Below are 144,179 nucleotides of genomic sequence, written 5' to 3'. Positions count from 1 at the left end.
GGGCCAGTCTTCCTCAGCAAAAAGAGGGAGATTGGCAGCAGTTAGCTCAGGGCTAATCTTCCTCAAAAACAAACAAACAAACAAGAAAGGATTAGTCATTTTAATGTTCTGATGTGGTAAAGTAATTACACAAAATTTCTAAATAGAATTAATTCTAGCAATGTGAAGATGGTTCAGTATTAGATGATATGTTTAAATATCTCTGGTAACAGTTTGAAATATGAAAATAATGGAATCACATAAATGTATCAATGTATGTCGGAAAAAATTCATAAATACAAAACCAAGCCAAAGGGAAAAATAGTTTTTATACAAAAAGCTTCCTGAAAATATCATAAAATGAAATTGCGATGCACTTCTCCTAAAGGTAGCATGAGACAAGGAGACCTACTCTGGCTCCAACTGTTAGAGACAGCATTGGCTATCCGGGGCTAATTTTAAAGATAAACAGAAGAGATAAAACTGTAATCATTACTGATTTCAAGCCTAGAAACTACCAGAGAGGCTATACATTTTATAAATACTAGAACTAACAGAACAATGAGCAAGTAGTCAATAATAATGAAAAAGAAACAAGCAAAACAAAAATAAATTCACCACATACAATTAACAGTAACCAAGGGCTTCACTCTGTCACATATCCACGTAGTGTCACTCCTCAACACTCCGACTCAGCTGCTATGTGCTTTGACCTGCAGTGGCAATGCTCGCAGCACAGTTACGTGTTGCATGTTGTTAGTAAATCCTTGTGGGTTGTTGCAAGAATGAAAGGAATAAAATGGTTGAAATGAGCCTCCTTCTTCAGGCATCCACATGTCTGGCTAAATCACAATTCCTCATGTAAGAACTGTTCATGGTGACACACCAGCCCATGCTCATGTGTGAGTGTGACTTTATGAATGTGGGTGAGGCTGTGTGAGTTTGTGTGAGTGTGCATCATAGTGTGTATAAAGGTGGGGACGTGTTAAGCATGTGGGAAATGTGAATGTATATTTGTATGTGTGCATGTTCACGTCTATTAGCATCTCAGTGTGAGGGTACAAATATGTGAGTGTATGCGTGGACTATGGATTGTCCACCATCACAGATCTAAACCCTGACTTGTAAATTAGGAGGATTGGATAGAGAACATCACTCCAATTGTGGATTTCACGGCATAAAAACACCAAAGGATTAATTGAAACTTATAGTTAATATTTCTTAATGAATTACAAAAGCAATCAATACCGATTACTGAAAATTCAGCAAAAAAAAAGTGTAGAAGGCTGTGGTAACCATTCAAAGCTCTTGAATTTAGGGGGTAACACTGGCTTATCTGATAGTTAAAGGAATTGTTAAATCTACCTGTTAAATCATCTGATCCTGCCTATAAAATCATACTTTTATTTGAGAGACTCATAAACTTGTACAATATCTATGGATATTGTTGTGTTTACAATTCCTATATTTACTGAGGGTTCTGGGAAAAGGTGAGTATAGGTAAATATAATTTGCAACAAAACTTTCGTATTATCTAGACTTCCAAATCAATTGGCACTGAGTCGTGCAAATAAGTTCAGTGATTTTCGTGTAAAGTTTATCATCATGTTCTTTCTTTTACTTGTGTCTCTAGGAAAATCTTTCTCAGGTACTTTGTCTGTTTTAATTTCTCTGCTCATAAGTTAAATCCTGCTGCAGCTCAATGGTCTGAAGATGAGGAAAGACTTCACATTTGAATAGAATAACTCTATGGTGAGCAAGGAAACCAGTGAGACCCATGAGCTTTGCTGCCATCCCTCGTGTGTCAGATCTCAGTATTTCCTGCTGCCTCCGTGTGAGTCTCTGTCTTCCTCCAGGGATCAAAGAAAAGAAAAGGTCTTTCTCAAAAAGTGCAATAGTCTCTTTGGAGATGTTAACTACAAACGTGTAATTGTTTTTCAGTAATTAACAACCAGGAAAAAACTTTTTCACAAATATTCTCAGTTCCCCAAGCCTGTGCTCTCATTACAGCTACATGTGAAATGATAATTGTAGTTGTGAGGGGATGTGAGGTCACAGAATCACAAACCCATATCTAACTGCTCTGGTTGTCTCCCTCCCTCTCACGCAATACTGTCCTGACCAGCACACTGAGCTCACCATCCTGCCAGCTACAAGTCAGAAGAATATTTTGTATTTCAGTCTAGGAGGCAAAGTCTGCAAGCAAGGAGTGACATCTGAGTCTGGCTAAGTAAGTGATGATATTAGAAAAAGAGATTCTTCTGTCTTTGAAACTGGTACAATGCCAAAGCCTCATAGAAGGAAAGAATAATACCTGAGGCATGAGCTGTGCTAGTAAAGAGAGATGGGGGCTTGGACCAATCCCTGGTGCCTCCTAATGTGATTTACTGTGACCCTCAGTGACGGTGGTTGTTGGTGTTTTGTCTAAGTGATAATGAAACCTGATTTTCAATGTGCTTAAGGACAGTAGTTCCGAAATGTATGAGCTGTTCAGCCTACCTTAGAGGAATCATATACTATATTTTCACTACAAATGAAGGTTTCTAGGGGTTAAGAATTCTAATTAATATATGTGATTAAAGCTACTAAAACTAAATAAGGGAAACATCTTTGTATTCAAGGAGAGTAAAATGTATGTTTTTAGTAAAAATAAAAATGTATAAGGAATAGAGATATTTCTGTTTATTTGTTTGTTTTATTAAAAAGGTAAATTTGCTATAAAGTAAAACTGGTTATAGAAAAAAATAATTTTTGTCTTAAGGAGAGGCTAAGAAGGAGGGAATACATGGGATAAATTTTGAATGTGGAAAAAAATATGTAGGTTTGTGGAAGAAATACCCAGAAAGAAAGAATTTTGTGTATAGTCAAGTTGATTAAGATTGAAATGAATTTAATTAAGTGAGTCTTAACATCAAAAGTAACCTGGTGCAGGGACTGGCCCTGTGGCTGAGTGGTTAAGTTTGCACGCTCCGCTGCAGGTGGCCCAGTGTTTCATTGGTTCGAATCCTGGGCGCAGACATGGCACTGCTCATCAAGCCACGCTGAGGTGGTGTCCCACATGCCACGACTAGAAGGACCCACAATAAAGAATATACAACTAAGTACTGGGAAGCTTTGGGGAGAAAAAGGAAAAAAATAAAATCTTTAAAAAAAAGTAACCTGGTGCAAAATTTGATTTTTGTTTTCTTTCTCTTAAAAAGGTAATTTTTTGGACTTTTAATCTGCCCTTGATAAAGCGATTATGAAAGATTTTTCTTTATTTTGATTGTCTACCTAAAAGGCAGACATTCCGTGTTTTGCCAAAATAATTTTGTATGTTCAAAAAACTGAGGTCTCTCTATTAAGAGAATTGGGTTTTTGTGTTCTCTCTCTTAATAGAACGTGACTCTCTCTATTAAGAGAATTGTGGGGATTTTTTCTTTCTTCCTCCTGCTGAGGAAGATTTACCCTGAGCTAACATCTGTGGCCATCTTCCTCTATTTTGTATGTGGGTCACCGCCACAGCACGGCTGATGACTTGTGTAGGTCTGTGCCTGGGAAGTGAACTTGGGCTGCTGAAGCAGAGCATGCCAAATGTAAGCACTACATCACCAGGCCAGCCCCAATGTTTTTTTAACTTTTTAACTCTCTATATTTGCCTTGAATATCTTCTGTTGTCACTTTGGTTAAATGGATAACTAAGCATTGTTTCACAGCGATCTATGATCCTTTTAATATTTTTTACAAACTTCCTCAAAATTCAAATCTGAAGTATTTTTTTAATATTGCCTTTTTTTCTTTTTTGCTGGGAAAGATTCACCCTGAACTAACATCTGTTGCCAATCTTCCTCCCCTCTTTATCTTTCCCTCCAAAGTCCCAGTACATAGTTAAATATTCTAATTGTAAGTCCTTCTGGTTCTACATGAGCCTCCACCACAGTATAGCTACTGACAGAGGAGTGATGTGGTTCCACGCTCAGGAACTGAACCTGGGCTGTCAAAGCAAAGTGCACCAAACTTTAACAAGTAGGCCATCAGGGTTGGCTCATAAAGTCTTTCTTTTGACCTGAAAATAAAGTTGAGAATTCCAGTGGGCCCCTGGAGACTTATCAAAGAATTTGTACTCTCTTCCTATAAAGAGGGAGATATTAAATCAATTAGGCTTATTTAGTATTTTAAACTGCGTGGGAAGGATTGTCAAACAAATGTTGATAGACCTTCTTAGGTTACATTGCTTGGGTGAGTGACATTAATATACAGGTTTTAAAAATTATATAACATTCGTAAAACTCTGATCTGTCCTGGTTATCAGTCATAATTCTAGTTATCTTAAAATGTTATATGTCACAGAAATAAATAAATTTGTCAATTGCATTATAATGAACCATTTTTAAGTGTTTTGTAATTTATAGATATTACTATTTTACTCTGATGATTTTACAAATATGTTTCATCTTCAGAGTGATTCATGGAAGGACTCTGACACTTACTCTAGAATACAGGCTGCTGATAAACTTTGATATCATAAAACTGAACTGGGTAAGAAACTGCAGAACTCTAAAGGAGAAACGGATGGCTTCATAAAACTGCTAACAAAAGATCAAGATCAAAAATTGATTACATGGGACTGAATGAATTGATGAGGATGATTATAATTTTTGAGTTTTGCTTGAAATATTACTGATTTTTAATCATTTGTTTTTCCAGATTTAAGGAAAGCTTTTTCTCTTGTCTCTTAAGCTAACTATGACTTACAGCAATTTGGTAAATTACTCATTTGTAGGCAGAATTAGAACATTTATCTTTTTCTCACTATCTGACCCCTCCAGAATTTGGAAACTTGATGAGTGAGTATTCTTTTTTTCATGGCAATTTAATTATTTGTACGAGTTCAATAAGAATCTCTTCTCCTCATAACAGGACACATATGGAAACATTGTTTATACTACCAAGGCTTTGACTGGAATATCATATTTGAGAGAGGTATGCATAGACTAAGATATGACCAGATAGCTTTAGGAAACAAAGCTCGACTTTATGGAACAAATAAGACCCCTTGGAAATATTGGCCTGATACTTGACTACAGGGTTACCAGCAACCTTACCGGGTGAGTAAATAAGATCACTTCCTGTTGTGTGTCAGAACCTGTTGTGTGTGGTGACGTTGGGCATTTTAGCAACTTACTCAGTTTTCCTGGGTTTCTCCCACATGTACATGCTATTAAAATTGTTTGGTTTTCTTCTGTTATTCTGTCTCATGCCAATGTAATTCTTGGACCAGTAAGAAGAACCTAGAATATTAGAGGAACATTTCTTCATACAGTATTTTCTATTTCAGTCTGAGACTCAGAGTTTGCAAGCAAGGAGAGGTATCAGAGTCTGGGTAAGCGATAACATCAGGAAAGGAAATCTTAAGGGTTCGAACTTGGTCCAATGCCAAAGCCATACAGGAAAAAGGAATAATTCTGAGGCTTGAGCTGAGCTAGTAGAGAGAGATGGGATCCTACATCTGACACCAATCCCTGTTGCCTCCTAACGCAAGTTAGTGTAATCCTCGCTGAGGGTGATTGTTGGTGTTTAAACCAAACGATAATGAAGCCTGGTTTTTAATGTGCTTAAGGACTGTCACACTGAAGTCAATCAGCCTGCCCTACAGGAATCATAAACTACATTTTCAGGATTAGTAGTGGTATGACTATAATACTATGGTTGTAATAAACCCTGGGACACATCCACAGGAATCATGTAGCCCTGTGTAGAAATAATTTATCTAAATGGCAATTGCTGGAATAGAAATGTTTTCTCTAATTCCAAGCTATGAAGTGCTTAATGGAGATAGTAATTAGTCACTACTGGAAAGATCCATGTTCTGTTGATTTTGGTGAGACTGTTTTCCACCTTTGTTAGGAAAGCAGCATTTAAGGAAATAGTAACATTACAAAATGTGTTTCAGTAGCTGCTGTCCAACACAAAAGTATCTTGTGACATATTCTCTGGTTAAATGTATTTTCAGATCAATTCCAACAATTTCATTTCACAAAACGTACAATTTTCAAATCCTAAAGATTCCTTCGTATATATATGACATTTTAATATCTTTCACAAATCTTATTCCTATTGATAATGCCTTTTCTTAAGACTTGTATTAACAAAAGATTATTTTATGATTTGTAATTAGTAACATTTAGTTACTACTCTACACTTCTTTATTACATATTGGTGTTTCACATCCCACCATTTAGAGCTTGACATACGGTTCAGTGATTCCCCTGACAGGTAATATTTTGTTCCTAGAATCAAAGTAAATTCATGTTTCTGATGCCATTAATATAGAGCCAATTGTATATTTGTTAAATACAGTTTTTCATGGAGCCGATCTCTGTAGAATTATATAAAATCAGTGCATCTACATTTTATTACACTAAATCTTTACTCATAATTGGTGTTGTGCTTTGCAAAAATCCTTACACATAAATGGAAACTTGTTACAAACAATATTATAACATAAAATATCACAAATCTAAAATGAAATAACAAGGTAGGAAAAAAAGTAAATACACTTCTGTATTATTCGAAGAACACAGCTAACGAGCATTGTTAGAATGCCATAGTATATAAACTCACCATCTTTATACCAGCCCAGCCAGGTTCAAAATCCACCTTATCCATAAAAAAGGTTTGAATTTGGACAAATAATTAACCTTTGTCTGCTTCACTGCACCTTATCTTTTCAATGAAAATAAAGTACTGACTATCTCATGAAGTTATGAAGAACGTCGGCTGTACTACACATCCAGCCTCTATAGCGGTGAAACATAGTGTGCAAGAGTGCTTTAAAGGTTATACATCCAACTCTTAGAAACATGTAAATAATAATTAAAAAAAAACTTTAAGTTAATATTCCTAAGTGAGAACTAAAGGAAGTGGAGATATTGGATTTCAGTTGTAGCTTATGCCTCATTTTCCCATGCAGGAATCTCTGGCTCAGAAGAAGGATGTCAATCACTGGGAAATGACAGAATGGCCTCCAGCAATCTGGCAATAGGAATGTTCTTTGCATTACAGACTATAGTTGGATTTCTGGGGAATTTCTCTTTTCTTTACCACTATTTTTTCCTTTACTACACAGGATGCAAATTTAGGTCCACAGATTTGATTCTCAAGCACCTGACTGTAGCCAATCTCTTGGTTATTTTGTCTAAAGGAGTCGCCCAAACAATGGCAGCTTTGGGGTTAAAAGATTTCCTCAATGATTTGGGATGCAAATTTCTTTTCTATCTTCATAAAGTGGGCGAGGATGTGTCCCTTTGCACCACCTGCCTCTTGAGTGTCTTCCAGGCCATCATAATCAGTCCCAGGAACTCCAGGTGGGCAGAACTTAAAGCAAAAGCTTCCAAGCACATGGGCACCTACAACACCCTCTGCTGGATCCTGAACTTGATATTTAATATTACAATTCCTGTGCATGTAGCTGACAAATGTAGCGACAAAAATACCACAAGAAAACAAGATTTCGGCTACTGTTGTGCTATCGTTCAGGACAAAATCAAGCACTTATTGTATGTACTACTGTTATTATTCCGTGATGTTTTATGTCTGGGGCTCACGCTCTGGGCCAGCAGCTCCATGGTTTTCATTCTGTCCAGGCACAGGCAGCGGGTCAAACATTCACAGGACCAGTTCTTCCTCCAGACTCTCTCCCGAGTCCACAGCGACCCAAAGCATCCTTGTCCTGGTATGTACCTTTGCATCTTTGTACACTCTGTTCTCCATCCTTCACATTTGTTTGGCTGTTCACAACAAGCCTGGTTTGTGGCTATTGAACACCTCTACACTAATTGCTGGGGGTTTCCCAACTGTCAGTCCCTACATTCTCATGAGTCATGACTCCAGAGTATCCACCTTCTGTTTTGTTTGGATAAGGACTACAAAAGCCCTTAAACTTGTAAGAAATATATAAATCGTATGTTAGATCAACTCGAAATATCTTGGGAGTAGTATACTTTTTACAATCCCCATTATTCGAACTTGACCCAAAACATTCAGAAATAGAAAATAAAAACAAACATCAAAAGATGTAATTTATATAATTTAACGTTCAAATTAAAAATACTTTTCCAAATAACTGAGAATAAAGAAAATTATGAAATTAATACCAGATGTCATGCAGTATCTCTCAAAGGTACTCGAATTTATACTTCATCTTCAGAAGTGTGGACTAGAACAAACTAAATTCAGAGAAAGAAAAATGAATTTATAGCTACACAAACAGAAAATCTGGTTCTTTCAAACCAAGGTCTCAGCCTTCCACCACCATAGTCCCTGGAACTCAGCCCAGGGTTGAGCCCTGCTCCAGGATGAATTGGGGACAGAAATGGAAATTATGTTGTAAAGGGAGTCTGTGTAAAAGTGCACATTCCTCACAGCAGGTAGTTTTGCATTTCACGTTTTAGTTTCCATCACTTACAGAGACAAGTCCAGCTGTTGCTTAATTAAATAAGTTCTAATTCTCTGGAGCCTCAGACTTGCGGGATCCACCCACCACCCCACATGCCACCCCCCCAGACCCCCGAGGCTGCCTCGAGCCACCTCACTCGCGCAGGACATGCGTCTCCATCCTTTCGCAAAAAGAGCTTTGATTTATACCATCTTGGGTAGGTAAGAGGAAACAGTGCTTCCGATATTTAGTGGCCCGCACGTGTCTAATCTTTTACGTAACCCTGCCCCACTGGACACTAAAGAGATTCCAAAACCTCCAAAGGCCGAGCCCCAGAAACTGCTGCGCCCGGACACTAACAGACCTGGAAACCCAGACAGTCAGGTCGCAGGACCAGGCCCCGCCCCTCTGGGCCCCGCCCCCAAGTCGACTCCCGCCCTGCGTGCTTCCTGCCCAGTGCGTGCTGCTGGAACCATCCCGCCCCACTATGGCCCCGCCCACTCCCGCCCACTGCGCACGCGCACGCGCACGCGCACGCCCCTGCTTAACTGAAACCGAGCGAGGCGCGCAATCCGGTGAACGAGTTCGTTTTCGCTTCAGACGTGCCCTTTGCTGCTTCCCCCAGTCCCCGCGTACGTTCAAACAAACCCCTTCGTCCCCCTCGTCCCTGGCCCGGTAAGTCCCGGCAGCACCACGAGGCGTAGTGGCTCTGGTCGCTTGCCGTGTGTCCGCGACTGTTTCAGGTTAAAAGCCTCTGAGGCGGGCACCCGACCCCCTCCTTTTGGCTTTTGTTCCGGGCAGACGCCGCCCGCCGCGTCGTTTTCCTGATCAAAACCCTTCCGGTGCCGCCCGTCGCCCTCCACCCCCGCTCCCCCCACCCCCTTCACCCCCCGCGTTGGGTAAAGTCCTCAGGCGCGAAGTGGGTTCCGGTCTTGGGGGCGCCTTTCCCGCTGCCTCCAGCCTGGCTTCCTGGAGTGCAGAGATGGCTCTGGCTGTCCTTGAGGTGCCGGCCCTGATATCACTTCCCCTCCATTAAACCCAGCATGTGTGCGGTTAAAACCAGAGCACTCTTTGCCTGCTTGCTCCCTGGCTCCAGAGTCCGCTATATGCCACGGAGATAGTGGGCCAAGGGTACCCACCTGCGTTCCTTATCTCCTCTTCCCTGCAAACCGGCCCAAGGCTGACCGGGGGCTGGTGGGAAAGCTCCGACCAGCAAGGTCACTGACAGACCCTCCTACCCGCCCCCCCCCCCCAATCTACAAGGAGCCACATTCCTCACAAACTTTTAAAACCCCTGCCTCCCCTCTTTCAGACGAGATGAAAGGAGACAAATTTGAGGGCTTGGACTCCCAGGGCGGGCTGGGTGGGGGACAGAAACGGACAGACTGAGGTGGAACTAAAAAGACTGTGAAGAAGGACAAAATGAGGGCAGAATAGGAGATGGAACAGGTGGACTTTGAGAAACAGTAGGGTGAAAGAGTGAACCAGTGAAAGAAGGACAGAAGAAAATAGAGAAAAAGAGGGATCTCTGGAGATGAAGGGGAATGAAATAGAGAATGGGGTATCTTCACCAGCAGCAGAAGTCAGTCGGCAAAGGTGGGAACATCAGACTGAGTGACGGGAGTAAGAGTTGGGGCCATAGAAGCAGGGACCTGCTGGAACGTTGAAAGGGGCTAAAGTTTCTGCACCTGGTTTCCAATGTGGGCGGGGCTCCTGTACCACCAAGCAATTCTCCAGACTCAGCTGGGGGTCCTACAATTTAACTCAATTCTGACAGCATCTACCTGGAGATGGTGTCAGATCCCACAGGTTTAGGGCTCAGTCCCACAAGACTCCCCTCCCCCCAGACTCCAGTAGGAAGTCCAGGTTGTCACCTGTGTTTCTGACTGACGGGCTGTAGATTGGAGGTTCCAAAGAACCCACTTCCTAGGATTTGGTTAATTTGCTAGAGTGGCTCACAGAACTAAGAGAAATGCTTGAGTTACTAGATGACCGGTTTATTATGAAACGATATAACGCAGGAACAGCCAGATGGAAGAGATACATAGGGCAAGGTATGGGGAAGGAGCATGGAGCTTCCATGCTGTTTGAGCATGCCACTCCCTGAGTCTCCATGTGCTCAGTAACCCAGAAGCCCTCTGAACCCCGTCCTTTTGCGTTTTTATGGAGGTTTCCCTACATAGGCAGGATTGATGAAATCATTGGCCATTGGTGATTGGTGCGAGTAATCATTGCAGTCAGGTAGGTGACCTTGAGGGAGAAAAGTTGTTTTGTGTGTTACAGCCTCTCGTCTGTTTCCTCCCTCAACTTTGCCAGCATCCCCTGTGTAGTTCAGATACACACTTCTGCTATTCTTCTATCAGTTTGCACAATCTCAAGACACAATCAAGTCATAATATGAGACTTTGAACATTTAAGCCAAATGTCATTGCAAAGTCGGAAATCTTAGAAACCAGGAACGTTTCTGAACAGCCAGGGGGGCTCTCCTCCTGCTGAATTTAGGCTCTTTTATTGCCAGAGTGTGTCTGCTCAGCCTCAGGCAGCTACTCCAGAGGATTAGCTCGCCAGGATTCTGGTTGGTCAACTTGCCCAGGCTTAGTCTTTGGACCTCTTCTCTTGCTACTCCACCATCTTTCCATATCAACTCATCTCATTGCTGTCAACACCTTGAGGTCTCTCAATTTCACGTCTCCAGCCCAGACCTCTCCTCTGAACTTCAGGCTCCTGTGTCCAGCTGTCTCCTCGACATCTCTGGTGGGACATCTAACAGGCATGTCCACCTTAAGATGTCCAAAGATGATCTCCTGGACGTCCCCAAATGTGTTCTCCTGCAGTCCTCCACATCTCAAGTAAGGGCAACCCTGTGCTTCCTATGACTTAGGTGAATATCTTGGTATGTTTTTAAAACATGCGTTATACTATATTATTTGTAAGTGTATTAATATCAAAATAATGGGGAAATTAGATGTTAACTTACAGTGAGGGAGGAAACACTCCTTCCAGAATTCTTTGGGGGCACGGGAGAAAAATGTTAGAAGACCACATCTTTCGCAATCTGCTTTCCCTAGTGCCTTTCTGACCTCGTCTCCTAGTTGTCTCCCCTTTGCTCATTTGGCTCCAGCCACACAGAACCCTTTGTCCTTGTTGTGGCCAAGGACACCACTGCCTCAGGCCTTTGCATGTGCTGTGTCTTTGCCTGGAAGTTTCTGGCCACTCAGATGCAGGTGGCAAACACCCTCCCCCAGATCCTTGTTCTCATATCACCTTCTCAGTGGCGCCCTCTCTCACCTCCTCCCCTTTAACAGGCCAGCCACACCCTCACCCCCACTGCTGCTCCATATTGCCTGCTCTGCATGTTTTGTTCTGCTGCTTTCCCTCCTACTGTCTGGATACTGATGACAACAAGGTCGCAGGTGGTGAGAAGAGCCAGAGTAGGGGAGGTGTGCTGGGCTTGCCTCTGAGTGGTGCTCAATCCTGACCTCAGGTTAGATTGCTGAGTCATTTTGCAAATACATCCCTTGTGGCCACTTACCAGAGATTTCCATTCAAATAGTCTGGCAGGGCCCCCCCCCTCAATATTTGAAGTGTCTGAGTTGATTCCAGTCTTTATTCAGCACTGAAAACTAAGGCTGTGAGTCCTCCATTTCTGAAGGCTGGCCCCGATCCAGGGGGAGGTGGGGGACTCTGCTCTCTATGGGGTTTGATCAGGGCCAGGTCTGTGACTTGAAGGGGAGGGTCAGTCCAGCCCAGATCCCCACTGCTGCAGTGTATGTGAGGGCTTTACTAGGAAGGGAGTGAGTTCTGAAGCAAGTGGTGGAAAAACTCACTTGTTGGTCTCTGTAGGAGTTTACCATCGCTGAATCCCTCCTGTGGCAGTGGGCAGCGAGGACCGTCTATTCTACGTGGCAAGGTCTTCCCTGCACGTGTGATTGTGGCACAGGAAGGGTTATGTTGATTCTAAGCATTAAACAGCGTATTTTCAACACTCAGCTTTGACGTCTCAAGACTCCGCTTGCCTGAGAAAGAAGCTCAGATGAAGAGGAAAGAAAAGGAATCAGGAATGGCACTTTCTCAGGTGAAAATCCTACTCTTGGTTGATTATTCTTTCTCTCCTTCTTAAATGCCCTTCTTTGGACTTCCCAATCTTCTCTGACTCTGAGGTATCCTCCCTGACACCTGTTTTCTCACACTCACCCAGGGCCTTCCCTCAGTCCCTCTCATCTCCACTTAGATTCCATCTCACCACGACCCAGTGACATGGAACTTGTGGGGAGGCGCCACAGGGCATGGTCCTGAGCAGGGCTTCACATCCCTGGATTGGAGACAGGGTGTCTGTGAGGTTGGGCAGCAGGGATTGTTTAGGGCTGTGTCTGGATTCCCTGACAGCTCTCTATAGACCAGGATAGAAGAAACTGCATAGTTATGTGCTGCATTAATTGTAAGAACAGCTGGAAGATTCTGGAAAAGAAGAGTAATAAGGAGAACCTGTTCTGCCTGACTTTACAATACATTCTAAACAAGTGAATCAGTGTAGTTCTGGCTCCATAGCATTCGTCATTTGGAATAGCTTAGAAAGTTCAGAAACAGACATCAGTGACAAAAGATGTTTTACTCCATAATTGGTTTTAAATATGGAATCCACTTAAACATGTAGCAGGACATTTTTTTAAATCAGTCTCAGCACATCCATCCCGTGGAGACTTTGGTGTTTCAGCAGGGACTCTAATTCAGTAGATGTTTTAGGTAAAACAGTGATAATTCAGCTACGATGGTGGGTGATAGATATGGCTTTATCTTGGTCATCAGAGAGGCTGGAGCCAAATTCCAGTTCCACCATTATCATTAGACATTGCGTCTCTTTTATTTTAAACATCATTTGCTGTACATATTTGTTTTGTGATCAAACTCCAAACTAGAATGCAGCTCAGGGACTAAGAATTAAAACTTCCCCTTCCTTGTCATGTGCTCTGCCATCCTCATGACTCCATCAGAACCCTTGTCATCAGTTCTGTGGCAAGAGTCAGCACAAATCTTGTAAAAATGCATTTGTATGCCATTATGAGATTTTAGAAAAAATTCTTCAGTGAATGATTCATTGTGATATTTTAGTCTGCAGATTTAAAAATTTACACAGCATATGTCTAAAAGTTGTTTTCATGTTAGTGAAAACAGATACAGCTTGCTCTTTACACCCTCATTGGAGCATTCTCTAAATGAGGGCACATGGGACCTTTAGAATTTTTTTGCTGACAAAAAGAATGCCACGGTGGCTGCCTGTGGGCAGGCTGACTTCACTGCAGGTGTCTGAGGATTTCTCTGGGTTGCACAACTTGATGTCTGATTACTGGGTCAAGGATGGTACATTTCATATTTTGGTAGATTCTGACCAGATGCCCTCCCCTAAAGCTGCACAGGTACCCTATCCCACCAACACAACCCGAGGTTTCCCCCAATATAAGCAAAAACAGGTACTGTAATCATCTGTATTTTGAAAATCTAGGGAAATTGGCAATCCTTTATTTGTGTTTCCATTTCCCAAGACATCACTCATGCTCTGGCTCATCTAGAAATTGAATATCACTTCGTGTGTAGAACGTAGTATCTAGTACTTATGTATAGACCATCCTGCGTTGTTTTTTTCATTTATATATTTGTTTTATCATCCACAAAAATATGAAATCACAGTGGTTTAGTGGATTTCATGTCCTCTGAGGGAAAAGTGTAATAAAGTTAGAGATACGTAAACTGCTCATACTTATCACAGTTACGTGCATCTGTGGAAACACTTGCTTCAGTCTGACGGACAGTCGATACTTCTCTCATTTTGTGTGAAGATAAGAGCTCCTCTTGTGATCGCTTGGTGAAATATGTTTTTCCTTTCAGGGACAGTTGACATTCAGAGATGTGGCCATCGAGTTCTCTCAGGAGGAGTGGGAAAGCCTGGACCCCGCTCAGAGGGCCTTGTACAGGGACGTGATGGTGGAGAACCTCAGGAACCTGCTCTCCCTGGGTGAGGAGAGCTGCCTCCAGAAGTCAGGATCTGCCCTAGTGAGTCTCTTGGGAGCCTCTGCCTTGCTTAACTGAGATTGAAGCTGTGTTGACTCTGAAATGAAAAGCTTCCTAATGTGGCATCTAGACTTTCACCTTCCCTTTTCTTTGGATGATCTGCCCACTCCACACTAGATTAGTGGTGGTTCCAGAAGTTGAGTAAGAGCAAAACCTTATAGCAAACTTTTAAAATATCTGATTGCCTGAGGGACTGGCCTGGTGGCATAGTGGTTAAGTTAGCGCACTCCGCTCTGGTGGCCCGGGGTTCTCAGGTGTGGACCTACACACCGCTCATCAAGCCATGCTGTGGCAGCATCCCACAGACAAAATAGGAGGAAGATTGGCACAGGTGTTAGCTTAGCAACAATCTTCCTCAAGCAAAAAGAGGAAGATTGGCAACAGATGTTAGCTCAGGGCCAATCTTCCTCACCAAAAAAATATCTGATTGCCTGGTTTTACCCTTAGGCTTTTGATTCAGTAGTTCTTGGGAAAGAGCTAGATATCTGTATTTTCAGTATTCCGTAAGCATTCTGAGGGAGACAGTCAGTGGACAAATTTGTGAAATATTTTTCTAGACCCTTCTGTAATGTTCTCTCTTCTCAGCTGAATAAGGGACTGGGATGGTATTCTGGAAAAACCACAGCACATCATGTTCCTTTCTTCTTATAAGCAGGAATCTCTGTTTCTGCCCTGAATATTATCTCCATTTTGGAGCAAGGGAAAGAGACCTGGACTGTACAGAGCCAGGTGAAAATAGTAAGAAAACCAAATGGATCGGAATATGTCAAAGATGCTTAGAGAGGCAAGAGCTCACATGCACCGTGGGGAGGCTGCACCATTAAACATTGTTTGGGAAACTCTCCCCAAATGGGAGAGGTATGTGAAAAAACAAGTTTCTTTCTTGTGAACTCTCCAAGGAAATTTTTTCTTTCCCCCAGCTATCATCCTCTCACCCTCCAGTGGTGCTCTGACTCATGCAAAGACAAAGCAATGTCTTTATGACCACCGACAATGCTTAATATCTGGCCCCTGTGACCTCGTTGACATCTTGACTTTGGGCAGCATGGGTGAGCTGCTTCTAAGGGATCCTCTTTCCCCCTTGATTCCCTCTACTTACTTCTCAGTTTGTATAGATCAGAGCTAAGGCCTCCTTAAGTCCTGGTCCAGGCTCCATCACCGTTTCGTGTACTGGGGAGAACTCAGGAGAAGGAGAACATTGGCTCCTCTTCCTTTGCGTCTCGGGGCCCCGGGAATTGCGGGGACCGTCTTAGGCCCTGTGTGCCTGGTCAAGTGGCTCAGCCATTTCTTCAGTTCTGCTTGTGCCTCACTTCAGAAATGTGTGTAACAAAGAAGTGGGGTGGATCTTCTGAGATTGCTGCTCAGCAGTACTGTAAAGACAGTGGCCGGAGAGATTGTCTCTGATCCTCAGTCCCACCTGGGGAGCATCTCTGTCTTTCAGGTGCTCGGCCTGGAGTCTGGGCAGAGCACATGGCTTCTTCTCCATAATCACACAAAGTCTCACACCCCCTACTTGACTTCCATGTCTTGTATTTTTCTCCCTCTTCCAGCTCTCTTCCTAGTTGGAATATAGAAAAACCTTGGCTCGTGTTGGTTTCATATTCTCTTACGTTTGGTGATTTTTGCCTTTTGCTTTTGAAATACTCATTCCTAGAGTCTGAAATTTCCTCCTCTTTTTCTTTTTCTGCTTTATCTTCCCCAAATCCCCCCAGTACATAGTTGTATACTCTAGTTGTGGGTCTTTCTAGTTGTGGCATGTGGGACGCCACCTCAACATAGCCTAATGATCAGTGCCGTTTTGGCGCCCAGGATCAAACTGGCAAAACCCTGGGCTGCTGAAGCAGAGCGCACGAACTCAACCACTCAGCCCCAGGGCCAGCCCCTCCTCCTCTTTTTCTACTGCGATAACCCATCTTTAGGTGAAGGACACCTTCCAGTGGACTTTCCCATGGAGTGGGTTTACTGGGTAACAGAAAATTCTTGAACACCTTGAGTAATATGTTACAAGAAATATTATCCTGCTACATAAAAAAGTGCCCCTTGAAGCACTGAGTAGAGTGGTCAGCATGTCCAAGGACATGTTTATCTCACGAGAGTATCACAAGAGCCTGGCTAATAACTATTTCCTGTTGTCTTTCTGGTTTCTGTGGAATGTCACAAAAGCATCTATCAAGGGCACCGTGACAGTTTTGATCACGTTTATTAACGGTCATCGCCTTTGTGCTGGCAACTATTGTTGGCGCCACATTGTGCATCCCCTGTGTGTGCTGCTGTTCATTCTTCAACAAACATGATATTGATGCATCCTATTGAAGGAGTTCATGAAATTGAACGACGTGCACGATGTTGAAGTCTACCTTAATTTATTTTGTTTAGGCTACTGTTGCTTTCATCTTGCACATTTCCATGTGTTAGAAATGAACTTGCTTTTTGTTTATTTAATCATTAGTTACATGTTTTTGATGACGCTCATAGGGTTCTTTGTTTTATATCTGTATTTGTGCGACTGTTGAATCAGGGAATAAATATTGTTTTATATATTATCCAGGAAGATTTACTAATTGAGTGTTGAGGGTTACAGCTCAGTACCAATTTCCCCCAAATCTGTACAAACTGTAGAATTTTGTGAAAAGATAGTCTTAATTATTACTTTTACTTCTATTTCACCTGAGACAACTGCAGATGTCGGTTCAAAGCTCAGTGTCACCTGTGCTTCTGACTAACTGGCAGTAGATCAGAGGTTCCAACGACCCTTTCCTTGGGTTCGATTAATTTCCTGGAGCGGCTCACAGACCTGAGGGAAACACATTTACCAGTTTATTAAAGGATGTGATAAAGGATACAGTTGAACAGCCAGATGAGGAGATGCGCAGTGTGGGGAATGGGAGCGTCCCGAGAGCAGGAGTTGCTGTCCCTGTGGAGTTGAGGTGTGTCACCCTCCCAGTGTGGATGTGTTCCCCAGCCTGGAAGCTCTCTGAACCCACTACTACAGGAATTTTATGGAGGATTCCTCATGTAACCGTGATCAATTATTATCTCCATTTCCAGCCCCTCTTCCCTCTCTGGAGGATGGGGAGTGGGGTTGAAAATGCCAAGCTTCTAATCAGGCTTGGTCTTTCTGGTGACCAGCCCCCATTCAGGAGCCCACCCAGAGTCTCCTCAGTAGAACAAAAGATGCTCCTAGTGCTCCTATCACTTAGGAAACTAAAAGGGTTTCAGGAGCTCTGTGTCAGGAATCCGGGGCAGAGAACAATATATATTTTTTCTATTATCTCATGCCACGTCTCAAACCAAAGTCAGTAAATTAACATCTCTGGGGCTAGGAACCACTTATTATAATTTTAAACCTAACCAGGTGATTCTGATGTGCAAATAGAGAACCATTCTCTTTTTGCGCTAATCACACTTCAACCTACATATGAAACACACGCAATTATTATTAAGAACCCAGATACTGGTCCGGTAGGCCTGGCTTGTGCCTGAGGGTTTGTATTTCTTGCAAGCTACAGGGCCCTGGATTATACTGTGTGTACCTCAGTCCTCTTAGGTAAATAAGATTCGATGCAGAAAAATAAAGAAAATGGAACAGAAGTGATAAATGTCAAAACACCTGTAATACATGATATATTTCAGAGAGTTTTGTTAATATTGAAATAAATTAATCAAACATAATGCTGCAATGGTTTTTAATTAAAAATGTACAAGGTTAAGAGAATATTCCCCATTCCCAAGGCAAAGACAATTTCCACCAACACTCACCCTCAGTGTCAAAAATTCTAGACTCAGGATACAGACCTTTGCCACATCCATAGATGAGCCTTTTAAGTTACCCAAACTTCAGTCATTTACTCACCCACAAAGATGAATTTCAGAGTTTTCTATTGACATTATAGTATAACGTGGCTTCTTCATGTTGACTGACTTCCTTACATAATTATATCTCATTTACAAAGGAATGCGTATGACAGTTTCAGAAGCTCCATTTTAAATAACTTAAATTTACAAAATTTAAAGGTAGTGTCTGTTCGTTGATCCCCAGTATTATCTGGAGTTCCAGCATTTGCACAGGCCCCACCTGGGGAAGCTCTGATTCACCAGACACAGCTGCTCTTGCCTCTTTCCCCTCCTCAGTCTCTCACTGTCTTCTCAGTCGTGTGAGACTTGAGGCACCGTCTTCTCTCCATGGGAGGGGCAGACGTTCCCACTCACAGTCACTCTCCTGGAGTGAGAATAAGATCAGAAGGTCCTCATAGAAGACACTTGCTGGGACATGGGAATCTGTCCCTCAGAATTCTCTAAGATGTGAGGGCTCTGGCTGCAGGTGTAGACTTCTCTGGAGGGAGGGAGGTAGGAGTGGTTGAGAACCTGGAGCTCTGTCATTCCTTGTCCCAACTCATGAAGACTGTGCCAGCTTATAACATGCCTCCTGGGGGCTGGGAGACAGTACTGTCTGGACTGGGCTCAGGTGAGGTGAGTTGGGGAGTTGAGTGGAGCCTGGAGGTCAAACTGGGCATCAGGGCTGTTGTCTTCCTGGTCACTTGGGGTGTCTGTTTGGATCCGAGTCCAGTTGTGCTGGGGGGAAGCTGAAAAGCCTGGACAGCCTCCAGACGAGGTCACTGAGAACTCAGCTGGGGTTTTAAAAATGCTGAATCTTATTTTTTGGGGGGGGTTCTGGCCGGTCTAGACCGGGACCTGGGAAGACCTCCTGCCCCCAGCCTAGATGCTGAACTTAGAGTTCGTGCCACATTTTTGTGTGGCAGTCTGTGAGCTAGGTTTTGAGTCCACATAAGGACATTGGACTTGTGCCTGGGGGTTACAGACACGACCCAGGGCAAGTGTCTTCCTGGTAGACTGGGGAACAAAGTGGGAGAACATCAGGCCTGCTGGCTGTCGACTTGGCAATGAGAGGTGGGTCCTGGCAGGAGCCCTTTAGAGCTTGGTGGGATGAGTCAGTGAAGGTCACCTCATGTCTTTGGGCTGGTCCACAAGTACTCAGTTCAGGTGCTTTCTTGAGAAACGGTGTAGTGTACAAGGACCTCATATCGAGTGTCTTGACAGGTGGCTGACCTGTGAGAACAGGGCGCAGGACAGATCTCTTTTGGGTTGTTTGGAGAGGCGCTGACCTGGTGGGATGCTGGGGGAGAAGAAACCTCATGTTAGACACCTCGGGAGTCAGAATTGTCTAACTGTATTAAGTGAAGGATGGACATATTCCACCAGATCGTAGAAAACATGAAAATAATAAGCAACTTAGGACAAATGGGAAATGGCAGAATAATAGATATGGGAAAAATAAATATACGTTAGGATTTTCTCTACATCAGGAGGAAAAAGGCACAACCAAATTTAAACACACAAAACATGCAGAATCAAATTTCACAGAAAAGACATACAAATAATCATTGTCCATTTGCAGAGATGCCCACTTCAGAGATGATCAGGGGAAAAAATTACAAGACCAATCTGACTTTTTGCCTCTCAGATGACAATGAAACGTTTCCTTGCATAGTCTGTTTGAGATCAAGGGTAGAAACCATTACCCTATGCAGTGTGGAGAGGGTAATGGCAAGTGTTCTTTTGAAGAGCAATGTGGGAGTATTCACAAAAGTTTTAAAGGATGCCTTCTCTTGATACTGGATCGTAGAAGGCATCTGACAAAACCCTTCACACGTGAACAAAAGTGCCTCCACTTGCTGATCTACTTGCAGAAAAGAGCAAAAAAAAAAAAAAAATCAGAGGAACTGGAATATGAAAATTCCACAATTAAAACAGGACTCCTATAGGCCACGTTGGGTTTTGACTGCACACCTGAGGGGCATAGACATGAAGTAAATTAGGGACAGGGAAGGTGGACGGAGCTGGGAGGCGGGGGCAAGCCTCACCCTCATAGAGGGACAGGATTTCTGTGGATTCTCTCCAGGGACTCAGCTTCTTCTCTTGGGGTCTCAGGAAATTTCTGTGGTAGAACTTTCTTCTGCTGCTCTTCGTGCATGCAGAACAAAACACATCAGCTGTCTGGATGTCCCTGACCTTCCTGTCTACACCAGTGAGGGGACCAAGAACAGTCCTGGAGCCCACTCCCAGCCCTTGCTGTGGGGTGAGGGAGGCGGTGAAGCCCCTGGGAACTGTGCAAAGGCAACTCCTTCTGTTACCTCAGAGGCAGCCCCCTCTTCCAGGAAGCGCCCGTTGCCTACCGTGGTTTCAGCATGAAGTGCTCTCCTTTAGATTCTGCTGCTTCTCCGTCACCCATAAGCCACATCCCAAGATACGCCCCGGCCCTTCCCCCTCCACGATTCTCAGGGCTAGAATGAGCTCTGAGGGCTAGCCCCTGGAAGGCACGGAGCTCTGTCTGCTTCTCTTGAGTCTTCCTGTCTGCGCCTGAGATGGCTGTGCAGGAAGAGTAGAGGGGGAGACACAATCTCCTGGGGTTCCGTTGCCCGAGCATCGTTCAGAGCTTGTGATTCCTCACCTCTGTCTTGGTTCCATCTCTCTGTCAGGCTGGTTCAAGGACCCTGGAGTCTCCAGGTCCTGGTGCTCATGGGTTCCTGGTTCTCCTTCTTATTGGAGCCTAAAGGCTGCAGCACAAGGCCCCCACTCCAGCACTTCACAGGGCACCCCCTGCTGCTGGCCATGTGCCCAAAGGCCCCGCAGTTCCTGCACTTCACCTGTGGGTGGAGAAGGAGGGTGGTCAGTGAGTCAGCAGAAATCACAGCTTTCAAAGGTTGATATAAGGAGAGAGATTTGGAGTAGGATATCAGTGTGGGAGGAAGACCTGTGGCCCATTGGGTGCCAGAACACTCAAGATATTATGGTCCTGCTCAGGGCCCAATTTAGAAAGGGATCTGAGAGGAAGGAATTTAGTGTCTAAAGGTGACAATTCTGAACTGGATTTGAGTATTGGACAAACACCGAACTGGATACGACACAAGTAGGGAATAGGGTTGCTCCTCAGAGGATCTGAATGGGCCAATCAGCTAAACGAGGACTTCACGAACCAGGCCAGCCTTGGATAAGTAAGAAGTCCTGAGTTACAGACACAGCACTTTCCATGTGCAAACCCACTCTCTGGGGTCCAAGAAATCTCCTGGTTCTTGAAACATTGAAGCCTCCACTTACCGTGGTGTCCTCCTCTTCTAGTAAGGGAGTCCTCCACTCCACTGGTCCCTTCTGTAGCTTCTTCAGGTTCTGGGCTGGAGGGGGTCTTTGGGGCTGATGGTGGACGTAATGACCTGCCATCTGCCTCACATCCTTGGGCTTCTGGTCTTTCTCCTCTAGAAACTGATTGTTCAGCTTCCTAGTCACAAGAAAAGAACAAAAACAATATTTATGAAGACACAGAGACGGAAGTCCCGGGTACCACTACCTCTCTGTTTAGATGGGGGCTCCCTATTTGTCACACCCACGATGATGTGGTCTTCTCATGAACTGATGTGCACTCTATGTCATTGTGTGATCTTTTCCCATCATTACTTACTCCCGGAACAGGACACTGCTTAAGAAAAGACCATTTAGTATATAAATGGGGAAATTAGATTGGCAACATTGAATGCCTGATTCTGGAATCTTTGCCATAGAGCTACTTGAACAGTGCCTCCCTGAGAATGTCAAGGTAACTTAGGCCTGTGTTTTGGCTTTTTGTGAAGCCACTCCCTCCAAATTAAACTATCTACCGATATTTATCAAAGCCAATGGACAGGCAATAGCTATTCATTTTTTTCCCCATATGTTATCAGAAAACTCACAATTTTCACAGAACACACCTTGCTGAGAAAATCCACCAGTTTCTTTGCCAAAGCTTTGCAAATATTTGATATGAAGCCAATGAGCGCCTGTGAAAGAAATACATGACCCCAAAGCCTCATGCCGTATTTCAACAGTGGCATGCACAAAGCCACACAGGGACGAGCAATCTGAAGATACTTGTGCAAGCTCACACATATGTGCAAATTCACACCAGGTAACTCCCAAATAAAAGCCCATGTACGGTGAGGGACACCCAAGTCAGAAGCCTCTAGGCAGCTCCAGGCAGAAATCTACGGTCCCCACCTGTGCCTTCTAGGGAATCCCTCCGGGCCATGCCCGCATTACTCCCTGTCGTTTGTCCTACCTCTCTTCCGGGTTTCTATGGCTCTGTGAAGCTGTGTGAGGCTGGTCCACTGAAGGCGGGCATTTCTTATTCAAGACACAGCAGGCACTTGGATCCTCTCCTGGTATCGGAGGAAACCGGAGCAGAACCTCCACAGTGGCAACTACAACCCATTTCTCTGTCATCATGTCAACCTGAGAGAAAGAAAAGAGAGTCAAGATGCAATCAGAGTTCTGCACACAGGAAGAAGCTTTGGGATAATAGAAGATAAACTCTCAATTTCCTGAGTTCTCTAATGTCATGCTAATCAGAGTGTAAAGGTTCTTTTCTCCAATCCCACAATGAGTTTGCTGATGACCTCCAAGTGCAAAAGGGCTGAGATGTAAGTATTTAGGGAAGGCTGGTGGTCCCCTGGTCAGAACTGAGGCCACATCAGTTGCAAATGCCCCCGCCCATCTGATCACTGCATGTCCATTTAGTTGGTCATGCCCATCTATCCATGTTGTTAATCACTGAATTTGACCCTTGGTCATGGGAGAAGAACCTGCCAGAGAAGTGACACTAGGCTTGGAGTCCACTTCATTCCTCCACATGTCACTTATCCAGCACCTCCTATAGTTACATCTGTTTGTGGAATCCCAAGCTGCTTTAAGAACTCTTTGCCCTGTTCTACTGAAAGCGTGTTGGGGTCCATCAGTGTGGGTACTGTCCTGGGGACTGTATTGCCCTCTGGAGGGTAGAAAATGAGACTGCTGAATTCTCCACATCCCTGGGATCTCCCACGTGAAGGATGCAATCAGGTCCCACCTCTCTTCTCTGCCCACCACCTCATCTTTTACCTTATATTCATACCAGGTATACATATCCTTCTACTAGCAACATAGTACCAATGTGAATGAAAATAAGGTGATAAATCAAAAAGAAGTTCCTGCACTTGACTGAACATGTTTCATCTGTATAAAATGCAGATTCCTTATGTAGAGACCTCACATGATATACCATAAAACATTTGGAAAAATTGATCATGGAATTGGCCTTAAGGGAAACTCAATACATTAGAAAACTGGATATTTTATACTTTCTATTCCACCTTTGTCGTAATTTAAGAAATTAGATATAATTATATTATTTAATTTCTTTATAATATTCAGTATTTTTTAAACTATGAAAAAAATTCCTGGAAAATCTTGAAATCAAAGATGAACTTCAAATGGAAATCATCAAGAAGAAAACAAAAAATAAGCACTTTATGGCAAAACTTAGGAGCAGGGCAAAACGTGGGTTCAGGGGAAATTCCTTGGTCTAAATGGACACATTACAAAGAAAGGTAAAATTTACCGGAAGTGTCCATCATCAGCAATTAGAGACAAAACCCAAAAGATTACAAAAGGAAGAAAAAGACGGAAGTGCTTTAATCAAGAAATGAATTGGATCTAATACAAAAGTAAATAGAATGTAACGGGAAAAGATGTCATTCCTTTAAAAACAGCACTAGGCTATATCGCCACAGGCTGTCATAAAATAACCAAATTTATCATAATAGATTACGTTTGGAAAAAGAAAAGATAATTTTGCCATAGAAACAAGAAAGATAGGGTCAGGCAAATGCTGTATCTAACCTTGGGGAAATCATATTTGAAAATGTAGAATAAAGTATACTTTCCTCTTCAGATTTTATATTACAAAATCCAGTAGTGAGGAAGCAGTTTCCAACTATGAATTAGGGTAGAATGATTCTTGCCACAACATTGGACTGGAAGCTTTACAGCTGAGGGCCTGCTCTGTTTTATTTATGGGTTTGGGGTCAAGATCCTAAATTTTAACCAGCTCCAAACAAGTTCTCATGAATACATTGGAATAAAAGATAAATTAACAAATCACTTAAAGTTTTCAAAGCCCCTCAGTCAAGGGTACCCATAACTTTCATCCACCAACCCACAGAAATCAGGGGCTGAGTGATCATGCCTTGGAAATTTTGACCTTTGTTTAAATCTTAACATTTTTGAAATATATTTTGAATCAGGCTCTGTGCCAAGAAATGCTATTAAACAATTAACTAATCCTTACCTCAACACCTAAAATGGCCCTCTATAGAGTTTTCCCACTCTTCTATTACTCCGGGGGACAAATCGAGGCCCCAAATAGGAATGGACACTATCCTGTGGTCTTGCTGCCTCTCTGTAGCCGCTCAGATATGTGGACACCAGGCAAGCTCCACTGGAGACAGAGGGGTTTCCAGGATGATTGAAGAAGAGATGCCTGAGGAGAAGGTCCCTTCTGCTGGGCTCTATTATCCGTAGGGACACCCAGCACTTTCCCTCCTAATTCAATCATCTTAACCTAGTCACGTGATCCAGTCACCACTGGCTGTTCCCTCTGGACTAGATGGAATCTTTTATTCGGTGTTTACTTATCCTTAGCACTTTCATTCTATCTCCTACGTATATATCTGAAACAATACACTATAATTTGGTCTTTGTCATTACCAAGGATTTTTTAAAAATACACCTATAACTATATACTTTTAACAATATATATTGTGTTTAAAATATTAATACATATGTTGCCAAGGGGAGAGTTTGTGCATGTGTGGGGTCAGGAGGCATATGGGAAATCTCTGACCCTTTTACTCAACGTTGTTGTGAGCCAAAAACTGCTCTAAAAAGTGAAGTCTATTTTTAAAAATATTTACGCATAGACCTGCTTGCTGGCTGATTCAGTCTGCATCTTGCAGGGGATGAGATAACTCAATCTCCCCGTGGCAAGGAGCTCAGTGGCAACCAAGACTTTGGAGAAGCTGACCTTCTGGGTGCCAGTGAAAACCAAGGTGAAAAATATTCTGGCTCAGCCAACATATGGAAATAACCTAAGTGTCCATCAATGGATAAATAGATAAAGAAAATATGAAATATATAAATGGAATATTATTCAGCCATAAAAATGAATGAAATCTTGCCATTTTAAGAATATGGATGGACTTTGAGGGTAGTTATGTGACGTGAAATAAGTCAGAGAAAGAAAAAACTGTATGTTCTCACTTATAGGTGGAATCTAAAAATAACAAAATAAAATGAGCTCATAGATACAGAGAACACATTGGTGATTGCCAGAGGTGTGTCATGTGGGCAAGATATGAAATGCATGAAGGTGATCAAAGGTACAAACTTCCAGTTATAGAATACATAAGTCATGGGGTGTAATGTACAGCATGGTGACTATAGTTAATAATACTTAATTCCTTATTTGAAAGTTGCTAAGAGAGCAAATTTCAAAAGACCTTGTCACAAGAAAAACATTTTCTAACTATGTATGGTGAGCGACATTACCTAGACTTATTGTGGTGGTGATTTTGCAGTATACAGAAATATCGAATCATTATATTGTACACTTGAAACTAATATCATGTTGTATGTCAATTACACCTCAATTAAAACCAAGTTTTTTTTAAAGAACAGTCTGGCTCATTGTGTGCAGGGATGAACTGGGGCGTGTGGTGTCCCTGAGGGGCAGTGGGTCACACAAATTCTTCATTTATCCACAGAATCAGAGCCCGGCTCAGATGGGGAGAACTCAACAAGGTTGGACATCAGGTCCAGATTCCCTGATAGCACAAATGGGTTCCTACTTTTTACCCAGAGGGGACCTGGAAGGAAGCAGGCATGCAGGCATGGGCAGGGAAGGAGCCATTCAGCAATTGAGAGGGCTTTAGAGAGCCCAGAATCCAGGGAGCATTTGGGGATTGAGGATGGAGTTGGGGGACATTGAGAGAGAGTTTCAGAGACTCCCCCAAAACCAAGTCTATAACGCTTCATGCGGTGAGGGCCTCCTCTCTGGGGACAGCAGGGGCATTTCTGAAAGCAGCCGGGGAGCGGAGGTCAGCGGAACCCAGAGGAGCTATGTTGGTGAAGCCCCAAAGCCTGGGCCTCCGTGACAGGCCCTGACGCTGGTAGGGGAGAGGTGCTGGGACTGCAGAGTTCTGGTGTGCACAAGACTCATTCGAACCTGTAAACCTGTCCTGAGGCCAAATGCCCAGCTACACGCTGCTGAGGGGGCAGCTCTGGGATGTTTAGGAGGCACCGTGTATTTGATGTGTATGGGTGTGCATGTGTGTGTTTATATCTGCATATGTAAATGTGTGTGTGCTCACATGCATGTGTGGAAGGGGGTGTCCACCATTATGGCACTAATCCCAGTCTTGCAAATTGAGATGCATTGGATAGTGGACCTGGATAAAATGCAGATTTGTTGGTAGGAAAAACCAAAGGGTCAATCTGAACTCCTACTTGATATTTCCCCGTGAATTACAAGAGCAGCCAGTGCTTATTCATGAAAATTCGGCAAAAAATAAGTGGAGAAGACCGTGGTAACCAGCCACTGCTCTGGAATTGAGGAAGCAGAATTTGCTTCTCTCTTAGATAAAGGAATGGCATGTTAGACTACCTGATCTATTTTCTCTAAACTTCCAAATTCATTGGCATTGGGTGCTTCCATCATGTTCCTCCTTTCACTTTCTTTTTGAAAAGCCTTCTCAGGTTCTTTGGTTCCATTTCTCTGCTTATGATTGAATGATCGTTCAGCTCAGTGGTTAGGAAGAACTCACTTTGGGGCGGAAGAACTTGCCAGCACAGCAGAGCATCCACTGAGACCTCTAGGAATTGAAGATAGCCTCTACCAATCACTTCAGGGTCCCCCTGTAAATACTAATTAGAAACTTGTAATTGGTTTCGGTAATTAGCAACTTCGGAAAAAAAGTTTTTCCTAAATGTTCTCATCTCCCCGAGCCTTCAGTGTCACTGCCACTATAGGTGAAATAATAATTGCAGTTCCTGCGGGAGGTGAGGTCACTGCATCACTATCCCATATGTCAGGGTCTGGCTGCCTCCCTCCCTCCCTGTACCAGCTGCCAGGACCGTCACACTGAGCTCACCACCCCGATAGCAGGACAGATCCAGGAGAATCTTTTCTATTTCAGTCTGAAGGCGAAGTCTGTAAGGTATGGACACCTGTCAGGAGTACATATAGGTGAGCGGTCATGTCGAAAAACGGGATTGTTCTGGGTTTGTAATTGATCTAGTGCCAAAGCGACACAGGAGGAGGAAGCATTCAGAAGCAAAAGCTGAGTTAGTAAAAAGAGATGGGGTTGGAGATTTTACACCAATCCCTGATAGCAACTAATGTGATTTAGTATAATCCACAATGAAAGTGATTGTTGGTGTTTACGCCATTGAAAATAAATCCTGATTTTTAAGGTAATTAAGACCTGTAGTTCTGAATCCAATTGCTTTCAGCCTAACTTACAGGAATCACAGACAAAACTTTTAGGATTGCAAGAGGTGTGCCTATAATTCCTTCGTGCATGTAAAGAAGACTAGGATAAAGAAATCTGTGGGAATCGTGTAATCTTATGAAGAAACAATGCATGCCAATGACAACTGTTGCAATAGAAAGGTTTTCTCTAATTCTGAGACTATCTTGTGCTTAATGGAGATGGTTGTGTCTCTACTGAAAACATCGTGGTCTGTTGCTTATGGTGAGAATCTTTTCTCTCTTGAAGCTAGGGAAACAACATTTAAGGAAAAGATCACTTTATAATAATGGGTTTCAGACAGTAGCTGTCGGGCTCAAATATATCCTGTGATATTTTCTCTAATATCAATCACAAATTCTATAGCGTCAATTTATAAAGCATACAATATTCACACATTAGTGTTTCCAATTTGCCAATGTCATATTTTAATATACTTCAGAAAACTTACCACATGGCTAATAGTTTATAATGAGCGATTGATAGATAAGAGTATGATCTAAAATTAGCAATCTTTTTAACCTTGCACATTAGTAGTCAATGTCCCATCTTTTAGGGCAAGACATGAGACTGTGAAAGGTGTCATTATACTTCTGTTCCTGGAATAAAGGCAAATGCCCAAAATGTTTTTGCTTTCTGTTTCTATCCTAATATTGAGTTATTTTTGCATTCCTTCAGTTCAGCCTGTCATGGGACAGGTTCCTGTAGGACAAAGCTGCAATCAGTGCATCTGCATTTCCATAAATCTCTAAAGCTTTATCCATTTTAATATTGGCCTATAGAATTGATCTTTGCTTATCATGGAAAAATGTTACAACAAAAATTATAATGTAATGTACTACCAAACAAAAATTAAATGACAAAGCTAAAAACAAAACTATATATAGAGATGATTCCAAGAACAGAGGCATCTAGCTTTCTTAGTATATCATAGGGGTGAAATGCGCTGCCTACAAACAACCCAGCCAGACTCAAGTCCACACTTTGCCCTCAGCAGGATATGAATTTAGACAAACCACTTATCTTCTTTATGTTCTCCTTGTCTTTAAGATGAAAGTAACAGAGGTGATGTCACATAGATTTGTTGAAAATAAGTTACCGCAGGTTTGACATTTATAGCAATGATTCATACATTGTAAGTGCTCTTCAAAGGTTATACATTCAACTCTTGAAAGTCTCATAATAAAATAGCAACTTTAAATGTTTTTCCTTTTAAGCTTTATTTATGTATAATTGATATACCAAAAATGGCACATATTTAATGTATACGTTCTGATGAGTTTGGACATACGCATACCTCCGTGATGCCATCACCACAATCAAGGTGCTAAACTTGTCCATCACTTCCAAAAAGTTCCTTGTGCTCGTGTGTGTGTGTGTGTGTGTGTGTGTGTGATTGAGGTAAGAACACTTACATGAAATATATTCTCTTAAAATGTTTTAAAGTGCACAACACTGTGCTGTTAACAATAGGCACTACATTGTACCACTCATCTCTACAACTTACTCATCTTGCATAACCAGAACTTGACACACATTGAACAGCAATCCTCCATTGCCCCTTCTCTCCAGCCCCTAGCAACCGCCATTCTCTTCTCTCTTCTGTGAATTTGATTGTTTTAGATTTCTCATATAAGTGGAATCATACAATATTTTTCCTTCTGTGACAGCTTATTTCACTTAACTTAATGTCCTCTATGTTCACCCGGGTAGAATATCCTTCTTTTTGAAGCTTGCATAATACTTTATTATACGTGTATACCACCTTTTCTTTATCCATTCATTAGTCAATGGACATTTCAAAATTATTTCCATACCTTGGCTATTGTGAATGATGTTGTAATGAACATGGGCATGCAGATATCTCTTTGAGATCTTGATTTAAATTCTTTCAGATATATACCAAGGAGTGGGATTGCCTGATGATGGAATACTTCTATTATAATTTTTTAAGGAATCTCCACATTGTTTTCCATAGCAGCTGCAATATTCCATATTTCTACCAATCATGTATAACGGCTCCAAATTTTCCATGTCCTCACCAATACTGATTCTCTTTTGTCTTTTTTGGATACTAGCCGCCCTAACAGATGTGAAGTACCATCTCATTGTGGTTTTGATCTGCATTTGCCTGACAATTAATAGTGTTGAGCACTTTTCCATGTACTTGTCAGTCGCTTATCTGTTCTTTGGAGAAATGTCTATTCAAGAACTTTGCTCATTTGTTAATTGGGTTGTTTCATGTTTCTTCTGTTGAGTTATAGGAGAGTCATATACTTGGCATATTGACCCCATATTGGATAGGTGGTTTGCAAATATTTTCTCCCATTCAGTAGGCTGCCTTTTTGTTTTGGTGATTATTTCCTTTGCTCTGCAGAAGCTTTTTAGTTTGATGTGGTCCCACACGTCCTTTTTTGGATTTGTTGCCTGTGCTGTTGGTATCATATCCAGGAAATTGTTGCCAAGACCAATGTCAAGAAGATTTTCCCCTTTGTTTTCTTGAAGGGGTTTTACTGTTTCAGTTCTTACGGTTAAGTCTTTAACGCATTTTGAGTTGATTTTTGTGTATGGTGTAAGACAGGGGTCTAATATCATTCTTTGACCTGTGGACATCCAGTTTTCCCAACACCATTTCTAAGGAGAAGCTAATGAGAAGTGGAGACTATTGATTTCAGTTGACATGATACATGAAGCCCACGCCTCCTATTCCCATGCAGGATCCTCTGGTTCTGAAGACAATTCACGGTGTCTAGAAACTGGCAGAATGGCCTCCAGAGATTTGGTTATAGGAATGCTCTTCTTAATCCAGACCGTGGTTGGAATCTTGGGGAATTTCTCTCTTCTTTACCATCATCTCTTCCTTTACTTCACTGGGTGCAGGTTAAGGTCCAAGGATCTGATTCTTAATCACATGATTGTAGCCAACTCCTTGACCCTCCTCTGTAAAGGAGTCCCGCAGACAATGGCAGCCTTCGGGTGGAACCATTTTCCCAGTGACCTTGGGTGTAAACTTCTTTTCTGTCTTCACAGAGTGGGCAGAGGTGTGACCCTTGGCACCACCTGCCTCTTGAGTATCTTCCAGGCCATCACAATAAGCTCCAGAAACTCCAGGTGGGCAGAGCTTAAAGTGAAAGCTGTCAGTGTCATTGTCATTTCACTTTTCCTGTGCTGGATCCTGCAAATGCTGATAAACGTCATGTATGCCGTGTTTGTGAGTAGCAATTGGAGCAAGAAAAACATCACAAACCAAAAACATTTTGGATACTGTTCTGCTGTTCGTCATGACAAAACCAGAGACTCATTATATGCAGCACTGCTATCAGTCCCTGATATTTTCTGTTTTGGGCTCATGCTCTGGGCCAGTGGCTTAATGGTTTTCATCCTGTACAGACACAAGCAGAGAGTCAAACACATTCGCAGGACCAACATCTCCCCTAGATCCTCCCCTGAGTCCAGAGCCACCCAAGGTATCCTTGTCCTGGTGAGCACCTTTGTGTCTTTTTACTCTCTCTCCTCCATCTTTCAAATTTGTATTGGTATTTTTGATAATCCAAATTGGCTGCTGTTGAATATCTCAGCCTGGATTAATGGATGTTTCGCAACTGCCTGCCCATTTATTCTCATGAACCGTGACTCCAGTATGCCCAGGCTCTGCTTTGCCCCTTTGAGGATTTCAAAACCCCCTAAACTCATAACAAACAAATAAATTGTATATTTTGGCACAGTGTTGCATCATTTACTCAATCATCCCCTGAATTGCATGCATAATTATGCAACAACCACCTTTTGAGAACGTGGTAAGCAAGGGAGAGTAAGCTTCTGTTCCCCAAATAAACAATAAATAGTAATAGTAAATGTAAGTGAAACCTCACATAATTATTATGAAAATACTTACGTAATTGAAATTTTATTCACACTTTCAATGGAGAAGCTCAGAGTCTCTGCAATAAAAAATAAATTGTTCCTGAAACAAATCTAGAGGTCGTGGGGAAATCTTAGAGTGTGTAACTTTTAATCTGCCGTATTAAATCTGTCCAGAAATTAACTAAGAAGGGAATTGTTGGAAAAGTTACAGGACAAAATGAAACGTGAGATGGCAATTCAAGAAAGTGAAGAGGGGCCAGCCCCGTGGCTGAGTGGTTGAGTTCACGTGCTCCCTTTTGCTGGGCCGGGGTTTCACCAATTCAGATCCTGAGTATGGACATGGCACCGCTCATCAGGCCATGCTGAGGCGGCATCCCACATAGCACAACCAGAGACACTCACAACTAGAATATACAACTATGTACTGTGGGGCTTTGGGGAGAAGAAGAAGAAAAAAAGAGAAAGTGAAGAAAAGAATTTTCTCAGGTAACAATTAAGTAGTGTGGGATGAAGGTGGAGTGCAATTTCAGGTTCCATTAGGAGCATTTTGGGCTAAGTTATAATATTTGAACTTCATCCCCACCCTGGAGATTGGGCAGTGAACTATTTCTATGCGATGACGTGGTTATTCTTTCTAATGTCCAGACCCCTGTAGGGACACAAACACACACACACACACACACACACACACATTACAGTTACCTCATTAGCATAACCAAGACACTCCTATGAAACAAATATAAATGAGCTCATGCTGATGTGAATAATTACTTGAATCAGCAAATAAAAGAGAGTGAGGTACGCAGATTCCACACAAAAAATGGCAAATGTTATATGTGGCTACTCAGTCATCTAGTTGGTGGAATTTAATTCAACACCCTGGCCCCAGCCCAAAAACACACCACACAGCAAAGTAACTTTATGGTGTGGAAGCCTCGTAAACACTCTATTAAGTAACTGATCAAAGTTAATATCACACGAGATAACACAAGTCAATTGCGTGAAACCTCTGACAGTGTATGCTGTAATGAGATGTGATGTTCTTCTCAGAAACTGATAAACCAAATTCAGGTTCAGTTAGGAGCATCGCGCTAACTTACAAAATTTAAATGTCATTAGAGAGATGGTAGTCATTTCAAACATGATTACATGGAGGAATATTAGCATATTTAAAACATTTGCGTGTAGAAATGGGCAAATGGGCCTGGTTTGAGTCAAAGGAGAGCACAAAAACTTGTCACTGATTTAAAACAATGAGATGAGTATTGATATCAAAAAAAAAATCAACCACGTGCTATCTGGGATAAAATTGCATGGATTCGTAGAAGGTAGATTTTTCTTTAAAATGTGAAGATTCCAACTGGTCATGTTGGAGTGAAGGAGAATTGGGGGAACTTACACAATGTTATATGTTTATTTCATCTCAAAAACCAAGGGGGGAAATGCCTCATAGCCCTTACCCTGCTTGCTTAAGATGTTAGAATCCCTTCCATATTGTGGGGGCTGCCAAGTGTTTTGCCTCTCTCTATTTCTCTTCACTGGGATAGTCCTGCCGGACACTGCAAACCTTGTACAAATTGTGACTGTTAGCAAGGCAATGAGAGTAGGGTCCTGGACAAAGTGCTCGGGTGCAGCATGGGGCCCGTCAAGAAGTCCACCTCCCATCTTTAGTGTGGTGCATGAGGTAAGAGGGAACCCAGTACAAGTCTTTGCATGGAAAGCTATGCCAGGTAGGTGGGTCTCACCTCAGGTTTCTTGACAGGTAGATGACTAGTGAGAACAGATCCAAGATGGATCTTTTCCTGGACATATGGATGGGCATCCTCCTGGTAGGATGCTATGTGAGAAACACCATTCAAGGAAAATATGTTTTACTCTTGATGAAAAGTAAAAAGACAAACAACTCAATGAAAGACAACATAGAACCTATGAAAACATTTCAGAGTAAAGCAAAAAAAGTGCTCATTTCCCATATAAAGAGGCATCCATCCTCAATGGTGGCCAAAGAAAAAGAAGTTAGAAAATATAGTTATGTTTGTGAGTGACCATCAGCTGGTTAAATTAAAAGTTTACTAATATTGTCTCCTTTTAAGATCAGGAGAAATACAACATTTCATTCATGCTTGCCAGGGATATAAATGGACAATGACTTTTTCAGACAATTAGGGTATCTTTATCAAAAGTTGGAAGATGATGCATGTTCTTGCATATCTGTCTCCTAGAAGACACTTGAACATGTGCACAGAAATTCCCCCACAGCTGTTGCTGGTGGACATGTAAAGGATAGCACAAAAAGAAAGAAAAGTACACATATCTCAGGAATCCCATTGGTCATCCTAGACTTTAAGATAATCCCCCCTCATGAGGGAAATAGAAGTAACGCAAATCAGGACACCTGTGAAAAGCAACAGAACCAAGGACCAGAGGGGGAAACACCCTCAGAGCACAAGATTCTGGCATTTCCTTCCAATTCTGCTCTTGATTCTCTTGAAGTCTCCTGGGATATTCTGGAGTAGAATCTTCCTCTGCATCTCTTCTTGCTTACACAAGAAACCATGCTAAGTGTCTGAATATGACTCCACTTCCTGCCCCTCCTTGGGGGCTTGGAAGCAAGGGCTTACATCTCCCCGCAAATGGCTCTCCAGGACTACAGTGAATGAATATTTTTCTTTCCCAAACATTTAAGAAATTTTAACATATATACATATTTTTAATATACACGTGTTTTATATACATAACATACTTTAACAATAATATGTGTTTAAAGTTATATATATAGTATACATAATAAATATATATTTTTAAGATAATATATTATTTTATGCTTCTGAGTGAGGAGCGGAGCGCTAGAGGATATTGAGCTCTTTGTATATTTCTGCTGAATTTCTCTGTCTGACCTTGGAGATGGCTGTGCACGTGGAATAAAAAAGAAGACATTGGAATTCCAATGTTCAAGCTTCCAAAGTCCTTGGGATCCAGTTCTAAGGATGGTTTCAACCATCCAAATTCCTCCTTTTTCTTGTTCCTTCTCTCTGTCAGTCTTGCTAAAAGGTGGTGGGGTCTGGAGTTGCTGGGGCTTCCTTAGTTCCAGGCTCTCCTATTCCTTATTTAAGCCCAAGGGCTGGAGCACAAAAGCCCCACCCCTACACTTCACAGGGCAGCTCTGGGCCACCCTTCCATGTCCAAAGTCCTGAGATTTCTTGTGCATTATCTTTGGGTTGAAGAGGAAGGTGATCAGCGAGTCAGCATGAACCACAAGCAGTTTACAAAAGTTGACGTTAGGACGTACTTTTGGATTTGGACATTGGTTTTTCAGGAGGGGCCACAAACATGTGACCCATTAAGTGTCTGGAAATTCATGATGCAATAGTCATATCCATGACCTCTTTTAAATAGGGACACATGGAGAAAGGATCAAAAGGTCTGAGGATGATAATGATCCAGCTGTCCTTCTCAGCTCAGATTGTGGATTCTGAGAAAATTCCATGGGAAACCTTGGGACCTCCAGGATAACTGAGGCAGGGTACTAAGAAGGGGAGGTTTCCCTCTCCTGCTGACTTTTTTGTTGCCTCAGGATGCCCTGCTCAAGCACTGGTACTAAGCTAATCAGTTCACTGCAATTGCATTTGATCTAACCATCTGCCCCTTTCCCAAGATACGAAGGGATACTGAGTTCCTCTTTACTTTTCCTCTGCATTTTTATTTTATCGTACATGTGTCTACCTGATATAATCAACCATAATTTCATCATTCTCATTTCCAAGCATTTAAGAAATTTTAACAAATATATATACAATTTTTTTTTTCCTGAGGAAGATTTGCCCTGAGCTAACCTCCCGTGCTAATCTTCCTCTTTTTTTTGCTTGAGGAAGATTAGCCCCGAGCGAACATCTGTGCCAATCCTCCTCTACTTTGTACGTGGGACACCGCCAAAACATGGCTGGTGAGTGGAGTAGATCCACCCTGGGATCCAAACCTGCAAACCCGGGGCCGCTGAAGCAGAGTGTGCGGAATTTAACCACACCACCATGGGGCTGGGCCCTATATGTATACACTTTTAACACTATATATTACTTTCTGAAAGTGCAAAATATTTATACATATATCAATATACTGTCTAACTCTGTATCATGATTTTTCTCTCAATTGTTTCTGAAAAATTTCCTTTTACACATGGACCTCTAGTTCATTCAGTTTCACCACTGTGTGTTATTTCTTTGTGTCAACGTAGTGGACTTTTTGAGTTTAACCTCTGATCTCATAGATGGGCATTTATGTTGTTTCCAATATTTTCCTCCCCCTATTAATACTGCCACGAACACACTTAGGCAATATCCTTGTTCCTATGAACAGAAAGTGAGGAATTGAATTTCTGGATCCTCCTTTTCACACATCATCATGTTTAGTTCATGGGACCATATTGTCCCCTGAAGGAGTTAAGCCAATAATGCCCACACTAACTCTGGAGAAGAGTCTCCATTCCCCAGAGCATTGACGCGCTGTGTGATGGATGAAATTTTACTACTTGTATGTATGTGAAACAGTGGTGGTGTTCTAATTTGCATTTATTTTATTATTAGCAACGTTGTATGTAACATAGCATAATATTCATGAGTTTACTGACCTGAGAATTCTGTTTTCAAGTTTTTTTCAACTAATTGTGGCTTGGCTCCCTCTTTTTTGAATCAGTAGAAGCTAAATTTTTTATATTTTGGATATTGCTTCTTTATGACAGATGGGAAATGCAGGTATGCACTTCCATTTTGTAACTGGTTTTAAATTATATCTATAGATGGAATGTACCAGTTTTAACATTATAATAAGGAATACTAATGTAGAAACTTTGTTTCAATCCTTGTTCAAATAAACAACAATAAAAAAATGTCTTTGAGTACTTTGGGAGAATGTGAATATGAACTGGGTATTAAATGATATCAAGAAATCGTAAGACTAATTTTGTGTTATAATAACCTTGGATCCAATAGGAGTGAGCCACGCCCTGCTGAGGGGCTAAGTAAAGGCAGGTCTATCAGGCCAAACCTCACTCTGACTCTGGATGCCTTGAAGAGAGGGTCTTTCGTTTGGGTTTCAAAATGGAACCAGCAACTGAAGTTCAAGACCACCAAAGGCCCGCCATCCCATGCCCCACTGAGCAGCCCCTTTTCCAACAGAACTCCCGTAAAGGGACTCAGATGTGGAAGAGAAACCATTTGAAGAAAGAGGCAAGACATTGTCTTCTCAGTTAAGAGACAGCTGTGTTACTGAAAGTTTGGTCTCTGATCCCCAAGTCAATCCAAATAATGAGAACAGAGTCTTGGGAGAAAAAGGAAAGGCTTTACTTTGCCAGGCAGAGGGAGCAAAGCAAGGGCTAGTGCCCCAAAAGTTGTTGCTCCCCATTAAGAAATGGGTAGGGGTTTTTATTTGGGGTTTTAGGTAGGGGAGGGGTGCTGTGGACTTCTTGGTCAGCATTTTCCCATTGGCCTGTGTCTGGGCCGCTTCCAGCAGAGGAGACAAAGGATTTCTCACATGAGTGTCCTTGGCTGTGTATCTCCATGGTGGAAGGTAGACTCTGACCTCAGGAAGCCCAGGAGTTGGGCCTGGGGACCTTCGGTTTCTTCATATTCTCTGGACATTAGTTTCTCCGTAAAAGAACTTCAGGGTCCTGGGATTAGCCACAACTTTAGTGGGAGCCCAGCTTGAGGCCATCTGGGCTTTAACAATTTGTAACTTCTATTTGGTTGTAAAGCTCAGGGAATCAGAGATTAAAGACACAAACATTTACATGTGAGTGTAACTAAAGACCCAGGGAACTAGGAATGCAGGTTTTTACTTTTAACCCCATACATGCCAGGTTCACTGTAGGGGAACCAATATCAGGGCTGATATTAACTAAGAGCCAGTAACAGCTGCACCCAAAGGCGAGGAAGCGACCCAGGTGTCTATGGAGACTGGAAGCAGGGATAGGATCAGGGATGCCAAGTATTGTATCTTTGGTTCGGTTTTATTTTGAGATTGGTGATAGGAAATGTCACCCAGCCTTCAGGAGGGCTTTGAGAAATGAAACTATGATACCCTGGAACCATATTACTCCAGTTCCCACTGGATACTGGCTGAACAGCTGCAGTGGAGAGAATTGCCAGCAAATATGAGTCAGGGATGGACTAGGGGGTTCTTTTGCCTCAAGGGAGGCCAGTCACCTAAACTCCCTTTTTCTCCAGGGTCAGAGCCCAAGACAGATGAAGAGACCTCCAAGGAAACTGAGCTCCAAGGTGGAAACAACTGCATTGCTCCATCAAGTAAGATTTGGTTTTTCTGAGGAAGAGACATGAGACATGGAGCCACTCAGTCTCCCTGAGAAGGGGACTGGATGCGCTTTGACAGCCAGCTTTGCAGATCCAGGACTCCAGGCACAGCCGGGAGTTTTGGTTTCAACCTTGCTTCCTTCTGTGTCCAGGTTGGACTAGGTTGCCAGGGTCTTCAGCTGCAGGAAGTCACACAGACTCTGACTTTATCCACAGAATCAGAAAGCTGCTGCAATTAGGAAGGGTCCAGAAATTGGAAAAACCGTCTGGGGACAGTGCCTGTGATACAATACGTAGGATCTTCCATTTTGGTCCTGAGGTGTACGCAAAGAAAAGCAGGTGACCTATCCAGTGTGTGGGCGTGAAGCAGGGTGTTCAGTGTCTGAAGTGGGTTTCGAGACTCTGGAATCCAGGGAGCGTTTAGGGACCTATGATGGGCATGGCACTGCCTCATGCTAGAGATGGGGCGGGAAGGAACAGGAAATAGCTGGGGTTCACCAGAAGGCAGAATGCACCTGTTGGGATCCTGGGAATGGCGGTCCATGGGAGTTGATCTGGCAGGTCTCTCGCCCACATACTTCCTGTGCAGGCGCTTCTCTACATGAGTGCAACATGATTTTGGAAAACAAGAAACTGAAGGGCCCTGACGAAAGCCACGCCAGTTATGGGACAAGACCCCAGATGCCTGCCCCAGGAGACCCCAAAGGAGAAGTACTAGGCGCAGCAGGCGGCCCAGATCCAGGTCCCCAGGAGACCTGCTGCCTCCACTTCGGAAAACCCTGGTGACCTCCCTGCGCACCATGTCTGAGGCCATTTATCAGGACATAGTTCAGGTGCAGATGCAGCAGGCACGTTTCCCGCTGACCTGGGAGGAGCTCGCCTGGCTCGCCCAGCTCCGGGGGCCTCTGTACACCCTGGTGCAGATTATGCCATGGCCTCCCAGGCGGCCTATGCCTTCCCTGCTGAGGGCTGGCTGGTGCCAGCCCCACCACCAGGTCCCCAGGGTCCAGCTGAGAATGGAGGAGAAGCCCAGAGCTCCTCCTAGGAGGGAGACTGGTCCACCTCTTCCCCCAGCGGGAGACAGCTGAGGCTGTCAGAACACCGGATTAGTCTCCAGGGAAAGGACCCGACCGTTCCGCGGAAGACGCAGCGCTGGGAGGGAGAGCAAAGCCCTGCTACCCCTCAGATTCTTCCAGAAGACCAGCAGGGCCCATTTTAGACGCAGTGTGTTAATAAAAGGGAGAACTTGCGGTGGCCATAAGAAAGGAATTTGAAGAGTAGACTCAGAATGACTAGGATTAAGTTTAAGTTTCATGCTAGACATTTTATGTATTCCGACTATTTTAGGTCAGTTGGGCATTATTTTACAATGAGAACAAATATCAGGTTGTAATTCCCATGTGCTTATATATTTTAAAGTGTAGCCAAGTCAACATGGATTTATATCCACCCTCCCTCAAATTCTGAAAGGCTGTAACTCTTCCCTCTCTTCCCCGCTGTCCACGGAGGACTGATACTGACAAGCCTTTAACAGCCTCTGTGTGGAGAAAGCTTTCAATTTACCAGTTTCATGAAATCATGCTGAAGTCTTCACGTCACCTATGTGTGCTTTTCACTTGACAGAAAACCTAAGTTGAGATATATTAAATGCTATTGACCACATGTCTTTATTCTTCAGCTGTCTCATATTATATGCCGAATTTTTAAATTTCTTCTACTTTATAAATTTCATTTTCTCCCATTTAACTAGAGGATTCAGAGCTAATATAGATGTTGTCAATTATTTTGCATACTGTTATTTCTTATTGTATGTAGTTTTCTCTTTGCATTTTATACTAGGATAATGCAATCTTTCATCAGATGAATATATCTCATTTTATGTAAGAAAAATAAAATTAAACTTTTGCAATATTGTTTTATCCTTTGCCTTCTACTTTCCATAGTACATAGTGATGAAATAAAAACTAATGCTTTCCATGCATTGGATATTTTACATAATTACATATATGCACCCATATGGAATTTGTTTTGCTTCATGTGTTGGTTAAAAGGTTTTTTGCTTTCCGCATGACTTCCTCTCCACCTTGATTTTCCAACACCTAACAGCTCTTGTTGTAAGGAGAGGATCGCAGTTTATCATTCCAGTGAATGGGGCCAATTCAATGACACTATATTCCAAATCAATATGAACCCACGGCATGGCTTCAAAATATACTAAATAGGTGTCTGTATATGTACAAAAATTACAGTGTACAAGTCACATCTGGAGATTAGGGGTGCATCTACAAAATGATAATATAAAATACCTAAAATTAAATCTAATAAAAATGTATCAAGTGTATATGAGAAAAACATAGACTATTCCTGAAATATATGTAGGGAGACATAAACAGATATAAAATCACATCAGGTTCTTGGGTAGAAAAACTCAATATCATCAACACATCAATTGTCCCTAAGCTAATTTATAAATTTAATTTGATCCCAATACAGATAGTGCCATCAATTAGTTATTGGAGCCAGGGGTGCTATTGCAAGTAAATCATATAGGTGAAAATACAAATAAGGATAGGCAAGAAAACACTGGAAGTTGGAAAAAAAAAAAGAGGATAAGATTTCAGTTAAGCTAGCTCCAGAGATCTCTTGTACAAGACTATATGTATAATCATCAATATATTATACACTTAAAAAGTTATTAAGAGGCTAGATCTCATTTGTAGTGTTCTAAACACTTAAGTGTTCTCAACAGAACTATAACTACAGAAAGGGAGAAGTTTATGAGTCCCCACAAACAAAACCCCCAGGATCAGAGGGTTAAATGGACAGGTCCCACAATTCTTTTAACTATCTGATAACCCAATGCTGCTTACTCATTTTAACAGTAGTGTCACCTTATCACATTTTTCTACATCTATTTTTGGTCAAATTTTCAGCAATCAGCTCTTATCGCTTTTGTAATTAATGAAGAAACACAATATGATTTCAAATTAATCCTTTGTTTTTTTCCTAAACACAAATTCATAGGATGTCAAAACACAGATAAATGGGATCCATGTCCACTATCCAGTACTACCCATATCCAAGTGAGAGATTAGAGCCACCATGGTGGACAACCCACACTGCACAAACACACACACCAATACACAAACACACATAGATGCAAACACATGAGTGTGCACAACCCACATTCAAATACACAGTCAAATACCCTCATACACTTACACACACACCCACATACACTTCCCATAGCAAACTCACACTCACCCAGATGCTCATCAAATACAAGCACACACTCACATTGACACACACTCAGCCATACTCACACAAACCCATTTGTATAATCACATTCACACCATCAGCATTCGAGAGTGGATTTCCACATGCGCACGTATGGAAGAATACAGGCATCTCCTGACTTTGGATACCTAAAAATCGGGGAGGGCGCATGTTCCATCCTTTTTACTACACCCTGCAACAACCCACAAAGATGTAATGTACCTTGTTCGATATTTCAAAGTACTTTACTTTGTGATGAAGGCACACAGCATCCATCAAACTTGGAATGTTGCAAGTGAGTGAGAGAGGAGGGCACAATGAGGGCAGTGGGAAGGCAGGGTGCAGAGGGCACGGGGACTTGGAGGAATAGGGGCAAGACCCTTCAAAGACATAGAATGCCCTAATACCTGATAACTACAGACAGGGACAGAAAGCCACTAGGGAAAAGCTACAGTGGGCCCTGTGGCACTGGAGTACACTCAGGGACATCAGTACGAACACAGACTTAGCTGTAGACAGATCAATAGTCAGATAGATCCAGAGAAAATTATAGATATGTGTGTGAACAGATATTCCCTAGGTCCATCTGCTTAGAGGGACTAACAGGGATGCTACTCAGGTAGCAATGAGAACCCCCAGCACCTACATCCGGGTTTCAAATACCATTCTCCAATAAAAGGCTCCTTGGAGAAATGGCTGATTCTCAGGCAGCAGAAGGGAAGAGATAATAAGAGCCTGGAGGATCTTGTAGTTGCAAAAGCACCAAGGAAGTGCTCCAAAAGTGAAAGCTTGGGGACATATCAAAGGAACTCAGTGGCCACCTGAAAAAGCCCCAGTGTTCTATCACCAAATCTGTGACATCAAAGGGGTGTCTCCCAATTCACTTCAATTCTGACATTATCTGGCGTTAGTACAGACCCCACAAGGGAAGGGCAAAGTCCTTCACAGGACTGTCCCCAGGTCAGAACCACTGAGGAGTCTCAGGCATTCCCCAAACACCTGCACTTCTGCCAGACAAATACAAATGCAAGGCTTCACACAGGCCCCTGTGATTCAGATTTCTAGGGGATGACACAGAACTCAGGAAAGTGCTCCACCTGGGATGATCATTGATAAGGTTACTTCCTGTATCCGGATCCACAAATGGAGGCCACCCCAGTGTCCCGGCCACTTCACAAATCTAAACCTCAGTCAACCTGAACTTAAGGGAAACACCTGTCACGGAAACCTACCGTGTACCCATGACAATCCTCCAACTCAGCTTTGGCTAGCTTACCTTAGCCTAGAAAACGGGACCTGCTAGCTAATCATGCCCTGTTTGCCAGTTGCCCCTTCTAAGGCTCGATAAAACTCCCTTTCCCCAGATACCTCCAGAAGAGTCTCCACTGCTGTGGGACACTGCATCCCCCCAAACCATGGGTTGTCTTCCCCGGAAGAAAGGATATAAAAGTCACTACTAAACTGTTTTCGTTTTGTCATTTGACATTATTTTGTTACAAAAGATACCAAGAAACAGCCAGATGAAAGGATCCATAGAGCGAGATCTGGGAGGGTCCCCAGCACAATAGCTTCTGTTCCCCACCAGGACTCTCCCTGGAGCTTCTCTATCCAGAGATTTTAATCAGGGTTTTGTCACCTGGGCATGACTGATTACATCACTGGCCATCTGATTGAATGTAATCCCCATCCTTCCTCCCCTCCCTGGATTTTGGCAGCTGACTGTTCCAATCCAATTGTGTGCTTGGTCTGTCTGGTGTCCAGTCCCCTGGTGGGACCAGACACACACACACACACACACACACACACTCACAGACACACTTCCATTTCCATTACCTCATTAGCATAACAAAGACACTCTTACCGTTAAGGAAATTCCAGGGGTTTTGAAGCTCTGTACCAGGGACCTGGGACAAAGTCCAGGGATATGTCACTTTATTATACCATGGCTCCAAAGGACCGAAGCTGAAAAATTTAAGCAACAAAATAAATAGCATAACATTGAGTTATGACACAAAGTACAAAATAAATATAAATGGGTTCATGCTGATATGAAGACATCACAGAATCAACAAATAAAGGAGTTAGAAGAGACATAGCTTTCACACAGAAGAATCACAAACAATACATGTGGCTACCTAGCCCTCCAGTTGGTGGAGCTTAATTCAACACCCATCTGAACCCCAAGCACACACCACACAGCGTTGTAACTTTACAGAGAAGAAGCCTGTAGACCCTCCCTCAACTCAACAAGATTAGCATCACCCAATATGACACAAGTTAATTGCATGAAACCTGTAACGGTATATGCCATAGTGAGATGCGTGCAGTATTCAACTGGGAAACCCATCAGCCAAATTCAGGTTCAGTTAGGAGAACTTGAGGCTAGGTTATAAAATTTATAAATCCTTAGAGAGATGGTAGTCACTTAAAACATGACTACTTGGAGGAGTGTTAGCATATTGAAAACGTTTTCATGTAGAAATGGCCAAACGGACCTGAGTTGGGAAAAGGAGAGAAAAAAACCCTGTTTTCACTGATCAAAAAAAAATGAAGAGAGTGTTGATATTTAAAAAAAAATTGTAAAACCACTTGTTACCTGGGATAAAATTACATGGATTTGTAGAAGGTAGATTTTTCTTTAAAATGTGAAGATGCCAACTGGCCATGCTGGAATGAGGTTGATTTTCGGGGAGCACTCTCAAATCCCTACCATGAAGAAGCAAGCAGAGCCTTCCTTTTCATTGAAGTTCTATTCAATGGATAAAGAAAATGTGGTATATATATAGTTGACTATTATTCAGCATCACAAAAGATGGAAATCCTGCTGTTTGCCACAACATGGACGAACCCTGAGGGAATAATGCTAAGTGAGATGTCAGTCAGATAAAGATAAATACTGTAACATATTACTTATATGGGATCTAAAAAGGCCAAACTCATAGAAACAGAGAGTGGAGTGGTGGTTCTCAAGGATGTGCGCTGGGGGATACGGGAAGATGTTGGTCAAGGATACAAACTTCCAGTTCTAAGATGAATAATTTTGGGATTCTAATGTACAGCATGGTGACTATAGCTAACAAATCTGCATTATAGAATTGAAAGTTGCTAAGAGAATAGATTTTAAGTATTTTCATCACACAAAAAAATGGTAATAATGTGAGGTGACAGAGGTGTTAACCAACTCTACTTTGCTACTCACTTCACAAGATGTATGAATATCAAATCATCACTTTGTAAAACCTTACGCTTACACAATGTTATACGTCGATTTTATTTCAATAAAACTGGAGGAGAGGGGGAAAGACTCATCATCCTCACACTGCTTCCTTAAGATGTTAGAATCCCTTTCATATTGTGGGGGATGCCAACCGTTTTGCCTCTCTCTCTGTTTCTCTTCATTGGGATGTTGTCCCAGGCACTGCAAACTTTGTGCATATTGTGACTACCAGCGTGGCAAAGAGAGTGGGATCCTGGACAAAGTGCTTGGGAGCAGCATGGGACCCATCAAGAAGTCTACCTCCATCCTTAGGCTGGTCCAGGAGGTAAGAGGAAACTCAGTTCAAATCTTTGGATGGAAAGCTATGCCAGGTGGATGGATCTCATCTGAGGTCTCTTGACATCCAGGACAGATCTATTCTTGGACGTATGGGCGGGCATCAGCATAGTAGGATGCTGTGTGAGAAACAGCATTCACGGAAAATGTGTTTTACTCTAAAGGAACAGTAAAATACAAACAGCTCAACTGAAAAAAAAAAAAAAAAAAAAAGAACCTAAGAAAAGATTTCAGAGTAAAACAAAACAAATGGTCAGTTCACATATAAAGAGGTATCCAATCTCAATAGTGATCAGAGAAAAATAAGTTACAAAAAATCATTTGTTTGTTGTGTGACCCTCAGTTGGTTAAATTAAAAGTTCACTAATATTGTCACTTTTTAAGATCAGTAGAAAAACATCATTTCATACTGGCTTGTAGAGGATATAGATGGGCAATGACTATATGTAACATAACATAATATTCACCACGAGTTTACCAAACTGTTACTTGCCTTTTCAATTTTTTTTCACCTTATTGTGGATTGTCTCCCTTTTGTTTTGAGTGGGTGGAAATAAATTTATACATTCTGCATATTGTATCTCTCTGAGTGATGGCAATTGCGTTATACACGTCCATTGTTTAACTGGTCTTAAATTACATTTGCAGACAGAATGTACCAGTTTTAATGTTATAATAAGTAATAGTAGGTAGAAACTTTGTGTAGGTGCTGGTTCCAAAAAACAACAATAAAAAAATATGTTTGAGTAACTTTGGGAGAATGCGAATATGAACTGAGTATAAGATGAAATTAAGAAACTTTTCAAAAAAAATGTGTGTTATAATAGCCTGGGAGTATTTGATTGTCTTTTATGTCCTTGAAGAATTATTTATTAGAGAAGAATTTTATGGCTCACAACTTATTTATTAGAGAGAGACATCATTCAAGCATTTGCATTCACCCTCTCTAGCTCTATTTCCCACTCAACCCCCATCCCAAAGGAGAACTTTGGAATGGATGCACAAGACTGGCAAAACATTGGCACATTTTGAAGTCATCTTAAGGGTAAACAAACGGCTGCTTTACTTTCCTTAATCCTGTGAAAGTTTAACATTTCCATAACAATAGCTTTAAAGAAAAGAAATCATCAGTGGGAAACTCTGTTTACAATTATTTATTTTTAGTTCACTGCTGGTTTCATTTTTATATAAAGAGATGATATTTGTCAGATACATTCAAAGGTAAAACTGACTTGTCAATTTTCCTACAGTGAAGTCTAGTCCTTAAAGATCCAGTGCAGGGGCCGGCCCCCTGGAGAGGGGTTCAGTTCTCAAGCTCCGCTTAGACGGTGAAGGGTTTCGCTGGTTTGGATCCTGGGCATGGACCTAGCACCGCTCATCAAACTATGCTCAGGCAGCATCCCACATAGCAGAACCAGAAGGACCTACAACTAGAATACACAACTATGTACTGGGGGTCTTTAGGGAGAAGAAGAAGAAGAAAAAAAAAAAAAAGATTGGCAACAGAAGTTAGCTCAGGGCTAATCTTAAACAAACAAAAAAAGATCCAGGGCAAAGTTTCCACACTTGTTTACCAAGAGTGGCAACAGGAGATGGAAACACTTCATTTGCATAAAGCTTATGAAAACACATTTTTTAAAGTTTAATTTATATGTAATTTGTATAAAGTGACATTATCAGAGAGAAGAATATTGAAAATACATGTATTTCATGGATATGGAAGAAACCTTTCTGATGAGCCTGTGTAATCCTTGCACCCTTGGGAACCCCTCACTTCCGGCTTCCTGGCGGAAGCAGCAGAAATCTACCAGGGTCTTCAACCGTTTTGGGTTGGAACTGGGTCAGAACTAAGATACTGAGGACTTCCCTCCCTTCCAGTCCCCATGTCCCCTAACTTTGCCATTTGACACCATGCCAGGACCCTGCAAAAGTGTTTCCCCATCTACATGGGTTTTTCCAGTACATCTACAACCAGCAACATTCCTCATCTGAGCTCAGCTGAGGCTCTGATGAATGGCGGGAAAGTATAACATTTTCAGCCAATAGGAGTGAGCCACGCCCTGCTGAGGGGCTACTTAAAGGCACTCCATCAGGCCAAACCTCACTTCTGAGTCTGGACGCCTCGGAGAGAGGGTCTTTCGTTTGGGCTTCAAAATGGAATCAGCAACTGAAGTTCAAGACCCCCACAGCTCCTCCATCCCATGCCCCACTGACCAACAGGACTCTCGTAAAGGAAGGGGCTCAGAGGTGGAGGAGAAAGCATTCGAAGAAAAAGGCAAGACATTCTCTTCTCAGTTGAGAGCCAGTTGCATCCAAAGGCGAGGTGGGGACCTGGGCTGTGTGCATGGAGGCTGGAAGGGGGGATGGGATCAGGGATACCGAGTTTTGTGTCTTTCGTTGGGTTTTTCTTTGCTATCGGTGATAGGAAACGTCACCCAGCCTTCAGGAGGGCTTTGAGAAATATAAGTATGACCCCCTGGAACCATATTACTCCGGTTCCCACTGGACACTGGCTGAACAGCTGCGGTGGAGAGAATTGCCAGCGAATACGGGTCAGGGACGGTCTAGAGGGTTCTTTTGCTCTGAGGGAGACAGTCACCTAAACTCTGTCTTTTTCTCCAGGATCAGAGCCCAAGACAGATGAGGAAAACTTCGGGGAAACTGAGCTCCAAGGCGGAAACAACTGCATTGCTCCATCAGGTAAGATCTGGCTTTTCTGGGGAGGAGAGACAGGGGAGGAAGCCACTCAGTCTCCCGGAGAAGGGAAGTCGGTGCGCTTGACCCCCAGGCCTTGCAGATCCTGCACTCCAGGCACAGCTGGGAGTTTGAGTTGCAACCTTGCCTCCCTGTGCGTCCAGGTTGGACTAGGTTTCCAAGGTCTCTGGGGCAGGAAGTCACTCAAACTCTGACTTTATCCACAGAATCAGAAGGCTGCTCCAATCCAGAGAGCTTCAGGAAGAGGAAAACCCGTTCCAGGGACAGCACCCGCGAGACAATAGGTAGGCTCTTTCATTTGGGTCCTGAGGTGTACAGACAGAAAAGCAGGGAACCTATCCAGTGCGTGGGCAGGAAGGGGGTTCTTCAGTGTCTGAAGTGGGTTTAGACACTCTGGGATCCAGGGAGCAGTTAGGGACCTAGGACAGGCGTGGCACGGCCTCATTTTAGAGATGAGGGGGCGGAAAGGAGCAAGAGATGGCGGGGCGGGGGGTTCACAGGAAAGCGGAAGGCGCCCGGTAGAAACCCAGGAATGGTGGTCCGTGGGAATTGATCTGGCAGGTCTCTCACCCACATACTTCCTCTGCAGGGGCTTCTCTACAGGAGCGCAAAATGACTTTGGAAAACAAGAAACCGAAAGGTCCTGACGCTGGCCACACCAGTGAGAGTGAGGAGATCTGGGATGCCCGCCCCAGGAGACTCCTGAGGAGGAGCCGTGGGCGCAGCAGGCGGCCCAGATCCAGGTCCCCAGGAGACCTGCCGCCTCCACTTCGGAAAACCCTGGTGACCTCCCTGCGCACCATGTCTGAGGCCATTTATCAGGACATAGTTCAGGTGCAGATGCAGCAGGTACATTCCCCGCTGACCTGGGAGGAGCTCGCCCGCCTCGCCCAGCTCCGGGGGCCTCTGTACACCCTGGTGCAGACCTTTTATGCCATGGCCACCCAGGCGGCCTATGCCTTCCCTGCTGAGGGCTGGCTGGTGCCAGCCCCACCACCAGGTCCCCAGGGTCCAGCTGAGAATGGAGGAGAAGCCCAGAGCTCCTCCTAGGAGGGAGACTGGTCCACCTCTTCCCCCAACGGGAGACAGCTGAGGCTGTCAGAAGACCGGATTAGTCTCCAGGGAAAGGACCCGACCGTTCCGCGGAAGACGCAGCGCTGGGAGGGAGAGCAAAGCCCTGCTACCCCTCAGATTCTTCCAGAAGACCAGCAGGGCCCATTTTAGACGCAGTGCGTTAATAAAAGGGAGAACTTGCGGTGGCCATAGGAAGGGAAGAGACACAGGAATAGGAAAGGAATATTTGAAGAATAGACTCAGAATGGGGAATTCTGGGCGTCGTTGAGGACTAGGGTTACAAAGTCTAAGTTTCATGCTAGACATTTGATGTACTCTGAATATCTTAGGACAGTCGGGCATTATTTTACAACGAGAACGAATATGAGGTTGTAATTCCCATGCGTTTGTATATTTTAAAATTTAGCAAAGTGAACGTAGATTTATATCTCTCCCCCCCCCCCCCCCCGCCCCCGGCCAAATTCTAAAAGGCTGTAGCTCTTCTTTCTCTTCCCCGCTGTCCACGGAGGACTGACACTGACAAGCCTTTAACAGCCTGTGTGTGGAGAAAGCTTTCTACTTACCAGTTTCATGAATTCATGCTGAAGTCATCATGTCTCTGTTGTGTGCTTTTCACTCGATAGAAAACCTAAGTTGAGATATATTAAATGCTATTGACCACGTTTTTATTCTTCAGCTGCCTCATGTTATATGCTGAATTTTAAAATTTCTTCTACTTTATAAATTTCAATTTATCCAGTTTTCCTAGAGGATATTAAAGCTAATATAAATATTGTCAATTATTTTGCGTGTTATTTTTTACTGTATGTAGTTTTCTGTTTGCATTTTACACTGGAATATTACAATCGTTCATCAGATGAATGTATCTCATTTTATGTAAGAAAAATAAAATTAACCTGTTGGGATATTGTTTTATCCTCTGCCTTCTACTTTCCATAGTACCTAGTGATGAAATAAATACTGATGTTTTTCATGTATTGTAGATTTTATGGAATTACATATATGCACTCGTATGGAATTTATTTTATTGCATGTGTGGGTTTGGGAGGCTGTTTCCTTTTCACCTCCACTTCATCTCCACCTTGACTTTCCTACACCTAACAGCTCTTGTTGTAAGTAGAGGATCAGAGTTTATCATTCCAGTGAATGGGGCCAATTCAATGACACTATTTTCCAAATCAATTTGAACCCACGGCATGGCTTCAAAATACACTAAGCAGGTGCCTACATATGCACAAAAATTACAGCCTGCAAGTCACATCTGGAGATTAGTGGTCTGATTACAAAATGAAAACATAAAATCCTTAAAATAAATCTAATAAACTGTATCAAGTATATACGAGAAAGACCACAGAAAATTCCTGAAATATATGAAGGTAGACATAAACAAAGATAAAGTTACAGCATGTTCTTGGGTGAAAAACTCAATATTATGAAAACATCAACTGTGCCTAAGCTAATTTATAAATTTAATTTGGTCCCAATAGAGATGGCACCATCAATTAGTTATTGGAGTTAGGTATAATATTGCAAAAAAAATCCTGTAGGTGAAAATACAAATAAGGATAGGCCAGAAAACTCTGAAAAAGGAAAAAAAAAAGAGGATGAGATTTTATTTAAGCAAGCTCCAGAGATCTCTTGTTCAAGAATGTACCTATAGTAATTAATGATTTATACACTTAAAAATCTGCCAAGAGGCTGCATCTCATTTTTAGTGTTCTAAACAGAACAGTATTTATAGAAAGGGAGAAGTTTATCGCTCCCTCACAAATAAAAGCATCAGGATTAGAGGGTTAAACGGACAGATTCTGCAATTCCTTTAACTATCAGATAAACCAATGCTGCTTACCCATTTTAAGATTAGTAGACAATTACCGCATTTTTCTACACCTATTTTTTTGCTAAATTTTCAGCAATCAGCATTCATTGCTTTTGTAATTAATGAAGAAACAAAATATGATTTCAAATTAATCCTTTGTTTTTTCCTAAGCACAAATACACAGTGGGATCCATGTCCACTGTTTAATACTCCCCAAATGGAACTCGGGCATTAGAGCCACAGTGGTGAAACACCCACACTGCACAAACACACAGACCAACGCACAAACATTTGCACATAGGTGCAAACACATGGGTATGCACAACACACTCAAATACTCAGTCAGCTGCCTTCACACACTTACCCACATGCTCACATACACTTTCCATAGCAAACTCACCCTTACACTCATGAAATACAATCGCACACCCACATTTCCACACACTCACTATTAAACACACACCCACACTCACACATTCCCATTTGTATTATCACATTCACACAGTCAGCAGGCACAGGTAGACCTCCATGTGCTCATATATGGAAGAATACAGGCATCTCCTGAACTCGAATGCCTAAAAATTGGGGCAGGGGGCACTTTGCACCCTTTGTACGACACCATGCAACAACCCACAAAGATGACATTTGCCTTGTTCAGTATTTCAAAGTGCTTGACTTTTTGATGAAGAAACACAGCCACCGGCAAAGTTGGAATGTTGCCAGTGTTTGAGAAAGCAGGGCACAATGAGGGCAGAGGGAAGGGAGGCGATAGGTAGGGTGCAGAGAGCATAGGGGCATGGAGGAATAGATGCAAAACACTTCAAAGACATAGAGTGTCCTAATACCTGGTAACTACAGACAGAGACAGAAAGCCAAGCGGGAAAAGCTACAGTGGACCCTGTGACACTGGAGCAGAGTCAGGGCCACCACTATGAAGACAGACTTAGCTGTAGATAGGTCAGTAGAAAGATAGATCCAGAGAAAATTATAGATATGTGTTAACAGATATTCCCTATGTCCATCTGCTTAGAGGGACTAACAGGGATGAGAACCCCCAGCACCCACATCCGGGTTTCTAATACCATTATCTAATAAAAGGCTCCTTGGAGAAATGGCTGATTCCCAAGCAGGAGAAGGGAAGAGATTAAGATGAGCCTGGAGGATCTTGTAGTTGCAAAAACAGCAAGAAAGTGCTCCAAAAACAAAAGATTGGGGGCGTATCAAAGGAACTCAGTGGCCAACCTGAAAAAGCCCCAGTGTTCTATCACCAAATGTGACATCAACGGGGTGTCTCCCAATTCACTTCAATTCTGACATTATCTGGCGTTAGTACAGACCCCACAAGGGAAGAGCAAAGTCCTTCACAGGACTGTCCCCAGGTCAGAACCACTGAGGAGTCTCAGGCATTCCCAAAACACCTGCATTTCTGCCAGCCAGATACAAATGTAAGGCTTCGCACAGGCCCCTGTGATTCAGATTTCTAGGGGATGACACAGAACTCAGGAAAGTGCTCCACCTGGGATGATCATTGATAAGGTTACTTCCTGTATCCGGATCCACAAATGGAGGCCACCCCAGTGTCCCGGCCACTTCACAAATCTAAACCTCAGTCAACCTGAACTTAAGGGAAACACCTGTCACGGAAACCTAACATGTATCCACCACAATCCTCCAACTCAGCTTTAGCTAGCTTACCTTAGCCTAGAAAACAGGACCTGCCAGCCTTGTAAGGAAATCCGAGACCCCCTAGCTAAACATGCCCTGTTTCCCAGTTGCCCCTTCTAAGGCTCGATAAAACTCCCTCTTTCCCCAAATCCCTCCAGAAGAGTCTCCACTGCTTGTGAGACACTCCACCCCCCGCCCCCCAACCATGGGTTGCCTTCCCTGGAAGAAAGGACATAAAAGTCGCTACTAAATTGTTTTGGTTTTGTCACTCGACATTATTTTATTATAAAAGATACCAAGAAACAGCCAGATGAAGGGATCCATAGAGCGAGATCTGGGAGGGTCCCCAGCACAATAGCTTCTGTTCCCCACCAGGACTCTCCCTGGAGCTTCTCTATCCAGAGATTTTAATCAGGGTTTTGTCACCTGGGCATGACTGATTACATCACCGTCCATCTGATTGAACTTAATCTCCAGCCTTCCTCCCCTCCCTGGATTTTGGCAGCTGACTGTTCCAATCCAATCGTGTGCTTGGTCTTTCTCGTGTCCAGTCCCCTGGTGGGACCAACACACAAACACACACACACAGACACACACACTTGCATTTCAGTTACCTCATTAGCATAACAAAGACACTCCTACCACTCAGGACATTCCAAGGTTTTTAAAGTTCTGTGGCAGGAACCTGGGACAAAGACCAGATATATATTTTTTTATTATACCACGGCTCCCAATGACCAAAGCTGGAACAATTTAAGCACAAAATTAATTGCATAACATTGAATTATAACACAAAGTATAAAATAGGCATAAATGAGTTCATGCTGATAGGAATACATAATTGAACTAATAACTACAGGAGAGAGAAGAGACATAGCTTTCACACAGAAGAATAGCAAATAATGTATATGGTTACTTAGCCCTCCAGTGGGTGGAGCTTAATTCAACACCCCATCTTGACCCCAAACATGCACCACACAGCATAGTAACTTTACAGTGGAGAAGCCTGGTAACCACTCTCTTAACTAACTGATCAAGGTTAACGTCACCTGAGATAACGAAAGTCAATTGCATGAAACCTCTGATAGCATATGCTGTAGTGAGATGTGATATTTCTCTCAAAAATCTATCAACCCAGTCTATCCATGAGAAAAACATCACAAATTTAACTTTAGGGACATTCTAAAATGGGTCAAACCGGTGTTCCTCAAACTTGTCATGAAAAACAAGGAAAGACTGAAAAAACATCAAAGAGCAGAAGTGACTGGGCGACAAGATGACTGAATAGAATGTGATTTCTCGGATTGGGTCCTGAAAGAGAAAAATGACTGTTGTAAAATGGGTGAAATGTAACTAAATTCTGGAGATTAGTAAATAGCAATGTACTGCCAACCTACAAAAACAGAAAGCAGTTAAAGAGGCAGTGTTTATCTGGGATCAAAGAATTGCCATTGGAGGAGCACAGATTCAGGTAGAAACGCAAAGTGTCCCAATTACAGAAAGAGGGCTCAGGGTTTTTATGGGCAAAAGGGACACAGATGAAGTAAGTTGTATTAAAGAAGAGTTCATTGGTGCTAGATGAGGTAAGGCTAGGTTTGTACTTCATAGATTAACTTGAGATTTTGTCATCAGGCCAAAGGGTAGGCTTGTACTTCCTTGATTGGTTGGTGACTCGGTCATCAGCCAAGTCCAATTTCATCAGTCCTTACAAACAGGATATTCTTGTCCTTACTGACTTCTTGGAACGTTGGCGGTTCGGTCCAGTTTGGAAGATAAGACAAGATGTGCAAGGTGATTCCTCTGAAATGGCTGCCATGGCTCTCCTTTAATATGGCTGCCCCCATGTCATCTTTCACAGTACCAACACTGGTTTCTTAGTTTTGAAAATGTACCATGGTAAAGTTAAAATGTTAACATTTCAGGTACTGGGTGAGGGATATTTGGGAACGTTCTGTGTTATCTTTGCAAATCTTCTGCAGATTTAAAGGCATTTCAAAATAAAACGTTTACTTTTAAAAATTGCAAACGTTTATTTTTTCATAACAGAATTATATTAAAATATTTCTACGTTTGAGTAAACATCCTGTTTTTTTTCTTTCGAAGGTGTCCATTTTCCTTCCTTGGTGATTTCAAAAGCAATAAAACTCTTATTAAACAAAATATGTTCATGTCTTTCAGCTCCAAATTGCTACTCATCTAGTGCTCCAAGCTTCGTGAAAGTTCCTCCACAAACTTGCATCCTCAAGTTGGAAATGCAGAAGTCCATCCTGAGACCTCTTTCTTGGCAATGTAGCCAAATGCCACAAGATTTAACAGAATAATCTACCTTCTAAACATCCCCCAAATCCATTCAATCTTTTCCCATATACCAATTCTCTGTTCACTTGCTGCATCCCACCTGCACCCTTTTTAAAATTCAGCTGACATATCTTCCTGCATTCTTTGTCCCCCGCAGTTTACTCTTCAAATGTATACCTGAAAATATTTTAATATGCTAATCTTCACCATAAACATTATCACATTTCAAATGCCCACAATTCCTCTTAGGATGTAAGGCACAATAGTCACAATCCAGCCTCCGAGGCCTGCAATAACTAAAACGTAATTTTCCCTCCAGTTTTGCCCTAGGCCATTTGTATCATAAATTGGGGCCATTGTCCCCACCCTCAATTTCTTGAAAAACTATCCACATGCTATTCCTTTTTATGCAACTTTCCTTACAATTCCAAGCTCAGGTACCTCTTGGAAAAATTTAATATCTCAGATTGAAAGTTACACATTCCAAGACATTTCCAGTATCTTTACATTATTTCAGGACTGTTTTATGAAATCTAACTTTTCCACTGCAAGCATTAATAAAAATAAAACTATATAAGTACATACATATTAATTACATGAGATTTCATTTACCATAACTATTGTTATTTACTATTTCATATTAGGCCAGTGTCAATTGGTCTTGTTCACCTTTTTCTCTGTAATGAAAATGGTTCATAATTGTTAAGGTTCTTGGAAGTCTGAGGGCATCAATGACTGAACATGGTGCAAGACAAACCATTTATATTTTTCTAATGAGATGAGGACATTGTGCATTTCTTCCACAGCAGACACAGTAGAGCCTGGATATGTTGGAGTCACGGCTCTTGAGAACAAAAAGGCTAATAGCTGGAAAACATGCAGTAATTAGTACAGCAATGTTCACCAGCCACCAGCTGGAATTATTAGAGAGCCAAATAAACATAAATGATGGAGCAGAGGGCATAAAATGATAGGAAGATGGTCCCCAAAACGAGGATGCTTTGGGTGGCTTTGGTCTCAAGGGAGGATCTGCGGGAGAGGCTGTTTCTACGAATGCATTGGACTTGCTGCTTCTGCCTGTACAGAATGAAAACCATGGAGATGCTGGCCCAGGTCATGAGTCCCAAGCACAAATCATCATGGAAAGACGTCAATGCTGTACATACTGAGTCTACAACCTTGTCATGCAGTGGAGCAAGACAATATCCAAAATCACTCTCTGTAATGTTTTTGTTGCTCCATTTACCAGTCATATAAATAGGAAAAAAACATATTTAACAGCATGCGGAGCACCCAGCACAGGATATTGGAGGGGTCAATGTACTTTGGGGCTTTTACTTGAAGCTCTGCCCACCTGGAGTTCCCAGGGCTGACCGTAATGGCCTGGAAGACACTCAGGAGACAGCTGGTACCAATGGACACACCCCTGGCTACTATATGAACATATGAAAGAACTTTGTATCCAGAATTATTGGCAAAATGTTACAACTCCAAAGCTGCCATTGTCTCTGGGATTCCTCTAGAGAGAATGACCAAGGAATTGGCTGCAGACAGGTGTCTGAGAATCAAATCTGAGGATCTTGGCTTGCATCCCCCAAAGTAAAGGGACATATAATGATATAAGGGTGAGAAATTCCGCAGGATTCCAACGACTACCTGGAGTAGGAAGATGGTTCCTATTTTCCAGTCCATAGAGACCATTCTGTCATTTTCTAAGGCTCAATATTCAAATCCACAAGCAGAGGGTTCTGAATGGAAACAAGAGTTCTGGGCTACATTTTCATGGAAAATAAAATCTCCTGCCCTCTTTGAATTAATATATAAAGTATATTTTCTTTTGTTAAGAAATTTCCCATATTTCCTTTGATAGCACTTATGCTGTTTGGTCACTTTTGTTAATGTTTTACTTATTCCAACTTATTTCACATTCACAACTCTGTGAGTTAGGAACTAATATTACTCTCCTTTTACAGACTAGGAGACTTTAACCAAAGAGAGCTAAAGTGACTCATCTAAATAGCACTGGGTAGGCTGGTTGCAATGACAGGCGTGTTTACTACTGTACTGTATTATTACAGTTACCTAGTTCTGCTCTAAACACATATATATATCTTGTCATATTTTAAATTTATATTACTTTATAAACTTGGTTTGATAATGTCCCATTTTTGTCTAAATATTTGTTCTTTAGACTAACATAACTTAGGGGTGAAGATTCAGAGGTCTTAATAAATTATAGATGCACTAAATAATTATACATGACCCAATTTGATTTATTTAATGTGGATAAATGTTAGGACGGCAACAGAAAAACTCCGTCCATTTTCCACCTGGACCAAAAATACAATGGCACTCATTACAGAAATTATTATACAAAATTGGACTGCGCACTAAAATGGGGGACACAAAACATACATGCAATAAGCACTTTAGGGCAGAAAATAAGTTAATCTTATTTAAAGATAATATATATTTAGTATTTTAGAAAAAACTAACTGGAACTTGAATTAATATTTGATTCGGGAAAGCTATTAAAAGACAATAGCAATAAGCAAACTGGAATTTGAAGGCATGGAATTTTTTTCTGATGAAATTATATTTTAAATTAATTTTTAAAAAATTTTTTGCATTCTGAAATCCTCTATTGTGACGTTAACATTTTTTAAAGGACCTTCCCTAATTTCACGAAGGAAAATAGTCTCTCCATGATCAGCAGACCACAGATATTCCCAGTAGAGAAACATTTACTGTCTCCATTAAGCACATCACACCCGAATGACAGAAAAATAATTATATTTCAGCAATTGCCATTCAGTCACACTGTTTCTATTGAGAATTAGATCATTCCATTAGTTCCATGATACTCATTATCACATGTACACAGCTTTTACAGACATCATGACCCTGATCCTGAAGATGTCTCTGTGGCTTTTGCACACCGTATTGAGTAGTAGATTAACTCTGAAACTATAATCTTGAAGCATCTTAAAATTCAGACTTTGATAGCACTTGGATCAAACACCACAAACCCCATAAACGAAGATTTTATTAATCACATTAGCAGCAGCAGCCATGGGTTGTTTTAGAGTCTCAGACCTCCCGTCTCTCTCCACATGCTCGCCCCATGCCTCAGGAAGTATTCCTCCTTCCTGTACAGTTTTGCCACTGGATCGCATTTCCAGACACGCACACCTACCTAGATTCCTGATACTGCTCCTAACCTTCCCACTTCTCTCAGACTGAAATAGAAAATACTCACGGACTTCTTCCTGCTGCCAGGACTGAGAGCTCAGTGTAAGGATCATAACAGGCCAAGTGTGTGCGAGGGAGGAAGCCAGATCCTGAGATGCGGGGTAGTGATTCTGTGACCTCATTCCCACAAAGAACTGAAAAAAAAATATTTTACCAACATTGACTTCAGCAGAGATAGCAACACTAAAGAGACCAATATCCATAGAGGAAAGGGAGGCATTTATAAGAGTCCCTCACAAATAAAAGCACCACGAACAGATTAGCAGGCAGATTCTTCCACTCTTTTAAATAGCACATAAGCCAATGTTATTTACTCAATTTAAGAGCATTAAAAGTAAATTTTCCAAATGATTTACATGAACCAAAATACTGATACTAAAATGTCCCAAAAGTTGTACCAAAACAGAATACTACAGAAAGATCTCACATCTGCCTACAGATGGCAAAATCTAAAATAAAAATACAGCAAAAAACTGAAAAATACTAGAATACAAAAGTAATATATAATGACCAAGTAAACTCCATATCTGAAAATCAAGAATAAGTCAATACTTGGAAATCCATTAATATAGTTCACCATATTTATAAGGAGAAATGAGGGGATCCTATTCATAGTTAAAAAAAACATCTATTTGGAAGAATTCAATATGTATGGATGTTAAATTAAAACACTCAAAATTAGGAATTGATGCATCTTTCCTAACTTGAAAAACAAAGCCTTCATCTTGCTCATGGGGAACACTAGAGACATTCCACTAAGGTCAGAAAACCACACCAAGAAAGCATATGATCTCCTGTTGTATTCAGTTATCATTGTGTTGGAGGTTTAGCCAGAGCAATTGAAAACGGCATGAGAATTGGAAACAAAGAAGTAAAACTATGTTTGTAGATGATACACTTATACACCTGGAAACACAAATGAATTGACAGAAAATCTACTACAAAAAAATTCATTAAGCTCATAGAACATAATATTCATTTACAAAAACAATAGCTTTCATATATATAAATAACAATCATTTACATACATAAAAACAATTTACATATATAAAAAACAATCATTTACAAGTTACAGTGGGAGGGGTTGCAATTACAAAAGCATAAAATATAGTGACATAAACTAACCAGGAATAAATCTAACCAAAATATGTAAATCCTATGTGAGGAAAATTATAAAACATTCCTGAAATATATGAAAGTAGCTATAAATAAATGGAAATTCCCATCATGTTTTGGGTAGAAAAACTCAATATTATTTTAAAAAGTCAATTCTCCTTAAGCTAATTTGTAAATTTAATTTGATCCCGATACGGACACCACCAGTTAGTTTTAGGAACTAGCAATGTTATTGCAAAAATCTTATACAATAATGAACAAATAATAGCTACAAAAACTCTTATTTGTTTTTTTTTAAGATTGGCACCTGAACTAACAACTGTTGCCAATCTTCTTCTCTTTTTCTTAAAAGATTGGCACCTGAGCTAACAACTATTGCCAATCTTCTTTTTTTTTTCTGCTTTTTCTCCCCAAATCCCCCAAGTACATAGTTATATATTTTAGTTGTGGGTCCTTCTAGTTGTGGCATGTGGGATGCTGCCTCAACGTGGCCTAATGAGCAGTGCCATGTCTGCACCCAGGATCTGAGCCTGGGAAAGGCTGGGCTGCCGAAGCAGAGCGAGGGAACTTAATCACTCGGCCACGGGGCTGGCCCAAAAACTCTTAAAAAGACACAAAATGAGTGTGGCTGTCCCCACGAGAGATGTTTATTCACGAATATACTGATGGATGAGTGAAGGTAAAAATTCGGAAATATGCCAAAGCTCATAAGAAAAGTTAATAAGCAGCAAAAACTACAGCGGAGATAACATTAATACTTGATCTTTGGGAAACGGAAATTCCTATCAAAATGACAATAAAATCGTCTTATTTATTGTCCTATAGCATCATAGTAAGTAAAAAAACAAGAGAGACAGAAATCTCCATGGTAAAAATAATTAAGATAGGGTTGAATTCCTTCCTAAGGCTGATTCTCAAGCACCTAACTGTAGTCAACTTCCTACTCGTTGCCTCTAAAGGCGTCCCTCCGATAATGACGTGTTTGGGGTTGAAAAATTTCCTCATTGATTTTTGATGCAAACTTGTTGTGTATGGAATACACAACTCCCTGAAACGATAATAAGACAGATGTAAATTTTTGTTTCTTTAAACAACCTGCAGTCATTTCCTCACTCATTCCTGACAGAGATTTAAGCGCTAGGATGAGCAGTCACATAACAGAGAGGCTGTGAAAAACTGACTGAGTCTGCGTTGACAGAATTCACAACGTAGTAGGCACAGCAGGTACTAAACTAAATACTATGTAGAATGCAATAAAATTTCCATTATATTCAATGTTGCAAGGGAGAAGTTTAGAGTCTAAGAATTCATTTAAAATTGGGATGTCTAGTACCTTGCAATTAGTAGAAACTTACATGATCATGTAACTTCGAACTTGATAAATTAAAATTTCTCCGGAATTAACAGGGCAGAGAAGTGTGAGAAGAATTTAGTAAATGGAAAAGCCTGTGTGATGATCAGTGAACATGAGAAGGAAAAATAATGGCTCTGTAGCAAGTGGTCCTGGATGGAGGTGGAGATAAAGAATATATATCACACATGCAGGACACAGGAGATGAAGTGTTGTGTCTTTACCTCAAATCCTGAGAGGAAAGGTAGTCAGCTGAAATATGTGATAGTTTGGGGTGGAGGGGAGCATATTTAAAATACTTCTTGGTTAAATGGACGGAAGGATCTGGTTGGGGAGAAACGTGCACTCCTGCTCCCGCTTAATTAAATAAATTGTGGTGACTGTCCTGGGTCTCAGACTTTCCAGGATCAACCACCGCCTGCAACCCCCGTCCCCACCTCCAGGTGCCAGCGCTCCCGCCGCCTCACTCTTAGGACACGCGTCTCTATCAAGCTTCCAGGGAAACTGTTTTCAATTTGCTCAAAGAAAAAAATCTCCGCTTCCAGGATAAGTGCCCCCCACATGTCTAATTCTGCAGGTAGCCTGGCTCCAAAGGACACCAGACAGATTCAAAGGAACCCAAAAGCAGAGAACCAGAGGTTGTTGGCCTGGAGGACAAACAGGTCTGGCACGTCGCGGGGACTAAAAGGATGGCCTGACCCCGCCCCGCCGGGCCCGCCCCTTCGGCCCCGCCCCACTGCGCACGCGCGCGCGCAGTTTCCTGCAGGCCCGGAAGCGGATCGCGCGGAGCAACCGGCACCCTCGGGTCAGTGAGTCTGTTTTTCTGTTTCATACCTGCGTTTAGCGATCGTCAGGCCCCCATCCTCCAAACCCGGGTTCGGGGGTCGCTCCCTAAGTTAGGATCTCTGAACCCGCTCGTCCCTCTGGCTGTGAGTTCGCCCCTCTCGCCTCTCGCGGCGTCGCCATATGACGCCCCGAGTCCTGTGGCTCCGCGCGGGTCCGGGAGTCGCGTCTGTCTCGGGTGAAAATCTCTCGGAGGCAGGTGCCGCCCGACCTTTCTTTCTTCGGTCCACGGAGACGCCGACCGGCTGCCGCGTCGTTTTCCTGCTCAAACCCTTTGTCTGACGCCCAACTCCCCGCCCAACCGCGTGATAAAGGCCTCGCTTAGGAGGTGGATACAAGCCCTTCGTCCCCTCCAGGGAGAACAGAGGGGGTCAGGGATGGGGAGAAACAGGCAGAAATGTATGGAGTTAGAGGGTCACCAGAAAGTTTAGGGAGAAAGAATAGCAGGCGTTGAAACAGAGGTTGCAGCAGAGGGGGGCCAACGCTCTATAGGAGGAGGAGGAATAGAGAGGGAGGGAAACAAAAGGATGCGGAGAAACAGGGAGAAACACGGAAATGGGCAAAGCAGAGGAGAGAACCGGAAGGAAAGAGACAAATACAGAGAACAAAACACAGTGGTGAAGAAAGTCAGGAACCCAAACCCAAGAAATATTGAGTTGATTGGATATGGGATATTAGGTTGTGAAGTAGAACTGATTTGTGGCTGTGTAACCTAATTAATTTCAGATTTGTTGAACGGTTTAAACCATGCAGAAGAGAGTGAGAGTTACAAAACCAGGTGTTTGCGACATCCGCACTTTCTAATTATTGCACCAGAAGAGAATTCCATTTGCAGCCCCTGTGCACCCTGAGGGCAGAGACTTAGCTCAGCCAATTCCAGGTCACTCTCTTCCCTTTCAAGAAATGGGGGAGGACTTTCTGTCATCTGTGGCTCATCTCATCCTTTTCTAAATGTGATGTGTCCTCACACTTGTTTTAACTTTAATATTTTTAATTTCCAAAATGTTATCCCTCTTAATTTTATCGTTCAGATGATGATGTTTGTATGCATTCTACTCTATTATATTGGAACTATTCTTTGATATCTGTAAATACCCACAGTATTTCACTATGCATCTGGTAAGGATGTTGATAATCTTTTAACACTGTAAACCTTGTTTAACCAGTTAGTTTTATAGTCAAGAGATTCTTTCTTCCCTGAAGTGATCTGTTAAATTAGTGACCTCTGAGCTGAAGTCTTCAACTAAGTAGATGTTCCTCTCAAGTCCTCTGTGTCTTTCTGTGCAGACGCTGAAGGATGGGCTGGATGAATGTAAAACTTTGTTCCAACAGAGCCCGTCTGTTCATGGTGAACAGATTGCTCAGAGCTCAGCTCCAGGTGACTCTCTTTCCTGTTTTCCAGGAAAACTGTTTGTAAGTTCATTTTGTAAATATTTTTCTGGAAAACAGGAAGTAAATGCTTGGGTTTGGTTAAAGCCATGAAAGAGAAGCTTCCCTTTCTCAGGAATATGTAAAGGAATCTGGAATTAGAGCAGACCCTTTCTACTGCCCTCTCCAGGCCACCACTTACACCCAGGTCTGCTCACTGAACTCAGCCCTCTGCAGGGTAACTTGGTAAACTTACTCCCCCTCTGAGCCTCGGTGCACCCACCTGTAACATGGAGATGATAGAGCAGACCAGGAATTCTGAGTCTGAGCAAATGGGAGCCCTGGAATGATGTTCAAAAGTGGGCATGTGTCTACATTTGGTAGTTTGCTGGGAGAGGGTGCCAGTTAGAATTAGAATTTGGAATGTGACTCAGTCCTCCAAAAAGAATGAAAACCACTAAGAAAAAGGCAGGGACAGAGGCTCAGAGACAGAGGCATGCCTCTCTTTCAGCTTCACTCTCTGCCTCCCTGTGTTTCGTGGGTAAATCTTAAGTTTGATTGTGTCCTCTCCCGGCATTAAGCCCTGTTATGGTTCCTCCTGGTCCTCAGGACAAACATCTCAACTCCTCAGTTTATCTATAGCGGGGAGCTCTGGAGCTGGGTGGCCCTTAGAGTTGGTCCAAATTGAGGGAAGGGACAGGCTTCTGTCCCCTGCATCATCCAGGCATTGGATGCTGGCTGCCTATGGAAGAGCCAAGATTTTGGAAAGGCAGTTTCCGGCCACTTTGTGCCAACTGGACAAGGACAGTGCAGTTGCAGCAGAGTGTGTGGGTTTCAGCAGGAGGGGAGGGCTTTCTGAAGAAATGGGTGAAAACTCACTTCTTGGTCCCTATATGGAGTTTACTGTCCCTGAATCCCTCCTCTTGCAGTGGGCAGCAAAGGGCCCTCTTTCCCCTGTGTTAAGGTTCTCCCTGTTTGTGTACTTGTGGCAGAGGAAGAGGGTGTGTTGATTCTAAGCATTGAACATGTTTTTGTCATACAGAATAATCTAAGCTGAGAATCCGAGAGGAAGAGGAAGGAAAGAAGGAATGGCTCTTTCCAAGGTAAAAGTTGTATTCTTAATGGATTGTTCTGTTTTCTCCTTCCTAAAATGCCTCATTTTAGTTTGTTAATCTTCTCTGTCTCTGAAGGGTCCTACCTAAAATGTTGACTTAGTGTTGTTCAGGTCACAGTACTCCCCAAAGTACTACCAAGATTCAGTGCAATCCCCATTAGAATCCCAACAGCCATTTTTGCACAAATAGGAAACCCAGTTTTAAACTTTATATTGAATTGGTAAGGATCCCAAATACCCAAAATAATGGTGAAAAAGAACAAAGTTGGAGGACTTGTAATTCCCACTGTCAAACCTTACTACACACCTAGAGTAATCAAAACTGTGGTTCCTGCATGAGGATAGAAATAGAAATCAAAGCGATAGAACTGAGAGTCCACACATAATCCCATACATCTGTAGTCAATTGCTTTTTCACAAGACTGCCAAAACTTTCACTGGGAGAATAGTCTCTTAAATGGTGCTGGGACCACTGCATATCCACAGGAAAAAGAATGAAATTGAACCTCTGTCTTTCCCCATATAAAAAAATAATTCAAAATGAACCAAAGACTAAATGTAAGACCTAAAACTAAAAAACCATTAGATGAATCGATGGAGGCAAATCTTCCTGACCTTGGATTTGGCAGCGCATTTTTAGATATGATCTCAAGAGGAAGGAGAGAAAACAAAATAGGTAAATTTGTCTCCATTAAAATAGAAAATGTTGGTGCACTGAAGGATGCTGTCAGCTAAGTGAGAACCCAATCTATCAAATGGGAGAAAATGCGAATCACATATCTGGTCAGGATCTAGTGTCCAGAGTATATGAAGAACTCTACAACTCCACAACCAAAATACAAAGAACTCAATTAAAAACTGACCAAAGGATTTTAATAGATGTTTCTCTATAGAAGATGGACAATGGCCAATAAGCACATGAAAAGATGTTCAATGAAATTAGTCGTCAGGAAAATGCAAAATCAAAGCCACAATAAAATATAGTTTCACACCCACTAAGATGAGTATAAGAAAACAGAAAATAACTAGTGTTGGTGAGGATGTGTAGATATTAGAATCCTGATACCTTGCTGGAAAATGTCACTACTGTGGAATACAGTGTGGAGATCCTTATAAAAATAAGCCACATAACCCAGTAATTCCTCTGCTAGGTATATACTCAAAAAAACTGAAAACAGATATGCAAACACATGTTCAAAGCAATACTGTCAACATTAGCCAAGAGGTGGTGACAGCTCAAATGTCAACAAAAGGATGCGTGAATGAATAAAATGTGGTATAGTCATAGAATGAAATTATTCAACCACAAAAAGGAGTGTAGTCCTGTTACATACTACACCGTGGATGAACCACAAGTAGTATTCTAAGTGAAAGAAGCCAGACACAAAAGATCACACATTGCATGCCGTTCCATTGATATGAAAATATCTAGAATAGGTAAATCCATAGAGACAGAAAGCACATTAGTGATTACCAGGGACTGGGGAGAGGGAAATGGGACCAACTGCTTAATGGGTAATGGATTTCCTTTGCGATGATAAAGATGTTTTTGACCTACGTAGAGGTGATGTTTCTACAACATTGTGAATGTACTAAATGCCACTGAATTGTAGTCTAAAATTGCCAACTTTATATTATGTGAATTTCACCTCACTTAAAAAAAAATCAGAGAAATAAACTTGTTCAAAATTATCTTACATGGGGCTGGCCCAGTGGCGCAGCGGTTAAGTGCACACTTCTGCTTCTGCAGCCCGGGGTTGACTGGTTTGGATCCTGGGTGCCGACATGGTACTGCTTGGCAAGCCATGCTGTGGCAGGCGTCCCACATATAAAGTAGAGGAAGATGGGCACGGATGTTAGCTCAGGGCCAGTCTTCCTCAGCAAAAAGAGGAGGATGGGCAGCAGATGTTAGCTCAGGGCTAGTCTTCCTCAAAAAAAAAAAAAAAATTTATCTTACATGGATCTGTGAGAGCACTCACTGCAGCCAAGTCAGTCCTTACACATGTCTGCTTCTCTCATTTTGTGTCACGATAAGAGCCCTCTCCCTGTCCAAGTGGTGAAATGTGCTTTCCTTTCAGGGACAGTTGACGTTCAGGGACGTGGCCATCGAATTCTCTCAGGAGGAGTGGGAAAGCCTGGACCCCGCTCAGAGGGCCTTGTACAGGGACGTGATGCTGGAGAACTACAGGAACCTGCTCTCCCTGGGTGAGGAGAGCTGCCCTCCAGAAATTGGTAACTACTGTTGTACATCCTTGCGTTTTCCCTTGTGAGTCTCCTGGGAGCCCCGGACTTGCTTGTCTGAGTTTCAAAATCCCTGTTCTTAAGAGAGTGATTGAAGCTGTTTTCATTCAGGATGGAAAGCCTTCATAATGTGGCATATGGACTCTAAATTCCCCTTTCTTCAAAAGTTCTACCTGTTTTGTGCTTTGATAGTGGCGGTTTCAGAACATTAGTAGTCAGAGAACCTTCTGGAAAATTTTAAAAATATCTGATTCTGTGTTTTTACCCTTGTGCATTTCATCCAGTAGTTCTTGGAGAGAGCAAGATACCTGCGTGCTGGAAATAACCCCTTAGCGTTCAGAAGGAGGCAGTCAGTTGACTGATTGTTGAAATACTTTTCTAGACCCATCTATAATGTCCTCTCTTCTTAGCTGAACAAAGAGCTGGGAATGTATTCTGGAAAAGCATAGCATATCCTGTTCCGTTTTTCTTTGTAAGTTGAAACCTCTCTTCAGTAGAATGTTACATCTATTTTGGAGCAAGGGAAACAGTGCTGGACCTCAGAGTGAAGGGAAAATAGGAAAAAATACAGACAGATGGGAATGTATGGAGATGTGAGCACAAGTAAGAGCTCAGATAGATTGGTTCAGAGTAAGCTGCCCCATTAAATATTGTTTGGGAAACTCTTCTCAATTTGGAAAGATCTTTGGGAAAATAAAGTTTATTTCTTATGAGTTCTCAAAAGGAATTTCCTCCCACACAGACACTTACCACTCTGTTACGCAAATGTGTAAAGTTTTAAACTCGCACCATACCATGATGCTCCAGCTCTAGCAGAGGCAGGCAAAGACTTTATCATGCCATACGACACACTATTATCTGGCCCCCCGACCACTTTGGTCCCTCCCTTGGAGGGAGACCAAGATGACTGTCTCTAAAGAGTCTTCTTTCCTCTTGATCTCTCTTGGTTCTCAGTCCATACAGATCAGAGCTGAGGCCTCGGTAGTCCTGAGCCCATGACCTGTTCAGTTTCCATTCACATTTCACATCCTTGGGAGGACTTCTCAGGAGATAGACAAACAAAATAGCTTCTTTTCCATCGTATCTGAGTTTCCATGAAACTCCCTGGGCTGTGTCAAGCCCTATCTGCCTGTTCAGGCCCCCTAGCCATCTCTTCATTTCTCTTTTTGTCACATGTTTGAGAAGAGGAATGGAATTTGAGATTCTTAAAAAGATTTTAAGATTTGAGATTGTTTGACACTCTGACTGAGCAGTAATATAAAGACTAGACACTTGGATCCTCTCTCTGGTCCCCATTGCTTCATCGGAGTATTCTAGTCTTTCAGGAGCTCACCCCACAGCCTGTAGGCACAGCACACTGCCCCTTCTCAAGAGCCCCACAAATTCTGACTCTCTTATTTTAGTCCCATATCTTATATTTTTCTCCCTCCTACTCTTCTCCCTGTCAGGGAACATAAGAAAGACCTTGGTCTTCCTGATTTATTATTGTCCTAAGATTTTACCTCTGAAACTTGCTTTTGAAGTACACATTCCAAGGGTCTGAAGTGTCATTGTCTTTTTCTGTTGAGATAACTCTTCTTCAGGTGATGGACAACTTCTGGTGGACTCTCCCATGGAGGGTGTTTACTGGCTAACAGAAAGTTGTGGGAGAACACTGATTAATATGTTACACATGCATCCTCTGACATACAGAAGTGCCTCTTGAAGCCACCGGGTAGTGGTCAGCATGTCCCAGGATACTGAGGTAGAAAGTATTAGGAGAGCCTGACTAATAAATGTTTTCAGTTGTCCTGTTTTTTGAGGAGTTTAACAGTGTCTCCAAAGGGCAGTATGACAATATTGATCAGACATAATGTGATCATCTCCTTTGAGCCGGCAATAAATGAAAAGTCTAGGAACTTAACCTATGAAGAACACTGTTAAAGTTCACAACCTAATTTCTATGAGAATGTTGACTAAATTGCTGTTTATTCCACATTGTTTCTCCCATGTGTGTGCTCTTGTTCATTCACCTTCAACAAATAGGATTTTGACACATTACGGAAGTTTATAAAGTTGAATGATGCCTATATTTTTTAAGTCTACTGTAATTTGTTTAAGCCACCGATTGTTTCATCTGGCAAATTTCTTTGCTATAACTGACCTTGTTTTCTATTTATTTAATCAGTTCCATATTTTTGATGATCCTCTCAGTGTTCTTTGTTTTGTACCTATAATTTGGGGCTGTGGGGTCATGGAATGAATATTGTTTTAGGTTTTTTATGAGATTTCTTCCTCAAGTGATTATGACTCAACGTTACTTCCCTCAAAACCAGTATAACCTCCAGAAGTTTTTGAAAAGATGTGTCTTAGTTATTCTTTTTACTTCTGTTTCATATTACTCTGTGCTTAGTAGTAACACACTTTTCTTTTGACAGTTTTTTGAGCAGTTTTTGTTTCACAGAAAAATTGGGCAAAGGGTACAGAGATTTCCCGTGTATTTCCTGCCCCCACACATGCAGGCCCTCCCCATTATCAACATCCACACCAGTGTGCTACATTTGTTATCATTCAGGAACCTACACTGACACATCATTATCACCCAAAGTCCGCATTTACCTTAGAGTTCACTCTTGGTGTTGTACATCGTATGGGTTGGACCAATGCACGGTGACACATATCTACCATAATAGTATCATACAGACTAATATCATTGCCCTGAAAATCCTCCATGCTGTGATTGTTCATCTTTCCCTCCCTCCTAACTCCTGCAACCAGGGATCTCTTTACCTTCTCCATATGCCTTTTCCAGGATGTCATATAGTTGGAATGAGCAGTATATAGCACTTGCAGATTTTCTTCTGTCACTTAGTTATTTTCATTTCAGTTTTCTCCATATCTGTTCATGGCTTATTTCTTTTGAGTGCTGGATAAAACTTCCATTATCTGGATGAACCTCAGTTTATTTCTCAGCTCACCTACTAAAGGACATCTTGGTTGCTTCCAGGTTTTGGCAATTATGGATACAGCTGCTGTAAACATGTGCAAGTTTTATGTGGAAATAAGTTTTCAGCTCATTTGGGTAAATACCAAGGAGGATGATTGCTACATCGTGGTGTTAGAATATGTTCAGTTTTGTAAGAAACTTCTGTCTTCCAATGTTGCTGTACCAGTTTGCATTCCCACCACCAGTGAATGAGAGTTCTTCCTGCTCTACTTCCTTGCCAGTATTTGGTGGTGTCAGTGTTCTAGATTTTGTCTAGTCTCATACATGTGTCTTGGTATCCCATTTTTTTACATACTTTCCTTAACTAAATCTGTTGGATTTTTTTAAACTGAGAAATTTTGGTGTCTTAAAAACACTTTTTTTAATTAAGTTACTTAGCTACAGAAATACAATTCAGTTGATTTGCCATAGTTTTTTTTTTTAATATAAAATACACTGTAATTCACCCAGTGTATGTAGTTTTCAAAAAATAACTTTTGGATTTTACTTTAATGTAACATTATATTTTTTTGCTCCAAACACTTATTCTAATACTTATTCTCCTTGTCTAGATTCATCATGCACATCTTAGTCTACTAACTTAATATTTAAATATCTCAGTTTATTTGATGGAAAACTTAGGCAATTTTTTACACTCCATGGTTCTCTCATTACTACTGCTTCTGAGACTTTCGTTTCCCAGACAATTTTTGAAGTTCTTAGAATTACCTATTTCAGCTAAGCCATGAAGTCTGTTTTGTTCCCTGTCCTCCTTTTCAACTGAATTCCATAAAAAGTCACTGGTCCTTGTTAACACACATCCCATTGCTGTCCTCTTATTCTGGATATTGCTGGATACTTATTTTGCTGACCACGTCTGCATGTAGACCTTTGCCGTCGATCACCATGGAAATGCCAAAAATTGTTTCTGCACTTAAATGCTGCTACCAACACCATTTTTCTATCCCAGCCATTCTGTGCTCCAGGTCATTTAGTCATACCCCTTGAGATACTGCTTTCTGATGATGTTTGTGAAGTTAGAATTCATTACTTTTGGATAAGTGCATATTAATTTCTATTAATGCATAATGATAACTGTATATCTCTAATACATGTAGTAAGAGCACTTCTCATGTGCTGTCTCCTGTATGTCTTGGACTGTAAAATTAAAGGATCCAAAGATATGATTTCTTTTCTTTTTTTTCCCATTCTTTATGTTTTTATTGTGATAAAATATATGTAACATAACATTTACTATCGTAACCATTTTAAAGTGGCATTAAGTACATTTATATTGTTGTGCAGCCATCACCACCATCCCTCTCCAGAACTTTTTCATGTTCCCACACTGAACTGCTGTGCCCGTTAAAGACTAACTTTAGGGGCTGGCCCCGTGGCCGAGTGGTTAAGTTCGCGCGCTCCACTGCAAGCGGCCCAGTGTTTCGTTGGTTCGAATCCTGGGCGCGGACATGGCACTGCTCATCAAACCACACTGAGGCAGCGTCCCACATGCCACAACTAGAAGGACCCACAACAAAGAATATACAACTATGTACTGGGGGGCTTTGGGGAGAAAAAGGAAAAAATAAAATCTTTAAAAAAAAAAAAAAAGAATAACTTTAATTATTCCCCCCTCCCCTGAATGTCCTGGCAACTGACATTTGACTTTCTGTCTCTCTGAATTTGACTAGATAGCTCACCTAAGTGAAATCATACAATATTTGTCCTTTTGTGACTGGCTTATTTCACTTAGCATAATGCCTTCAAAGTTCTTTATGTTGTGGCATGTGTTACAATATCCTTTCTTTTTAAGGCTGAATAATAAAGTCAGGGTTTTGTCTGTTAAGAATAAATCATACACACAGGACCTAAAGAACTATCAGTTAATAAAAAAGAAAAAGAATGTAAAATATTATGGACTTTAAAGAAAGTAACATAAACCCATAATGTACTGCTTCTCTGCCTTATGACAAAGTTAGTATTTTCAACATTTATCTTAAAACTCCTAATATTGCTTGGGTAAGTAGAATTCAGTAGGAGATTAAAACTAAAAAGAATGGCTGGGCAATAGCTAGAACCCATCATGTATACTGTAGCTACTTCTCATGATTCTCGCCTTTGTTTCCCTTTATCACGGTTTTTTCTGCTCCCATTTCCTTTTCCCTCTCATAGGGAAAGTAAAACAAAACCCTGTTTCCTCTCTCCTAGGAATGGCCATTTTATGGAACTGTTCACAATTTAAAAAGCAGATGAGTTGAACATTTTGCTCTGACTCTATAAAACAAAAGCCTAAACAAACTGCAGTACATTCTATTTGAGTATAATGTGTGCTTTTTTAGGGGAAGTGAGGACAGGAAGGAGAGTGGAGTGGTTGGGGTGGGTCATGGTCCTTGAGAAGGATGTGTATCAGAAAGATTCTCTTGTTATCCTGGGACCATACAGAGAACTCACCTATCAGAATGTGTTCTTGAATGACTACTACATGCTGGATGCTGCACTATGCACCGGGGGTATAGTGGTGAACACCTAGTCATGGCACCTGCCCTCACAGAATGCACAGACTAGTAGAGGAGATAGTTCTAGAGCAATTATAATACAGTGATGTGTGCTAGTGGGGGAGGGGGTAAAGGGAGGAAGGAGTACGGGCAGCTAGAGGAGGATATAAGCGAAGCATCTAACCCCAACTTGAGGGATCCAGGCAGGCTTCTCAAAGGAAGTGATAACAGACATGAACCCTAAACAACAAGCAGGAGTTGCATGGAAAGAGGTATACAGGGTGTGTTGTATGCAAAGAGGACTGCAAGTGCTAAATTCCAGAGGTGAGAGAGAGGGCAGTGAATTCAGAGAACTGAGGAGTCTGATTGGTCTACTTATCTGTGCATCCTCTCTCCTGACCCCATCTCCCACTGTCCCTTCCTTCCAAAACTTTCCCATGTACCCTCCTGTTTCATCCTTAACATCTTGGCTGAATGCTCCCTCAGCTTCCTTGAATGAATGGTCACAGTTGACTTTTCTCTCTCTTTTCCTCCCTTCTCATCATCACCACATTCAGCCAATGACTGAAATCCTGTGGATATTTTCTTGTGAAGGAAAATTGTCAGACTTTGAATTGGGCAAAAAGATTACTGGGTATCCTTGCCCAGGGCACCATTCCCAGTTTATGTGAGCCTTTCCTTGTTTTTGAAATATTTACAACTCTAAAATTGTAGCACGCATCTAGTAATGCAACTCATTCTTGTCCATAGAAATGCAAGTCAGTTGTATCTGTTGAGTGCAATTGATTATTAATGCCCTAATATTTACCAGTTTTGCCCCTAATTACAGATTCATTCAGCATTTCAGCATTCCTTATTGCCGACATATATGTGTGTTCTTTGAATTTTCCTTGTAACATCTTATTGGTTCCTTCATTCATTAAATAAAATCTTTGACCTGTTCATTTTATGTGTGTATCAATCATTATTTTAGCCTTTAAAAAGGATCCTTTAACATCCTGAATATCTCTTTGAATTTGTTCACTTCTCTCCATTGCAATAACTCTTTCTAGCACAGGTCATCATCATCTTTGCCTGGATTATTTTAACAATTCTCTAATTTTATCCTTTCTCCAGTCTCTCCATGCTATTCCATTCTCTCGATAGCCAGAGTGCTTTTTCTAGCATGTAATTCCAAACATACTACTCAGCTTTGTGAAATGTCCTGCTCCTAGAATAAAGTCCAACCCTCCTGGCATGATTTACTTCTCTAGCCTAATGTGTGATACAGCCCTGCAGTTCACCAAAAATATGATTTCAAATAATTAGAATATTGCAGCAAAAGAGACTCTCATATTTTTATATAACAAGGACATTTTGACTAATAAATTTAATGTGTCAAAATTGATAAATTTCTATTTTGAAAAATATGTAATGTAGTTCACAAGTTATATTCTACCAAATATAATCACATCCCCAAAGAGCTGAAACTGGCAAAAGCCTCCTGCTAACCTTGTTTCCAGCATACAACCTATGTGACCCCCAGTCAGAGATCATCATCCAGCACCCATGGTCACCCTCCATTGCGGGACCCTTGAGAGGGTTTTATTGCATCCATATAAGTTTGTAGAAAGTGGATTCATCCATTCTTGTCTTGGTGGTCATTTCCAGGTTTTTGCTGTTGGGTCTTACTGAGAACATTCTTGTATGTGTCTTCTGGAACATATATATGACTCTGTTGAATATATGCCTAGAAATAGAATTTGCGGGATATTCAGTTTGAGCATTGTTAGAGCAAACATTGGAGTAAATTAAACATACATTCTTTCCATAATACTACACTATCTCCATTTTTAATCTCTTCCTTGTTTGCCTCATCCCCATAGTGTAGTTCCTATAGAATGAGTCAGTATTATGCCTCTTGCTAAATGATTTCCTCTCTTTTTCCGAGCTCAGGATTTTAACTGCCTTAGCACAGTCATATTCCCATAGATTTGCAAGCATAAGGACTGCTCCCGCATTGCCCATTACTCTGCCCTTTACTCTTCCTGTTCTAAATCCCAGTCCTGGCCTTTCCCCAGTTCTTGCACTGATGTAAGTGAACTATACTGCACCTTTGTGTGTATTAAGTTTGAGTACCGGGGCACCCCAGTATCCACAGGACCCGCCCCTCCCCACACTGCATACATTGCACTATATCTTGTATGTTCCCTTTTCGTAATTTTTTCTATATTAATGAGTTTTTTTGACTGTAGGTAAGTTTTCAAAGCACATCCTACATACTTTACACATTTTTTGACCTCTTAACTAGATAATTAAGTGATACTCCATAGTTACAGGTTGATCTTTGTACAGTGTGTTATATAACTGCAGGCATGAAATCATAATTGAGATTTCAGACATTCTTCCCTGATTCTTAATCTTTATAATAATATATGTTTACCTGAAACTCATATTTCAAAATTCACTGATTCTAAACATATTTTTCCTTTTTCCTATTGTTTGCTCCTTCTGGAATGTAAATTATTTCTTTATTTCTTTTAGGAAGAATTCTTTAGGGTTCCAGAGACTGTTAATTTGTATGACTGATTACTCATTATCTTATGGGCTATATTTATCATGGGTTACGAAAATGTTTTATTTATTATTGTGATATGCAGTTTTTTTCAGTATCTTTTTCTTGCATCCTACCAACACACCTTATTATAAGGATTAAGAATTAGAGAGGACTCCCTAACTATGGAGTATCATTTATTTACCTGGTTATATCACCATACAATAGGTATAGTGTATAATGTGTGCTTTGAAAATTTATTATCAAAGGTCAGAGAAAATATAGAAAAAATTATAAAAAAATTTAAGTAATCTGTATATCACAATGGTGTTTGAAGAGAATGCTTCAGAAATTTCATAACTATATTTATTTTTGTACAATGATCTAATTCAGTCTAAAATATTTCTCTTCCCACTCTACTTCATAGGAAGGCTTTCTGCTGGATTTTCAATAAAGGAATTATCACCAAGAGAGGACATTGAGAAAAGAGAATTATACCATTTAATGATATCAGAAAGCAATGACAGGCATGACATCAACAATTTTGACCTCAAGGAAGTCTGGGAAAATATTCATGAGCATCAGAATGAATGGGGATATGATGGGAGAAATTACAAAGGAGTGCCTTTGACTCATAACAAAAATTTCATTTGTAGAATAGATTGGGAACATAATAAATCCTCAGTTAACTTTCTACAAAAGCAGAGTGTTTCTATAAAAAATGATGCATACCAGTATTTCATGCATGATGAGCCATTTACAAAGAATTTGTTAAAACTGAAAAATAACATAAGCGATGCTGGAAACAAGTATAGAAAGTGTTTGGAAAACAGAACTGGATTAAGTGGGCAGACACAAGTGGCTGAACTGCAGAGATTTCAAACTGAAGAGAAAATTTATAAATGCTGTCAAGTCAAGAAGTCTGTCAACAATGGTTCCTCAGTTTCACCATTTCAAAGCGTTCCTCCTAGTGTCAAAAACATTTGTAATACATATAGAAAGTTTTTTAAATATCCTTTGTTACCTGCACAGTACAGGACAAAACACATTAGAAGAGAATCTTGCAAATATAATCAAAGTGGGAAGACTTTTAGCAAACACTTAAACCTCATGAATCATGAGACAGTTCATTCTGGACAGAGACCATTCAAGGGTAATGAGTGTGGCAAAGCTTTTAATCAGTGCTTGAAACTTAAGAGACATCAGAGACTCCATACAGGAGGAAAACCATATAAATGTGATGTAGGTGGTAAAATCTGTCGTCAAAATTTGAACCTTGCAATTCATCAGAGAATGGATACTGGCGAGAAACCTTACAAATGTAATCAATGTGGCAGAGCCTTTGCTGAACGTTCAAGCCTTGCTCAACATAAGAGAATCCATACTGGAGACAAACCTTATGAATGTAATCAGTGTGACAAATCTTTTACCAGATTTCTAAGCCTTAGAAGACATCAGAAAATCCATACTGGAGAGAAACCTTACAAATGCAATGAGTGTGGCAAAACCTTTATAGCAGGTTCATATCTTACTCGTCATAAGAAAATCCATACTGGAGAGAAACCTTACAAATGTAATGAATGTAGTAAGGTCTTTAGTCAAAAGTCAGACCTTGCAATTCATCAGAGAATTCATACTGGTGAAAAACCTTACAAATGTGATGAATGTGGTAAAGCCTTTGCTGGGCATTCAAGCCTTACTTGGCATAAGAGAATCCATACTGGAGGGAAACCATACAAATGTAATGAGTGTAGCAAAGCATTTACGGAGAGTTCATATCTTACTCGACATCAGAAAATCCATACTGGAGAGAAACCTTACAAATGTAATGTGTGTGGCAAGTCCTTTAGAGAGCGTTTATATCTTACTCGACATAAGAAAATTCATACTGGAGAGAAACCTTACAAATGTAATGAATGTGCAAAGGTCTTTAGTCATAAGTCAAACCTTACAGTTCATCAGAGAATTCATACTGGTGAGAAACCTTACAAATGTAATGAATGTGGCAAGGTGTTCAGTCATAAGTCAAATCTTGCAATTCATCAGAGAATTCATACTTGTGAGGAACCTTGCAAAAACAAATGTGTAAAATCTGTGACCCAGTTTGCAAACCTTAGAGAACATCAAGAAATCCATCCTAGAGAGAGGCCTTATGAATGTAATCAGTGTGACAGATCTTTTACCTGCCCTGCAAACCTTAGAAGACATCAGAAAATCCACACTGGGGAGAAACCTTACAAATGTAATGTGTGTGGCAAAGCCTTTTGTGAGGGTTCTTATCTTACTCGACATCAGAAAATCCATACTGGAGAGAAACCTTACAAATGTAATGAGTGTGGCAGAGCTTTTGCCCAATTTTCAAGCCTTACTAGGCATCAGAAAACATATACTGGAAAGAAACATTATAAACTTAATATAAGAGGCAGTGTTTTTATTCAAAGCTCAAGCTTTGGGGATCATCAGAAAATTCATGGCAGAAAAAAACCTTACAAATATAATGACTGAGACAAAACTTATGCAAGTGTTCAAACCTTACTCAACATCAGAGACTCAGTCATGGAGGGAAACCATATAATAGTAATGTATGTGGCAAAGCTGGTAACCAGGTCTCATATCTCACTTGATATCAGAATATACATCTCTGAGAGAAACCACACAAATGTAATGTATGGCAAGGCTTATACAAAGTTTAAGGCTTGTGGAACATAACAGAATTCTTACTAGAGAACACTTAGAAATGTAATGAGTGTGATCAGCTTTATCAAAAATGTACAATGTTGTGGTCATGCAAGAATTTGTAAAAGATGGAAACCATACAAATATTTAAAGGCCCTTTAAGCAGTGACCACATGATAGACCAAGGAATTCATACACCAAGGACAGAAATATTACAAATATAAGGAAGCTGATAAATTGTTTAACCATTTCAGTGGACTGCACATAAGAATATTCATACTAGAGGGAACTAAGTCTGTTAGTTTTGAAGATTAACCAATCTCAGATGTTAAATTCCACAGAGAATTAAAATGTTAAAATTATTTGTGACTCATGAGATGATTGTCCATGGGACAGGCACATCTGTGGAAAGGTCTAACTTTAGTTTTAAAAATGTTTTTATTGTTTGAGGTTTCTTGAAGAGACTACATTATTATTGATGAGTTACAACCTCATTTCAAACCTGTTGATGTTATACTTTCATTATATCCTTTTCATTTGTCACCAGGATGGTCTCAGGGAAGGGATTGGCAGTATGAAAGGATATACTTCATTAGGTTGAGTTTCTTCATATCCATGGAACCTGGGAAAACTTTGACACTAGTGTTAAGTTGTAATATGGTATAAATTTGAGACCATGGGGAGTGGCAGAGAACAGATGTAAAGCTATTATCTAAATTATCATGCTAGCTGTGGCCTCAGCCCCTTCTCTAGGTTTGTTGGTGTGACTGTGGGCCTTCTTTGATGAGTATAGGAAGGCTTGCTCTGCTAGATGATCACAAAACCGAGTAGGCCAAGGCATTGAGAAGATGACATTTTCATGTGAAGAGAATGATGGGTTACTAGGGATGGCATATGTGGTTTAAAAAAAAAAATGGAGGGGAAATGATAGTCTCCCTCTCTTTTGAAATGTAATAGGTGTAGATTAATGAAAATTGTCTTATTTTTGGTAACTGAACAGACAATAGCACAGTTTAATCATAAGAACCAGGGAAGAGTGTGCTTGTAAAGGATTCAAGTTTGGCACTGGAATTGCATTTTCATGTCCCTTTGTTTATTATGTATTATACTTTCATATCTAAATAAGTAAAGTGTAATTTTTTTTGTAACCCTGAATGAGTCATGTACCTTCTGTTAACCCAAGCGTCTTCCACTTCATTGGGGTGCTTCATAAGGAACACTAATGATGCCTCATTAGGCTCTTTAGGTTGAATGGCATCTATAATAATTTCTTTCCCTGTTAGATTCATACAACTTAAGGTTTTGGAAATATGTATTCATAATTTGCATATGAGTTAGCTCCATAGTGTAGTTCAGATTATTTTTGTGGCTATAATGAAAATACCATCGCAGTGCATTTTAGACTCACCCCTGCTAAAACCTGCCTCCCTACACATAAATAGATAGGGAGGCATAAGATTGGCGTGCTCCACTTCAGCTGCCCAGGTTCAGACCTATACCACTCCGTGGTGGCCACACTGTGGCAGCATCTCACATAAAATAGAGGAAGATTGGCACAGATGTTAGCTCAGGGCGAATCTTGCTCAAGCAAAAAGAGGAAGATTGGCAACAGATGCTAGTTTAGGCTGAATCTTCCTCAGCAAAAAAATAAATAAAAGGCTTTATTGCCAAAAATTACGGACCATCATCTGAGCCTTCACAAGTCACTCTCTTTTAGCTGGTGGTGAGTCTTGTAAAAAAAAAAAAAAAAAAAAAAAAACTGCAAAGCACAATGTAACAAAGCATGCCTGTCTACATTAAAAAAAAAAATGAAAGCAGGATCTTAAAGAGATATTTGCACACCTCTGTTCACAAAAGCATTATTCACAAAGGCTAAGAGGTAGGGACAACCTAAATATCTACTGACTGATGAATGCATAAATGAAATGTGGTATGTACATACAATAGAATATTATTCAGCCTTAAAAAAGTGATAAATCCTGTCATTTACTGCAACATGGAAGGTTGAGGACATTGTACTAGGTAGAAAAAGCCAGTCACAAAAAAGACAAATACTCTATGATTCCATTTACATGAGGTACCTAAAATAGTCAAATTCATAGAAATAGTAGAATGGTGTTTGCCAGGGTCTGGGGAAACAGGAAAATAGGGAGAAAACAAGTGAGTTTAAGTATTCATGCTAATCAATTGACTCTATATATCAAACAAGAAAATGTATATGTTAACTCTGCTAAGCTCAAATGATGTAAAATATTATGAAAGTTATTTGACACAAGAAAGACATGAAGTCAGGGGTGCTCCTACTGTATCTGTTAATAGATACATAGTTACTATGAATCAATGAAAATGTGCACTTTTGCAAATTTAATAAATTAGACAATATCATCAGAAGAACATAAGTATCTTTTTGGAGAAAGTAAGTAAATGACCCACAGTGGGGAAGGATTGTATTACAGGATGCTCTAAGTATCAGCAGTTACAGGCTGAAACATTTCCTGGCAGTGGGGTGGAGGCCCATGGAGGAAGTTGATGTGCAGAGAGGTCGTGAGCAACATACACAGCAAATAAGAGCCAGAGAACAGGACACCACCAGCAAGTGGGACAAAGGGGACCAGCTGCATTCTGTATGACGTTCAGATGGAGAGGAAACCAGGGAACAAGACAGTTGTCATGTGTTCACTCAAGAGCACAATTTTCAGAACTTTAGAAATTCAGCAGAAAATACAGGTGTTAGAAACAACAGTGGAGAAGTCCATATAGAAGAAACTTAGCAAGAAATGGGCTAAGTTTCCTGTAAAATATGAAATATTTAAAAGTGTTAATTCAGTGTACCAACATGGACATGATTAATCTAGACAGGGAGAGTGATGATTAGAATATGGCAGATATACCAAGAAGTAAAAACTCAGTGAAATTTACACAAAACTCAAGAAATTATGTATAGAAAACTGAAAACATACTATATAAAGAGCAATGAATCTTATGTAACATTATGGCAGCCAATTTAATGGTATTCCTGGGATTATGACTAACAAAAATATATATATTCTCCAGATATGAAAATTTCCAATTTAAATACTGTAATAAACTTGACGAAAGTGTAACTTAATATTAGGTACTAAGGTGAAAAGATGTAGAAGGAATGATTAAAACACTTTTCCACATATTCTGGATTTCATGTAGCATTTAGGGAAACTGCTACTGAGCCATATTGTCAACACTAGAGAAGGAAATAATGTAAAATATGTGAAACAATATCCCTTCCCCAATTCAACTCTCTCATACTTTGGAAATGTAAAACAACACTAATAGCATCATCAAAAATAGTGGAATTGATGACTAAGTGAAAACTTCCTTTATAATGCAAAGAAATATATAAGATGAAAATAATGGCTTAAAGGAATTTACAGTAGTAAATTACAGTATTTATAGTAGTAAATTGAGGGAGCTTATGGGAATTTACAGTAGACTTCATTGAAGGCATCATTCAACTTCATAAGCTCCGTCAATAAGATGCCTCCAAGTTGTACTTGTTGAGGTAGGATGAACAGTGGCACTCATGGGATGGAAAATGTGGCAAGAATAATGGTTTAGTTGACAGCCTCAGAGAAATGAGGATGTGAACTTGGACGATGTCTTCCCAGGAGAAATTTGTATACTATTTATTGTCACTCAAAGGGGATGATCTATGATCAACACTGTCACAGTGCCCTTGAGAGATGCTTTGTGACACTCAAAACCAGAAAGACAACTGGAAACACATCACTTAGGCTCTCATGATACTTCTGTCTCACTGTGCTGCGATATACCACTCCCCTGCCTAGCTTCAAGTGGTGCTTCTGTATGTAGTAGGACAATATTGCAACATATTAGTGAAAGTATTCTCCATCAAGAATTGTCTTACCAAGAAAACCAGCCCATGGGAGAGTCCACCAGAAGCTGTCCATCACCTAAAGCTGGATTATTACAGTAAAAAAAAAAAAAAAAAAGAAAAGAAAAATTTCAGACCCTAAGAATGTGTATTTCAAAAGCAAGTTTCAGAGGCAAAATGATGCAAATAAGAACATGAAATCCAGAAGACCCTACACTCCCAGACTAGGTAGAGTGGTGCAAGAGAGAGAGAAATACAAGATATGGGGCCCAGATATCATGGAATCCATGGGACCTGTACTCTACCCACAGACACCAAACTAAGAGCCTGAAAGTTTGATAAATGGTCTACATGTAGAACTGAGGATCAAAGAGAGCATCTCTCCACTGTCTTCACAGGTTTCCCAAGTAACAATCAGAGACTATCCAACCCACCTCCCCATTACATACAACCCTGAAGTGTGTGGCAAAAGCAAAGGAGCAAAAATGGCTGAGGGACCTGCATAGGCAGACAGGGCTTGAGTGCTCCATGTTGTTTCTGGGGCCCCAGATGGAAGAGAAGAGAAGCCAGGGTTATCCCATCCTCTGATTAGATCTTCCCAGGTCAGGAAATGGGGATGGGACTGGGATAGGTCCAGCAATTAGGACTATGGAGGCCGCAGCTGTGATCTACATGTACTGAGGAGTGAGCACCTGATGGGATCAAGTACAAAAGGAGAGAACAAGGTGGGCAAGTCACCTCTCTGAAACGGCCCACCCCGTGTTCCTGAAAGTCAAGGAAACAGTTCGCAGGAGCCGGATAACAGTGCTGTAGTGATAAAGACTTTGCCTTCATCTCTGTTGGAGATACAGCACCACCGGAGGGTGAAAGGACAAATTTTACATGTTGAGGGGCAGAGCAATAAGTTGGGAGGAAGAAAAATTTCCTTTGAGTGTTCACAAAAACTAAACTACTGTTTTTCCAAAGCATGCTCCCACTTGGGGAGAGTTCTCCAAATACTGTTAATGCTGTAGCTTCCTCTCTCCCTTTCTGAGCTCTTAGCTGTGTTCATACCTTTGGTACATTCCCACCCGTTTGGGTTTTTGCTATTTTCACTTCACTCTCCACAGACCAGGGCTCATTCTCTTGCTCCAAATTGGACATAATATTCACATCAAAAACAGAAATGCCTGCTTATGAGAAATGAACATGATGTTCTGTGGCTTTTCCAAAATCCCAGCCCTTCGTTCAGCTGAGGATGACATTACAGATGGGTCTAGAAAAATATTTCACAAATACATCCACTGCTATTTTTGGAATTCATATGGAACAATATAACATGCAGATACCTAGCTCTCTTCCAAGCACTACTGAATCAAAAGCACAAGTAGAAAATGGAACTGGATATTTAAACATTTCCATAGGGCTTTATAAATACTTAGGCTCTGGGACAACTGCTGATGTCTCATGAATTGGGCCGATCACCTGAAGAAAGGGCAAGTTTCAACTCCTTATGGCACATTATGAATCTTTTCATTTCTGAGTCAATAGGGTTTTGATCTCAGCCAAGCAATGTAGGGGCTCCCAGGAGGCAAATGAGAAAATTCAAAGATACCCAAGGGCATATCCTGACTTCTGGAGGGAAGTTTTCCTCAATGACAATTTTGGAGGATTTTTTTCATTATCATTTTTATTCATGTGTATTTCAGCATCTTTGGGAAAATAAAAATGTATCAATGGCATATAGTTTGTCAACATTATTCTATATTAGCCTAATAAAAAATAGTACACATATAAAGATATGGAATACCCTATATCAATAAAATGACTATATTCAAAAATACAAATATAAAATATCCACTTAAATTTATATTTGTAGGCATTAACAAAAGCCAGTTTATCCATTTATTCCACTAATAAAACAATGATTGAAGACTAGAAAAGTTATTAGTGTTATACAGTAATTTAACATATTAAGATTAAAAAAAATTGATCACAGTAGTAGATTCTTGCAAGAATTGTTGGATAATTAAAAATCATGACAAAAAATAATTTGGGAAGAAAATGGTATTAAGCAAGAACATTTTACAAAACATCATGATCAGCAGAAAACATTGAATGCATTTCCTCTGAAATTACACTGGGGAAGTTGGGCTGCACAGGGCTCCTGACATTGACCTCTGTACAGTATGCCTGAGCCTGACCAGTAGAAGAGGGAAAAGGAAGAAAAATACAGAGCAGGAGTGAGAGAGATTCAAAGAGCTGGAACTGTCAAAATTCACAAATCTAAGAACAAGAATAGGCTAAGAATGAAAGAAAAGGATATTCCATGTAAACGAGATCCTAAAGACAGCAGGGGCAGCTATATCAGACAAATAGACTATAAGACAAAAACTGTCACAAGAGACAAATGACATTATAATGATAAGAGGGTCAATTCAACAAAGAGATATAACAATTATCAATATATGTGCATCTAACACTAGAGCTCCCAAATATATGAAGCAGACATTGACAGAAATGAAGGGAGAAGTAGGCAGCAGCACGGTATAGTATGACTTCAATACTCCCATTTTAGTTATGAATAGAACAACCAAACAGAAGGTTAATAAGGAAGCAGAGGACTTGAACAACACTCAAGACTGATTGGACCTAAGAGACGTATACAGAACACTTACCCAACAACAGCAGGAAACACATTCTTCTCAAGCACCGTGGAACATTCTGAATGATAGACCACATGTCAAGCCACAAAACAAATCTTAATAAATTCAGAAAGATTGAGATAAGAAGTACCTTGTCTAATCACAATGAAATAAACAATAGCAGAAGTAAAAGAGAAAATTCCACAAAATGTTGAATATTAAACTCATTCTTTTTATTTTTTATTTTTATTTTTATTTTTATTTTTTTTTTGCTCAGGAAGATTAGCCCTGAGCTAACATCTGTGCCAATTCCTCTACTTTATATGTGGGTCACCACCACAGCATAGCTGACAAGGGGTATAGGTCTGCACCCAGGATCTGAACCCACAAACCGGGACCACCAAAGCAGAATGCACTGAACCCAGCTATGCCATGGGGCCAGCCCTCTAAACTCATTCTTTTTTTCTTTCTTTTTTTTTGGGGGGGGGGGAGGAAGATTGGCCCTGAGCTAACATTTGTTGCCAGTCTTCCTTTTTTTGCTTGAGGAAGATTGTCACAGTGTTAACATCTGTGCCAGTCTTCCTCTATTTTATGTGCGATGCCACCACGGCATGGCTTGACATGCGGTGCTAGGTCTGTGCCTAGGATCTGAACCTGTGAACCCCAGGCCACCAAAGCAGAGCGTGCAAACTTAATCATTATGCCACTGAGCCAGCCCCCCTAAACTCATTCTTAAACAACCAATGGTTCAAAGAAGAAATAGGAATGGAATTTTTAAAATATCTGGATGAAAATGAAAATAAAAGTACAACATAGCAAAGTTTATGGAATGCAGTGAAAGGAGCACTAAGAGGGAAATTTACAGTGGTAAATACTTACATTAAAAAAGAGGAAAGGGGGGCTGGCCCAGTCGCACAGCGGTTAAGTTGGCATGTTCTGCTTTGGTGGCTTGTGGTTTGCCAGTTTGGATCCCGGGTGTGGACCTATGCACCACTCGTCAACCCATCCTGTGGCAGGCATCCCATGTATATACAAAATAGAGGAAGATTGGCACAGATGTTGGCTCAGGGCCAGTCTTCCTTGGCAAAAAAAGAAGAGGATTAGCTGCAGATGTTAAGTGGCCAGCCCGGTGGCACAGCGGTTAAGTTCACATGTTCCACTTCCATGGCCCGGGGTTTGCCAGTTCGGATCCTGGTTGTGGGCCTAGTACCGCTTGTCAAGCCATGCTGTGACAAGCATCCCACATATAAAGTAGAGGAAGATGGGCATGGATATTAGCTCAGGGCCAGTCTTCCTCAGCAAAAAGAGGAGGATAGGTGGCAAATGTTAGCTCAGGGCTAATCTTCCTCAAAAAAAAGAGGAAAGATCTCAAATCAGGAATGTATTTTTATACCTAAAGGAAGTAGAAAAAGGAGAACTACAGTCAAACTTAGCAGAAGGGAAGAAGTAAATAAGAAAGATTAGAGCAGAGATAAATGAAATAGAGAATAGAAAATAGAAAATCAAAGAAAGAGTTTGTTTTTTTTTTTAATTAGCAAATTGAAAAACCATAAGCTAGACTAACAAAAAGAGAAGATTCAAATAACTAAAATCAGAAATGAAAGGGGACATTGTAAGTGCTATCACAGAAATTATGTAAAAGAATTATAAGAGAGTACTGTGAACAATTATATGCCAACCAATTACATCACCTAGGTGATGGGGTAAATTCCTAGAAATATACAACCTACTAAGACCTAATCATGAAGAAATAAACCATGTGAACAGAATTATAACTAGAGAGCAGATAGAAGCACTAATCAGAAACCTCCAACAAAGAAAAACCCAGGACTGGATGGCTTCACTGCAGATTTCTACCAAATATTTACAGAAGAATTGACACTAATCCTGCTAAAAATCATCCAAAGAATGGAAGAGGAAACTCTTGCAAACTCCTGTAGAGCCTGCATGATTTGGATACCAAACCCAGAGAAGGACACCAGAAGAAAACTACAGACCAATATCCCTGACCAATACTGATGCAAAAACCCCTAACAAAATACTAGCAAATCAAATCCAAGAGGGCATTAAAATGATTATACATCATGACCAAGTAGAATTTATTCCTGTAAGGCAAGGATGATTCAACATACAAAACTCAACCAATGTAATATACCACATTAATAGAATGAAGAAAAAAACCCATGATCATCTCAATTAATGCAGAAAAAGCATTTGACAAAATTCAACAACATTTCAAGATAAAAACACCCAAGAAACTAGGAATAGTTAACTACCTCAACATAATAAAAGCCATATATTAAAAGCATACAGCTAATGTCATATTCAAGGCTGAAAAACTGAAGGCTTCTGTTAGATCAGGCAGAATGCAAGGATGCACACTCTCTCCACTCCTACTCAACAAAGTACTAAGTCTTAGCCAGAGCAATTAGACAAGAAAAACAAATAAAGGTCATCCAAATTTGAAAAGAAGTAAAATTATCTTTTTTCTCAGATGGCTAGATCTTATATGTAGAAAACCATAAAGATTACCCAAGAAAACTGTTACAATGAAAACACAATTTTAGAGAAGTTCCAGGATACAAGATCAACACACAAAAATCGGTTGCATTTTTATACTCTAACAATGAACAATCTGAAAACGAAATTAGGAAAACAATCCTATGTAATATAGCATCAAAAGGGATGCAAAACTTAGGAATAAACTTAGCCAAGGAGAGGAAAGACTTGTACAATAAAAATTACAAACCTTTTGTAAAAGAAATAGAAGAAAATACAAATAACTACAGAGACATCCCATACTCATGGATGGGAAGACAATATTGTTAAATTGCCCATATTGCTCAAAGTCTTCTACACATTCAACGGAATCCCTATCAAAATCCTAATGGTGATTTTTGCAGAAATAGAAAAAAACATGCTAAAGTTCATATGGAATCTTAAGGGACCCCAAATCTCCAAAACACTAGAAAAAGAAGAAAGAGGCCTTACTTTTTTAGATTTTAAAACATATTACAAGGCAAGAGTAATCAAGATGATGTGGTACTGGCATAAACACAGACACATAAATCAATGGAACATGAGGGAATGCTCAGAAATAAACCTTTGCATATATGCCAAATGATTTTGACAATGGTGCCAAGACTACACATTGGGGAAGGGACAGTCTCTTCAACAAATGATGCTGGGAAAACTGGATATCTACATGCAAAAGAATGAACCTGGAAGCTTACCTGCATCAAACGCAAAACTTCTGCGTGTCAAAGGATACAATCAACTGAGTGAAAAGGTAACCTCCCAGGAAGAGATGTGATGAAAAGAATTTGAAGAATACAGCTGTCACAGATTTAGATCAATTTCACATTTTAAAACTGGTGATAGAACAAAACACCCTCTGTCACTTATGTCTGTTCCTCAACTTTCCATTCCATTCCCAATCATTAAGATTTTGAAGTCAGTGGCTCACTCATTTAACTTCAAATTTATTATAAAAACAGTCAGAACTGATTTCCTGTTATTGTTCTCTTTTCTAGAATTTATCAGGTATTTGTGCATATTAATACGTGACTTCCGTGTGCAGCTTCTTTAATCCTGGTCTACAGAGAGCTGACAGTGCATCCAGATGGGGCCCCTAAGTGATCCCTGGTGCCCAGCCACACTGTCACCTCATCTCCAGTCCATGGATGTGAAGCCCTGCCCAGGACCGTGCCCTATGGAGCCTCCTCACAAGTTCCATGTCACTGGGTCATGGTGAGATGGAATCTAAGTAGAGATGAGGACTGAGGGAGGGCCCCAGGTGACTGTGAATGAAGGAACGGGTGTCAGGCATGCCACTTCAGAGGCAGAAATTACCGAGTCCAAAGAAGGGCATTTCAGGAAGGAGTCAGACCAATCAACTAAGAATATTACTTTATCTGAGAAAGAGCCGTTCCTGACTCCCTTTATTTCCTTTTTCGACATTCGTCCTCAGGCAACATGAACCTTTAGAAGTCAATCTTGAAAGTTACTCCTACACAGAGACCAAGTGAGTTTTTCCACCACTTTCTTCGGAACTTGCCCCCCTGCTGGTGAAGCCCTCACATACACTGCAGCAGTGGGAATCTGGGCAGGACTGACTCTCCGTTTCAGGTCACAGACCTGGCCCTGATCAAACGCCATGAGGAGCAGAGCCCCCTCACCCTCAGCCCAGATCTCAGCCCTCAGGAAGGGAGGACACAGAGCCTTGGTGTTCAATGCTGGATACAGGTTAGAATCACCCGGGGCACTTTAAATATTAGTGAGGCCGGGCCCCTCCCCAAAGTTTGCAGAAGAATCTCTGGTCAAGGGACACGAGATGTATTTGCACAATGCTTCAGAAATCTAATGTGAAGCCTGGGTTGAGACCACTCAGAGGAAGCAAGCTCAGCACACCTCCCCCTTTCTTTTTCTTTTCCAGCATTACTGAGGTATAATTAACAAATGAAAGTTGTGTATAATTAAGGTGTGCAATGCAGTCACTTGAAATACATATACAAGGTGTAGTAATTATCACAATCAAGTTCATTAACCCATCCATCACCTCACAATTATCATTTTTTTGTGTGTCTGGTGAGAACAACAAGATTTACTATCAGCAAATTTCTAGCATATAGTACACTATTATTAATATAGTCACCATGCTGTATGTTAGGTCCCCAGAACTTATTCATTTTACAACTGAAAGTTTGTACACTTTGACTAACATCTCCCCATTTTCCCCACCTCCAAGCCCCTGGTAACCACCGTGTTACTCTGTGTTCCTATGAGTTTGACATTTTAAAACTCCACATATAAGCAAGATCATGCAATATTTGTCTTTTTCTGTCTGGCTTATTTCATTAAGCGTAATGTTCTCCAGTTTCATCTATGTTGTAAATGGCAGGATTTCCTTCATTTTTGTGGTTGAATAATATTCCGTCATATATACCATGTTTTCCTTATCCATTCATTGTCAACAGACATTTAGGTTCTTTGCACATCTTGGCAGTTGTGAATAATGCAGTAATGCTCATGGAGTGCAGAGATCTCTTGAAGATGCTGATTTTATTTCCTTTGGACATATAGCCAGAAGTGAGATTGCTAGATCAGATGCATGTTCTATTTGGTTTTTTGGGGAAACTCCATACTGTTTTCCAAGTGGCTGTGCCAATTTACATTCTCAACAACAGTGCACAACAGTTCTCTTTTCTCCACACCCTTGCCAACACTTATCTCTTGTCTTTTTCTAATAGCCATCCTAAAAGATGTGACACCTCCTTGTGGCTCTGCTCTCCCCTGGGGCCATGCTGTCACCAGGATCCAGATAGTGGAAGGGGAAGCAGCAGGAAGAAACATGCAGAGCAGGCAAATGGAGCTGTGGTGGATGTGAGGGTGTGGCTGGCATGTTAACCAGGAGACAGGTCAGAGGTGATATCAGAACAAGAAACTGGGGGAGGAAGAGGGTTTGCCACCTGCATCTGAGGAGCCAGAGGGTTCTAGGCAGAGGGACAGCCCCTGTGAGGGCCCCGAGGCAGTAGCAACCTTGGCCCCAGAAGAAGGAGACTTGTGTGGGTGGAGCAGGATGAGGAAGAGGAGGAGACAAGCAGGAGAGGAGGGCAGAGAGGCACTGGGGGAAGCTGCTGAGGAAGGGCCTTGGTCTTCTAATATTTTTCTTCCATATCTCAAAAGAATTTTAGAAACCATGTATTCCCTGACTCATTTTAAGTAAACATGTAATTTATCTTATATATTAAAACACTAACAAATAATCTAATATCTTATATATTTTGTATACATATCAAAATATTCATCTAAGCCCCAGGAAGTACAGGGTCGCCCTTAAACAAGATGTGGAAGAGTGCAGGGGGAAGGCGATTGGGGGAGGTCAAGAAGTCAGTTCTGGACATATTAAGGTGGAGATGCCTGTTAGATGTCCCAGCAGAAATCTCTAGAAACAGGATACTAAACTTCAAGGGAGAGATCTGGTCTTGAGGGGAAATTGGGAGACACGTAGGTGGTGCTGAAAGTCATGAGATGAGATGATGAGGAAAGGCAGTGGGTGTAGACAAGAGAAGAAGTTCAAGGACTAAGCCTTCGGATGCTCGAACATTGAGATACCAAGGAGTTCAGGAAAATCCATCAGAGGAAACTGAGACGTGAACAGGGAGATGAGAAGAAAACTGAAGATAATCTTTAAAAAAATAGATTTTTAAAGGTTAATGGGATGTTCTCAAAGCCAGACAAATCAGTCTTTTGAGGAAGAGGGAGTGATCAGCTGTGTGATATGCTGCTAATAGGACAAGTCAGATGAGAAGAGGAAATAGATTATTGCACTGAGAATTGAGGAGGTCATTGGTGACTCCGGAAAAGAAGGTATCAGAGGAATTGTGGATGTGAAACCTTGATTGGATAGGATCCAAGTGAGAATTGTAGGCAAGACTTGAAGGCAAAGATTATAAACAAGTGTTTAGTATATAGTGCTTTGAAATGATGCATAGAAAAGGGTACTTAATACAGGAGGAAATGTAGTTAACTGAGAAGTTTTCCTTTGAAAGATTGCAGAGTAGAGTGCATAAAAAGGTTTTGGGGTGTGCAAGATAGATAATACCACCATTTTTGTATAAGACAGACAACAGCATTAGTGTATGCTGATCAAAATAAATGTCAAAAAGCAAAAATATCTGATGCAGTGGAGGAAGGATGCCATACCATCCTGACACTGTCAGTGGGGCTGCCAACTGGGGTCCAATCACAGAGTCAGCAACAGCCAGGAGCAGGGACAGACCCTTCCCAGTCAATACCAAGTTGAGAGCGCATGCCCGGAGGCAGGGGGTGAGCCAGCTGTAGAAGGTCTCCTCCCTTTGCTCAAGGGGCTCAGTGGAAGAACAGGGTCTTTGAGAAAAAAGATGGAAGAGGATGAGCTGGACTTCCAAGGGGCTCTAGAGGACACATATGGATAGACAAATAGGGAAATGCAAGAGGAGTAGGGCCAGGGATTAAGTAAGACAGTCAGTTTGGGTGTATGTTTTCTCCAACTGTTACCAGCCACTTGGGGACAGGCACAGAGGAGGCAGAGTTGGATGTGATGACGTCAGGGAGAAGCAAGGAAGTAGGGGTCCTTTGGGAGAATGAACATTAGTCCTTCACTTTGGGGCAGTTGACACTGGTCTACAGCACTTTTTAGGGCTCAGTCCATCCTTTTGCTCCTATTCTGAATAAATAACTAGCCATAGGGGGTTTGGATCAATTAGAGTTGTAATTTTCAGAACAAGTATGGGAATCATCTTCATCACTGGCCCTAGCCTCTTGGTCTTCCCTGAGCAGTACTCAGCCCAAACCACAGCCAACCAGCCAGGATCCCTGAAGGAGGGTTTCCTCAGAACATTTATATGACTGGGACCCCATTTCTGAAATCTCCTCTGAAAACTCAAGAAAGATACTACAATCCTAGCCATGATCCCCAAAGGAATCTGAAAGCAAAAGAAAGTTGCTGGATTCCCGGCCCTGATTCCAAAAGGAATCTGAAAATCAAAGAATACTCCTAGATTTTCAGCAAGCCCACGCCCCAAAAGGAATTCTGCTACCTTCAGAAAACAACTGAGTATTCTCCAAAGACGACATCTTGAACTCAAGGACAGAGCTTTGAACTGGGAAGACAAAGTCCCTCTCTGGAGGGGACAGTGCCTCTCCTGCTCTAAGAAAGTCAGAAAGTTCAGAACACAGTGGAGTGGAGCTCGAAATCCAAGAGGAGCCTCGTCAAACTGAAAGTAGGCAACAACTCATGTAAGGAATGAACACAAGCGGCTTGGTCTGGGTACCTCACTAGATTCCAGGCGTTGCTGTCTCTTGGGGGGTTGCCTCCTTTTCATCCCCCTTCAGGCACCATATATATCAACCTTAAAAATAAAGCAGGCAGTTATGTTACCAGGGAAACAAGTTTATTCAGTAAAAGCCAAAAAATTACAATTCAGAAGGTGCAGGATATGGAAATCCACAGGCTACTTCAACAAACGAGAGATGAACGTTATTTTAGAGAAAAAGGAGGAAATTGGGAGGGGTAGTTTTGAATGAAAGACTATTGGAGAAAAGGAAGAGTTCAGGGGGCTGAGGGTTTCTCATGGGCCCAATTGCTGGGGTAGTCGATTTCCGTTTAGGATGCAATGTGCATTTATTCCTATAATTAATGATTCTTTCCTGTTGAGGGCTTCTGTTGGGGTCTGTAATTGACCTCAGGTGGTAGTGTGTGGGAGGTTCCCCTTCTGGCCTCCTGACTCCATTTTAAATGAGGTTTCCCTTGATTAATTATCACTCTATTAATAAAAATATAAAGGCAGGAAATTATACTAAAATGTGATCTCAGTGTTTTCACTCCTCACCTCTTATGATATCTAATTCCCAGTCAAGAAAAGAAGAGCCAACGAGGGGGTGACTAGACCTTGGTTTACTCAGACAGCATCCTGTGGGCTCACATTCTCTTGGGGAGCATGGGAGCCTCCAACCAAGAAGGTTTCTGTCTGAGTCCAAGAAAAATCATTTCAGCTGGTCAGGAAAATTACCAAACACATGTTATATGTAAATACAAGATGAGACTATTTGATTAAAAATGTGGGTTAGTGGCCCCCCTGGAAGGCAAAGTGACTGAAAAAAAATTAGATGTGGAATTCAGATGTCAGCACTTCTTGACCTCAAATGGTGCACAGTCCTGGCTCCTTCATGGAGATCCACTTCAAAGTCGGTCTGCATGGAGTGACCAGCGCTCAGGGAAGTGAGCTCAGCACTGGGAGTCTGGGGAGAGACAGGGACAGGGAAGGGTCACTTTTGTTTTCTTGCCCAAGAGAAATTTATCTGCCAAAGTTCCAATCCATTTGAGTGCAAGCATTTAATTACTTAAAGAAATAAAACCTCACCAAAATAATGGCGGGGGGGGAACCTTAGAAGTTTGAGAAACTGGTATTAGTTCTGGGGAAAACAGAAGAGTGCTGTTTATTGAAAATGGTCTTTCAGAAATTTCTGGAGCATGTACAGATGTGATCCGGTTGATCCAAAATCCTGCCAGCACCACCTTCAGAATTTCCACGGGGAACAGAAAAGGAGCTATTAACTGGTATATTTCAAATTAAAAATTATTAAGGGTTTAAATGATGCTGTTGCAAATGTGAAAAACTAGTAATACTATTTGGGTTTGTTGTTCACTAAGGGAATACACATCCTTATCACACGTCTTTGGAAACATTTCAAAATTGATATTTCATTAGTTAAAAGCAAAGCCAAATAAATGTCTCCCGAAGAGTCCATCTTTTGCAAGCCTCATTAACTGCACGTGACATAAAACATGCGGAAACAGAAAAAAAAAAAACCCAAGATAGTTAAAATACCCGATTTATCTAATTTAATTTTCAAGGTAAAAATATTGTTCCAAATAACTGAGAATTTAGTTTTGTAAATTGAAATTGCAATTATATTTAGTAATTAATGACTTCAGCAAAACACAGGACGCCATCAAGCACGGTTCAAACGTATGTGGATTATTAATTCATCTCCAGAAGTGTGGATTAGTATAACACTTTAAATTTAAAGAGAAATTAATTTCTATCCATAAGCGAAGACATTTTTGTTCTTTTAAAGCACTGTCTCAGCTCTCTGTCCCCACAGCCCAGGGCCTGGCCCCATGAAGTCCCTGGAACCCAGCGCAGGGCTGTGTCTCTGCCTCCCACGTGCAAGGGGAACAGAAAGAAATTCCGTTCTGGGGGAGTTAGTATAAAACTGCACATTCCGCGCAGGCACAGTTTTGCATTTCATGTCACATTCTAGTTTCTGTCACCTACACAGACAACTCCGAATTTTGCTAAAAGCAGCAGCTGTTACTGTCCGGGGTCTCCGACCTTCCGGACCCCACCACCCCCCACAACCCCCCGCCCCGCCCCGGGTCCCCTCTTCAGAGCCGCGCTCATAGGACAGGCGTCTCCGCTCGTCAAAAAGCTCTCAAGGAAACCGTTTTCAATTTGTTGAGAGGAAATATCTCCACTTCCAGGATAAGCAGCCCACACATGTCTAATTCTGGACCGAGCCTGACACCAGCTTCAAAGGAACCCAAAACCAGAGATCCAGACACGCAGACGGGAGGACAAACAGACCTGGGAACCTGAGGGGCGGACGCGGCCAGACACCGCGCCCCTAGCCCCGCCCCGGCCTCGACCCCGCCCTGTCTGCCCCGCCCCGATAAGCAGGCGCACGCGCAGTTTCCAGCAGACCCGGAAGCGGATCGCGCGGAGGAATGTGCGTTTTCTGGTGAGTGAGTCGATTTCTGGTTCGTTCCCGCGCTTCGCGTTCTTCAGGCATGTGTCCTCCAACCCGGGCTCGGGGGTCGCCCAGTAAGCTAATGTCTCTGAACCCGCTCGTCCCTCTCGCTGTGAGTTCGTCCCTTTCTCCTCTCGCGGCGTCGCCATAAGACGCCCTGAGTCCTGTGGCTCCGCGCGGGTCCGGGAGTCGCGTCCGTTTCGGGTTAAAATCGCTCCGAGGCAGGTGCCGCCCGACTTTTCTGCCTTCGGTCCACGGAGACGCCGACCGGCTGCCGCGTCATTTTCGTCCTCAAACCTTTGCTCTGATGCCCGACTCCCCAAACCGCGTGGTAAAGGCCTCGCTCAGGAGGTGGATGCGTGCCCTTCGTCCCTTCCAGGGAGAGCAGAGGGGGACAGGGATGGGGAGAAAGAGGCGGAAATATATGGGGTTAGAGGGTCACCAGAACGTTTAGGAAGAAAGAACAGCAGGCGTTGAAACAGACGTTACAGCAGAGTGGTCCCAACACTCTAGGAGGAGGAGAAATAGAGAGGGAGGGAAACAAAAGGATGCGGAGAAACAGGGAGAAACACAGAAATGGACAAAGGAGAGGAAAGAACCAGAAGGACAGAGACAAATACAGAGAACAAAACACAGTGGTGGAGAAAGTCAGGGACCCAAACCCAGGGAGTATTGAGTTGATTTGATATGGGATATTAAGGTGTGAAGTAGTACTGATTTGTGGCTCTATAATCTAATTAGTTTCAGATTTGTTGCACTGTTTAAATTATGCAGAAGAGAATGAGAGTTACAAAACCAGGTATTTGAGGCGTCTGCATTTTCTACTTATTGCACCAGAAGAGAATTCCATTTGCAGCCCCTGTGCACCCTGAGGGCACAGACTTAGCTCAGTCAATTCCAGGTCACCCTCTTCCCTTTCAAGAAATGGGGGAGGACTTTCCCTGACCTCTGGCTCATGTCATTCTTTTCTAAATGTGATGTATCCTCACACTTGTTTTAACTTTGGTATTTTTTTTAACTTCCAAATTATTTTCCCTATTAATTTTATTGTGCAGAGTATGAGATTTATATGCTTTCTACTCTTATATTGGAACTATGAGGTCTGTAAATAACTAAATATTACACTATGCATCTGGTAAGGATGTTGATAATATTTAACACTGTAAACCTAGTTTAACCAGCTAGTTTAATAGGCAAGAGCTGCTTTCTTCCCTGAAGTGACCTGTTAAATTAGTGACCTCTGAGCTGAAGGCTCCAACTAAGGGGATGCTCCCCTCAAGTCCCCTGTGTCTTTCTGTGCAGATGCTGAAGGATGGGCTGGATTAGTGTAGAACTTTGTTCCAGCAGACTCCATCTGTTCAGGAGGAAGAGATTGCTCAGAGCTCATTTCCAGGTGACCCTCTTTCATGTTTTCCAAGACTAATAGCTATGTGTAATTTCATTTTTAAAATGTGTTTCTTGAAAACAGGAAGTAATTGCTTGGGTTTGATTAAAGCCATGAAAGAGAAGCTTCCCTTTCTCAGGAATATGTAAAGGAATCTGGAATTAGAGCAGACCCTTTCTACTGCCCTCTCCAGGCCACCACTTACACTCAGGTCTGCTCACTGAACTCAGCCCTCTTCAGGGTAACTTGGTAAACTTACTCCCCCTCTGAGCCTCGGTGCACCCACCTGTAACATGGAGATGATAGAGCAGACCAGGAATTCTGAGTCTGAGCAAATGGGAGCCCTGGAATGATGTTCAAAAGTGGGCATGTGTCTACATTTGGTAGTTTTCTGGGAGAGGGTGCCAGTTAGAATTAGAATTTGGAATGTGTCCCAGTCCTCTAAAAAGGATGAAAACCACTAAGAAAAAGGCAGGGACAGAGGCTCAGAGACAGAGGCATGCCTCTCTTTCAGCTTCACTCTCTGCCTCCCTGTGTTTCGTGGGTAAATCTTAAGTTTGATTGTGTCCTCTCCCGGCATTAAGCCCTGTTATGGTTCCTCCTGGTCCTCAGGACAAACATCTCAACTCCTCAGTTTATCTATAGCGGGGAGCTCTGGAGCTGGGTGGCCCTTAGAGTTGGTCCAAATTGAGGGAAGGGACAGGCTTCTGTCCCCTGCATCAACCAGGCATTGGATGCTGGCTGCCTATGGAAGAGCCAAGATTTTGGAAAGGCAGTTTCCGGCCACTTTGTGCCAACTGGACAAGGACAGTGCAGTTGCAGCAGAGTCTGGGTTTCAGGAGGAAGGGACGGCTTTCTGAAGAAATGGGTGAAAACTCACTTCTTGGTCCCTATATGGAGTTTACTGTCCCTGCATCCCTCCTCTTGCAGTGGGCAGCAAAGGGCCCTCTTTCCCCTGTGTTAAGGTTCTCCCTGTTTGTGTACTTGTGGCAGAGGAAGAGGGTGTGTTGATTCTAAGCATTGAACATGTTTTTGTCATACAGAATAATCTAAGCTGAGAATCCCAGAGGAAGAGGAAGGAAAGAAGGAATGGCTCTTTCCAAGGTAAAAGTTGTATTCTTAATGGATTGTTCTGTTTTCTCCTTCCTAAAATGTCTCATTTTAGTTTGTTAATCTTCTCTGTCTCTGAAGGGTCCTACCTAAAATGTTGACTTAGTGTTGTTTAGGTCACAGTACTCCCCAAAGTACTACCAAGATTCAGTGTAATCCCCATTAGAATCCCAACAGCCATTTCTGCACAAGTAGGAAACCCAATTTTAAAATTCATATTGAAATTCATATTTGGGTAAATCCCAAATAACCAAAATAATGGTGAAAAAGAAAAACAAAATTGGAGGACTTAAAATTCCCACTGGCAAACCTTTCTACAAACCTAGAGTAATCAAAACTGTGGTTCCAACATGAGGATAGAAATATAAATCAAAGCGATAGAACTGAGAGTCCGCAAATAAATCCATACGTCTATAGTCGATTCCTTTTTAACAAGGGTGCCAAAACTTTTCAGTGGGAGAGGAACAGTCTCTTAAATGGTGCTGGGCCAACTGCGTATCCACAGGGAAGAGAATGGAATTGAACCTCTACCTTTCACTATATAAAAAGTAATTCATAATGAACCAAAGACTAAATATAAAATCTAAAACCATAGAACTCTTAGATGAAAACATAGGGGTGAATCTTCCTGACCTTGGATTTGGCACTAGATTTTTTGATATGACACAAAAAGCAAAAGAGAGAAACAGAAAATAGATAAATTGGTCTCCAACAAAAGCGAAAATGTGTGCATTGAGATGCTATCACCTAACTGAAAATATAATCTACCAAATGGGAGAAAATATTTGCAACTCACATATCTGATCAGGGTCTAGTATCCAAAATATATGAAGAACTCCTACAACTCAACAACTAAAATAAAAGGACCCAATTAAAAAATGGTCAAAGGGGGCTGGCCCCGTGGCCAAGTGGTTAAGTTCGCACACTCCGCTGCAGGTGGCCCAGTGTTTCGTTGGTTCGAATCCTGGGCGCGGACATGGCACTGCTCGTCAAACCACGCTGAGGCAGCATCCCACGTGCCACAACTAGAAGAACCCACAACGAAGAATATACAACTATGTACCAGGGGGCTTTGGGGAGAAAAAGGAAAAAATAAAACAATCTTTAAAAAAAAAAAATGGTCAAAGAACCTTAGTGGACATTTCTTCATAGAAGATATACAGTGGCCAACAAGCACGTGAACTCATGTTCAATGAATCAGTCATCAGGAAAATGGAAACTCAAAACACAGTGAGATACCATGTCACACCCACTAGGATGAGTATACTAAAACACAAAATAGCAAGTTTTAGTAAGGATTTGGAGATACTGGAATTCTGATAGACTGCTGGAAAATGGTAGCCACTTTGGTAGGTCGTTAACCACTGTGGCAGGTCCTTAAAAGATTAAACTGTGTAACCCAGTACTTCCAGTCCTAGGTATAGAGCCAAAAAAATTGAAAACAGATATTCGAATACATGTTTATATCAGCATTATTAACATTAGCTAAAAGGTGGTGACAAATCAGGTGTCCGTGAAAGGATGAATGAATAAATAAAATATGGTATAGTGATATAGTGAAATTATTCAGCCATAAAAAAGGAATGTAGTGCTGACACATATTACACCATACACGAACCAAGAATATCATTCTAAGTGAAAGAAGCCAGACACAAATTTCGCACGTTTCATACCATGCCATTGATGTGAAAATATCCAGAATAGGTAAATCCATAGAGACAGAAAGCACATTAGTGATTCCCAGGGACTGGGGAGAGGGGAATGGGACCAACTGCTTAATGGGTAATGGATTTCCTTTGCGATGATAAAGATGTTTTTGAACCAAATACAGGTGATGTTCGTACAACATTGTGAATGTACTAAATGCCACTGAATTGTACTTTAAAATGGTTGACTTTATCTTATATGAACTTGACCTCATTTAAAAAAAATTAGAGTAATATAACTTGCTCAAAATTCTCTTACATGGATCTGTGAGAGCACTCACTGCAGCCAAGTCAGTCCTTGCACATCTCTGCTTCTCTCATTTTGTGTCACGATAAGAGCCCTCTCCCTGTCCACATGGTGAAATGTGCTTTCCTTTCAGGGACAGTTGACCTTCAGGGATGTGGCCATCGAATTCTCTCAGGAGGAGTGGGAGTGCCTGGACCCCGCTCAGAGGGCCTTGTACAGGGACGTGATGCTGGAGAACTACAGGAACCTGCTCTCCCTGGGTGAGGACAACTTCCTCCAGAAGTCCATAACTACTTTCGTATATCCTTGCATTTTCCCTTGTGAGTCTCTTGGGAGCCCCCGACTGACTTGTGAGAGTTTGAAAATCCCTGTTCTTTTTTTTTTTTTTTTTTTATTTTAAAGATTTTATTTTTTCCTTTTTCTCCCCAAAGCCCCCCGGTACATAGTTGTATATTCTTCGTTGTGGGTTCTTCTAGTTGTGGCATGTGGGACGCTGCCTCAGCATGGTCTGATGAGCAGTGCCATGTCCGCGCCCAGGATTCGAACTGACGAAACACTGGGCCGCCTGCAGCGAAGCGCGAACTTAACCACTCGGCCACGGGGCCAGCCCCTGAAAATCCCTGTTCTTAAGAGAGTGATTGAAGCTGTTTTCATTCAGAAAAGAAAGGCTTCATAATGTGGCGTATGGACTCTTAACTAGCCCTTTCTTTGGAAGTTCTGCCCATTTTGTGCTTTGATTAGTGATGGTTTCAGAACATTAGTAGTCAGAAAACCTTCTGGTAAATTTTAAAAATCTCTGATTCTGTGGTTTTACCCTTGTGCATTTCATCCAGTAGTTCTTGGGAGAGAGCTGGATACCTGCGTACTGAAAATAACCCCTTAGCATTCAGAAGGAGGCAGTCAGTTGACTGATTGTTGAACTGCTTTTCTAGACCCATCTATAATGTCCTCTCAGCTGAACAAAGAGCTGGGAATGTGTTCCGGAAAAACATAGCATATCCTGTGCCATTTTTCTTTGTAAGTTGAAGTCTCTGTTCAGTAGAATATTATCTTCATTTTTGAGTGAGGAAAACAGCTCTGGACTGTGGAGAGTGAAGGGAATATAGGAAAAAATGCAGACAGATGGGACTGTATGGAGATGTGAAGACAAGTAAGAGCTCAGATAGATGGGTTCAGGGTAAGCTGCTCCATTAAATATTATTTAGAAACTCTGCTCAATTGGGAAAGATCTGTGGGAAAATAAAAATTTATTTCTTAGGAGTTCTCAAAAGAAATTTCCCCACACACAGACACTTACCACTCTGTCGTTCAAATGTGTAAAAGTTTAAACTCACATTGTCCCGTGATGCTCCAGGTCATGCAGAGGCAGGAAAAGACTTTATCATGACGTACGACACACTCTTAACCGGGCCCCATGACCACTTTGGTCTCCTGGTGTGAGGGAGACCAAGATGGCTGTCTCTAAGGAGTCCTCTTTCCCCTTGATCTCTTGATTCTTGGTCCATCCGGATCAGAGCTACGGCCTCTGTAGTCCTGACCTCAGGACCTATTCAGTTTCCATTCACATTTCATGTCCTTGGGAGAAGTAGTTAATGACAGACAAACAAAATAGCTGCTCTTCCATTGTATCTGAGTTCCCATGAAACTGCCTGGGCTGCGTCAAGCCCTGTCTGCCTGTTCAGGCCCCTCAGCCGTCTCTTGAGTTCTGGTTTTGCCACATGTGTGTAAAGCGGAATGGAATTTGAGATTGTTTGGCACTGTTACTGACCAGTATTATGAAGACTGGATGCTGAGATCCTCTCTTTGGTCCCCATTGGTGCATGCAAGTATTATCTCAGTCTTTCAGACTCTCACCATACACCCTGTAGGCACAGCGTTCTCAAGAACTGCAGAAAATCTGGCTCTCCTATTTTATTCCCATATCTTTTATTTTTCTACCTAATGCTGCTCTCCCTGTCAGGGAACATAGAAAGTCATTAGTCTTCCTGATTTCTTATTCTTCTCTAAGATTTTGCCTCTGAAACTTGCTTTTGAAATACACATTCCAAGGGTCTAAAGTTCCATCCTCTTTTTCTGCTGTGATAACCCACCTTTAGGAGATAGACAACTTCTGGTGGACTGTCCCAAGGAGAGTGTTTACTGGATAACAGAAAATTCTTGAAGGAGAACACTGATTAATATGTTACAGTATTATCCTGATACGTATAGAAGTGCGTCTTGAACCCCCAGGGAAGAGTGGTCTGCATGTCCCAGGATCCTGACGTAGAAAGTGTCAGGAGAGCCTGACTGATAAGTGCTTCTGGGTTTGTGGAGTTCAACCATGTCTCCCATGGGCAATGCTACAGTAGTGTTCAGACAGAGTATGATCATCTTCTTTGAGCCCACGATAAAAGGCGTAGGAACTTGTTCTAAAGAGAACACTATCCAAGTTCACAACCTAATATCTGAGACTATTGACTAAACTACCATTTATGCCGCATTGTTTACCCACTGTGTGCTCTTGTTCATTCACCTTCAACAAATAGAATTTTAACACGTTTTGTTGAAGGAGTTTATAAAGTGGAATGATGCCTCCATTTTTTAAGTCTGCTGTAATTTGTTTAAGCCGCTGATACTTTCATCTTCTAAATTCATTGTTATAAATGAGCTTGTTTTCTGTTTATTTAATCATCAGCTCCAGTATTTTTGATGATACCCTTAGTGTTCTTTGTTTTATATCTACAGTTTGAGGCTATTGGGTCATGGAGTGAATATTTTTTATATTTTACAGGATTTCTTTCTTAAGTGTTTATGACTTAGCATTAGTTTCCCCAAAACCTGTGTAACCTCCAGAATGTTTTTAAGAGTCTTAGTTATTCCTTTTACTTCTGTTTCATATTACTTAGTACCTACTAACACGCACTTTTTTAATAGACTATTTTTTTCTAGAAGTTTTAAGTTCACAGAAAAGTTTTTTATATAAGATTGATTGCTTTTCCCATATATATGTACTTTTCTAAAATTAACTTTTGAACTATATTTTAATTTCATTGACTTTTTTTGCTACAAATAATTTATTCTAATAATTACTCTCTGTGTCTAGATTCATCATGCACATCTTGGTATACTAACCTAATCTTTAAATATATCATTTAACGGAAACTTAACCAATTTTTTACACCCCATGGTTTCCTCATTACTACTGTTTCTGACATTCGTGTTTCCCAATTTCTTAAGTTCTTGGAATTTCATGTTTCAATTAACACAAGAAGCCTGGTTTGTTCCCTGTCCCCCTTTTCAGCTGAATTCCATAAAAAGTCACCTGCTCCTTGTTGACACATATTCCATTGCTGTCCTGTTGTTCTGTTGTAATTGGATACTTACGTTGCTGACCACATCTCTGCACATAGACCTCTGCCGTGGATTATGATGGCACTGCCAAAACTTGTTTCTACACTTAAATGCTGCTTCCAACGCCGCCCTCCATACCAACCATTCTGTGCTCTAGGTCATTTAGTTATGCCCCTTAAGATACTGTTTTCTGATGATGTTTGTGAAGTCAGAATTCATTACTTTTGGATAAGTGCATATTAATTTCTACTGATTTGTAATAAGAATAACTATATATATATACTACATATATATAGATGAGCACTTCTCACCTGATGTCTCTTATGTGTCTGGGATGGTAATGTTAAAAGATCCAGGGCCGGCACACTGGCGCAGCGGTTAAGTTCGCATGTTCCGCTTCAGCGGCCTGGGGTTTGCCGGTTCGGATCCTGGGTGTGGATGTGGCACCGCTTGGCAAGCCATGCTGTGGCAGGCATCCCACATATAAAAGTAGAGGAAGATGGGCAAGGATGTTAGCTCAGGGCCAGGCTTCCTCAGCAAAAAGAGGAGGATTGGCAGCAGATGTTAGCTCAGGGCTAATCTTCCTCAAAAAAAAAAAAAGATCCAAGGATATGATTTCAAATAATTAAAAACTTCCAGGAAGATTCTGTTATTTTTTTATTTTATTTTTTTTTGTAAGGAAGATTGTTGCTGAGCTAACGTCTGTGCCAGTCTTCCTCTACTTTATGTGGGGTGCTGCCACAGCATGGCTTGATGAGCACTGCCAAGTCCGTACCCAGGATCTAAATCCACGAACCCTGAGCCACCAAAGCGGAGCATATGAACTTAACCACTACTCCACCAGGCTGGCCCCTCCATTATTTTTATATAACAAGCATGGACATTGGGATTAATAAACTCAATGCATCAAAATTGATAAATTTCTATTTTGAAAAATATATACTTTAGTTCATAAATTATTTTTTACCAAATATAATCACATACCCAAAGAGTTGAAACCTTGACAAAAGCCTTGTGCTAACTTTGTCCCCACCATACAACCTCTGTGACCCCCAGTCGAGATCATCATCCAGCACCCATCGTCACCCTCCATTGCTGGACCCTCGAGAGGGTTTTATTGCATCCATATGAGTTTGTAGAGAGTGAATTCATCCATTCTTGTCTTGGTGGTCACGTCCAGGTTTTTGCTTTTGGATCGTACTAAGAACATTCTTGTACGTGTCTTCTGAAACGTGTCACTCTCTTGAAGTATATGTCTAAAAATGGAAATCATGGGATATTCAGTTTGATCATTCTTACAGCAAATACTGGAATAGAGGTAAACCTACATTCTCCCCTAACATCACACTGTCTCCCTTTTTAATCTCTTCCTTGTTTGCCTCATCCCCATGGTATAGTTCCTACAGAATAAGTCAGTATCACACCTCTTGCTAAATGACTTCCTCTCTTTTTCCAAGATCAGGATTTTAACTGCTGTAGCACAGTCATTTTCCCATAGGTTTGCAGGCACAAGTGCTGCTCCCACATTGCCCATTATTCCTTGACCTTCACTCTTGCTGTTCTAAATCCCAATCCTGGCCTTTCATTACATCTTTTATTAGTCTAAATGAACTATACTAGTCCCTCCATGTATATTAATTTTTAGCACGTAGGCACCCCAGTATCCAGGGGACCGGCTCCTCCCCACATTGCGTACACTGCATAAGGAAAGACCCCCACTCCTACACACTACAGCTTGCTCAGGATAGAAACATGCTCTAGTCACTGTCTGCATCAACAAGTGTGGGACATGATGACTCATGCTGTCACCTGGGTATGGGGGGGCAGTCACACTATAAGTGACATAACTCAGGTCCTGTATCTCCCTCGAAACATTTCTTTGTAAGCTCCTGGTAGTTGCTGTGACCTGTTGTGATCTGTATGCCTGGATGGGCACTGGTGCTTGATGCTTATGAACATTCTGTCTTAGTCTGCACACCCAGATTCAAATCCTGGCTCTTGAATTTGCTTTCTTTGTAAGTTAGGATAGATATATAAACCTCGTTGGACCCTTTGTTTTTATATGAAAAATTGTAATGATTTACCTCAAGAATAATTAAAGAAGTTAATGGTGTTAGAGGGCTTAAAATATTGCATGGTATGCAGTAAGGATTGAAAAAGTTACCTTTAGTTAGTGAGAACTGTCACCTTTCTGTAATGTTTATTATGACATTGACCTTGGCCTGCATTATATCTTATATGTTTTCTTTTTGTAATTTTTCCGATATTAATGTTTCCTCTGACCTTAGATAAATTTTGAACACACGGCCTATATACTGTCCATATTTTTCACCTTCTAACTCGATAATTAAATAATACTCCATAGTTAGAGAGTTGATCTTTGTACTGGCTATTATATAACTGCAGGCATGAAATCATGATTATTTCAGACAATCTTCCCTAATTGTTAATCTTCATAAAAATGTGTTTACTTGAACCAATTGATATTTCAGAATTCACTGATTCTGAACATATTTTTCCTTTTACCTACTGTGTGCTCTTTCTGGAATGTAAATTCTTTCTTTAGTCCTTAAGGAAGAATTCCTTAGAATTCCAGACACTATTATTTTATATAACTATGCTTACTTAACTTACCTGCTAGATTTAATATGTGTTACTAAAATGTTTTATTTATTATTATTGTGATATACTTATATTTTTTATCTTTTTTCTTGCATCATATCCCCACACATTATTAAACATACATTATTAGTAAACAGATATTAATATAAAGGTTGAGAATGAGGGAAGAAAGTCTCAAATCTGAATTATAATTTCATGTCTGCAGTTACATAGTAGCTAGTACATAGATCAACTCCCTGCCTGTGGAGTATCATTTAATTATCCAGGTATATGGCCAAACAATATGTACAGTATATAATATGTGCTTTGGAAATATATGATCAAAAGTTAACGAAATTACTAATATGGAAAAAATTATGTAAAGGAAAATTTTAAAATCTGTATATCACAATAGTGTTTGAGACCACGCTTGAGAAACTACATAACTATGTTCATTGTAAGTATTATTTTTTGTGTAATTATGTAGTTCAATATAAAATATTTATCTTCTAATTCTATTTAATAGGAAGCATTTCTGCTGAATTTGCAATAAACAAATTATCACCAAGAGAGGACATTGATAAAGGAAAATTATACCATCTAGTGATATTGGAAAGAAATGAAAGGCATGGCGTCAAGGATTTTGACCTCAAGGAAGTCTTGGAAAATATGCATGAGCATGAGAATGAGTGGGGATATGATGAGAGAAATTACAAAAGAGTGCCTTTGACTTATAAAAAAAATCTCACTCATAGAATAGATCAACAACATAATATATCCTCAATTAATTTTCCTCAAAAGCAGCATGTTTCAGTAAGAAATAATACATACGAATATTTCATACATGACAAGCCATTTATAGGGAATTTGTTAAAACTGAAAAATAACATGAGCGATGCTGGAAACAAGTATATAAGGTGTTTGGAAAATAGACCTGGATTAAGTTTGCAGGCCCACCTTGCTGAACTGCAGAGATTTCAAACTGAGGAGAAAGTTTATGAATGCAGTCAAGTTGGGAAGTCTATTAACAATGGTTCCTCAGTTTCACCACTTCAAATAATTCCTTCTAGTGTTAAAAACATTTGTAATAAATATAGGAAGGTTTTTAAATATCCTTCGTTACCTGCACAATATGGGAAAACACACACTAGGAAAAAGTCTTACAAATGTAATGAGTGTGGGAAGGCTTTTAGCAAAAGCTCAAACCTCACGAATCATGAGAGAATTCATTCTGGACAGAGACCTTACAAATGTAATGAGTGTGGCAAAGCTTTCAATCAGTGCTCGAACCTTACTAGACATCGGAGAGTGCATACAGGAGAGAAACCATGTAAATGTGATGTAGGCAGCAAGGCCTCTAGTCAAAATTCAAACCTTGGAAGTCATCAGAGAATGGTTACTGGAGAGAAACCTTACAAATGTAATATATGTGGCAAGGTCTGTAGTCAAAAGTCAAACCTTGCAAGTCATCAGAGAATTCATACTGGAGAGAAACCTTACAAGTGTAATGAATGCAGCAAAGCCTTTGCTGAGCGTTCAAGCCTTACTCAGCATAAGAGAATCCACACTGGAGAGAAACCTTACAAATGTAATGAGTGTGGCAAAGCCTTTGCTGAGCGTTCAAATCTTAGTCAACATCAGAAAATCCATACTGGAGAAAAACCTTACAAATGTCATGAGTGTGGCAAAGCTTTTACCCAATTTGCAAGCCTTACTAAGCATCAGAAAATCCATACTGGAGAGAAACCACACAAATGTAATGTGTGTGGCAAGGCTTTCATTCAAAGTTCAAGCCTTATGGAACATCAGAGAATTCATACAGGAGAAAAACCTTATAAATGTAATAAATGTGATAAGGCTTTTATGCAACATTCACACCTTTGGGGTCATGAGAGAACTCATACTGGAGAGAAACCTTACAAATGCAATGAGTGCGGCAAAGCCTTTATGGAGCGTTCACATCTCAATCGACATCAGAAAATACATACTGGAGAGAAACCTTACAAATGTAATGAGTGTGGCAGAGCTTTTACCCAATTTGCAAACCTAACTAGGCATCAGAAAATACATACTGAAAAGAAACATTATAAACCTAATATATGTGGCACTGCTTTTATTCAGAGGTCAAGCTTTGGGGATCATCAGAGAATTCATAGCAGAAGGAAACCTTACAAATATAATGATTAAGACAAAACTTATGTACGTGTTCAAGCTTTATTCAGCATCAGAGACTCCATCCTGGAGAGAAACCATATAAAAGTAATGGATGTGAGAAAGCCAGTAACCAGGGCTCACACCTCACTTGATATCAGAATACGCATCTTTGAGAGAAACCACACAAATGTAACATGGTAAGGTGTACCCAAAGTTTAAGCCTTGTGGAACAGAATTCTTACTAGAGAGAAACCTTATAAATGTAATGAGTGTGACCAGCTTTATAAAAAATGTACAACTTTGTGGTCATGAAAGAATTCATATAAGATGAAAACCATACAAAGCTATCAAGGTCTGTAAACAATGACCTCATGATACACCTAAGAATTCAGGCAGAAATATTCAGACAGAATTAGTACCCATGTAAGGAAAGTGATGAATTGTTTCACCAATTCTCTCAATGAACTGTACATAAGAAAATTCATAGTAGAGGCAACTAAGTCTATTGTTTTCGAAGATTAACCAACCTCAGATGTTAAATTCCACAGACAATTAAAAGTGAAATTGTTTAAAACTCGTGAGATGATGTGTGTCCATGTAGTAAGGACATCTGTGGAAGGGTCTAATTACCCTCAGTTTATAAAATGATTTCATTCAGTTCTTTGAGGTTTCTGGAAAAGGCTACATTTATTGATGGCTTACCACCTGAAGTTTGAAACCTGTTTTGTTATACTTTCATACATGCTTTTCATTTCTCACCATTATGGTCTCAGGGAAGGGATCCGTAAGATGAAAGGAGCTCCTTCATTAGATGGCGTTTATTCATACCCATGGAACCTGGAAAAACTAGGACAGTAATTTTAAGATACAATCTAGTATAAATTTGAGAACACGGGAAGTGGCAGGGAATAGATGTAAAAGTATTATCTAAATTATTATGCTTTCTTAGGTCATTGGCCCTTCTCTAGATTTGTTTGTATGACTCTGGACCTCTGTTGACAGTTATAGGAGAGGATTGCCGTACTGGTGATCATGAAACCGAGTAGGCCAGGATATTGAGAGAAGGACATTTTCACTGAGTAGAATGATGGGGTGGCGTATGTGGTACAAAAATGGAGGAGGAACCATGGTCTCTCTTTTGAAAAGTAATACCTGGTGCGTATCACAGATTAATGAAAATTAGTCTTATTTTTGGAAACTGAAGAGACATAGAGGACAGTTTAATCAAAAGAACCAGAGTACAAGATGCTTGTGTAAGATTCATATTTGGCCACTGAAATTGTATTTTGATACTCTTTTATTTAGAATGTATCATACTTCTCATGTCCACGTAAGTAAAATAAAATGTTTTTTGTAACTGTGAATGGATCATGTGCCTTCTATTCATCCAAACACATCCTGCCTCATTGGGGTGCTTCATTAGCTCTCTAGGCTGAATGGCGTAAATATTTTCTTCCCACGTTAGATTCAAAGAACTTACAATTTTGGAAATACATATTCATAATTTGCATTTTATTGGCTGAGAAATTAGGAGACACATGGCTTTGTATGCGAAGCTATTAGTAGAGTGAAGAAAGTCATTATGTTGGAGTGATCTCCACCACATATAAAAAGCAAAATGTAGAATATTCTGTATAGCAGGTATTTGTTGTAAAAATAAACCTCAAAATCATACCAAAGGTAACTTACTGAAGAATAGAGAGTGTTTGAGAATGCAGATTGGAATTGGGGATACTCATAGTATATGTGTTTAATATAGTTTTAACTTTTAAGACAAAAAATCTTATGTGTGTAAAATAACAGTAAAAAAATTAAAAATTATAATGTAACAAAGAATTCCTGTCTTTAGGAACAGACAAATTTAAAATATGCATTTTAAATTTTCACCCTCAATTGAATGTATTCTGTGTTTCCAAGGAGATAGTATTGAAGTATCTGCTGGTTCATGGGAAATATTTAATGTAGGTTCCCCAGTTATGAACACCCTTGAGTTATGATATAACAGCCAAATTACTATTAAGTTATAGTCTAATATTAAAGTAGCTTTGGAGGTGGTGTTAGATTATTCCCAAGTTCAAGCCTTTTTTTAGCTCTAACTTTAAGGTGGGATGGCATGAATGAATATCTCTAAATGGATTCTTTAATTTTCCTAACCTGACACTAGAATCAGAATATCCATAATAAAAGTTAGAAAATTATTTTAGTTTGTGTAGATTCCGATAGATACATCTCAAAGGAAATAAATCTGTAAGTTAGAAAACACTAAGGACTCAATTTTTGCATCTCATTTGGAACACTAAGGAGACTGGCCACGGGTTACATGGAATATTATACTCTCAGGATAAAGAACAAAGTCAGACGATAAAATCTGTCTCTTCCCACAGTTATCCTTGACTACCTTGTCATTTAATATCTTTAATAAGGGGTATTTTAATTTTGTAGCTAAATATTTTCTCCAACATCTTTTTCCTTTACTTTTCTCTGTTCTTGAGGTGTGAATATAAAATTTGAAAATTCCCATTGCTTATTAAGATTGTGGTGGCCATGTAAGAGAACTAGCTAATAATATTTGGAAAAGATTCTTGGGATTATCATTTCCTTGTAAACAAGACAAAACCTAATAATGAGAAGGGTTTTGCCCGTCACCCTTCACCCTTCTTTTTCATACAGCAGCCACATCTTACTTTAAGGAGACTGAGGGCTGAGTGCTCGTGAAGGTGGAGCAGGCAGAGAGGACTGTCCAGAGGACCCATCACGTTCACACTGCAACCTCTGGACTTCCTGTATGTGAAAATGATAAGCCCCCTACTTGTCTCAGTCACAGTTTTCCAGGCAGTTCTGTCACTTTCAAATAAAAACTGTCCTACCTGAGAAATAAGATGATCATTTTGTGTTGGGAGTAGAATGGCGTATTTGAGAGGGAATCTTGAATTTAAAATTTTGTGGCTTAGAAAAACTTAATAACATCCCTTCATGTATGAGTCAGATGTTTTTAGCTCACGTTGCCTAACAATGTGTGAACAAAATATAGCATCAGAATTTATGACAGATGTTCAGAACACTATGTTGGAAACTTAAGGAAGGAAGGAATTTGGTGCCACAAATATAATTACATGCTTTCTTGACCATTTGACCTCCTAATCTATGAGCCTAAGCATTGCAGTAATTTTCTCCTTTTCACTGATGAAATGCATTTACTCATTCTGTCATTTACTTATTCTGTCATTGAGGAACTATTGTAATCACATGATGTAGCAGGAAACAAATTCAGCTTCCTACCTAAGTAGCTTATATTCTGTAAATGTAAGTAAACAATAATTAAAAATATAATGGTGTTAAGTACAACGAAGGTGTACATGTACAATGATAGAGGGATAGAGTGTCCTAATTTAATGTGTTCAGGGAATACCTATATGATGAGATTTTTGAGCAGAATCATTAATTAATTGAAAGAGTATATCATGCAAATACAAATGGGGAAGGGCAATTGGGCGGAGAAAATTGTCAAGGTGGGAACATATTTAAATGATTGAGGAATATCCACAGTTGATGTGTGGCTTGGTGTTAATTTAACAAAGCCCCAACGTTAACACTAGACAGTTCTATCGAATGTGTAAAGAAGAATTAACAGCAATTCTACACAATTTCTTTCAGAAAATAGAAGAGGAGGGAAGACTTCCCAACTCAATTTATGAGGCCCGTATTACCATGATACCAAAACTAGACAAAGGTATTGGGGGAAAAAAAGATAAGTACCAACTGAATTTCACATGAAGGTGCAAAAATTCTTAAAATATTAGCAATAGAAGTCATCAATACACGAAGAATTGCACACTGTGACTAAGTTGGGTGTATTTGAGGGATAGAAGGCTGGTTGTGCTATGTGGGGTGGCGCCTCACCATGGCTTAATGAGTAGTGCCATGTCCACGCCCAGAATCCGAACCGGTGAAACCCTCGGCCGCCAAAGTGGAGTGTGTAAACTTAACCACTCGGCCACGGGGCCGGCCCCTCAAGATTTCTAATATAATAGCAATGAAGACTGTGTGGTATTGGTGGAGTGACAGACACATAGATCAATGGGACAGAATAGAGAAACCAGAAATAGCCCCACACCAGTACTTCCAACTGATTTTTGACTAAGGTACCAAGGCTATTCAATGAAGGAAGGATTTTCAAAAGCTGGTGCTGAACCAATGGAGTAGCCATAGTGGGGAAAAAAGGAATAAAACAATCTGCCCCTGAACTTCATACCTGTACAAATATTACCTCAAAAAGTATCATAGCTTTAAACGTATAACTAAGATATTTAGGAAAAAAATGTAGAATAAAATCTTCAGGATCTAGGGCTTGGTGAAGAATTCTTAGACATGGCACCAGAAGCATGACCCATAGAAAAAAATTGATAAAGTGGACTTCAACAAAATTAAAAACTTTAGTGTGTGAAAAACCACATTAAGAGGATGAAAAGAGAAGCTACAGAATAGTAGACAATATTTGCATACCATATATCTGCCAAGGGACTGATGTGTAGAGTGTATTACGAATTCTACAACCATGACAGTAGAAAAAAACAAGACTCGAATTAGAAAATGGGCAAAATCCATGAAGAGACTCTTCACTGAAGCAGATACACAGACAGAAAATAGGCAAAAGAAGCTATTTTCGACACCACTATCCATCAAGTGTCAGACACCAGCATTTTCTGCTTTCTCCGTGTGAACCCTGTCTGTCTTCAGGGGTCATAGAAAAAGAAGGGTCTCTAGTGAACATTTCAAAATGTCTCTTTGGTGATGTTCATTAGGCACTTGTAATTGTTTGTGGGAACTGGCAGTAGGAACAAAGATTTCAGAAGTATTCTCAGCTTACCGAGTGTGCACTGCCATTATCACTACAGTTGAATGGATCATTGCAGTTCTGTGAGAAGATGTGTCAGAATCACAAACATCACAGAGACTGGCTTTCTCCCTCCCCACCACGCACACACTGGTACATTACTCTAAGCCCACAGTCCTGGCAGCAGGAAGGCACCACATGAGTATTTTCCTATCAGTCTGAGAGGCAGAGTGTATAAGGGAAAGAGGTGTACGAGGAGTTGGGGTAAGTGCTCACGTCTCAAAAAAGGATTCCTCTGGGATAGAAACTAATCCGATGGCAAAGACACAGAGGTGGGAGGAATAATTCCTGAGAAATGAAATGACTTTGTGGAGATCAACCAGAGGTCCTAAACCCCACACTCATCCCTGAATGCTGCTAATGTAATTTGATGTAATCCTCTCTGTTGGTGGTTGATGTGTTCTCTCTGTAGCATTTAATCCAGTATTCAATATCTCTATGGTTTTAACTGATTTGCCTGACGTAAAAGAGCCTGTGACGCTATTTTCAGGGTGGGTAGAGTAGTTGCTGTAAAAATTCCATGCATATAATGATTTTTAAAAATGGAACTCCAATACAATAGTTTAATCACGTAGAGAAACTATGTCTTAGTGAAAATGGGTAGAATATGTGTCTTTTCTCTAATGCTGCACATATGATGTGCTTAATGGGGACAGTAATTGTATCTAGAAAGGAAACACTGATGGTCTGTTGACTATGATAAGAATAATTTCCCTCTTGAATTTAAAGGAGGAGCTTTTCAGAAGTTAGTGTCATCAAATGTGGGTTTCATACCAAGGCGCGGGTAGGGGAAGACTGGTACTACAGCAATTTCTACCTTTCAAATATATCATAGGATATTTTTCTTTTTTGGTTGAAAATATTTTTGGGGGGCTGATAAAAATGTTCTAAAACTAAATTGTGGGGATTATTTCCCAACGTGGTAAATGTACTAAGAATCCTTGAATTCTGTATTTAAAATGAAACAATTTTATGGTATGTAAATTATATCTCAATAAACTTGTTTATTTTTAAAATTCAATGTCACCTCTAGACATGCTACAAACCTTCATTTCAATTTATTTAATGTACATATTTCCATAGCTTTTAGATCAATTTTACATGTCTTTTGAGTCTATTTCAAAAATTATTACATTGTTTCTATAGTTTGTTAGTAGCCTTTCATTAATAAACACATAACTATATGACCTATAATTAATAATTTAGTCTTTACCCTAAAATGTTTTATCTCTTACTCATGTTATGGTTGTATACCTCAGCTAGCCACAATATTGTGCAATTATTTCAGTAGTTGGTATCATTTTACTCTTGTTCCTGCCTAAAGAGAAACGTGTCTTCAGTACCCATCATAATAGTGAACCATTCTTGCTTCAATGACTCCAACTTCATCTCTCATAATCTCTCATGTAGGATGGCATGGTAATCAATGTATTTACATCTTATTTAAATACTCATTCATTGGTAATATTGGCCTATGAAATAAAAGCATAGACATAATAGAAAGTTACCATAACCACAATTATATATGAAGACACCCATTTAAAAGTGACAAAAGATACTCATAAAATTAAGTACGGATGTTGAGTAGTTGAAGGAAAGATATATTTTGCCTTGTTAGTGTAGCACCATGGTTAAGAAACTTGTCTTTGCAGCAAACATGGATTCAAATCCTGATTCAGCCACTTGCTGGGATGTGATTGAATGCGTCTTTAAACCTGTCTTTGTCCTAAGTCCTTTCATCTGTGAAATGAGAATATCATCAGTACTTCAACTCTCATTGAAGATTCAATCAGTTATGATATGTAAAGCACTAATAACAGTGACTCTTACTCTAGTCTGATATAAAAAATAATGTATATCAAAATTAAGATTCCTTATTAAAGGAAAATATATTTATCATTTGGGGATGGGAACAAATTGTAAGTGGAGGATATTGGGTGTCAGTTCCCATGGCAAAAGTAACACAAACCTCATTTTCCCTGTAAGAGCCTCTGGCTCTGAATATGAACACCAGTCACTGGGAAATGGCAGAATGGCCTCCAGGCATTTGGCAATGGAGATTGTCTCCTTGTCATAAACTATAATTAGAATCTTGGGGACTTCCTGTCTTATTCATCATTATATTTTCATTTACTTCACTGCGTATTCGTCAACCTCCACACACTTGATTTTCAAGCACCTGACCGTAGCCGACTCCCACATTAAGAGACTTCATGTTGTATGTCAATTATATCTCAATAAAACTGGGGAAAAAATCAGACAAAATTACCCAGAACTTAAACAGGAAAATGATTTAAAAGAATGGATTTCAGTTCACTGCCTTGTGTCAGTTCTTTCATTGAACTAAAGACTTCAAGGAACTCTCTTTCTTCATATTTATAGAGCAGTTACTTTGTACTTGTCGTTACCTTATGTGGACTTTCACGTCACAAAAATCTCAAAACAACACGTTGACTTATGTATCCCTTGGTGTAAAACAGGGAAAAAATGTAAATTAAACATATAAGCTAGGTCAGAATACGTGAAAGGAAAATTTTTTAAATGATATTAAAAAGCAAAAATTTTACTAGAGTTGAATATTATAATAATATAGTAATATGATATTTAGATCAAAAAGAGAAATTCCTGCTTATAAGAACTTGAACAACATCATAGACTGATTGACCTAATGGACATATATAGAACACTTCACTCAACAACAGCAGAAAACACATTTCTCAAGCACACATGGAACATTCTCGATGATACACCACGTTAAGTCAAGGAACAAATCTTAATTTAAGAAGTTTAAAATCATAGAAATATCTTCTCTAACCACAGTGAAATAAAACTAGAAATAGCTGACAGAAAACAGAAAAATTGACAAAATAGGAAATTAAACCACTTATTCTTTTTTTTTCTTTTTTTAAGATTGGCACCCGAGCTAATAACTGTTGCCAATCTTCTTCTTCTTCTTTTTTTTTCCCCCTGGTTTTTCTCCCCAAATCCCCCCAATACATAGTTGCATATTTTTTAGTTGTGGGTCCTTCTAGTTGTGGCCCACTTATTCTTAAACAACCAATGCATCAAAGAAGAAATCACAAAGGAATTTTTAAAATATCTGGGTGAAAGTGAAAATACAACATACCAAACCTTATGGGATGCAGTGAGAGCTGAACTACACTAAAAGGAAGGAAGTCTACAGTGGTAAATGCTTACATTAAAAAAGAGGAACGATCTCAAGTCAAATATATTTTACACCTCAAGGAAGCAGAATAAAAAAAACAAACTGAACCCAAATTTAGCAGAAGAAAAGAAGTACACAGAAAAAATTAAAGCAGAGTTAAATAAAACAGAGAATAGAAAAATATAAAAATTACCAAACCAAGACTTAATTTTTGAACAGATTAACAAATTGACAAACCCTTGGGTAGACAAAGAAAAAGAGACAAGATTCAAATAACATCAGACATGAGAAAGGGGACATTGCAGCTCATGTCACAGTAATTCTTTAAAAGGATTATAAAAGAGTACTATGAACAATTATATGCCAACAAATTATATAACGTAGAAGATATGGGTAACTTCCTAGACACATATAACCTACTAAAACCTAATCAAGAAGAAATAAAAATGTGAACAGAATTGGGGCTGGCCCCGTGGCCGAGTGGTTAAGTTTGCGCTTTCCGCTGCAGGCGGCCCAGTGTTTCGTCAGTTCGGATCCTGGGCGCGGACATGGCACTGCTCATCAGACCACGCTGAGGCAGCGTCCCACATGCCACAACTAGAAGAACCCACAGCGAAGAATACACAACTATGTACCGGGGGGGCTTTGGGGAGAAAAAGGAAAAAATAAAATCTTAAAAAAAAAATGTGAACAGAATTATAACGAGAGATTCAAGCAGTAATCAAAAATCTCCAACAAAGAAAAACTCAAGACCAGATAGCCTCACTGCCAATTTCCTCTAAACATTTCCAGAAGAATTAACACTAATTCTGCTAAAATCTTCCAAAGAGTGGGAGAGGGAACTCTTGCAAACTCATTCTATGGAACCTGCATAATTCTGATATAAGACCCAGAGAAAGAAACAAGAAGAAAAGCAAACTACCAACGAATATCCCTAATCAATATTGATGCAAAAACCCTTAACAAAATACTGGCAAACCCAATTCAACAGCACATTGAAATAATTACATTTCATGACACACTAAAATTTATTCGTGTAAGGCAAGGATGATTCAACATACAAAAATCAATGTAATACACCACATTAACAGAATGAAGGAGAAACAAACCCGCATGATCATATCAACTAATGCAGAAAAAGCATTTGACAAAATTCAACAACATTTCAAAATACAAATGCTCAGAAAAGTAGGAAGAGTAAACTACCTCAACATAATAAAAGCCATATATGAAAAGCACAGTTAACATCATACAACGGTCAAAGACTGAAAGTTATTCCCCTAAGAAGAAAAGGAAGAATGCAAAGATGTACACTATCTGCAGTCCTATTCAACAAAGTACTGTAAGTCCTAGCCAGAGCAACTAGACAAGAAAAAGAAATAAAAGTCTTCCAAATTAGAAAAGAAAATTATTTTTTTGCAGATGACAATATCTTACATATAGGAAACCAAGAAGATTGCACACGAAAACTGTTATAACTAAAACACAATTTTAGAAAAGTTGCAGGATACAAAATTAGCACACAAAAATCAGTTGCATCTCTATAAACTAACAATGAACAGTCTGAAAAGGAAATTAAGAAAATAATCCTGTTTAATATAGCATTAAAAAGGATGAAATACTTAGGAAAAACCTTGGCAAAGGAGGTGAAAGACTTATGCACTGAAAACTACAAAACATTCCTAAAAGAAATCAAAGAAGATACAAATAAATACAAAGACATCCCAAATGCGTGAATTGGAAGACCTAATATTGTTAAAATGGCCATACTACCCAAAGTTTTCTACAGATTCAGTGGAATCCCTATCAAAATCCAAATGGCAATTTCTGCAGAAATAGAAAATAACATGCTAGAATTCATACGGAATCACAAGGGACCCGAAATAGCGAAAATACACGAGGAAAATGAAGTTAGTTGGAGGCCTCACTTTTTTAGATTTCAAAACATATCATGAAGCAAGAGTAATCAAGATGACGTGGTACTGGCCTAAACACAGATACATAAACCAATGGAACAGAATAGAATGCACAGAAATAAACCCTGGCATATATGCCAAATGGTATTTGACAAGAGTGATAAGACTACACAATGGGGAAAGGACAGTCTCTTCAACAAATGGTGCTGGGAAAACAGGATATCTACGCACAAAGGAAGGAACCTGCACCAAACGTAAAGGCTTCTGTGTCCAAGGGTACAATCAATAGAGTGAAAAGGCAAGCTCTGAGGAATGGATGTGATGAAAATTGAAAGAATCTCCAGCTGTCAGACATTTAGGTTAATTTTGCATTTTCAAATCAATGATGGAATAAAAGACCCTCTATCACTTACGTCTGTTTCGGAACTTTCCATTGTGTTTCCAATCATTAAGATTTTGAAGTCAGTGACTCATTCATTTAGCTTCATATGTCTTATAAAAGTCAGAATGATTTCCCTAACAGGTCACTTTTCCAGAATTTACCAGGTATTTGTGTACATTAATGTGACTTCCATGCACAGCTGCTTTTATCCTTGTCTACAGAGAGATGGCAGTGCATCCAGATGGGGCTCTGCTGTTTAATCTCACAGACACCATGTGGCTCACATTCCATCTCCAATCCACAGATGTGAAGCCCAGGACCCTGCCCAGTGGAGGCTCCTCACATTTCCATGTCACTGGGTCGTGGTGAGATGGAATGTAAGGGAGATGAGCGGGACTGAGGGAAGGCCCTGAGTGAGTATAAGAAAACAGGTGTCAGGGGGGATACCTCAGAGTCAGAGATTAGCAAGTTCAAAGAAGAGCACTCAGGAAGGAGAGACAGTACACCCAATTGAGAATATGACTTTACCTGAGAAAGAGCCATTCCTGACTCCTTTTCTTTCCTCTTCCTCCTCTTCGGGGCTTCTTCCTCAGGCAACATGAGTCTTTAGGAGTCTTGAAAGTTGAAAATATGCTGCCTAATGCTTAGAGTCAGCATACCTCCTTCCTGTGCCACAACCACACACACAGGAAAGGCCTCATCATGTGGAAAAAGGGTCCTCTGATGCCGACAGCCACAGGAGGGATTCAGGGGCAGTAAAATTCTAGAGACCAATAAGCAAGTTTTTCCATATTTTCTTCAGATCATGCTCCCCTCCTGGTGAAGCCCTCACATACACTGCAGCAGTAGGGATCGGGGCTGGACTGACCCTCCTCTTCAGGCCACAAACCTGGCCCTGATCAAACGCCATGCGGAGCAGAGCCCCCTCACCCTTAGCCCAGATCTCAGCCCTCAGGAAGGGAGGACTCAGAGCCTTGGTGCTCAATGCTGGATACAGGTTAGAACGACATGGGGCGCTTTAAATATTATTGAGGCCCGGCCACACTCCAACTATTTGCAGCATGACCTCTGGTCAGGGGACACAAAAGATGTATTTGCAAAATGCCTCAGCAATCTAATGTGAAGCCTGGGTTGAGCCCACTCAGAGGAGCAAGGCCAGCACACCTCCCCCTTTCTTTTTCTTTTCCAGCTTTATTGAGGTAAGTGACAAATGAAAATTGTGTGTATTTAAGATATACAACTGGATCATTTGAAATATGTACACACTCTGAAATAATTATGACGATCAAATTAATTAACACATTTGTCACTCACAATTACCATTTTTGGTGGCGTGTTGAGAACTGTGAGCCTTCCAGATGGACTCCATGTTCCCAACGTTGGGTAACAAGTGTACTGTGGGGTGTTCATCATTCATAGAGGAGCTGAGGAGGAGGCCACTGAGGTGAAGGCCACTGAACGGTGTTGTTTATGGAGGAGTGTTGTTCCTTTGAAATATCCAAGGTATAAAATTTACAGAATTTTATATAGGGAGATAAAATGGACAATCCCTCATTCATAGTAAAAAAAATCAGAAACTTCCTTTAATTATTGTTAGATAAAACACATGAAATTTATTAAAGTTTCAACAATTTGAAAAAATATAAGGAATGAGTTTGATATTGTAGACATATGTTTGACCTGTGTTATATATCACAACTTTTAGCACATATAGAACAATAAAAAAAATCAGACCAGAAAGAAAAATTTTAACACATATAAACCGTTCATAATAAGATGTATTATATTTGCTCCCATTAAATAATATTTGTAAAACTATACATTCAGTAGTATTAAAATATTAAATATTTTTTTAAAGCTGGTCAATATTTCTAATTATAACTTAGAATGTTTTAGACTAAAAGTCAGTGAAATGTTTCCTATCGATATTGTGCAATGCATTTAATTCAAGAGTAGTTGAGGGAAAGATTCTCATGCTAGAATCTGTATGGTTCAGATCCTGGGCACGGACATAGCACCACTCATTAAGCCATGCTGTGGCGGCATCCCACATAAAATAGAGGAAGATTGGCACAGATGTTAGCTCAGCGACCAAAATTAGGTGAGATTAGTACCCTGACTTTAGAAAATGGGCATGCAGAACAATTTAAACATATAATACCATCTGCAATTCCAGTGAAATTTCTTATGGGGTGAACTAAGGAGTCATTATTGTCCTGAACAGATCAAGGTTTCTGATGGCAAATCCAGTAATCAGAAAGGCTTCCCCCTTTTGTGAGGGTTTGGGAATATGGACAAGGGTACTGTCCTTTCATGGAAGGGAGGGAGGAAACAAAGTGAGAGATAGCAGTGAAAGAAAAGCACACAGGCCTGGGCCAGACACCTTGGGAACGCTGTCTGACTCAGAAGTCAGCTGCCTCTCTTCCTAGTCAATTTGATTCGGAGGTCCCCAGCGTTTGTATGGGACAAGATGTCAGGTGGAGCCTTCTTTACCTGTGAGATTTGTACCCAAGGCAGGAGTCCCTGAAGTTTCACTGCTATCTGGGTACTGAGACGGCCTAGTCTAGTCCCTTCCAAGGATATTTCAAGGGCAGTAAAAATGGAAAACAATAGTTTGGAATATCATAGCCATACATTTAAGAAAACTAGAATGTAGCATCCAGTCTAGCTTACAGGTATATAACAAAACATTAAAGATGATTAATAGGACTAGAATTTAATATTAACAAAGGTGAAAACATAATTTCTCTCTCCACAATTATCCCCATTTTTATTAAAGGTAATCATAGTAAAACTAATTTATTCCTATTAATCTTGGGCAGATTAGTTATAGAAATGCAGGAAAAATAAATATTGACCATATAAACTCCTTTTTAAGACTGCTTTGCTGAAACCTCATAAGCAAGATACTAGGCTGATTTTTCCAAGGAATTCTTTAAAGCTGTCAGGTCATTTCTGAGTCTCTGTACATCCTTCTTGAATGTGACATTCTAGTCAAAGCCTTGCTAATGTAGTCAGTTTCCAATTGTGTTTTCCTTTGAGGAGAGCAGAGCTTGACTGACGCAAATATATATATTGTCATGAAAAGAATAGTTAAGAGTTTTTGAATTCTGGAGGATCAGGCAGAGAGAAAAAGACAAATGTTTTAACCTTTGTTGCAAAGACACACTTTACAAAATTGCTGTAAGTTATAGATGGCTTAAAGGAGATGACAAAAGGGGTCCTTTACATCTGGAAAAGAAAACATCAAAGCAATCAGTCTTCCACTTGAGTTCCAGAAATTTCCACCCAGTTCAATGTTATGATATTAAAGTTATCAAAACCTGTATTCCAGTATAGCTGTCAAAATCTTTTTCATAAATCTTTTTGAAAGCGAAAAATATTTGTATAAGCATCAGAGTAGAAAAAGGACTGTTTGTAACTGACAAAAGACTTTTTAAAAAGGCGATGTGTAAATGTAATTGACTAGGAAATTTGGGTATTTTTGTGACGTACATTTTAGATAGTAACTAGAAGTACAGGTAATAACATTATATTAAGACATATTAGATGTTTAGGAACTTTATACCTTTCTAGAATACTTTTGAGTTACAATCTCCCATACAATCTAACCTAAAAAAGTTTATGATTGCTTATTCAGCCATGCTTTTCATGTAATTTAACGTACCAAATAAGCCAGATGAATGTAATCTCTCTTTTTGTAAGGAAAGGTGAAAAATTTTTCAAGCTCTCTCAGATGCCCTCTGGAAAATCCCAAAGTTACATCCAGCTTGAAGACTTCATTTAGAATTTGAATATTTTGAGAATCTTATCAAAAATATCAAAAGCTTTGGACCCTTGACCAAATAGGATCACAGATCATTATGAAATAATAGTTAAGTGTCTATGTGACCAAAGTAAAACTAAAAGATTTCAAAGGCAAGTGTAAAAAATTACATAGTTGTAAGGAAAATTTAAGTCCTTTAATACTAAGAAGACTCAGTTATCCTAAGTAAAGACCTGAGAGAAACAACAAAGGGAGTTATCTTGAGAAACACAAAAATCTGTTTCCTACATATATTACTTAAAGGTAAAGAAGATTTCACAATCTGTTACTAAAAGTAGACCAATAGCCCGATAATTCCTTGTCCTTTCAACAGAAAAAAAAGCCAGTTTTTCATTTTGCATCAGCTTACTTAGGTATTAAAACTCATTTTAATAAATTTATTTTAATCTTAGCCAGCTTGACCACGCATCAAAATTCCTTTCCCAAGGTTCTTCTCAACAAAGCTTCTACATTTTTTTTATTTCAATTTTGTCCAATGTTTTTCGCTCTCCCATTCTGAAATAACCAGCCTCTCTTTAGGACAAAATTACTTTCTTTTCCCTCAACAAAATGGATTTCCCATCTTTATAGCTTCTTTTATCAAAATATCCTACTTTCCTTGCACACAGAGGTGTTTTCCTGATTATTACATATATTGATTAGAATTCTTATCCCTTAGAATCCTTACTTCCTAGTGAAAACCTAAGAAATAAGCAATTGTGAATCATTTTAGCATTTTATGCCTTGGCAAAATTATAAATACCTTTTATAAATGTTTAGAAACATGTCTTTTTTCATAGTAAATTTAGGCCATAGTGTGACATAAAATGTTACTGTAGACTCAAATATATTTAGCTTCTCTGCAATAAGAAACCAAAAATAGATAAACCTAAGTTCAGTAATTAATGTTCACCTTATTTGGAAATGATTTAGATATTCAATGACTATCCATTATTTAGTTTAACTTAGTATAAACTTTGATCTTATTTGCACTTATTTAACTTACTTGCTTTTAACGATCACTTCGATTTCACATTAAATAGGCAACCATCCTCCTAAGTTCCTTTTTTGCTGATAGAGACAAAATGAGCTTAATAAACACACGTAGAATGAAAGTTGTATTGTCTGTACTATTTTCAGCACTGATAAGTCTAAAGCCAGGCCTGTTTCCATTAAACCAACAAGCTTTAGCTAGATTTTATGTACTAAAGACTAATCCTACATCACATATACTTGAAAACATGAGGGTTAATTTCCATTGTATTTCTGAGGTTTAGGAATACTTAATTTATAAGCACTTAATTTCAAGCCAATTAAATAGGGCTCTTTTACTATCCAGAGGTAGAAAAATATCATAGACATAAATAATATATACATAGACACAGAGACCTTATAGCTCTTGTTCTAAAAATTTCAGCCATGTCTCACATACAAACTTCAAAGAAATAGTTGGATCAAAATTGTTTTTGGAAGATGAATTAAATTAAGTTTACTTGCTCAGATGGACCAAGTTTCAGCACTAGCAGGGGTGCAGAAGGGAAAGTGGAAGCTGGACCAGAGGTGGGTCCTGAGCACAAGACAAAGAAAACGGGAGAAGGGAAAGAGAAGTCTAAGAAGCCATTCTATCTTCCCACAGCTTTTTAGTTGTTTTGGTTTCCTTAGATATGGTATCTTGTAGTGATGCAATTTCAGAGTTTTCTGCACATTTGGAAGACTCCAGGTCCCAAATAAAATAAACATACTATTCATTTTGCTTCATTTTAGAGCCATGGTCTTCCAACTTGGTTTTAAGAAAAATAAGTTTGTGCGCAGATCTACAGTTCCCTATGATGGCCATTGTAATTTTGGACTATTCTTGGTCAGTGTGGCCCAGTTCATTAAAAATGTGCATGTAGGGGGCCAAAGTTCTCAAACATAAACCTCACCAGGGTCCCTGAAGGAGGGTTTCCCTCACAACATGTAGGTGACTGGGGTCCCATTTCTGAAATCTCTGAAAACCCCAGAAAGTTACTAGAATCCTAGGCCTTGATCCTTGAAGGAATCTGAAAAGAAAAGAAAGTTGCTAGATTCCCAGCCCTGATTCCAAAAGGAATCTGAAAACTAAAGAAAACTTCTGGAATTTCAGCAATGTTGAGCCCCAAAAGGAACTGTGCTACCTTCAGAAAACAACTGAGTACTCACCAAGGATGATGTCTTGAATCCAAGGACAGAGCCTTGAACCAGGAGGACAAAGTCCCTCTCTTGAGAGGACAGTGCCTCTCCCAATCCCGAAAAAAGTTGGAGCACTCAGGAAACAAAAAGTGTGGGGCTTGAAATCCAAGAGGAGAATCACCAAACTGAAAGTAGGCAGTGACTCGTGGAAGCAATGAGGACGAGGGGCTTTGTGTGGTCACCTCGCTAGATTTTGGGGATTGCTATCTCTTAGGGGTCACCTACTTTGTATCCCACTTGGGACACTCTATATATCAACCTTAAAAATAAAACAGGGCTGTCCCCATGGCATAGTGGTTAAGTTCACAAGCTCCACATTTGTGGCCCCAGCTCAGTTCCTGGGCCCAGACCTATACCACTTGTTGGTACGCATGCTGTGGTGGCGATCCACATACAAAATAGAGGAAGACTGGCACACATGTTAGTTCACAGCAAATCTTCCTCAAGCAAAAGCAGAAAGATAAGCAACAGATGTTAGCTCAGGGTGAATCTTCCTCAGCAATAAATAAATAAATAAATAAATAAATTTAATTAAATAGGCAGTTATTATACCAGCAAAACAAGTTTATTTACGAGTAGCCAAATAATTACAATTCAGAATGTACAGCCTATGGTGATCCACAGGTAAATCCAACAAATAAGAAAGAGGAACACCGCGGCCGGCCCTGTGGCCGAGTGGTTGGGCTCACGTGCTCTGCTTTGGCGGCCCAGGGTTTCACCAGTTCAAACCCTGGGCGCGGACATGGCACTGCTCATCAGGCCATGCTGAGGTGGCATCCCACATGCCACAACTAGAAGGACCCACAACTAAAAATATACAACTATGTACCACGGGGCTTTGGGAGAAAAAGGAAAAAAAATATGAAAAAAATCTTTAAAAAAAAAAGAGGAATGCTATTTTATAGAGAAAAAGGAGGAAACTACAGGGGTAGTTTGAATGAAAGTCCATTGGAGAAATGTAAGAGTTCAGGAAGATGATGATTTCTCATGGGTTCTGTTGCTGGGGGCTAGTTTCTGTTTCAGATGCAATGTACATTTCTTCCTGTAATTAATGATTCTTTACTGCTAACGACTTCTGTTAGGGTGCATGATTGATTATCTTCCTGTCAATGACTTTTTTTGGTTGGGGTCTGTAATCGACTATCTTCCCTGTTATTGACCTCAAGTGGTACTACATGAGAGCTTCCCCTTCTGGTCTCCTGACTCCATTTTAAATGATGCCTGCTTATTAATTCTCACAATATCAATAAAAATATAAATATAGGAAATTCTAATAAAATGCCATCTCACCTTTTTCATCCTTCATCTCTTACCAAAACTAATTCCCAGCCAAGAAAAGTAGAGCCAGCGAGGTGGTAGCTAGACCTTCGTTTACTCAGACACTATCTTATCAGTTCAGATTCTCTTGGGGAGCATGGGAGCCTCCAACCAATAAGTTTCCTGTCTGGGCCCAAGAGAAATTACTTCAGCTGGTCAGGAAAAGTATGAAGCACATTATATGTGTAAATACTGAAGAGAATATTTGATAAAAAATGTGGGTTAGAGGTCCCTATGTAAGGCAAGGTGGCTGAAGAGAAGCTGGATGGGGAGTTCAGATGTCAGCACCTCTTGACCCCAAATGGTGCACAGTCCTGGCTCCTTCATGGAGATCCACTTCAAAGTCGGTCTGCATGGAGTGACCAGAGCTCAGGGAAGTGAGCTCAGCACTGGGAGTCTGGGGAGAGACAGGGACAGGGGAAGGGTCACTTCTGTTCTCTTGCTCAAAAGAAATTTATCTTCCAAAGTTTCAATCCATTTGAGTGCAAGCATTTAATTACCTAAAAAAAAAAAAAAAGAAAGAAAAACCTCTAAAATAATAGAGGGAAAAGAACCCTTAAAAGTTTGAGAAACTGAGCTTAGTCCCGGGGAAAACAGAAGAATGCTGTTTATTGAAAATAACCTTTGGGTAATTTCTGGAGCATGTACAGATGTGATCCGGTTAATCCAAAATCCAGCCAGCACCACCCTCAGAATTTCCACAGGGAACAGAAAAGGAGCTATTAACTCGCATATTTCAAATTAAAAATTATTAACGGTATGCCATTGCAAATGTGGAAAACTAGTAATAATATTTGGATTTATTGTTCACTAGAGGGCATACACATCCTTATCACATGTCTCTGGAAATATTTCAAAATTGATATTTCATTAGTTAAAAGCAAAGCCAAATACCTCCCAAAGAGTCCTCCTTTTACAAGCCTCATTATCGGCACATGGCATAAAACATTCAGAAACAGAAAACCAAAAAATGGGGATAGGTTAAAATACTTGATTTATCTAATTTAATCTTCAAGTTAAGAATGTTCCAAATAACTGAGAAGAAAACTTTTAAAAATTGCAGTTGCAATTGCAATTATATTTAGTAATTAACGACTTCAGCAAAATCCAAGATGCTATCCATTAGCTCTCAAAAGTACCTGGATTCTTAATTCCTCCGAGGAGGTGTGGATTAGTATAATAATTTAAATTTAAAGACAGAGAAATTAATTTCCATCCATACAAGACGAACATTTTGTTCTTTTAAAGCAACGTGTCAGCCCTGCATCCCCACAGCCCAGGGCCTGGCCCCACAAAGTCCCTGGAACCCAGCCCAGGGTTGCGTCTGCCTCCCACGTGCAAGGGGAACAGCAAGAGAAATTCCGTTCTGGTGGAGTTAGTACAAAATTGCACATTCCGCGCAGGCACAGTTTTGCATTTCGTGTCACATTCCAGTTTCCGTCACCGACAGAGAAACATCAACTACTGCTTAAAGAAGCAGCTCTAACTGTCTGGGGTCTCAGACCTTCCGCCCCGCCCCGGGTCCCCTCTTCAGAGCCTCGCTCACAGGACAGGCTTCTCTCTCCGCTCGTCAAAAAGCTCTCACGGTAACCGTTTTCAATTTGTTGAGAGGAAATATCTTCGCTTCCAGGATAAGTGGACCAGATATGTCTAATTCTGGACCTAGCCTGACCCCAGACAGATTTAACGGAACCCCAAAGCAAAGACGCAGACACTTGGGTTGAAGGACAACGCGACCTGGAACCTGAGAAGCTGCAGAAAACTCCAGGCCCCGCGCCCCCAACCCCGCCCCTACGTCGACCCCGCCCACACCTGTCCTGAACGAGTCCCGCTCTGTCGGCCCCGCCCCGAAACGCGCGCGCACGCGCAGTTTCCTGCAGACCCGGAAGTGGATCTCGTGGAGCACCTGCACGGTCGGGTCAGTGAGTCTGTTTTTGTGGTTCGTACTTGCGCTTAGCGGTCCTCGGGCCCCCATCCTCCAACCTGGGCTCGGGGGTCGCCCCGTAAGTTTGAATCTCTGAACCCGCTCGTCCCTCTCGCTGTGAGTTCGTCCCTTTCTCCTCTCGCGGCGTCGCCGTAAGACGTCCTGTGGCTCCGGGCGGGTTCGGGAGTCGCGTCCGTTTCCGGTTAAAATCGCTCCGAGGCGGGTGCCGCCCGACCTTTCTGCCTTCGGTCCACGGAGACGCCGACCGGCTGCCGCGTCGTTTTTCTGCTCAAACCCTTTGTCTGACGCCCGACTCCCCGCCCCCCGCCCCGCCGCTTGGTAGCGGCCTCACTCAGGAGGTGGATACAAGCCCTTCGTCCCCTCCAGGGAGAGCAGAGGGGGACAGAGGTGGGGAGAAAGAGGCGGAAATATGTGGAGTTAGAGGGTCACCAGAAAGTTTCGGGAGAAAGAACAGCAGGCGTTGAAACAGAGGTTACAGCAGACACTGTAGGAGAAGGAGGAATAGAGAGGGAGGGAAACAAAAGGATGCGGAGAAACAGGGAGAAACACGGAAATGGACAAAGGAGAGAAGAGAACTAGAAGGAAAAAGAGAGGCAAATACAGAGAAGAAAACACACAGTGGTGGAGAAAGTGGGGGACCCAATCCCAGGGAGTAGTGAGTTGACTGGATATGGGATATTAAGGTGTGAAGTAGTCCTAACTTGTGGCTTTATAATTAGTTTAAGATTTGTTGAACTGCTTAAATTATGCCGAAGAGAATGAGACTTACAAAACCAGGTGTTTGTGGCGCCCGCATTTTCTAACTATTGCACCAGAAGAGAATTCCATTTGCAGCCCCTGTCCACCCTGAGGGCAGAGACTTAGCTCAGTCAATTCCAGGTCACCCTCTTCCCTTTCAAGAAATGGGGGAGGACTGTCACCTGTGGCTCATCTCATCTTTTCTAAATTTGATGTGTCCTCGCACTTGGTTTAACTTAACCATTTTTTTTAATTTCCAAATTATTTTCCCTATTAATTTTATTGTGTAGGGTATGAGGTTTATATGCTTGCTACTCTATTATATATTGGAACTATTGTTTCATGTCTGTAAATAAGTAATAGTATTTCCCTATGCATCTGGTAAGGATGTTGATAATATTCTAACATTGAAAACCTAGTTTAACCAGCTAGTTTAGTAGGCAAGAGCTTCTTTCTTCCCTGAAGTGACCTGTTAAATTAGTGACCTCTGAGCTGAAGCCTCCAAATAAGTAGATGTCCCCCTCAAGTCCCCTGTGTCCTTTCTGTGCAGATGCTGAAGGATGGGCTGTGTCAGTGCAAATAATCTATAACCAATGTATAAATCAAAATTTGGGCGAGTTTATTATGAGCCAGATCTGTGGACTAGCCTTGGACCTTCCTTCCTCAAGGAAAGAAGGGCACCGGAGAAGTGGGTGTACAGAGTGGCTATATGCCATCTTGGAACAAAGAGCGTACGTCACGTATGATAGGAATGTCCCTTTTACAACAGTCATGAGATTGCCTGGCCTGCACAGCACAGGTATTCACACAGCAGGTAGCAGGTCTGTTGTCTTGAGCTGGGTGGACACGGGGTGGGCGCAGCAATTAATCCCTAGCCTCGGGAGAGATGCTTATCCTTAAGGAAATGCCAGTGTAGTGGAAGTCATGTCTTAAGGGCATTTGTTCTTGTCTTCGGGACATAGCAAGTGCTTAAAGCAGATATACAATGCATGCTCAATGGCCACATCAGGCCCTGTTGGAAAAAACAAGGTCAGGCTGAGTTATTTTTACACCAGATGGATTCCTCATTTACTCCAATATCTCCTATTACTTGCCATTTATTTATCAGCTGGATTAATGTGGAACTTTGTTCCAGTAGAGCCCATCTCTTCCAGATGATCTGACTGCTCAGAGCTCATCTCCATGTGATGCTCTTTCATGTTTTCCTAGACTGTTAACTATTGTAACTTCATTTTGTAAATATGTTTCTGGAAAACAGGAAGTAAATGCTTGGCTTTGATTAAAGCTGTGAAAGAGAATCTTCCCTTTCCCAGGAATCTGTGAAAGAGAACTTCCCTTTCTCAGGAATAGGAAAGGTAATCTGGAATTAGAGCAGTCCCTTTCTACTGCTCAATCCAGACCACCACTTACACCCAGGTCTGCTCACTGAACTCAGCCCTCTTCAGGGTAACTTGGTAAACTTACTTCCCCTCTGAGCCTCGGTACACCACCTGTAACATGGAGTTGAGAGAGCAGACCAGGAATGCTGAGTCTGAGCAAATGGGAGCCCTGGAATGATGTTCAAAAGTGGGCATGTTGTCTGCATTTGGTAGTTTTCTGGGAGAGGGTGCCAGTTAGAATTAGAGATTGAAATGTGTTCCAGTCCTCCAAAAAGAATGAAAACCTCTGAGAAAGAGGCAGGGGCAGAAGCTCAGACAGGCATGCGTCGCTTTCAGCTTCACTCTCTGCCTCTCTGTGTTTCATGAATAAATCTTAAGTTTGAGTGTGTCATCTCTTGGCAATAAACCCTCTTATGATTTCCCATCCCCCTCAGGACAAAAACCTGAACTTCTCAGTATTGCTACAGCAGGGAGCTCTGGAGCTGGGTACCCCTTTAGAGTTGGTCCATATTGAAGGAAGGGACAGACTTTTATATGCTGCATCAACCACTCATTGGATGCTGGCCCCCAGGGGAGGAATCAAGCACCTGGATGAGGCAGTTTCCTTATGCTTCGTGCCAACTGGATAAAGGACAATGCAGTTGCAGCAGAGTGTGTGGGTTTCAAACAGTAGGAGGGGCGGGCTTTCTGAAGAAATGGTTGAAAAACTCATATAACTGGTCTCTGTATGGAGTTTATTGTCCCTGCATCCCTCCTGTTACAGTGGGCAGCAAAGGGTGGTCTGTCACCTGTATTAAGGTTCTTGTGGCAGAGGAAGGGGGTGTGTTGATTCTAACTGGAGAACAACATATTTTTGTCATACAGAAGAATCTAACCTGAGAATCTCAGAGGAAGAGGAAAGAAAGGTGGAATGGCTCTTTCTCAGGTAAAAATCCTATTCTTAGCTGATTGTTCTGTTTTCTCCTTCCTAAATTACCATATTTTGTGCTTGCTAATCTTCTCTGGCTCTGAAGGGTCCCACCTAAAATGTTGACTTAGTGTTGTTTGGGTCACAGTACTCCCCAAAGGACTGTCAAGATTCAGTGGAATCCCCACCAAAATCCCCACAGCCATTTTTGCACAAATCAGAAACCCAATTTTAAAATTTATATTGAATTGGTAAGGACTCCAGATAACCAAAATAATGGTGAAAAAGAACAAAGTTGGAGGACTTAAAATTCCCAATGTCAAATTTTACTACAGATCTAGAGTAAGCAAAACTGCGGTTCCACCATGAGGATAGAAATATAAATCCGAGCAGTAGGACTGAGAGTCCTCAAATATACCCATACATCTATAGTCAATTCCTTTTTCACAAGGGCGCCAAAAACTTTCAGTGAGAAAAGAATAGTCTCAGAAGTGGTGCTGAGACAACTGCATATCCACATGAAAGAGAATGAAATTGAAGCTCCACCTTTCTCCATATAAAGAAAAGAATTCAAAATGAACCAAAGACTAAATGTAAGACATAAAACCGTAAAACTCTTAGATGGAAACTTAGGGGTAAATCTTCCTGACCTTGGATTTGGCAGTGGACTTTTAAATATGACATCAAAAGGAAAGAGAGAAAGACAAAATAGGTAAATTGGTCTCCATCAAAATTAAAATTTAGGAAGGTGAAAGGTGCACATGTGTGTGGTGATGGATTGTAATTAGTCTTTGGGTGGTGAACGTGATGTAAGCTACACAGAGTTCGAAATATATTACAGTGTACCTTTGAAATTTATATCGTGTTATAAACCAATGTTACCACAATAAAAAAATAGGAATAATTATTAAAAAAATAAATGAAGAGAATTAAAAATTATGTCCCTCGAAGGACACTGCCATGTAAATGAAAACACAGTCTACTAAATGGGAGAAAATGTTTGTAAATCGTGTATCTGGTCAGGGTCTAGTACACGGAATATATGAAGAACTCATACAATTCAACAACCAAAACTCAAGAACTCAATTAAAAAATGGTCAAAAGACATTAATAGACATTTCTCCATAGAAGATATACAGTGGCCAACAAGCACATGAAGAGATGGTCGATGAAATTAATCATAAGGAAAATGCAAAGTCAATATTGCAATGAGATACCATGTCACACCCATTATGATGAGTATACTAAAACAAAATAACAAGGGTTGGTAAGGATAAGAAGATACTAGAATCCTGATACATTCCTGGAAAATGTTGTCTCTACTGTGGAAGACAGTGTCGCAGATCTGTAAAACGTTAAACCATGTACCCAGAAATTCCACTCCTAGGTATATAACCAAAAGAATTGAAAACAGATATTCAAACACCTGTTCATAACAGCATTGTCAACATTAGCCAAAGGTGGTGACAACTCAAATGTCCATGAAAGGATGAGAGAATAAACTAAATGTGGTATAGTCATACAATGAAATTATTCAGCCATAGGAAAGGAATGTAGTCCTGATAGATATTACACCATGGATGAACCAAAAATATTCTAAGTGAAAGAAGCCACACACAAAAGGTCACCCATTTCATAACATTCCATTGATATGAAAATATCTAAAATAGGTAAATCCATAGAGACAGAAAGCACATTAGTGATTACCAGGGACTGGGGAGATGGGAATCGGAAGCAACTGCTTAATGGGTAATGGATTTCCTTTGCGATGATAAAGATGTTTTTGAACTAGATAGAGGTGATGTTTGCACAACATTATTAATGTATTAAATGCCACTGAATTGTACTTAAAATGGGTAACTTTATGTTATGTGAATTTCACCTCAGTTAAAAGAAAATTAGACATATAACTTGTTCAGAATTATCTTACATGATTCAGTGAAAACACTCACTGCAGGCAAGTCAGTCCTTGCACATCTCTGCTCTCATTTTGTGTCAGAATAAGAGCCCTCTCCCTCTTCACGTGGTGAAATGTGCTTTCCTTTCAGGGACAGTTGACCTTCAGGGACGTGGCCATCGAATTCTCTCAGGAGGAGTGGGAAAGCCTGGACCCCGCTCAGAGGGCCTTGTACAGGGACGTGATGCTGGAGAACTACAGGAACCTGCTCTCCCTGGGTGAGGAGAACTTCCCTCCCGAAATTGGTAACTACTATTGTATATCCTTGCGTTTTCCCTTGTGAGTCTCCTCGGAGCCCCTGACTTGCTTGTCTGAGTTTCAGATTCCTGTTCTTAAGAGAGTGATTGAAGCTGCTTTGACTCAGAAAGGAAAGGTTTCATAATGTGGCGTATGGATTCTTAAGTCCCCCTTTCTTCAGAAGTTCTGTGCATTTTGTGCTTGTTTAATGGTGATTGCAGAATATTAATAATCAGAGAACCTTATGGCAAATTTTTTAAAATATCTGATTCTGTGGCTTTACTCTTGTGCTTTTGATTGAGTAGTTCTTTGGAGAGAGCTGGGTGCCTGCATACTTAACCTCTTAGCATTCAGAAGGAGGCAGTCAGCTGACTGATTTTTGAAATACTTTTCTAGACCCACCTATAATGTCCTCTCTGCTGAACAAAGAGCTGAGAATGTGTTCTGGAAAAGCATAGCATATCCTGTTCCATTTTTCTTTGTAAGTTGAAGTCTCTCTTCAGTAGAATATTATCTCCATTTTTGAGTAAGGGAAACAGCCCTGGACTATGGAGAGTGAGGGGAAAATAAGAACAAACGCAGACAGATGGGAATGTGTGGAGATGTGAGCACAAGTAAGAGTTCAGATAGATGGGCTCAGAGCAAGCTGCCTCGATTAACTATTGTTTGGGAAACTCCTCAATGGGGAAAGATCTGTGGGAAAATAAAAGTTTATTTCTTGTGAGCTCTCAAAGAAATTTCCCCCCACCAACCACTTACACACTTAGCAGTGTTATTGAAGTGTGTAACTGTTTAAACTTGCACCGTCCCGTGATGCTCCAGCCCACGCAGAGGCAGGCAAAAGCTGTATCATGACATACGATGTGCTATTATCTGGCTCTTCTCACCACTTTGGTCCTTTGGGTTGAGGGAAAGCGAGATGGCTGTCTCTAAGGAGTCTTCTTTCCCCTTGATCTCTCTTGGTTCTCTGTCCATATGGATCAGAGCTCCGGCCTCTGTAGTCCTGACCCCAAGACCTATTCAGTTTCCACTCATGTTTCACGCCCTTGGGAGAACTTCTCAGGAGATAAACAAACAAAATAGCTGCTCTTCCATTGTCTCTGGGTTTCCATGAAACTCCCCGGGCTTTGTCAAGCCCTGTCTGCCTTTTCAGGCCCCTCAGCCATCTCTTCAGTTTTCTTTTTGCCACATATGTGCAAAGCAGAATATGATTGGAGATTGTTAAATAGATTTTAAGATTTGAGATTGTTACTGAGCAGTAATATAAAGACTGGACACTTGGACCCTCTCTCTGGTCCCCACTGCTACATGGGACTCTATCTCAGTCTTTCAGGCCTCTGCCCCACAGCCTGTAGGCACAGCACATAGGCCCTTCTTAAGAACTAAGCAGAATCTGACTCTCTTATTTTTCTCCCATACCTTATATTTTATCCTTCTTTCTGCTCTCTCTTTCAGGGAACGTAGAAATACCTGGTCTCCCTGATATCTTATTTTCCTAAGATTTTGCCTCTGAAACTTGCTTTTGAAACAACACGGTCCAAGGGTCTGAAGTTTCATCCTCACTTTCTGTTGAGATAACTCATCTTTAGGTGATGAAAACTTCTGGTGGACTCTCCCATGGAGGATGTTTACTGGGTAACAGACATTCTGGAAGCAGAACATTGATTAATATTAGAACATCATCCTCCTACGTACGGAAGTGCCTCTTGAAGCCACTGGGTAGTGGATAGCATGTCCCAGGATACTGAGGTAGAAAGTATTAGGAAAGCCTGACAAATGTTTCCAGTTTCCTGTTTTTTGAGGAGTTTAATAGTGTCTCCCTAGGGGCAGTATGACAGTATTGTTCAGACATTATACAATAATCTATCTCCTTTGAGCCAGCAATAAATAAAAGGTGCATGAACTTAACCTAAGGAGAACACTGTCCAAGTTCACAACCTAATTTCTGTGAGACTGTTGACTAAACTACTGTTCCTGTCACATTGTTTATCCCGTGTGTGTGCTTTTCTTCATTCACCTTCAACAAATATGCTTTGACACGTCTTGTTGAGGGAGTTTATAAAGTGGAATGATGCCTACATTTTAAGTCTACTGTAATTTGTTTTAAGTTACTGATAACTTTCATCTTCCAAGTTTCAATGTTATAAATGACCTTGTTTTCTATTTATTTAATCAGTTCAATATTTTTGATGATATTTTTAGTGTTCTTTATTTTATATCTGCAATTTGGGGTTGTGGGGTCATGGAATGAGTTTTGTTTTATATACTTTATATGATTTCTTTCTTGAGTGGCTATAACTCAATATTAGTTTCTCCAAGACCTGTAGAACCTCTAGGATTTTTTGAAAATAGTGTTAGTTATTATTTTTACTTCTGTTTCATATTACTTAGTGCTTAGTAGTGTTGAGACATGTTTTTTGATAGACAAGTTTTTTGAGCAGTTTGTTTCACAGCAAAATAGAACAAAAGGTACAGAGATTTCCCATGCATTTCCTACCCCCACATAAGCAGACCCTCCCCATTATCAAAATCCCACACCAGTGTGCTATATTTGTCACCATTCATGAACCTACACTGACACATCATCATCACCCAAAGTCCATCTTTACCTTAGTGTTCACTCTTCGGGTTGTACATTCTATGGGTTTGGCCATTGTATAACGACACATATGTACCACAATAGTATCTTACAGACTAATGTCATTGCCCGAAAATCTCTGTTCTGTGCCTGTTCATCTCTCCCTCCCTCTTAACCCTTGCAACCACAGATCTCTTTACTGTCTCCATATGCCTTTTCCAGAATGTTCTATAGTTGGAATCAAACAGTCTATAGACCTTTAGGATTTTCTTCTTTCACTTAGTTATATGCATTTCAGTTTCCTCCATGTCTTTCATGCCTTAATAGCTTGTTTCTTTTTAGTGATGGATACTTCCATTATCTGGATGTACCTCAGTTTATTTCTCCATTCACCTTCCGAAGGACATCTTGGTTGCTTCCAAGTTAATGGCAGTTACAGATAAAGCTGCTATAAGCATTCATATGCAAGTTTTTATTGGAAATAAGTTTTCAGCTCATTTGGGTAAATACCAAAGTGTATGATTGCTACATCGTGTTGTTAGAATACCTTCAGTTTTTTAAGAAACTATAAGCTGTCTTCCATTGTTGCTATAATATTTTGCATTCCCACCAGCAATGAATGAGAGTTCTTTCTCCACATCCTTGCCAGTATTTGGTGTTGTCAGTGTTCTAGGTTTGGTTTATTCTCATAACATGTAGTGGTATCTCATTGTTTTTACATGCTCTCCTCAATTAAATCTATTGAATTGTTGAAACTGAGAATGTTCAGTATGTTGGAAAGTAAATGAAGTTTCTTACCTACAGAAATATCATTCAAGTGGTTTTTCCATATTTTTTTATATAAGATACTGTAGTTTTTCCATATGTATGTACTTTTCTAAAAAATACTTGGATTTGATGTTAATTTCACTGACTTTTTTTTTGCAACGAATAATTTATTCTAATAATTATTCTGTCTAGATTCATCATGCACATCTTGGTATACTAACCTAATATTTAAATATCCCATTTTATTTAATAGACAATTTAGGCACCTTTTATACTCCGTTGTTCCCTCCTTACTACTGCTTCTGAGACTCATGTTGCCCAGACAATTTAAGTTCTTCAAATTATGTATTTCAGTTCACCCATGAAACCTGTTTTGTTCCCTGTCCTCCCTTTCACCTGAATTCTGTAAAAATCACCTGGTACTTGTTGACACACATCCCATTGCTGTCCTGTGGTTCTGAGTATTATTGGATAGTTATGTTGCTCTCCACATCTCTGCACATAGACCTCTGTCGTGGATCACCATGGTACTGCCAAAAATTATTTCTACACTTAAATGCTGCTACTAACATCCTTTTTCCTTACCAGCTATTCTGTGCTCTAGGTCATTTAGTTACACCCTTAAAGGGTACTGCTTTCTGATGTTTGTGAAGTCAGAATTCATTACTTTTAGATAAGTGTGTATTAATTTCTGTAAATTCATAATGATAATTAGTATATACCTAGTAATACATATAGTAAGCGCACTTCTCACATGCTATGTCTTATAACTTTGGGATTGTAATATAAAGAGATCCAAAGAAATGACTTCAAACAGTTAAAATATTAAAGCAAAAGAGACTCTTATTTTTGTATAACAAATAAGGACACTTGGACTAACAAACTCAATGTGTCAAAACTTATAAATTTCTAATTTTAAATCTATATAATATAGTTCATAAGTTATGTTTTACCAAATATAATCACATGCCCCAAGAGTTGAAACCTTGACAATAACCTCCTGCTAACTTTGTTCCCACCGTGCAAGCTCTGTGCCCCCTGTCAGAGATCATCCAACACCCGTGGTCACCCTCTATTGCTGGACCCTTGAGCGGGTTTTATTGCATCCATATGAGTTTGTAGAGAGTGAATTCATCCATTCTTCTCTTGGTGGTCATTTCCAGGTTTTTCCCTTTGGGTCTTACTAAGAATGTTCTTGTACATGTCTTCTGGAATTTATATGTGACTCTCTTGAGTATATGCCTAAAAATGGAATTTATGGCATATTCACTTTGATCACTTTCAGAGCAAATATTGGAAAAGATGTAAATTTACATTCTTCCCATAACACCACACTGTCTCCCTTTTTAATCTCTTCTCTTGTTTGCCTCATCTCATGGAATAGTTCCTACAGAATGAGTATTACGCCTCTTGCTGAAGGAGTTCCTCTCTTTTTCAGAGATTAGAATTTTAACTGCCGTAGCATAGTCATATTCCCATACGTTGCAAGCACAAGCACTGCTCCCACATTGCCCATTACACCCTGCCCTTCACTCTTCTTGTTCTATATCCTGGTCCTAGCATTTCCTTAGATCTTTTATTGATCTAAATGAATGACACTGGTGCCTTTCTGTATATTAATTTTGATCACCTAGGCACCCCAGTTTCCATAGGACCTATGCCTCCCCATGCCACATGCGCTGCATTATATCTTGTACACTTTGTTTTCATAATTTTTTTCTATATTATTTTCTCTCATCTTACATATTAAATTTTCAAACTATGTCCTATATACTGTCTACATTTTTTGAACCTCTAACTGCATAATTGAATGATACTCCATAGTTACAGAGTTGGTCTATATACTAGCTATTATATAACTGCAGGCATGAAATCATAATTGAGATATCTGACAGGCTTCCCTAATTTTTAATCTTTATAATAATATGTGTTTATCTGAAACCAATATTTCATATTTACTGATTCTCAACATATTGTTCCTTTTTACTTTTGTGTGCTCCATTTTGAATATAAATTCTTTGCTTAGTACCTTAGGAAGAATTCTTTAGAATTTCAGAGACTACTATTTTATGTAATTGTGGTTAGTTATTAACTTACCTGGTAATTTATCATGGGTTAGAAAATGTTCTATTTATTGTTATTGTTTTATACATTTTTTCTTTCAGTATCTTTTTTCACATCATGTCAACACACCTTATTATAAAGATTAAGAATTACAGAAAACAATCTCAAATCTCCATTATCGTTTTATGCCTATGGTTATATACTAGCCAGTAGGTAGATCAGCTCCCTAACTATGGAGTATCATTTAATTATCCAGTTATATGGGCAGAAAATATAGTATATATGGTGTGTTTTGAAAATTGATTATCAAAGGTGGGAGAAAAATATTAATATGGAAAAGATATAAAACTAAAAATTTAGAAATCTGTATATTACAATGATATTTGAAGACTGCATCAGAAATTTCATAACTATGTTCATTATAAGGATTATTTTTTGTATAATTACCTAATTCAATATAAACCATTTATCTTCCAACTCTTTTTAGTAGGAAACCTTTCTGCTGGATTTGCAATAAAAGGATTATCACAAAGAGAGGGCATTAATGAACGAGAATTCTATCATCTACTGATATTGGAAAGAAATGAAAGCCATGGCATCAAGGATTTTGACCTCAAAGAATTCTTGGAAAATATGCATGAGTTTGGGAGTGTGTGGGGATATGATGCAAGAAATCACAAAGGAGTGCCTTTAATCCATAATGGACAGTTCATTCATAGAACAGATGAATGTAATAAATCTACAACTAATTTTCTTCAAAAGCAGAGTGTGTCTGTACGAGATAATACATACCAATATTGCATGCATGGTGAGCCATTTATAGGCAATTTGTTAAAACTAAGAAATATTGTAAGTGATGCTGGAAATGAGTATATAAAGTGTTTGGAAAATAGAACTGGATTAAGTTTGCAGGCACACTGGATGGAACTGCAGAGATTGCAAACTGAGGAGAAAATTTATAAATGCAATCAAGTTGAGAAGTCTGTCAATCGTGGTTCCTCAGTTTTGCCACTTCAAAAAATTCCTCCTAGTGTCAGAAACATTTGTAATAAATATAGGAAGGTTTTTAAATATCTTTTGTTACCTGCACAATATGGGAGAACACACACTAGAGAAAAATCTTACAAACGTACTAAGTTCAGGAAGGCTTTTAGGAAAAGCTCATACCTCTCAAAACATGAGAGAATTCATTCTGCACAGAGACCTTACAAATGTAATGAGTGTGGCAAAGCTTTTAATAAGTGCTTGAACCTTAGTAGACATCAGAAAATCCATACAAGAGAGAAACCATATAATTGTGATGTGGGTGGCAAAATCTTTCATCAGAATTCAAACCTTGCAAGTCATCAGAGAATGGATACTGGCGAGAAACCTTACAAATGTAATGACTGCAGCAAGGCCTTTGCTAAACACTCAAGGCTTACTCAACATAAAAGAGTCCATACTGGAGAGAAACCTTACAAATGTAATGAATGCAGCAAAGCCTTTGCTAGATGTTCAAGCCTTACTCAGCATAAGAGAATCCATACTGGAGAGAAACCTTACAAATGTAGTGAATGCAGCAAAGCCTTTGCTGAACACTCAAAGCTTACTCAACATAAAAGAATCCATACTGGAGAAAAACCTTACAAATGTAATGAATGCAAGAAAGCCTTTGCTAGACATTCAAGCCTTACTCAACATAAGAGAATCCATACTGGAGAGAAACCTTACAAATGTAATGAATGCAGCAAAGCCTTTCCTAGACACTCAATGCTTGCTCAACATAAAAGAATCCATACTGGAGAAAAACCTTACAAATGTAATGAATGCAGCAAGTCCTTTGCTAAACGCTCAAGGCTTACTCAACATAAAAGAATCCATAATGGAGAGAAACCTTACAAATGTAGTGAATGCAGCAAAGCCTTTGCTAGACATTCAGGTCTTACTCAACATAAGATAATCCATACTGAAGAGAAACCTTGCAAATGTAGTAAGTGTGGCAAGGTATTTAGTCAAAAGTCAAGCCTTGAAAGTCATCAGAGAATTCATACTGGTGAGAAACCTTACAAATGTAATGAGTGTGGCAAATCTTTTACCCATTTTGTGTGCCTTAAAAGACATCAGAAAATCCATACTGGAGAGAAACCTTACAAATGTAATGAGTGTGGCAAATCTTTTAACCGATTTGAAAGCCTTACAATACATCAGAAAATCCATACTGGAGAGAAACCTTACAAATGTAATGAGTGTGGTAAAGCCTTTATGGATGTTTCATACGTTACTCGACATAAAAAAATCCATACTGGAGAGAAACCTTTCAAATGTAATGAGTGTGGCAAAACTTTTATGCAGGGTTCACATCTTACTCGACATAAGAAAATCCATACTGGAGAGAAACCTTACAAATGTAATGAGTGTGGCAAGGTCTGTAATCAAAAGTCAAACCTTGCAATTCATCAGAGAATTCATACTGGAGAGAAACCTTACAAATGTAATGAATGTGGCAAAGTGTTTGCTGAGCGTTCAAGACTTACTCAGCATAAGAGAATCCATACTGGAGAGAAACCTTTCAAATGTACTGAGTGTGGCAAAACTTTTATGCAGAGTTCACATCTTACTCGACATAAGAAAATCCATACTGGACAGAAACTTTACAAATATAATGAACCTGGCTAGGTTTGTGGTCAAAAGCAAAACATTGCAATTCATCAGAGAATTCACACCGGAGAGAAACCTTATAATAGTAGTGGATGCAGCAAAGCCTTTGCTGAGATTTCAGGCATTACTCAGCATAAGAGAATCCATACCGGAGAGAGACCATACAAGTGTATGAATGTGGCAAATCTTTTACCCACTTTTCAAGCCTTATGAAACATCAGAGAATCCATACTGGAGAGAAATCTTACAAATGTAATGAGTGTGGCAGACTTTTACCCAATTTCCAAGTGTGACTAGGTATCAGAAAATACATACTGAAAAGGGACATTACAAACCTACTATGAGTGTCAGTCCTTTTATTCAAAAGCTCAAGCTTTGAGGAATCTCAGAGGATCATAATAGCAAAAAAGCTTACAAATATAATGATTGGCACAAAACTTATGCAAGTGTTCAAGCCTTACTCAACATCAGACACTCCATTGTGGAGAGAAGCCATATAATAATAATGTATGTGTCGAAGCTGGTAACCAGAGCCCACACCTCACTTGATCTCAGAATATACATCTTTGAAAGAAACCACATAAGTGTAATGTATGGTAAGGCATATCCAAAATTTAAGCCTTGTGGAACGTAAGAGAATTCTTACTAGAGAGAAATCTTATAAATGTAATGAGTGTTACCAGCTTTATCAAAAACGTACAACTTTGTGGTCATGAAAGTATTCATATAAGGTGGAAACCATACAAATGTGTCAATGCCTTTAAGCAATGACCTCATAATATGCCAAAGAATTCATACTGGAGGGACATATTATAACACATTTGAAATGTAATGAAGGTAATAAATTGTTTAACCAATTCTCTTAATGGAATAAAATAAAATTCATACTAGAGAGAAGTAAGTCCTTTAGTTTTGAAGATTCAGAAACCTCAGATGTTAAATTCCACAGAGATTAAAAGTTAAAATTCTTTCTAACTTAAGATGATGTGTGTCAATGAAATCTGTGGAAAGGTCTATCTTCAGTTTATAAAATATTTTTGTTCAGTTATTTGAGGTTTCATGAAAAGGCTACATTATTATTGATGACTTACAACCTGAAGTTTGAAACCTGTTGATGTTATACCTTCATTATTTGCTTTTCATTTGTCATCCTATCATGATGGTCTCAGGGAAGGGATTGGTACGATGAAAGGACTTGCTTCATTAGGTGGAGTTTATTCATATCCATGAAACCTGGAAAAACTAGGTCACTAATTTTAAAGTACAGTGTGGTATAAATTTGAGAGCACAGGGAGTGGCAGAGAATAGATGTAAAATATTTAAATTATCATGCTGTCTGTGGTCACAGCCCCTTGTGTAGATTTGTTGTTAGGACCGTGGGCCTTTGACAATTGTTATAGGAAAGGATTGCTCTACCAGATGATCATGAAAAAGAGTAGGCCAGAACGTTAGAGAATGACATTTTCATGTGAATAGAATGATGGTTACTGGGGATGGCATATGTGGTACAAAAAATGGAGGGGGAATGATGGTATCCCTCTCTGTTGAGAGGTAATAGGTGTTGTATATCATAGATTAGGGAAATTAGTCTTATTTTTGGAAACTGAAGAGACAGGATTATAGAGGACAGTTTGATCAAAAGAACCAGAGTAGAGTGTGCTTCTGAAAGATGCAATTTGGCCACTGAAATTGTATTTTTATACCCCTTTATTTAGCATATATTATACTTCTCATGTCTAAATAAGTAAAGTGTAAATGTTTTTTGGTAACCCTGAATGAATCATGTGCCTTCCCTTAACCCGAGCATATCCCACCTCATTGGGGTGCTTCATAAGGAACACTAATGATAGATACATCATTATGCTTTCTAGGTTGAATGGCGTCTATAACTCTTTCTTTCCCTGTTGGATTAAAACAGTTTACAGCTTTTAAAATATATATTCATAATTTGCCTATGAGGTGTGCACTCCATCATGTATCCCAGACTATTTCTGTGACTATAGTGAAAATATCATAGCAGTGCAATTTCAGACTCTCCTGCCCCTAAGACCTGCCTCCCCAGTCATAAATATACACCATATGTTTATACTTTTAATGCCATTTTTTGTGCTGAAATAAGATCCATGGCTCGCACCATTACATAATAGAAAAAAAGAAATACAGCTACCATATGAAAAATAGGAAATCAAAGAAAATTTCAGAAATAAAGATAAAAATAATACTATTTTTTGTACTTGGAGCACTCGGAATTAATTTCAAAAGATTAATGTTCATGAATTTCTTAAGAATGTATAATGGGGATTGTTTTTTGATAGATAAACTAGAAATTTCATATACAGGCAAACTTCAGAGATACCATAGCTTCGGTTCCAGATGACTGCAATAAAGAAATATTGCAATAAATGAGTCACAAAGTTTTTGGTTTCCCAGTGTGTATAAAAGGTATGTTTACACTTTACAGTAGCCTATTAAATGTGCAATAGCATTGTCAACAAAAAATATCTGGAACATGAGAATGTAGTTAGGGAATCTTTATTGCTCATACAGTTTGCAAACCAGGGAGATGCAGCCTCTGGAATAAACTGGAAGCTCGCTCCAGAGAGGGTATCAGAAGCCAGAGTTTATAAAGGCAAAAACCATAGACCACAGGGATTATTTTCAAAGTCCTCTGATTCATCAGTTCCCCTATAGATACTGGTGTTCTAAGATCAGTTATATCAGCCTTCTGGCCATCTGCCAGGAAGGAATGCTGTTTCAGGTATGAGTTGTAGTTTTTCTGAGAAGAGACTGCGTGACTGCACTTTGCAGGGCCATTTGACTGTTTTTTTTAGGTCCCAGTTAGCCACAGAGAGTTCATTTTGTCTTTCTCTTTTCAGGGTCCTCTTTTTTAAAAATTCTAATTCCATAATTCTCCCTTTTGTTCAAAATCTGCCACAGGCAGCACTGATGATCAGTTTGGTGTTTGTCCCATTTCGGTGCTGAAGTGGCCTCTGCCTACCTCGGGTCCATCTAGTTCCACAGAGGGACTCGTGGGCTTAGTGGGACTCAGTTATTGAATTGAGTAACTTGGGTCATGCAGGTTAGGGATCCATCCAGGTACCTGTCATAGGTCAATTGAGGTCTCAGAGTGGAAGTTCTTGGAGGTTCTGGTGATGGTTACATTTATGGTTGGAAAATGTTGAGTCATCATGATTCGGGTTGGTGTTTCCCAGAGGCATGTGTGGAAGCAAGCTGGAATTATTTTAAAGAAGAACCAGATGCTTAGTTCTAAAACCAATGATAACACAAGGCCCTGGAAATCCAATCTTACAAGGTAACCCAGACTTGAGGGTAATCAACTAAAAAGATCTGGAAGGCATGGAATGGGGAAATAGGAATGAGGTTCTACATGTAATCTCTTACTTATCGTTAGGCAGGGCCACATTTGAGCAGCAAGGCAGACAAGATGAGGGAGAGCCAAATTCAATAAGATGTGCCTATACATTGATGAGATCGTCTTGAAGAGACCTTGAAGTTGGGGAATCAAGTGTATTGGCTCTCGTCATCACGAGACCATCACTGTAGCCTGAATGCTGGTTTTACAGCACTGAGTAAAGACAACAATGATTAGTTTAAATATGCTTAATACCTGGATTCGAAGGAATAACAGAATTAGGAGATAAAATCTGGATCACAGAAGTGTGCTGATGCCCATAGAAAGACAACTAAATAAATCATTTAGACTAGGGGTAGGATCGCTAAGGTCATTTACTTGCTTTTTCATGAGATTTAGCAGAGATGACACATTGGGATACTCTTCAGGTATAAAAACACAGCATTGAGTTTGCATGATTGCACATGTACCAGCCTGTGATGCAGTTATAATATCGAGGGCCATTCTATTTTAGAGGAAGGCTTTACTCGTTAAAGACATTTTAGTATTCAATAATGATAATTCAGTTTGACTATCATTAAGGGCCTGTTGAGTGAGCTTAGTCAGGGCTTCTATATGTGATATGACATCCTCTAATCCTATAGAAGGAATATAGCACCCCGGTGATGATACCAGTGAAAAATTGCATGAGTCCATCTGGGTTTGAGGAAAGGGAGATTAGTGACAGTTGTTAATTTAGGGTGAGTCCTTCCTTGCATCCAAAAGAAAGCAGCGTGCGATGCCCTAGCCAGCCAGGTGGAAGCCAGCGCCAAAGGTTTGTTCACATCACCACTGAAGTCTTTTATTGGTCACTCAGTAAATGCTTGGTTGTAGAGACAAGTCTGTCCCAAACCAGTCACCTTGTTTAAGTCTAATGGTATTTTTGCATGACTCAGGATATCCATCCCATGTCTCGAGTGCAGTTAGGTTGACTTTGTCTAGAATGATTTCCTTGTTCCCAGCATAAAGGTGCCAGTATGTCTAAAGTTCCATAGCTAGGAGTCAGCCAAATATATCCATCCAAGATCTGAGTGAAACCTGTCATGGTTCTGTTCATAGTATCTAGTTTCTTTGCTGTAATTGAAAATTGTTGAGATAACTGGGTGGTTTTGGCAAGAGAAAAAAAGTAGTTATGCACTGTATCATTAATAGGATGGGCTATTGGCCAGGTGTCAGGGTCAAAATTAGAAAGGTCAGATGTGCTGTGAATGCTTGAACTAGATCTTTCCATCACAATAAATTGTTTCAGAGCTTTCCAGTCTGCCCTGAAGGGGAATAATCTACCAAGGTAACCCAGATGAACTAGAAAGAGGGAGTTGCCCACATATCCAACAGGTAGGTTGATTTTTGTGTGTAGCAAAGGAATGAGCCCACTGTAAAAGGACATTGCTATCTGGGTCCCGTTCAGATGTGGATTGGAAAAACAAACACAGTATCAGAAATATCTTAAATAACATTTGAAAAATGTGATTGGTAATATTAAGTAGTTGTGGAAGTGGAAATACAGGTCTTGGGACAGCTGTCTACAACAGATGTCGGCTACTTCTCTTCCTGGAAGTTGTTTTTGTGAGCCAGCTTTCCTGTGGTGTCTGAAGGCAGACTGGCTTTCCGGTCATCTGAAGGAGTTGAGAAGGCCCTTTCTGATGGGGCTCCGTGGCTGTCTTCCTCTAATGATGTTTCCAGATACCCAGTCATGGGCTCTAGGCTGTGATCAGTGGGGCCCTTTAAATTGGAATCTGGGAAAGGTTCTTTAATCTGTTGATGATAGGTTCAGGCATAAGACTTTAGAGTCTTAGAGTAGCTGGTCATACTAGCATAAGACAATAAGGGATCAGCAGAAGCTTGTATACCAACAGACATTGATCTGTTGGTGATCATCCCACAAGGGGTCAGTTCATGTTTTCCAAAGAGGGCACTGCAAGCAGTCAGTGAGACCAAAGGCAATACCTTAGGCTAGGAGAGTCCAGTCTCTAGGTATACAACAAAACCTCAAAGAGAATTAACAGGACTAGAATCCAGTATCTACAAAGTTATAATTTTTCTCTCTGCAATTACTTTCATTTTTTTTACAAAGATAAATACAGTAAAACTAATTCACTTATATTAAAAATTTGGTCTGATTTTTATGTAAGTGAAAATAATACTGAGAGTTTCTGAATTATGGAGGAATC

At 40.4% G+C, this 144,179-nt stretch overlaps 5 protein-coding genes and 1 pseudogene across 19 annotated transcripts; 5 read left to right on the top strand and 1 right to left on the bottom strand.

Annotated features, from left to right (window-relative positions):
• The first annotated feature begins 6,817 nt into the window (after positions 1-6,817).
• LOC139073695 (vomeronasal type-1 receptor 4-like) lies at positions 6,818-7,918 on the top strand. The gene is given in 2 exon segments (XM_070559538.1): positions 6,818-7,625; positions 7,627-7,918. Coding segments are annotated over 2 exon segments (939 nt in total). The 5' UTR covers positions 6,818-6,978.
• A 590-nt stretch (positions 7,919-8,508) lies between these two features.
• Positions 8,509-18,133, top strand: LOC139073694 (uncharacterized). The gene is made up of 5 exons (XM_070559537.1): positions 8,509-8,612; positions 8,720-9,070; positions 12,386-12,470; positions 14,279-14,443; positions 16,625-18,133. Exons 1-5 carry the CDS (start codon positions 8,509-8,511, stop codon positions 16,643-16,645), a joined length of 726 nt encoding a protein of 241 aa, XP_070415638.1. The 3' UTR covers positions 16,646-18,133.
• Positions 18,134-30,616: 12,483 nt separating this feature from the next.
• On the top strand, positions 30,617-31,558 carry LOC103547843 (vomeronasal type-1 receptor 4-like). Its single transcript, XM_008515313.1, has one exon. It carries the CDS (start codon positions 30,617-30,619, stop codon positions 31,556-31,558), a length of 942 nt encoding a protein of 313 aa, XP_008513535.1.
• Positions 31,559-52,817: 21,259 nt separating this feature from the next.
• Positions 52,818-61,098, bottom strand: LOC139073550 (vomeronasal type-1 receptor 2-like; annotated as a pseudogene).
• Positions 60,636-107,056, top strand: LOC103547930 (zinc finger protein 677-like). 7 transcript variants are annotated; one of them, XM_070558378.1, is made up of 7 exons: positions 60,892-61,308; positions 62,268-62,358; positions 63,391-63,451; positions 65,541-65,694; positions 74,124-75,720; positions 75,871-76,097; positions 104,698-107,056. In XM_070558378.1, exons 3-7 carry the CDS (start codon positions 63,437-63,439, stop codon positions 105,723-105,725), a joined length of 3,021 nt encoding a protein of 1,006 aa, XP_070414479.1. In that variant the 5' UTR covers positions 60,892-61,308; positions 62,268-62,358; positions 63,391-63,436; the 3' UTR covers positions 105,726-107,056. The 7 variants fall into 7 exon arrangements, with proteins under 7 accessions (XP_070414474.1, XP_070414473.1, XP_070414475.1 ...); XM_070558372.1 differs by lacking the exon at positions 104,698-107,056 and having other exon boundaries at positions 60,858-60,942; positions 74,124-77,520; XM_070558375.1 differs by lacking the exons at positions 60,892-61,308; positions 62,268-62,358; positions 63,391-63,451; ... (1 more) ...; positions 74,124-75,720; positions 75,871-76,097 and adding exons at positions 93,093-93,151; positions 94,463-94,553; positions 95,588-95,648; positions 97,741-97,867 and having other exon boundaries at positions 104,065-107,056.
• On the top strand, positions 94,498-143,764 carry LOC103547862 (zinc finger protein 677-like). 9 transcript variants are annotated; one of them, XM_070558367.1, is made up of 4 exons: positions 94,498-94,553; positions 95,588-95,648; positions 130,401-130,527; positions 136,444-143,764. In XM_070558367.1, the coding sequence occupies exons 2-4, from the start codon at positions 95,634-95,636 to the stop codon at positions 138,612-138,614; spliced, it is 2,313 nt and encodes a 770-aa protein (XP_070414468.1). In that variant the 5' UTR covers positions 94,498-94,553; positions 95,588-95,633; the 3' UTR covers positions 138,615-143,764. The 9 variants fall into 9 exon arrangements, with proteins under 9 accessions (XP_070414468.1, XP_070414469.1, XP_070414472.1 ...); XM_070558368.1 differs by lacking the exons at positions 94,498-94,553; positions 95,588-95,648 and adding exons at positions 125,047-125,301; positions 128,310-128,370; XM_070558371.1 differs by lacking the exons at positions 94,498-94,553; positions 95,588-95,648 and adding exons at positions 125,230-125,301; positions 128,310-128,370 and having other exon boundaries at positions 136,447-143,764.
• The last annotated feature ends 415 nt before the right edge of the window (positions 143,765-144,179 follow it).

Source organism: Equus przewalskii, chromosome 9 (genome assembly GCF_037783145.1).
Source record: "Equus przewalskii isolate Varuska chromosome 9, EquPr2, whole genome shotgun sequence".
NCBI classification, from domain to species: Eukaryota; Metazoa; Chordata; class Mammalia; order Perissodactyla; family Equidae; genus Equus; species Equus przewalskii.
This window is presented reverse-complemented; position numbering and strand designations above follow the sequence as displayed.

Coding starts and splice junctions, on each gene's coding strand:
- LOC103547930 (XM_070558378.1), top strand. Junction 65,695..74,123: donor GAGCTGCCCTCCAGAAATTG/GTAACTACTGTT, acceptor TCTACTTCATAG/GAAGGCTTTCTGCTGGATTT. Junction 76,098..104,697: donor AACATATACTGGAAAGAAAC/ATTATAAACTTA, acceptor CTAGGAAAAAGT/CTTACAAATGTAATGAGTGT.
- LOC103547862 (XM_008515335.2), top strand. Junction 130,555..136,443: donor GAACTTCCCTCCCGAAATTG/GTAACTACTATT, acceptor AACTCTTTTTAG/TAGGAAACCTTTCTGCTGGA.
- LOC139073694 (XM_070559537.1), top strand. CDS start 8,509: ATGCCACCCCCCCAGACCCCCGAGGCTGCCTCGAGCCACCTCACTCGC. Junction 8,613..8,719: donor TTTGATTTATACCATCTTGG/GTAGGTAAGAGG, acceptor AAACCTCCAAAG/GCCGAGCCCCAGAAACTGCT. Junction 12,471..14,278: donor CAGGAATGGCACTTTCTCAG/GTGAAAATCCTA, acceptor TTTTCCTTTCAG/GGACAGTTGACATTCAGAGA.
- LOC103547843 (XM_008515313.1), top strand. CDS start 30,617: ATGGCCTCCAGAGATTTGGTTATAGGAATGCTCTTCTTAATCCAGACC.